Here is a 144,179-nt window from a genome sequence, read left to right as displayed (position 1 = left end):
AGAAAAGTTTTACAAGCGATCAACATCCATCGCATTTTACTTAATCAAAGAAAGTTGATAGCATGATATCTACACACTATTAAGAAGAATGAATATTTCTTAATGATGTAGTGAAACAATTTGGGTTCCTTGGTGGTGATAAAATCTTGAATCTCTTTGTTCTATGCTTGATATGTGATTGTTGGGTATAAAATGTCTAGCCAAAACTAGGTTAATATGGCCAAGACGCGGATAAACAATACAGAAAGTTCAAAGTCATTTGTAAGGCTTACATTAGGAGGATTGGATAATTATATTATACCTAAACTATCCATGTAGTAAATGTTTGTCTTAGACATTCTGCAACAAGTTAATAAATACAAACCAGAAATAGAAAGGTATGAGGACAAATGTGCAAAGTTCACAATTGGGCTACTGCTATGATGGAGAGTGAAAGATCAAACATTAGGTTTGAAGAAATGGAGGTTCAGAGAGACACCGAAAGGAATCCAATGAGATATTATCGTTGCATATATTCATTTGCAATAGAAAAACAAAAATTTTACTTACAATCAGTTTGGGGAACCTCGGTGTCACCGTGTCCTGCATGGCACGTTTCAAAAACAATGTCGTTCTAATTTAATTAAAAAACGGTTGAATCCCCTCCCCCTCCATCCCCCAAATTTGAATCCCCCTCCATCTCAGTCGAAACCCTCATCCCCCTCCATCTTAGTCGAAACCCTCATCCCCATTCCCATCGTCTTCAATTCTCTTCGTCTTCTCCATTCCCAACATCTTCCCCACGAAGCCAACCTCTTCGTCTTCTCCATTTCAAAGAGTCTCTTCGTCTTCAATTTTGTTCCCAAGAGCCACGAACCCAGCAACCCACAAACCCACTCGTCGGCTTCGTCTTCGTGTGTCTTCATCTTCTCCACGAAGTGGGTCTTTGTCTTTGATTTCGCTCCCAAGAGCCACGAACCCCTTTCGTCTTCCCATAGAGCACCGAAACCCTAACCCTAAAAAATCAGGTTAGTTTTCTCCTTTTTATGTGTTTTGATTTTAGTTTCCAACATACATTCTATCGGTATGGTATAAAGGACTTAGCAACCTATTTTTGTATCTTAGTTCTCAGTATCAACTTTTTTTATCTCTTGCCCTGTATTAACCTGTTTGGGCTATTTGTTGGAGTTCCCCTCCTATGCTGTATTATTCTTTAGTTCATATAATTATTATCATTTTATTGTCCACACCATTGCCATCCTTTCCAATGTTGTCATCACTAGTTACTATCTAACGAAAAATAAAGAATTACTTCCTTCTTTAGAGATATGAAAACGGCAAAAAATATATGCTTGGTTTAAGATCTCCCCTTTGAAATTCACATATGCCAGAGCCTATTATTTGCCTTACCTCTCTAAGCGAGTATAGATATGACAGTTTTTGTAATAGGTTGCCTAAGAGAACTGTAATCGCTGAGCTGTGTAATTTTAAACCACTAATGAATTCATATTAGACCTCTTCTTTGCCAAATTCATTGTTGGATTAGATAGACATCACTTCTTTGCATGCAGTCTACACTCTATATACTAAATTGAGGTCACGGCTATGATATTTTTGCCTAAAATAATGTGTGAATACATATATATGTATAACATGAGATTATGCATATGCTTGTCTTAGAGAGTTGGATGTGCTAAAAAATTCATCCCAATGATTGAGTATGTTGTAATTCTTAAGCAGTGTCTAGTTTGAATTTATAGTCTCCCTGAGTTTTCCTTTAGTAACTCATGATCCATATCGTATAATTTGCCTTTGGGTGTGTCTCAACCTTGAAGGAGAATTTCTTTACTACTTTTCCTGATACAACACTAATAGAACACTCAGTGTTTGTCGCCTACTAAAATAATTGTCATTCCTGCGGAAATAAGTGTTTTTTTCAAAGGAAATGAGCATTGAGAATTTGCTTGGTGATGCCAAATTATGTCTCCTCTTGCATTGAAAAACTTTGCTTTTCTTATGATTGAACTTGTGCTTGTGGTAAAGGTTAAGACCAACATTCCTGCTTAAGACTCTTGATGCATTGAACCACTATTAGTATAAATGGTAAACATGTATTATCGATTCCATTTTCTGTGAAAATTGAATAGACATAGCAGTGTTGTGAAAATTAAATAATCTTGATGTGATTTGAGACGGTTCTCTGTTTTTTCTTTTGACATTGAGAGTTGGCACCTTTAATTTTTTTTCGTATATTAACTGGCATTTATAGGCTTAATATCACTTACATTTATAGAAGTGTCTCAACAAAAGACGTTGAACGTTTTTGTCGTTAGTACTAGTTCCCCTTTTTCAGTATATTTACTTTCTTAAATTTGACTAATGCTCTTAGCATTTTTGCTACAATTGATCCATATTGCATAATTTGCCTTTGGGTGTGGCTCAACCTTGAAGGATAATTTCTTCACTGCTTCTCCTGATACGGCACTAATGGAACACTCAGTGTCTGTCGACTACTAGACACCTTGAGAGGTGTCTAGTAGTCTGCTACTTGTCATTTTAGGGTTTGTCTTACCTTTTATTCTCCTAACAAATTGAATTTCTAATTTGCTTTATTACTTTACCTCAATGTCTAATTTGCTTTATTATGCCTACAGACAAACACCATGCAACGTGTACGACGCCGGCCAACTCCTTCTGCTCTCGACCAATCAGTGCTCCATAATGCTCGGGCTCAGCAACTATACACTGAAAATTTTCCAAGAGCACTCCCATTATTGAGTGTGAGGTCAATCTAGGTGAGCTTAAAGAGACTATACTGCCACATATCTTTCGGTCTCGCCAATGGGTATCATTAACCACTGGTCTCCCCCCTCCATCTGTGGAGTTGGTCCGGCAGTTTTACTCCAATATTCATGCTATGTCACCAGATGGTTCCTTTGACGTCACTCTCCAGAATATCCAAATTCAAGTCAGTCCAGGCATGTTAGTTGATTTGCTTAATGCCCCTCGTGTTACCGAGGCCCCATATCCATATGACAGCACCTCTGATCCTAGCAACCCTGCTATCTACGCCCACTTGTGTGGATATGAGAATGCTTGGGATGGTCGGACACCCATTCCTAGCAATAAGTTCTCCCCTGACTATCTGACTATCTTCTTCTTAGTAGGGTCGTCCTTACTTACGTTTACCCAATCAACCATCATAGTGATGTCGGCCTTGACAAAGCCACCTTACTTTATGCAATAATCGATGACGATCCCATCGATCTGAGAAGTCATCTTTGCAAGGTCATTTTAGAGGCTCATCCTTCCAATAAAATTCAAATAGGATTGCCTTTTGCGAGTCTTGTCACTAGCATTGCTTTGTTTCACTCTGTTCCTATTCCAGAGACAGAGCCTAGCATCCCTCTGAAGACTCAAATTGGTCGTCAGACCATTCAGCTCAGGCGTGCACACATTCATCGATTCCCTTTTGATGATGAGGATCCTGCACCCAGTTCACAGCCTTCCCATGCAACGCCATCATGTAGGGCTGTGCAAAATTCTGAAATTTCTGACTCTGCCCGACATCTGCTCAGATTCTGACTCCGACGGAGCCGATGCCGTCAGAATTCGGAGTAGCTCCGAATTCCTAATCGGAGCTCAACAAAAACCCAGCTGTAAAACGACGTCGTTTTACAACTGGGTTTTAAAAAAAAATTTAAACGACACCATTCCACTTAATATGGAACGGCGTTGTTTCATCACACTAGGGGAACCTGGATATAACCAAGTCAGAGAGCTTCGCTCCATTCTCGCTTGATTTTCGCTCGAGCTTGAACAATTTGTGCATGGTCTGGGACTTTTCAAGTCGAGTTAGCCCTGGATATAACCAAGTCAGAGAGCTTAACCTACTAAAAAGTCTCATTTGCTTAAGAAACAAAAACTTGTTCAATTACAAAAAACTCTAGCCTACTATATATATATGGCCATTCAACATAAGCATTCTCATATCTAACAGTCTCATTTGCTAAAAACAAAAGTCTCATTCAATTACCCAAAACTCTAACCTGCTATATTTGGCCACTCAAAGACTGCCATAATTCTATATACATCAGAATAAAGGTCATATACATAGACATAATTCTTGAAAGTTTTGATACATATTGGATCCTTAAAACTATTTCTAACTCCTAGTTGTATGAGACTTTGAAAATACAGTCAAAACTCAAATCTGCTTGTAACTCCCAGAATGATAGCATCAATTTCCAATATTCCTGTCAAGCCAAAGCCAATTTAGACTGTCGTTCCAAGTGATATAAATATAAATCAGACAAAATTGAATATTTCTAAAACGAAATGGAAGGACGTTTCCAAATTTTTTTTTTGTTTTGTATAGTTACTAAAACATACCCACTATAATCATATCATTGCCCTAGTTGTGAGCCATCAAACTCAACGTGCTGTAGTTGTGATCCATCCAACCCAAATTGCATCTGTAAAAAATATTAAGTCATATATTAATGTCATGTCAACTGATGTCATTAAAATACCGATAAAGTATGGATCCACTTACACTTTCTTGACTTTGAATTACTGTTAATCGGGGCTGGGTTCCACTAATGTCAGCAGCTGGTATGTTTGATGGAATAGTCTGATGATAAATACTCGTAAAAAATATTGCAATAAATCATAACTAAGTATATAAATTAGATATATACTTATTATATTACCTAGACGTGTCCAACATCCAAATTGGAAGGGCCAAATAGCCTCCTACACATGTCCACGACTGGTATATCTTCCCCATCTCGCTAATAAAATAGTAACCAATTTGTCAGATAGTGTTTATATGAAAATTTAAATATACAAGGTAACATTACGAAGTTGCTTCCCTTTCCCTGCGCTTTCTTCGTCTTCTCCTTAACTTTCTGCAAGTCTCTCTCGATCTTGGATGCTCTCCTTAGAGATGGGGGTCTATCTTTTCCTCGCACAACAAATTGAGTGAGTGCTTTTGTTAAACTACCAATTGTAGTTGTGTCCTTTGTCGTGCCATCAACATTTAAACACTTTTCAGTCATCGAGGGAGGTTCTTAATTCGCTTCATACAGGTCAATCATTGCATTTAACTTAGTCGTAGCATCCTCAGTATGCTTTTTCGAACTCGCCGCACAAGTAATCATCTTATAACATATATTCAACAAATTTGAATATCGATTAGCATCTTCCCTTTGATTCCCTGCGTCATTGCCGCTATGGATTAATGTGTGTCCTCTTTTTATGTCCTTTCTCCATTGATCCAGAATGTACCTATCTGGTATTGTCATAATCCCGTTACATTTGAAGACAGCGAAGATGTGCTGGCACACTATCCCCCTCATTTCAAATAAACTACAAGAACACTTGGCGACTGCATCGTCCTCAATAAAATCTATTAAATGTGTAACCAACTTAGTGAAATCTTCGACACGAACTTCATCATCTACCAGATAGGTCTTGACTGTAGCATCCGCACCAAGTAAAACTGGGTCCAAGTTGATAATGCCGGTAAGTTGGTGTTGAACTTCCCTGAATTTAGCATTTGTGTACAAATCTTGATATCGCTTTTCAATTGGAGATCTAGAGATGCAGGGAATTGTGACATTAAATGACTGGAAGTCCGCGCAATTTTCGTTCTCAATCTTCTTTTTCAAGGCATTATCATACTGATTGACAAACTCTTTCAAGTTTGTCTTAGCATGAACACATAACCATCAAAAAATGCATTCATGCTTTCGCTCCATTGCGTTGTACTCATTCTAGCCCAAAAAACATTCTTCAAGAATGTCGGTACCCAATGCTCACACTCAGTGTATAAACTCTGCAACCAAACACTCTCATACAAGTTGTACGTGTTAATTAACTTGTCCCAACATTTTTCAAACTCTTTCTGCGTTTGGGTGTCATACACACATTTCATCAATGCAGTTTTCATTCCAGTTATGTAAAAACCATAACAGCCAAACTTTTTAGGAACATTCTTCAAAATATGCCACCGGCAAAATCTATGTCAACTTTCTAGGAGAACAATTGCAATTCCATTTTTTATAGCTCTGTCTTGGTCAGTGATAATAGCCTTAGGCGCTATACCATTCATACATTGCAACCATGTTTGGAATAACCACACAAACATCTTAGTATCCTCAAAGGAAACAAGCCAGCTCCCAACAAAATTGACTGCCCATGGTGGTTTACACCAACAAATGGCGCAAAGGGCATCCCATATCAGTTCGTCAAGTATGTGATGTCGAAGGTTACGACATCCCAGAAAAATTGGTAGGTTGCTCTACTACAGGGGTCTACCCAGAATACATTTTTTAACCTCCCATCATCATCCAAGTCCATTAGTGCAAAAAACTCTGAATTTTTGTACTGCATCTGAAAGAAGTATTCTCGAAGCGCTCCAGCACCACCTGCGCCCAATCGTAGATGTCGTGCCTTGTCGATGTAGTTACGGCAATTAGTTTCCAAAAACGAGAGGTTCTCAAAACCACCCGCGCCAACAACAAGAGACCCAAAACTGTTATTCATTCAGATGCCGGCCAAATCATTCGTATCTAGGATTCTTTTAACAGATTCACTCACTTCTCTATTATATCGAAAGAAGCAAGATTTCTTTAGACTGAGGTCGTGGTTGTGGATATTGTGAACTATAGTCAGCCGAAACTTTCCATCAGAACCTTTTAAGGCATTAATTTTTTCCTTACATTACATCCTTCCTGTCGGATGTGGGTTTGCAACATTCAAAATCCTATTCCGGGCCTTCCCTCCACAGGCACAGGCAAGGGTGACATATCTAACAGTCTCATCCTCTCCCCTCTCACTCATTTTTGTCATCACCGCAAATCCGCATTTCTTACCATATTCCTTATATCATTAAATCTTCCAAGGAATTAAACTCCATCCCCGAAACTGGCTCATCATCACCATCCATTTGCACTTTCTCAGATGTTCCAGCACTGCCATACTCGATTTCTTCTGTATCTGGTCTATCAGGATGAATTTCTTCAACTCTAGAAGATGTAGCTAGCGATTCAGTTTCCCTAACATCAGGTCTATTATCCTCCATACCAAGAAATCTACTTGTAACAAAAGTATTGTCGAGAGACAACTGGCCTTCCATGCCATGTTGAAATTGTGTAACTAGCATTCTGGCAAAAAGGAAAAAAAATGCAATTAAACTCTTCAAAAAAACCAACTGCAATTCAACTCTTCAAAAAAACTAACTTATTAAAATTAAATAGAAAACAAGACATCACCACCTGTAGGTTGCTTGGATATTGGTTGACAGCGGGGAAATGGGAGAAAACCTGGTGACTACGCAGGCACTGGTCCATAGTAACCATACATTGGGATGTTTGGAGAAGTTGATGATATGTTCTGAAATGTTATTGGTACAATTATTTGATGTGTTGAGAAAATAAATATCAACTAATCTCGAATCTAATGTTATTGATATATTAAATAAAATAACATACCGCGGATAGAGGTCCATAATAACCGTGCATTGGGATGTTTGGAGAAGTTGATGGTATGTCCTGAAATGTGTTTGGATAAATTATTGATGTGTTAAGAAAATAAATATCAACTAATCTCGAATCTAATGTTATTGATATATTGCAAATAAAATAACATACCGCGGATGGAGGATTTGAGCTAGATGATCTTAAGGTAGATGGATGTTCTTTTCCTTTTTCCACGCTGAGAGGTAGACAAATGCATCTTTTCAATAGCAATTTTGTATAACTCCAACCACATTAGAATCTATGAACTGGTACAATGGATCTCATTTCAAATAAAATGTTTAATATTTATTTCATTCATGAGCATGTGGTAATGCAAAGTTTAATATCTATATACTTTATTTAATATCTATATAAATTGGTACGATTTATTTGATCATGCATCCATTAGCCACACCAAGTTTGATTGAAACTCGTGGGTCAAGCAAAGATAATTATCTATATACTTTGCTCGGAAACTGATTAATGATATCTTCAAGGAAAACACAACAAAGGGTGAGCATCAAATATAAACTACATGTGAGTCCATTTTCTATATACTTTGCTCCAAAACAGAATATTAGTTAATTACTTGTTACATTAAATATGGAATATGCGCAGTGATTTCACCCCCACCTTCTGTAAAACAATTTGGCTATTCATTCCAAACTCGTTTGCCTAACAATTTCTCTCTCTTACAAAAATATTTCTCAAGTTGAACAAAGAAAGATGTAGTATTTATTGTTATTGCTATATGTACAAATATTTAGTGTAACATTAAATGAACATTCATGTAGAACCAATTTTCTGGTTCTCCTATATTCTACACTAGATAATAGTAATACTATAAAATAAACAACGATTCAGGTCATTGTTCAACGAACTTCATTGTTTGTTAGCATTGCTATTACAATTCTTCTATATATATCTGCAGCCATTATATAGAAGAATTGTAATAGAATTTAGCTTTGTTTATCATTTATTTTCAACAACACCACGCATCATAATTTAACAGTCAATGTCTTATAGCTTCACCTTTGAAAATACATTTCTTATTCCGTATGAATGTAATCACTGTGAGTGTTAGAATTCCACTGGCTAATATTGCAACTCCGGCTATGATTCCTTCTCTTTTTATCTTGCTGGATTTCCCATGTTTCTCAGTATTTTCTAAAAAAATCCTCTATTTACAGGTAAAGAACAAAAACTCAGATAAAATAAAACAAGTGAAAAACTACCTAGTTCTGAACTCGCCTCAATTCTTCTATATATCTTGTTGAACAAATAGCAATGATTATTAATAGATATTAACGTTAGCTTTGTAAGATGGAATCCATAAAACCAAACACTATTGATCTGCTATAATAACAATTCTTCTATATATTTCATTGAGAATGTGCTAAATGAACAACATAAAATCAAATCTAAAACAGGAAAAAGAAATACTCTGGCTTTATGCATTGGAAGAAGCAGACAGCGAAATCAAGAGCAGACCCACGTCGATGCCGGCTCAGATTCAGAATATGTGACAAATGGCAACCGCAACAATTGGTTCTTCAATCCACGGCGGCGATGATGATAGACGGAATCCTTTCGAGGATGGGTCTCTTGGGGTTCAGCTCAATGTAGATGGCTTCGGCTTCTTTTGTTCTATTTCCCTCCTTTCTGCCATTTCATTCGTTCCCGGTCGGTTCCACGCCAGTTTCGCACCGGCAGTTGCATATAGAAGAATTGATAGAAAAATAGCTATTTACATTGATTTAATCTCTTTGCTAATACAAGATCTATTGAAGTGTATCCTAAGGAACCATGCAAAAATTTTCTCTCAACGACATAGTGGAATCAAATTTTTTTCTTGGTATTTGTGTGGTACCAAGAATGACTACTTGAAAGAGTTTTATCTCTCACATTTTACCCATTCTTTAGGTCGAGCATTAGTGAAACAACACATATTGTAATGGACCCAAACTGACTACTTCGAGAGAGTCACTCTCCAGAGATATGAGAAGAAGAGAGAATGATAGATGAGAGAAGAAGAATAATCCAGTTGCTGAATGTACCTTTTTCGGTTGAGAGCTTTTCCCTCCAACCATCTTTATTTATACTGAGTAGTCATATGAAACGACAGTGTTTAACAACATCACTTACACTTTTAGTAAGTAACAAACGACTGCGTTACAATTAATAAGAAGTAAAAGTGCTAAATGACAACGTTCTACTAAAGAAACAACTAACTAATTCTATATAATACGACATCGTTCCAAGTCTTTTCTTCGAATACAACTAACAACTATCACCTTCCCTTTGCAGCATTAACCACCTTCCTTTTCTGTCTTCAAACACACAAAACCACCTCCATCCACCAACACCTTGCCCACTACCATAACCCCTACGCATACTGTAACCCTTCCACTCCAGCATCTTCTCAGCCCATAACACACCCTCCCCCTTTAAAGCACCTTGCCCACAAGATGGGAAAATTGTTGTCGAAGCTTCCAATAAGGTTCCCATGTCGAGTCTTCCACTCCAACACCTTCCCATTGGATCAAGACTTCTACCATAGCTCTGTTGTCCCTCTTACTACTCCTACACTCCAAAATTTTCTCAGGTTGAGGCCTGAACTCTCCTTGTAAGTCAATTGGAGGTAGGGAAGAGAAAGGTGTGAGCTGGTCTCCAATATTTTTCTTCAACACAGAAACATGAAAAACAAGGTGCAAGAGTGAATTTGAGGGCAAACATAATCGATATGCCACTTTGCCAATTCTGTGAGTAATCTGAAATGGCCCAAAATAGCGAGGTGAAAGCTTAAGATTCCTCCTAACTGCCACAGATTGCAGCCTATAGGATTGAAGTTTAAGATATACCCAATCCCCACTGAGAATTCTCTGTCAGTCCTGCGCTTTTCATAATAATACTTCATTCTATCTTGAGCAAGAGATAAATTGGACTTAAGTGTTACCAAAATTTGCTCTCGAGTCTGTAATAATTGGTCCACTGACTGATTTGCAGTTAAACCAGGAATGTAGGCTTGAAGCCTAATTGGAGGAGTCCCATAAACAGCTTCGAAGGGAGTCATCTTTGTGGAAGTATGAAAGGTGGGATTATACCACCACTCAGCCGAAGAAATTCAATCTACCCATAACTTTGGTTTATCACCAGAAAAAGATCTCAGAAAGTGTTCAAGGCACTTGTTTACAGCTTCTGTTTGGCCATCACTTTGAGGGTGATATGCTGAAGAGTAAGAAAGATTAACACCTTGCAATCTGAAAAGTTCTTTCCAAAAGGAATTGGTAAATGTTGAGCCACAATCAGAAACAATGGTTTTAGGTAAACCATGCAGTTTAAAAACATTGTTGAAGAATAGTGAAGCCACCTGAGCAGCTGTGAATGGATGTTTCAAGGACATAAAATGAGCATATTTTGACAACCTGTCCACCACAACCATAATAACAGAATACCCCTTAGAAATGGGCAAAGCCTCAACAAAATCCATTGAGAGGTCAGTCCATATTTGCTCAGGAATAGGTAAGGGCTGTAAAAAAACCAGCTAGGAGGAGATTTTGCATCTTATTTCGTTGGCAAGTTTCACATTCACGAATAAACTGCTTGACATCATGCTTGAGACCAGGCCAATAAAAATCCACTCTAGCTCTATGCAAACATTTGTGAAAACCAGAATGACCAGCAACAGGACTAGAGTGTAAGTAATTCAAAATTTGTTGCTTCAATGGCAAAGAGTCAGGCACATAAATTATGTCTTTCGTAAACAAAATGCCATGTCTTAGTTTGAATGAAGAATTAGAAATAGGATCAAATTGCAATGCAGTAATTAGTTTATGCACATCCTGATCTGCATCATAAGCTACTTTTAATTCTGAGAGCCATGTTGGTGTAGGAAATGATAAGGCTGCCAAGTCTCCAAGCTCATCAACCTGATCTTTACAAGACAAGGCATCAGCCACCTTGTTCTCCACACCTTGCTTATACTCAATAGTAAACTCATAACCAAGGAGCTTAGAAAGCCATCTTTGCTGAGCAACAGTGCCAATCTTCTGGTCAAGCAAATATTTAAGGCTATGGTGATCAGTTTTGATCACAAAAGCACTTCCTAAACGATATGGCCCCCACTTGCTAACAGCTAGCACTAAGGCTAGAAACTCTTTTTCATAAATGGAAAGAGTTAAATTTTTCCCTTTCAAAGCTTGACTGAAAAAGGCTAAGCGCCTTTGGTCTTGCATCAAAACTGCTCCTATACTAGTTGCACAAGCATCACACTCAATGACAAATGCTTTGGTGAAGTCAGGCAAGGCAAGAACAGGAGGTCTAGTGACAACAACTTTCAAATCATTAAAAAACTTAGTAGCAGAATTTGTCCAAACAAAAGCATCTTTTTTTAACACAGAAGTCAAAGGGGCAAAATCTGACCATAGCCCCTAATGAATTTTCTATAGTAACCTGTCAAGCCTAAAAAACCCCTTAATGACTTTAGGTTTTTAGGTATTGGCCAAGTAACCATAGACTCCAACTTTTTAGGGTCTGCCCTCACTCCTTCCTTTGAAATCAAATGGCCCAAATATTCTATTTCTTGACATGCAAATTTACACTTCGATTGTTTAGCATAAAGTTGATGATGCTGTAAAGTTTGCAAAACAATAAAGAGATGATCCAAATGAGATGACATGTCCCTACTGTAAACTAGAATGTCATCAAAGAAAAAAATGACAAATTGTCTAAGGAATGGCCTGAAAACTTCATTCATGAGGCCTTGAAATGTTGAAGGGGCATTAGTGAGACCAATGGGCATTACAAGAAATTCATAATGCCTTTCATGAGTTCTGAATGCAGTCTTATGAACATCCGCATCCCTCATGCGTATCTGATGATAACCTGCCCTAAGATCCAATTTAGAAAAAATTGTAGAACTTGAAAGTTCATCCAAGAGCTCATCCACAATAGGAATGGGGTATTTGTCTTTAATAGTGGCTTCATTTAAGGCCCTATAATCAATGCACATTCTCCATGTGCCATCAGACTTCCTGACTAGCAAAACAGGAGAGAAGAAAGGTGACTAACTAGGCCTAATAACCCCAGAATTCAAGAGCTCCTTAACAATTTTTTCAATTTCTGTTTTCTGATCAAATGGATATCTATAGGGCCTAACACTGATAGCATAAGTTTCTTGTTTCAAATTAATCTTGTGATCATGAGACCTATTGGGTGGCAATCCAGTAGGTTCATTAAAAACTTCCTTATACTGTTGTTAAAGCTACTGCACTTGTTCATCCTGCAATGATGAAGGTTCAATGGAGCTACAAGCAACTATCTGTAGAAAAATTCCCTTACTTCCACAGCCAAAAGTCTCAAAGGACTCATCATCATCAATAAGATTTGACTGAGATACTGTCAAACCTTTTAAGGAAACCTTTTGGCCATCACACTGAAATTGCATACTCATATTAACAACGTCCCAGAGTCTAGGACTCAATATAGATAACCATTGTATGCCAAGAACTGCATCACATCCTCCCAAAAGAAGTGTAAAAAAATCAACTGTGAAAGGTATGCCCTGAATCAACAAAGGCACAACCACACACTTCCCAGTACTATCAATGAGCTGACCATTAGCCACCTTAACACTAATAGCCTAGCCAAGTTGCACATGTAATTTGCATCGAGCAGCAACTAAAGTGTCCACAAAATTATGTGTACTGCCAGTGTCAATTAAAATTACCACCTTCTTCTTGCCAATACAAGCAATAAGTCTCATGGTCTTAGGTCCTCCTCCACCTACCATAGACTGTAATGAAATAGAAGCCATCTCAACTTCAACGTCCATAGGTTCAACAACCACCTCACCAATAACATCAGTATTTTCTTCAGCACTTGACTCACCAAATTCCATACCTTCTAGTAAGAATAGTTTTGGCCTTACACATTTATGACCTGGTTTCCATTTATCATCACAAAAATAACAAAGGCATTTTTTACGCCTTTCCACCATTTGAGACTCAGAAACCTTATGATAAGGAAGCCTAGCTAAAGGTGAAACTCTCGATGCTCATAAAATTGAAGGAGTTTGTCCAGGCTTTAACAGACTCGACTCTAGACTAAACTTAATCAGTAAGTGAATTTCTCCAAGGTTTCCTTATACTCACCACATATTGTTCTTGAGTTTTGGCTAAGCCAAAAGCATCATTCAAAGATGAAGGATTCAGCATCTTAACAGGTAATCTAATCTCATCACGTAGACCACTCAAAAAATAGCTCAATTTGTTTTTCTCAGACAAGCCTTTAATACGATTGGAAAGAATCTCAAATTCAGCTTTGTAATCATCGTATGGAGTAGATCCAAAACGGATCTGAACAGCTTTGATGAAGTCCTCCCAAGAATGAAAGGTTCCTACCTCACTGGCATCCTGGAACCAGACCAGAGCTTCATCATCCATGTGGAAAGAAGCAATGAAAATACGTTGGCCAGGTGGGACTTGGTGATAGAGAAAGTACTGATTTGCACGATAAATCCATAGTGATGGATTACCACCACGAAACCTAGGAAAATCTAGTTTAATTCCTCCTACAAAACCTATGTCCACAAGTTCTCTGTGGTGCACTTCCCCGTGCCATCCTCCATGTCTTCATTCTATGCAGAGTTTGTTGATCTTGATTATCTCGATGTCTATTACCAGGATCCTCAGAATCTTGACAAGAAATCTTTGAGATTTGTTCTAAAACCTCCTGAAACTTTTTATCTTGTGTTTCCCTTTCCAATCGTGCTGCCTCTTGCTGTTTCAACAACAAACAAACCGCATCTTCAATTTGTTTTTGTTGTCGTTCCTGTTGCTGCCGCAAGTGATTCATTGAATCAACTATTTGAGCATACGAACGCATTCCTTCTACCATGGCTGATACCAACTGTAATGGACCGAAACTAACTACTTCAAGAGAGTCACTCTCTAGAGATATGAGAAGAAGAGAGAATGATTGATGAGAGAAGAAGAAGAATCCAGTTGCTAAATGTACTTTTCGGTTATGAGCTTTTCCCTCCAACCATCTTTATTTATACTGAGTATTCATATGAAACGATAGTGTTTAACAACGCCACTTACACTTTTAGTAAGTAAGAAAAGACTGCATTACAATTAATAAGAAGGAAAAGTGCTAAACGACAACATTCTACTAAAGAAACAGCTAACTAATTCTATATAATACGACATCGTTCCAACTCTGTTCTTCGAATACAACTAACAACTATCACCTTCCCTTTGCAGCATTAACCACCTTCCTTTTCTGTCTTCAAACACACAGAACCACCTCCATCCACTAACACCTTGCCCACTGTCATAAACCCTACGCAGACTACAACCCTTCCACAACAGCAACCCTTCCACTCCAGCATCTTCTCAACCCATAACACATACATTTCTTTTTTTTTTTTTTTTTTTTGTAGCTTTTAAATGTCATGTTACTTGAAAAAGAATACTACAATAAAGTACACTTAGCACTAAAAACTTTCTATAAGTGGTTCGACAAGATACTGCTCCAATGCTTAAGTCAACGTATTTCTTCTATAATACTCTTATGATGCAATGATTTAAGCCACAAAATTCCCAATACCAGGTACTATTCTCATTTTTATAATGATTTTTTTGGCAATATTTTCTCCTTATGTATAAAGTATTGCGTTTCACGTAGGCAGCATTTTGTTTCCTACTTTGAACCATTGATCAATATTCTTAATGGACCTTTGTGGGCTTCATGAGTATTAACCCAACACTTCTCAATCTATTTCGATATGCTTATATGAAATCGGTCCTTCACATTTTAGTTAATAGGTCGTTAAGTTCATACTTTTAGTATCTCTTCCAAAGTCCCCCTCCCATGAATTATTCTGCTCCTTTAATGAATGCGCTTACTCTTATGTCTGATGAAGTTCCGTGTAGAATGAGGGCCTTAAACAAATAAAATGAAGTAGTACACTAGAAGTGAAATAGAGAAGCACTTCTTTAGGTTTAAAATAGGTTTACTTTCTTTCATTTCGATTATGGAAAGTGAAAATGGTTTCGTTTAGTATGAGATCACTTCACACCTCGCGGTGCTTACACCCCTCTCCTATCCCTCTGGGATATTACAGTTTGGGTATGACCGGACAACTACTGATATCTAGAAGTTGGATATTTGCATTTGAATCATAAGACGAGATCATAAAGAGCATAATGTGAGTAGGAAGTCGGGGCCAGAATCAAGGTTATTAGATACCTTAGGAAGTCGGGTCCAGACTCAATAGTTAGGAAAGGTGCGCCAGTGTCGAGCGGATCAAGCAAGGTCATTAGATACACTAGGAAAGTCGGAGCCAGAACCACACATGCATCAGAAGAGAGGGGATAGACAGAATAAGACTCATCAGGTCAAAATGCCTCAGTTTTGAATGAGGTCAAGCCGATACATATGATAAGTGAAGGAAACACTCACCATGTCCCCCAATTCTCTTACTACACTCTCTTAAGGTCATTGATGACAATCGAACTTGTTTTTGGGTCAGTGATAGTTTCAGTTGTGTGGATGATTTCATGGTGACCGATCTCCAGAGAACATCGTGTTTGTACTTTCATTAATGCTAGATGATTGTTCAGAAAAGTTATGGCTTTGGTGTGAGATGTTTTGAATCCTTGCATTGGTTTAGTGATTTGTGAAAATATGTTTGACGCTTTGTGACACTTGATGTTTATTCTTTTTAGAGAGCTTAAATGGGTGTTTGGTTGAGAAAAAAAATGTATGCTTTTAGAGATTGATTTATTTGATTTCTCAAATAATTATATGATAATTGTGAAATTGGATTAGGGTCTTGAAGGATGATGATTCATGTGACGATTGACCTATGCTTGTGTGTGCCTTGGTTTGTTTGGGAGTCAAAAGTTTGGTTTAATAGGTTAGTTTCGGGCTCTATCCTTGATTTTATATATCATGTGTTTGTAAAGAAGATGTGTAGAGTAGTTATCAATAATTTAAATGGAGGGACCCTTGTACAAGTGTGTATTTTGACATGCATGTGAAGCAAAGGTTTGATTTAAACCTAAGATAAATTCGGGTTCTATGTATATGTGTGCACATAAGTAGAATTTGCAAGAAACTTGAGCCTTGATTGGATTTTTGTTTAAAAAATATTTTGGGGTGGGATGCAGAAATGTTGGCTTAAAACGTATTAAAATGTGTTCATCAAGAGGAGTTTTGATGGTTTATCAAAGGAGGACTTGTGTCGAAAAATATATGGTTGGACCTTTGTATCATTTCAGCTTTGACTCCATAAATTGTGAATGGTATTTTTCCATGACTTAGAAATGGGTTAAGTTATAGGCCTCAACATGGGTAGAGTTATGTCTTTAGTGCTAATTAAGGGGGATATTTTTCAAGGAATGCTTCTCAAGGAGAAGAGAACAAAGCTGGAAAGAAAATGGCCTAAAAGCAATGAAATGGTAGGTTTGGTTTTGGGGTGATGGGGTGGTTTTCAAGGGTTGGTTGGAAATATGTCCAAAAATATGTCCAAACAAAGTCAAATCTGGAGATTTACTTGTCCAGACGTACAAGACTCGAGATCGCTCAAATCATGTATGGTGTTCGATCGTAGTGTGGTGGTAATGCTGGTATGGTGTTTGCAGCGTGGTAGAACGGATATGTCCGGACCTTAGTGCTCTCCATATGGGCGTTCATGCAAAATATTGCCTGCAAATAGTACTCGACTCCCAAGCCATTCTTTCAAAATTTTCTCTCCTCTCAAAACTTGGTCCAAGTTCTGACGAAGAGTGTTCTTGAGAGTGTAAGAGCAAAGATAATGAGTTCTAATACCAAGGAGGAGGTTTCCAAGTAGAGTCTTCAAAGGGTGAATATTTCTAAGACAAACTCTACTCATTTTTTTTTTATAAGTACAAACTCTACTCATTACATTCCAAGTTATGCCTAGAAGAGGATTATATGCAAAATATAATCTACTTTATGTAAGAACAACAAATTTCTTGCTAATATATAAAGAAAACACAAGTTCTTGCTATTTGTACTCTTATTGACCATAGGAGATGTAGTATAGGTTGAAATGTCGTTTGGGATGCATGTAGAAGTCGAAATATGTAAAAAGAAAAAAGGGACTAGAATAGGAGCGTGTGGTCTTCGTTTTTTACGAAAATAAGACATGTTTGTACAAGTACTAGCCCGACAAATGTCTTTGGTGTCGTAGCACAATACTAGCTCGAAAGGGGTCTGGGGTGCCCTGTTGGGATACTAGCTGTGAAACCTCCAGCGAGTATTTCAAAACCATGTACATTCATGCTCTGCTTGTTCCCACGTTGCTGCTTCTATAATTTGACATCATTTCTTTTCTTTTTAATTGCCAAAAGCATGCTGCATGGTCCAAGTTTATAACAATTTGATATGCATAAATCCAGATTTCATGGTAATATAACACAACTTAGGGTATTCCAGTCAAGAAAATAATGGAGACATCCTGTTAAAAGGCTCTCATGCAGGTCTAACAAACAATTTCTAGCTCTCCACAGATCGGCACAAACAGGAAGATAACAAGTAAACTGAGTAAATAAGGAAATTTCAACACAGCTGTTAGATTTAGAAATGGGGATTTTAAACCGGGTGAAGATGAGTGCATTTTGAACATTAAAGATAGTAAATTTATGATTCGGTAGAGACTCACTTCCAATCCCACAGAAAAATATGAGAGAATGAATGCTACAGATGGTGAAGGACCAGGAATACTCTGATGGTCGCTCCATATTATTTATACTTGGAGAAAAACTCAGTAATTATAGAGCCTTGATGGTGTGCTCCCTTTGGTTTAATCCTAGAAACCTAAAGTGCAAATAAATTTTAAGAGCAATCAGATTAGGGATGTTTTTCATTGAATTATCCGAGATGCCCTTGCAAAAAAACTTTTAGGCTTCGCTTGGATCTCAAATTCATCTTAATTCATCTCAACTCATCATTACAACTTTTTCAAATCTCAATACAAAATATAATAAATAATTCAACTTTTTCAAATTCCAAAATAATAATAATATTAAAAAATAATATTCTAACAATATTTTATCATCTCAACTCAACTCAACTCGACTCACTTCAACATCTAAACACAACCTTAATGAAGAGTCGAAGACCCAAGCAACTCTGAGATTAGTAGGACTTTATTCAGGACAACCAATGCCAATCAAAAAACGTATTCCAGGGAAGCATGCTCCTCTTTTCAAAACGTGGATCTAAGACAATCAGAAATATCAACTTCTTTAGTGATCAATCTCTGGGGAGCATCAGTCACGAAACTCTCACAAAGATGGCTAGGTTGAGAGATTATTGAGTAAAGGGTTATCATCTGTTTCAAGCAAGGGCAAGTAATTCCACAATGTTATGACATTAAGCATGCTAATCAAGAATCACAAATCTGTTAAAGAGAGATATAACAGTGAAAAGGCATTCCCATATGGCTTTAAAGAAAAAAATTAAAGGTAGAGCTCATGTAGTCACAAATTGTCCCAAGGATGTAATCTTGTGTTATTATGTCTTTGATATTTTTTACCTTCTTTTTTTTTTTTATATAAAAAAAATAAAAATAAATAAATAACTATGAAAGACTTGTTTATACATTCAGGAAGATTTAACCTTATCTCTGCTAGTAAAACCATTACAACCTAACTTAAACTCGGCAAGTCATGGCAAGGAAGTCACATCCATCATAAACTTCCAGCCCTGGCTGGTCCAGTTGATCCTCTTTAAAGCAAACACAGCGCTTACTCATCTTCCCAGTCAAAGCAATTTCCAGTGGCCTCTGGACTAACCTTGGGACGCCAACATCGCACCAAACCTAACACAAAATCACAATAAGAGATATAACTCATAGAACATTAAAATGTCAGTTCAATTATCATGAAACGTCTGAGTCATTTAATAACTATTTTTGACGAGATAGTTACTAACTCCACAATCTGCCTGACATGTATTATCAAAACTGAGACGAATACACAACAGTTAGAAAGCAGTAAGATATTGCTCCCAAGTCAATCATGAAAACGCATACCTCTCCTCCACTGTCCTGGCTCCACCTCGAATTGCAACTGAGTTGTTTGGCTTCTTCAATCTTCTGTTTCTCCAAAAGCTGTGCACCTCTCGCAGCCTTCACTTCAACTCCTTTCAAATATTTTGTTGGGTTTCCATGGCTGTCATAGTAACGACCTACTAACTTGCCAATAAATCTGAAAATAGGAGTTCAGCACTGAGTCAATACCAAGTATGGTGCTCCATCCAAGATTTTCATGTAACCATAAATTTGATCAAAGCATTACAATCATTTACCAACCTCGATGCTGATTTACAGCAACATACTTGGCACATTTAGTAATGCCCAAAGCAAATTCTCCTATATTTTCTAATATTTACAGCATCATATTTACCACTATATTAGACTCCAAATCAGTAAGATGCCTGTTTTGCTCATGTTGTAACCATGATGCTGTATTTTGTACTGAGCTGATGGATTTGCTAAATATGGTACATACAAAATTAGCCCATATCTCATGATCCATCCCAAGGGAACAAGTGGATCCATGCCTTGGACGGAGGAGTTTTACACTTTTTTTTTAATTTAATTTAATTTTCTTGTTTTGTTTTGATTTTTTTAAGGAATGCAATGTGGCAATAGGGAACATGTTGGCATGAGTTGGCACGGTTAAGACGCAGCAACAGGCCATGCCCAGGCCCTGTGTTAGACCCCCACGTCGAGTTGCCTCTAGAGGGGCCTCACATGCCCTAGTCATGCTGGGAACATACACCTTGGCTAACCCACAACCATGCCTTGGCTCGTGGGGTGACATGCACGGGGCGCCCAGCATGCATGCATGCCTTGGCCCGTGCGATGGCACCCACGGGGCACCCAGCATGCGGGCTAGCGAGGCTAGCATGCGCGTAGCACAGCACCGCGTGCCCATGCGCGCTGCATCACGCACATCAGGGGGCTGCACGCCCATGCGCGCGGCATCATGCGCCCCAGCGGGCTGCACGCCCAGGCGCTTCCTAGTGCGCAGGCCCGTGCGCACATCAGTGGGCCGCGTGGCCCTGCGCACACCTTTGTGCCGCAAGACCATGCGGGCGCCCATGCGCCGCACAGGCAGTCCAGCCCGCGCGCACTCCTAGACTTACCTTGCCGTACGCTCGCGTGCCCATGGCCCTCCTGCCGCACGCCAGCATGCCCACGCCCATCCTACCGCACACCAGCGAGGCTAGTGGCACGCCCCACGGCGTGCCATCCAGCGCACGGCTCCAGCCCGTGCCTTGCGGAGCAGGCCAGTGGCATGCCCACTAGGCATGCCATCTAGCGCACGGCTCCAGCCCTTGCCATGCAGCCAACGCCCAAGCCACCAGCTTGGGCCATGCCGAATCACTTAGCCATGGACCAACCAACATGCAACCACTTAGCCCACCATGGGCCCGTGCATGTCACACCATGGTTTAGTCCATAGCTCTATCTTATTGTTTTATTTATTTATTTAATTATTATTTACTTTCAAGGGACCTATTGGAGGTTTCCAAGTTGTAACTTATAAATAGGACCCTTAGTCATTTCATTCACATCTTTTGGCAAAACTCTTAGTGAGGGAACTATTGTTTGAGAGATCATTTTCAGTGCCTTTGCACTTGGGCTTTTTGGATGATATTCGTTGATCCTAAGAAGAGGATTACACTTTGCAATTCTTTGAATAAGTGTAGTTCGATTATCTTGTTCTTGCAATTTGGTTCAATTCATGAATCCAAGTTGGTTTATCAATATATGAGGTTTATTCAATACTTCTGCAACTCGTGAATCAAGGTTGAATTATCTTAGTGTTTATTTTTATTATTCAAGGCATAAGTGTTATTACTTGTGTTCTTGAGTGTTTTTCAAATTGTTCTTGGTGTTCATCCACAATTTCGGCTATTCAATCCATTTTACTCATAAAAGTCGACTAACCTAGTGTTAGTCTACTTTCCATAAATTGTTGGACTCTTCCAACCCTAGTAGCCGAACATCATTCTCCATAGCCGCCCACTCCACTTTTCAAACTAGGATTCCTATAATTTAGGAATCCCTAGTTGACCCAAACACTTACCCCATTCGGCCAAATCATCCCATTTGAATTCCTTGATTTTAGGAACTTCCATCAATCATTCCCCAAAGCTTGTTCGGCCAACCCTAGCCGCCCAAGCCTTGCCCTAGTTCCTAAACCCTAAACACAAACCCTAGCCGCCCACCTCCTTACTTCCAAACCCTAACCTAATCCAAAGTGGCGCTAACCTCATTCTACCCTGTTACCATGCTCCACTTTTCACCCTTGCTTCCATACACTTTACCAACCCTTTTTACCATCTCATACATCCAACCTAGCCTAAACACTTAACCAAATCTCATCTAAGTAGTCACCTTGACCACCATTGTTCGAGAATCAAGCAAGAGAGGAACGGAGGTTCGGTCATGACATCAACCCTATTGGCGTGGAGAACATAGTGTTTAGGGACTTGAACGAGATCCCTAACACCCTGCCTGCGGGCATCATGCCAACATTTTCCTTGTGGATGATTTGAGTTGTTCTTGACATTTTTCGGTACTTTTGCACTTGGGCTTCTTGGGTGAAATTCATGAATCCCAAGGAGAGAGCATCACCTTGCAATTCGTGAATAGGTGGTGATTCCATGATTATCTTATGAGTATTTCTCCATTTAACATCCAATTATCCATCCTTGCTCATATATTTTCTTGCATTTTCATATATTTTCTTGTACTTTCTCGCATATCAAACATATCCTAACCTCATCCTATATTTTTGATTCCTCATATTATCATATTTCCTAATATAACCATTCATCCATCCCAATTGCTATAGCCGAAAACCCCAACCCCATATGCAAGTCCTATAATTTAGGATCCAAACCCAATATTCCATTTTTTAATCCCTAAATTCTAGAAAGGGGGGACACTCGGGGTGGTTGAGAACATACATAAGGGTGAAACACTTCTTTTATTGGGAAGGACTTAAGAAGGCGGTGAAGAAGCTAGTGGCCGAGTGTGATGTTTGTCAAAAGGCCAAGTATGATACAAGACCTCCATTTGGGCTCTTACAACCATTGCCAATTCCAAACTTAATTTGGGAGGACTTGACAATGGACTTTATGGAGGGGCTACCTATTTGTAGTGGCTATGAGGTGATTTTGATGGTGGTGGACCGCCTTAGTAAGTATGCTCATTTCATTCCTCTCAAGCATCCTTACATGGTGACATTTGTTGACAATGTTGTGAAGGTCCATGGGTTTCCTAAGAGTATTGTGACCGATAGAGATAGGGTGTTCATGAGCACCTTTTGGAAGGGACTTTTTGAGTTACAAGGGAGCAAATTGAAGGCGAGTTCCTCTTACCAGCCTCAAACCGATGGGCAAACCGAGGTGGTAAATAGGGCACTTGAGCAATATCTAAGGTGTTTTTGTCATGAAGAGCAAATGAACTGGGGTGATTATTTGACTTGGGCCGAGTATTGGTACAATACTTCATTTCACCCTTCCATCCAAAGGAGTCCTTTTGAGGTTGTGTATGGAAGGCCACCACCCATCTTGGTGAACTATAAGAAAGGAACGGCTAAGAATGATGAACTAGAAAGCGAGTTGATCACTAGAGATGAGATCTTAATGAAAGTGAAGAGGGAGCTCAAGAGAGAATGAAAAAATACTATGACCAAGGGAGGAGTGTAGTTGCCTTCGAAGTGGGGGATTATGTGTACTTGAAGTTACAACCGTATGGGCAAAAGACCTTGAGGAAGAAGCTTAGTTTGAAGCTGTCCAAAAGGTATGGGCCTTTCAAGGTGATAGAGAGGTTGGGAGAAGTGGCTTATAGGTTGGAACTTCCTCCAACATCAAAACTCCACCCGGTTTTTCATGTAACGGTGTTAAAGAAGAGGATTGGGGACCCTAGGCTCATTGTAGAGGGGTTGCCTAGCTTTGATGATGAAGGAAGAATGCTTTTGCAACCAAAAGAAGCACTTGACAATAGAGTTGTAACAAGGGGGAGGAAAAGGAGGAAGATGTGGCAAGTGTTGATTCAATGGAGAGGAGTGCCAAGGGAAGAGGCTACTTGGGAGGATTATGATGACTTGGGACTGAGATTTTCACATTTGATCCTTGAGGGCAAGGATGTGCTTGAAAGGAGGGGGAATGTTAGAACCCCAAGAAAAGTGGCCCATGGCCAAGCTGCCCATGCCTTGCCACTGTCGCTGACAAGCCAGGACAGCCCCTTGACACTGTTGCTGACTTGCCAGGACACACGCCCAGGAGGACCAGCGAGGTTAGTGACAGCCAGCCTGTAACGCCCCAATGGAAGGCCCAAACAACATGGCCTATACTCCAAAAGGACTAGTCAATGATACAATTGGAGCCCCATTGGAACCTTATAAAGAGCAAGAACTTCTCCTTCCCAAGCAATATGGGATCCCATACACCACCTACCCTTATCCATATCATATGGGGTATCACAATTTACCCCCCTTAAATTCCCGACGTCCTCGTCGAGCCTATCCATTGTAGGTGGCACGGCTCAAGTCCCACATTTCTAGTTGGGATAGGCTCTGATACCATTTGTAACGCCCCAATGGAAGGCCCAAACAACATGGGCTATACTCCAAAAGGACTAGTCAATGATACAATTGGAGCTCCATTGGAACCTTATAAAGAGCAAAAACTTCTCCTTCCCAAGCAATGTGGGATCCCATACACCACCTACCCTTATCCATATCATATGGGGGTATCACACAGCCCAGCGTGCAGCATAGCCAGCGCACGCGCAACACCAGCCCAGGCCAACGCCCAGGCCCCTACTTGGGCCATGCCATGCCAGCAACAATAGCAACTGCACAACCAGCACCCAAGCCCCTTGCCAGGGCCATGTGTAACAGCCTGCTAGAAATTCATTGGTAAAATTTCTATTGACTTTAGGAATCTCGTGAAAACTCCATAAGTTTTTACGAATCGAGCAATCGTGCAAGTTTTATTCTATCAACATAGTCAGTGTTATCACTCACTATGGTGCTAGAAATATGAGTTCAATTATTTGAGATAGTTAAAAGTGTCAGAATGTGTTTTGGTCTACGCCATTAGACTCAGTTGATTATTTATGATTTTATGACGCAATAGCTCATTTTCATAATTTCGGACAAAACACTTGTTCGAAATTCTGAAATTATTTTTAGGGGCACTTCAGGGTTAAATTTCGGTAAAAAATTTTCATTATAGGTTAATATAAATACTTAGAATTTTTCAATACTAAGTTTATTATGCATTTTTTTTTGAGTGAATAGTAACATCGATAAACGCACCCAATGCGGTGTTTTCAAAATCTCAGTATGGAATGTCCAGATTAGGTTAGAGAAGTTTTATTTGGACACTAGACAAGATCTTAGCCACTCATAGTGAATGATATTAAACACTTGACACAAATAGAAACCATTAGATGGATTTGTGAAGGAAGTCAATGTGTGAGATTATGCCACCTAAGCAAAATTGTGTTTCATCTGTTCGACCAAATTGTGCCAGACCAAATAAACTTTCAATCCTAGCGAAACTCTGAATGGTTGGAATCTAATTGAAACCCTAAAACTTTGGTTTTAACCAAAACCCTAAAGGGTTTCGCAAACCCTAAAGTTGGCATCCAAACCCTTTCTAATCCGATTTTTAGTATTATGTTTAATCACTTAATTAAATCACTTCTACATGCTATTAATTAATCAAATTCTTATTATGACATCATTATCCAACTTTTTAAACCTTCAAAATTTTGATTGGGTCAAAAAAAATTAGTTTTGGGCTTGATAACATCTCAAATCCTAACCAAACCACCTTCAAACCCCAAATTGAAACCCACTTGGTAGGGGCCCGCCAAGGCCCACGAATTTGACCACCTTGGCATAACTTCTTGAAGAAGTTTCCTCCCCCACATGGCAAACCATCCACTGCCATTGGCTGCACCCATTAGTGCCTTGATGTAAAGGAGAAGTTCACTCAATCAACCTCCATCTCTCACAGCTGCTGCAGGCAGTCCTTTGTTCTAATTACTCTCCACTTTATGCCACATAGCCAATTCCAATCAAGGGTCTTTCAATCCCATAACTTCCCCCTCCAAGAGTCTAAAGTCGTACAAGACACACTTCTCTCCATTTTATCACTTCTTCCCCCCGTTCATAGAGAGAAACCCAAAAGAACTCTCTCGGGCAGATTTCTAGATCTTTTTGCGTAGCCATTTTTTACCCTTTGTAAGTATTTTCTCACGATGACTCCTTCATAAAACTTGTTCTTCTTTGAGTCTAGTTTCCGTGGATATCTTATTAGTCTCATTTCATGCTCATTTGATCTGTTAAAAGTATTTTTAACCATGGAAAGGTCATTATGGCGTGAAACTGAAGAGTATTATATGTTTTGAAATTTTTGACCAAGCTAATGGACATATCTTGGTCCAAAAATTTTATGGAGTGTTAGCATGTGTTTATGAATGTTCATTGAGGTTTTGTTGCATGAATAAAGCTTTTAATGATAGATTTCCTTAGATTTAAAAACTTGAAAACTGAAAGTGGAAAAACAGTTTTTGTTTTGTGAAAATTCGAATATTTTGTGGTTTGATCTTATTCCAAAAGCTTTGATATTTTTATGTGATGATCTTAATCCTTTTATATACATGTTAGGATGTTATTTTAAATATATTTAGTATTATTTTTAAAGATTTGATTTTTTCTATACAAGAAGATTTCGGTTAGGCATAAGATTTGATGTTGTTGGGTTAGATCCATGTTTTATTGAGTTCTAGCCATGTGATTTTAAGTTTGATAGTTGGATCTTCTTTAGGACACATTTTTAAACCATGAGATGTTTTAGTTTGAAGATCACATGTCTTTAAGCGATGGATCAAGAGATTGATCAAAGTTAGTTGAGAGAAAAGTTTTTATTTTTGGACTAAGTGTAAAACCAAAAACTCCAAGGATTGTTTTGTGATTTTGGTATCTTTTGTTTGATGATTTAAAGTATGGTTGATCTTAAGATGATGTTATGAATATGTTAGAAGTAAGATTGATTTTTTTTTGAATTCTTGGAGATGTTTTTATTAAGGCCGAAACTTGTGATTTAAGGGTTTACTTTTTTTTAAAAAGTTTGGTTCTTTTTACAAAAAGTTTAGTGTTGATGATTAGCTTTTCTTAATGGATATTTTAAATGTATTTTTAAACTTAGGATAGGAAGATCCTTGTTACAAAATTTTAGTTTAATCATGGGTTTTGAAGATGGAAAAAATTGCAACCAAAATCAAGAGAAATTGCCTATGAATGTTTCGACCATTGTGAGTTTTCCATAGTTGTAAATGGTTTTAAATTTTTCTGAGTTGATATTTGAGTCTAAGACAAAATTTTCATGAGGAATGTAAATTTTGGTAATTTTTGGAGTTAGGATGTGAAATCCTTAAGTTAGGAATAAAATGGTTATTTTTCCATATATAGAGGATAAAATGGTAATTTTACTCTAAGTTGTCCCTTTTCACTTTTCCAAATGTTAGTAATTAAATTTTTAACTTTTAGCATACTCTGTTATAGTTTCTCGTGTTTCACGCTTTATTCTCGTAGAACACGACAATCGAGGTAAGTTAGCTCTTAACTTACTATCAATTTACTGTGTATGTGTGATGGGTAAGGGAACTACAATTTATGTTCTTATGTTGTTATATATGCCATGTCATGCGATGTTTATCTATTACACGAATTATTCTGTCATGAAATATTTATCTGTTACACTATATATTATGTCTCATGTTACTATCTGTTGCAAGTATGTCACATTACGTATGTTATTTGTTACATGTATGTCATGTCACATAATATTCACTGTAATATATTATGCAATGTTACGAAATAGTCTATTACATGTTATGCCATGTTACAAAATATTGTCTGTTACATGTATGCCATGTTAAGAAATGTTATTTGTTATATTTATGTCTCAAAGTATGTCATATATGTCGTCTTATGTTCATCTCACGTCACGTTACGAAATGACATGTATGACAGTTAAGTTATTCATATCAATCACGACTCTAAGCACTAGGATAGGGTAATATCCTAGTGGAGCTCATTTCTTCACGCTGAAGTGTCTAAATAGGTGAAATTCCCTGGATTGACGAAGTACAGTCAACAAGCTGCGAATGGGGCCTAACTAGCTGGTCACCAGAGTGCGCCAGACACTTACGCCGACGGAGCCATACTTTATATTATGTGTGTCTACAGCAAGTGTGGCACAAACAATTCATGAGGCCACAACAACTGTGGAGTATACACTACGTGAGATACAACAATTGTGACACGTAGAATACGCGGGGCCACAGCAACTGTGGAGTACATATTAACGCACTCACAGTTGGTATAGACATATGTGTTGTGATACGGTAATTGGCAGGGACACAGCTCAAGGGGACCCGTGTAGCACCCGTATGGTCACTTTTATTAATTAAGTCTATTGAATAAGATTACAAAGTTCATGTATTTCACATTTAAGTCATGTTTCACGTTATATTATGTTCAAGTTTACGTTCATATTAAGTTTTAAGTTCATGTCAATCATGGTAACTTCATGAGATAAGAATACGCAATCATGGTAACCCCATGAGATAAGAATACGCAATCATGGTAACCCCATGAGATAAGAATACGCAATCATGTTGACCCCATGAGACAATAATTTCATGTTCATGTTATGTTCAAGTTTACGTTCATGTTATGTCATGTTCACGTTCACGTTATGTTTCAAGTTCACGTTTATGTTATGTTGTGCTCAAGTTCATGTTATGTTCAAGTTCATGTTCAAATTATATATGTTCATGTTCATGTTATATTTCAAGTCATGTTATGTTTTAAGTTCACATTCATATTATGTTGCTAGTCCATGTTATGTTTTAAATTCACGTATATGCCATGTCACGTCAAATTAAGTTTCAGTTTCAGTTCAAGTTATGTCATTTATGTTATGCTATATGTCAAGTTATGATATGCTTACTTATGACTTTGATTATGCATTCATGTTTTTACTGTCATGCATGCATCATTAACTTGTGTGGAAGTTTCCTATTAACTTACTGAGATTTGTAATCAAATATCACCGTAGTAGTCCCAACTACCATTCCCCTCGAATGGTAGGCGATGTGTCAGGATCAGAATAGGGAGCAGACACTGGCAGACTAGAGGAGGTTGATTAGACGCTGTAGACGCAACACGAAGATTGCAGCCTCCATAGTTAGGTCTTTGGATAGTATGGAGCTAGATCCCGTTGTTTTGAGATTACAGTCTTCTGAGACCCGTGCTGTAATCGTCGATGTTTTAAGTATGCATGATTTATGTTTTAACTATTTGAAATATTATAAGTTTGGTGTACAATATTGCTCAAAAAAATTATCTGCTGTGAATATTGTATAATGCTATATGCATTTTAGAAACATTGCATTTTATATGTCATGAATGGGACCAGGTAATCTTGTGTTGCATGTCCCGACGCTTTGGATGTTCGTCTGATCCCAAGCAAAATCTAAGGGCGTCACACCATGCCACAGCAGCAGCTGCAGGCCAATGCTTAGGCCCCCCAGCCTAGGCCGTGCTATCCAGCCCCCAGGCCAGCAACAAGCTTAGCAACGCCAGCCATCCTGTGGGCCAGCCTAGGCCACCATGGGCCAACGCATGCCAAGGGCCAACGTGGGGCCCACCAAGGCCTAATTTACAAAGGAACCTTTTTAGGATTTCCCACTATATTCTTGCTTTAAATAAGACACTTAGTCATTTCATTTGTATATTTTGACATTTTTCGATTGTGGACAATTTATTTGTTCTTGAGATTACTTTCAGTGTTTTTGCACTTAGAGCCTACTTGCGTGCAATTCGTGAATCCCAATGAGAGGATCATCACCTTGCAATTCGTGAATAGGTGTTGTTCCATTTATCTATCTTTGTTTAATCACCTTGCAATTCGTGAATATGTGTTGTTCCATTTATCTATCTTTGTTTCATCAACTTGCAAATCGCGAATAGGTGTTGATTCATTTATCCATCTCTTGCATATTTTCCATTCTCTATTCAATATCCAAATTATCCATAGTTTATTCTTATATTTTCTAATTTGTTCATATATTTTCTTGTGTTTTCTTACCTCACAAACACATTTTAAGCATCCATCTTTCCAATCCCAAATTTTCCATAATTTCCACTTTCCAAAGTTAGCCTCCCTTCATCCAAATTAGCCCTAGCCGAAACTCTAGAGTCCCACAAGGACTCCTACATTTTAGGAATCCTCACCTCATCTTCTAAATCCAATCCCTTAAATCACTTCGACTCTAGAATCACTCAATCCCACCAAAGACATTCATCCTCTTGTCATATTCTTTAAATTCTAGGAACAACCCTAAACTCATTCAAACACCACCAAATCCTCATTTCCAAGCTTTAGTCGATTGAGTCGTAGCCTCACTCATCCACATCCTTCCAAACCCTAGCAACCCATCCTACACACCAGCCCTAATCCAACTCCTCCCAACTTCGTAATACCCCTTAGCCACCACCCCAACCCTTGCCTAATTTCACCATACCAATCCTAGACATCACCCAAGTGGTGCCAATACCAAGGACCATCATCAAGCCATTTCACATTGCATCAAACACACAAATTCATCAATTAGATCACCCCAACTCATCATCATCATTTCCACTACTAAACACCATACATCCATCAACCTAGAAGCCCTCTATTGCCACAATTAGTTCAAGGCCAAGCAAGTTAGCAAGAATCATTCGGTCATCACAAGACAAGGCAAGCTAGCAGACCCTAATGTTTAGGGACTAGACCGAGGTCCTTAACATGTTGATGTTGCGCACGCTTGTTAGGGATATCGGTCTAGTCCCTAAACATTAGAGGTCCGCGAGCTAGCCTTGTCTTTGTGATGACCGAGTGTGCCTTGCCAACTTGCTTGGCCTTGAACGTATGATCGCAATGGAAGGTCCCTAGGTTGATGGAAGTATAGTGTTTAGTGGTGGAAATGATAATGATAATGAGTGATCTAAGTGATGATTTCGTGTATTTGATGCAATGTGAAACGGTTTGAAGGTTGCCCTTGATATTGGCACCACTTGGATGATACTTGGAGTTGGTATGGTGAAGTGAAGCTAGGATTTTGGGTAGTGGCTAAGGGGGATTACTAATTTGGGAAGTGATAGATTAGGGTTAGAGTGTAGGATGGGTTGCTAGGGTTTGGAAGGAGGTCGATGAGTGTGGCTAGGACTCCTAAATTGTTGGAGGTGATTTAGGGATGATGGGAATCAGCTAAGGCTTGGAAGGAATGAGTTGGTAGAGTTTGAATGAGTCTATGGTTGTTCCTCGAATTAATGGATTTGGAGATGGAAGATGAGATTTGAATATGGTAAAAGATGAAGGTCTTTGGTTGACTTAAGTGATTCTAGGGAATGAGTAATTTTAGGGATTGGATTTAAAAGATGAGGTGAGAATTTCTAAAATGTAGGAATTAACCTTATAGAACTCTTGGAGGTTTCGGCTAGGATTTGTGGGAATGGAAGAAAGGCTATATTTGGAATGTGAAAATTATGGAAATGTGATATTGGATGGATGGAGGCTTAGGATGTGTTTGATATACGAGAAAATGCGTAAAAATATATGAACATTCAAGAAAACATAAGAACACAATGTATTTTTGGATATTTGAATGGAGAATGAAAAATTTGCAAAAGATTGATAAATGGATGATATGAAGCTTGAATGGAAAATAAACAAGAGATTAATAAAATGAGTCAATGTCTATTCACGAATTACAAGGTTTTAACTCTCTCATTGGGATTCATGAATTGCACTCAAGTAACCCAGGTGCAAAAGCACCGAAATAATCACAAAAACACAACTCAAACCGCCCACAAAGGAAATATACCAAAAGAAGTAAAATGAAATGTCTAAGGTCCTATTTAAAGCAATAAGATAAGTGAAAAACCCGAAAAGGCCCCCTTGTATAATAGGTCTTGGGTGGGCCCCATGATGGCACGTGTCATATATTGGCCCTTATGGGCCATGGGCATGGCTAACATGGTTGGCATGGCTGCTAGTGTGTGGCTGGCATGGCCTTGGCGCTGGGGCTAATCCTGCGCTGCGCGCTGATGTCAGAACCCCTAGGAAAGTGGCCTCGGGCCACGCCTCGACATTGTCCTCAAGCCCTTGACACTATGATGGAGATCCAAGAAGGATCATTAGTAATGCCACTAGGAGGGCTAGGCGTGCCGAGGCTAGGAGGGTGGCATTGGGGTGCATGCATGGCTCGAGTGATGGGTCCTTGGGCACCCAAGACAAGGTCAACTATAGGAGGATCAGGTTGTTAGTCAATTCCTTGGTTTTAAGGGTTGATTGGCAAATCCCTTGAACTTAGGGGAGGAGGCAAACCCCTTGATTTTAGGGGATTAGGCGGTTGCAAGAGGGTTGCCCGAGTATCTCCTTCAAATTAGGGAGATTATCTATTTGTTAATTTGTTTGAGTTTGTTTCCTTTATTTTAGGCATTTGATAAGATTGTTTCCTTAAATTTAGGAGATTGATTTGTTTTGGGATTATGATTTCAAAAGATGTCATTGGAGGGAATAATTGGGGAAGGGCTAGCCGAACCCTAGTACTATTTATTTTGGTTTTGCATTGTAATTAATTATTATGCTATTTTGAATGAATGAGAATTTTCTCTTCTACCTTTCGGAAATTGAGTACTAGCTTGAGTTAGTCTTAATTTTCACCAACCAACCCATTGGTGGGATCTTTTTGTTGCCTTGAGGTTACCCTAGATTCAATCACCCAGCACCCCACAAACACTTGAGTGAGAGTGAGGCTTCCATCACATTGTCGCTGACATGCAAGGACAGCCTCACTAACACGCCCAAGGTAGCCCAACAGGCATGCCACGACACCAATACTGACATGCCCTTGACAGCGCCCAGCAGGCATGCCACGGCACCAGCCTTGACATGCCCTTTACAACCCATAGTGCCCAACAGGCATGTCATGGCTGGGCAGCCCTCAACGCCCACAGCAGCATGCCAAAAAGGTTAGTGGCATGCCTCAGCAAACATGTCATCCAGCACACTACTCCAGCGCAGGTGAGATTAGTGGCATGCCATCCAGCGCATGGCACCAGCCCATGCCTTGCAGCATCAACGCTCAAGCCACCTACCTGGGCCATGCCGAGCCAGTGCATGGCACCAAGCCATCCCCACCAGCAGGCCAACGCATGGCACCATGCCATGCCCATCAGCAGGCCACGCACGACATGATGCTTTGCCCACCAGCAAGCCAATACATGGCACAATGCCATGCCCATCAGCAAGCCACGTAGGACACCATGTCGTGCCCACCATCAGACATGAGCCAGACCAGCCCCACCGTGGGCCATGATGCACATTAGGCCATCCATGGGCCATTGCATGTCACGGGCCACATTGGCCATGCAAGACCATGTTATTTTATTATCTTTATTTATTTTATTTAATTATAATTCAAGTGACCTATTGGGGGTTTCCACTTTGTAATCTCTATAAATAGGACCCTTAATTATTTAGTTTACATCTTTTGACAATTTCCCTAGAGGACGGCTACATTGTTTTGAGATCATATTTTCGGTGCTTATGCACTTGGGCTATTTAGGTAAAATTTGTGAATCCCAAGAAGATGATCATCACCTTGCAATTCGTGAATATGTATGATTCATTTTATCCAATATATGAGGTTTCCTTTCAACTTTGTACACTTCGTGAATTGAAATTGATTTGTTTATCATTGTATTCATTCAAAGTTCTTGAGTGTTCATATATTTTCCATCTTGTTCATCCATATTTTCTTGCATACATTACATCTCCCCAAACACACCATACGCCCACCGTGGTGCATTCCACACTTACCATATTCAGCTATAACCCTAAAATACCCTTCTTCCAATTCCTTTGACTATAGCCAAAAACCCTACTTGCCATATAAAGATTCCTTTAGGAATCCTTATTTCCTTCCCATACCCGATTATTTCCATCATTGGCCAACCGGTCATACTTGCCATATTGAGATCCTAAATTCTAGGAACTCTCCTATATTCTCTCATTCATCCAATCAATCAACATCTCATAACCAAATCCATCATCTCCTAAATTACCTCCAATAATTTAGGAACCCTTCTTCCATCCAAAACCTAACCTCACTCATCATCCAAACCCTAAAACACAACACAAGTGACGCCAACCCTAAGAGCTCCCATCTTAGTTGTGCCTCCTATCTCAATCCTTTGAGATCATCACTTAGTTCACCCTTTTCAAACTCTTAAGTTTAAGGAAACAATCTTATCAAATGCCTAAAATAAAGGAAACAAACTCAAACAAATTAACTCAAACAAATTAACAAATAGATAATCTCCCTAATTTGAAGGAGATATTCGGCCAACCCTCTGGCAACCGCCCAATCCCCTAAAATCAAGGGGTTTGCCTCCTCTCCTAAGTTCAAGGGATTTGCCAACCAACCCCTAAAATCAAGGAATTGGTTAACAACTTGATCCTCCTCTAGTTAACCTTGTCTTGGTCACACCCAAGGACCCATCACCAGAGCCATGCATGCACCCCAATGTCACCCTCTTAGCCTTGGCACACCTAGCCCTCCTAGTGGCATTATGAATGGCCCTTCTTGGATCTCCATCAGCCAACCAAGGCCACCAAGGGCCAACCTAGCCATGGGCTATCATGGAGCCCGCCCAAGACTCATTTTACAAGGGGACCTTTTAGGATTTTCCCACCTATGTTGTTATTGTTTTAAATAGGACCCTTAGACATTTTCATTGGAATCTTTTTGGCTTTTTGATCATTTGACATTTTCCTTTGTAGAACGGTTTGGTGTGTTCTTGTAAACACTTTCGGTACTTTTACACTTGGGCTCTTTTGGGTGCAATTCGTGTATCCCAATGAGAGGTTTAACACCTTGCAATTCATGAATATGTGTTGTCCATTTATTTATCTTTGATTCATCACTTTACAATTCGTGAATAGGTGTTGAATCATTTATCTTTTTTTTTATCGATCTTATGTTTCATCACCTTGCAATTCATGAATAGGTGTTGATTCATTTTATCAATCTCTTGTTTATTTTCCATTCAATCTTATATTTTCCATTCTCTATTCAAAAATCCAAAAATACATTGTGCTCTTATATTTCCTAGTTGTTAATATATTTTCTTGCATTTTCTCACATATCAAACATAACTTAAGCCTCTATCTTTCCAATCTCACAATTCCCATATTTCCCACTTTCTAAAGTTAGCCTCCCTCCATCCACATTAGCCCTAGCCGAAATCCAGATTGCCTCCATCATTCCATATACATAACTTGCCTTATTTTGGAAACTCTAAGCCTTCCATAAGGATTTCCTAAACTTTAAGAATCCTAACCCTAGCATCCCCTCATCCAACTAAACCCTAGCAAAACCCTAAAATCCAACAAGGTAATTCCTACCCTTTAGGACTCTTCATCACATCTTCTAAGTCCAATCATCCAATCCCTAAAATCACTCAATCATTCAAATAACTCATTCCCTCAAATCACTCAATCTCTCAAACTACTCAATCCCTCAAATCACTCATTTCCTAGAATCACTTAAGTCAACCATTTCCAAATCCTTCTTCCATTTCCAAAACCGAAACCCAATCAATCCCTAAACTAATTCCTACAATTTAGGAATCATAGCTCACCCATCTCCATCTTTCCAAATCCAACCAAAGATCCTCATCCTCTTGCCATAATCCAAATCCTATCTTTCATCTTCAATCCCTTAATTCTAAGAACATCCTTAGAATCTACATAAGTGTTCTTGGTGGGTGGCTTCAATTTGATTTCCTTGGCTAACCAAGGCTTCAATTCATCAACAAAAGTGCTCACAAGGGCCCCCTCGGACCAACCTCTCACAAGTGTTTGAAGTTGTCTAAATTCTTCAATGTAAACATGCACCTTCCCTTATTGCCTCAACTTGGCAAGTTGGCCATGATGATTAATAGTAGGGGATGGTACAAATTGAATAAGGAATTCTTTCTCAAAAGCCATCCATCCCATTCTCTTTCTTTCTTTCTCATATTGGTCTCTTATCCATCTCCACCATGTCGTGCCCATCAACATCAGCGCACGGCACCATGTCGTGCCCACCAGCAGGCCCATGCATGGCACCATGCCATGCCCATCAGCAAACCATGCACGGCACCATACCGTGCCCACCAACAGACCCACGCATGGCACCATGCCATGCCCATCAGCATTGCACGGCACCATGTCGTGCCCCAACAACCATGAGCCAGATCAGCCCAGCCGTGGGCCATAAACCACACTAGCCCATCTAGGGCCATTGCATGCCATTGGCCACCATGGCCTTTGCAAGACTATTTTATTGCTTTCATTTATTTTTATTTAAGTATTTTCCAAGGAACCTTTTGGGGATTTCCACTTTGTAATCTCTATAAATAGGACCCTTAGTCATTTAGTTTACATCTTTTGACAATTTCCCTAGAGGACGGCTATATTGTTCTTGAGATCATATTTTCGATGCTTATATACTTGGACTCTTTTGGGTGCAATTTGTGAATCCCTAAATAGAGGATCACACCTTGTAATTCGTGAATATGTGTGATTCATTTTATCTAATATATGAGGTTTCTTTTCAACTTTGTGCAATTCTTAAATCGAAGTTGATTTGTTTATTTTTGTATTCATTCAAAGTTCTTGAGTGTTCATATATTTTCCATTGTGTTCATACACTTTTTTGCATAATTCTCATCTCCCAAACACTTCCATACGCCAACCATATTGCCAACCCTACTTTCCATATTCGGTTACACCCTTAATTTCCCTTATTCCATTCTCGAATTACCAAAGCCGAAAACCCTACTTACCATATAAGGATTCCTAAACTTAGAATCCTAATTCCCTTCCATATTCGATTATTCTCATCCTTAGCCAATCGGACATACTTACCATAGTGGATCCCTTAATTCTAGGAATCATCTTAGAATTACTCATTCTTCATATCAATCCATTCCATCTTGCCATAGCCGAAATCCATCACTCCTAAATTGCCTTTTACAATTTTGGAAACACTCTTCCATCCAAACCCTAGCCTCACTCATCATCCAAACCCTAATCTCATCACAAGTGGCGCCAACTTCAACAGTCTCTTCTCTAGACGTGCCTCATTACTCAAGTGCTTGGGTTCATCACTTAGATAACCCTTTTCATCACCATCATACACTATTTCATCACTAAACACCAAACCTCCATTAATCTAAGGACCTTTTTCAAGGTCAAGCAAGAGAGCTAGCCACTTTGGTCATCACAAGGAGAATCAAGAAAGGAAGAATATAGTGTTTAGGGACTAGACCAAGATTCCTAACATTAATTGGTACTTTCATTGAAAGGATTCTTGCTTAGTGGTTTTTAGAAGTTTTCACTTCTCCTTGAGGTAAACGACGCATTAACTTGAACCTTGTGAATTGGTTGGGGAATCCCTCTGGGATTCCATTGTTATTTTGTTATTGTTTGTGAAACGAAATTTGGTGGTTGAGGTAGAGGACGGAGTAGTGTTACTTGAAGGGATCGACCACCCTTGAAGGTGGGGGATCCAAGGTTTGACAATTGTGCAAGAGGGGTCAACCACCCTTGACGGTGGGGGACCCAAGGTTGGACTTGTGAAGCCGTGAACAAGCTCCACAAGCCGAGTTGCTGTCCAATTTTGCCGTGTGCAAGCTCAATTTGCAAGTTCAGTTTGCAAGCTTAGTTTGCAAGTGATAGACCGAAACTCAGTTTGCAAGCAGTTGCAAGATTTGAAGAATCATGAACCGAGACGTGCTAGAAGCCGAGGAACAAGGTGGTTCCAACCGGGAACGCCTTGAAGTTTTGGAAGGGCAAACCACAAGGTTTAACAATGTCCTTAGCGAGGTCACCACTACATTGGCCGAGCTAAGGATGGCCTTGAATGCCACATGCTGAGAAACTGAAGAGAATAGAAGGATCATGGATGTCATGAGACGAGACACAAATGCAAGCCTTGAGAGGCTTGAGAGAAGATTTACGGAGACAAATGGCCAAGGGCCACCACCTAGTCTGAATATGCAAAGGCATGATGCCTTTGTTGATGGGGCCAAGACAAGTGTCACGGGTTCCGTACGTGAGCTACCACAACATGAGTTTAGAAGAGGAGGAAGAGTACAGAATGACTGTGTGGTTGTTGAAAGATGGATCCGTAACGTAGGCAACCACTCTAGAAGTCCGAGTATGAGTTTGATCATGAGAGACCGAATGGTCATGATGACCATGTTGGTAGAAGGCACCATAACCATGATAGAGAGAGAGCCCACCGTGGCCAAAGGTATGAAGATGAACACTGATGATAGAAAAGGAAACCAGGTTTATGACCGGGGACCAAAGAGACCGAAGGTAGATTTCCCTAAGTTCAATATGGGGAATCCCTATGAGTGGCTTGACAAGGTGGATCATTATTTTCATGCATATGAAGTGCCAAGACATGAGACAGTATCAACGGCTTGTTTTTACTTAAGAGAGAAAAGCAAGTAAGTGGTGGAGATAGATAAGGGACCAATATGAGAAAGAAAGAAAGAGAATGGCATGGACAACTTTTGAGAAAAAATTGCTTATGCAATTTGGACCATCCCCTACTATTAACTATCATGGCCAACTTGCCAAGTTGAGGTAAGAAAGGAAGGTGCAGAGGTTGGTCAGAGGAGGCCCTTGTGGGCACTTTTGTTGATAGATTGAAGCCTTAGTTAGCCAAGAAAATCAAATTGAAGCAACCCACCAAGATTCAAGAAGTGATGAGAATGGCTAAGATTTTGGAAGATAGTACTTCTTTGGAGAAACGTCAATCTAGGGATATGGGGAGCAAGTTCACTAAAACCTTGCAAACCAAAACTCCTTAGAATGGTAAAGAGGTTGAAGTTGGGGCTTCTAAGCCCAAGCCATATGAAGTGAAGAAGCTCTCAAAAGAGGATCAAGAAAGGTTTATGCTTTAAGTGTGAGAAAAAGTGGAGTAAAGAACATACATGTAAGTCGAGTAAATCTTATGTAATGATTGAGAAGGATGATCATGATGAGTCCTCAAACAATGAGTCCAAACAAGATCAAGCTGAACCTAGTGAAGAAGATGAAGATGCCGAACTTTCTCTCAATGCCATGTCGGGAGTACAATAACCCACTTTAATGAGGGTTATGGCATGGATTGAAAATTTTGAAGCCACTTTGTTGGTAGATAGTTGTTCTACCCACAACTTCATCAACTCCAATATTGTCACCAAAGTGGGGTTGAAGCCGAATGCCATCGAACCCTTTGAGGTTAAAGTTGCCATTGGAGACAAGTTAAAATGTGAGGAGCTTGTGAAGGAAGTCAAGAGAAACATCCAAGAAGCAAGGATAGTGGCAGATTTGCATGTCCTTTCACTAGTGGGACTTGAAGTAATGTTGGGCAATGCTTGGCTTAGAGGCGTTGGGAAAGTAGTGCATGACTATCACAAGATGACCATGGAGTTTAAGCTCGGGTCTAAGAAGAGGATATGGATGGCATTGACATCAAAGGAGGTAAATTCTTGTGAGGCTTTGATGTTCGAGAAATTGTGTAAGGGTTGAGCTCATTGCTTAGCCATTGTTTTAAGCAAAGAGGATTTGGTTTTTAAGATTGAGAAGATAGAAGATGGGACAAACAAGATGACTTGTCCTTGCTGCCCGTGGAAGTTCAAGAGGTCTTGAAGGGTTCTAGAGGTGCCTACTTCATTGCCACCTACTAGGCCCTTCGACCATCGAATTGTGTTGATTGATGAGAACAAACCGGTTAATGTACCTCCATACCGGTATGCACACTTCCAAAAAGAAGAGATTGAGGGACAAGTTGATGACATGTTGAAAGGTGGTTTGATAAGGCCGAGTACTAGTCTTTTTTCTTCACCGATCTTGTTGGTGAGAAAGAAAGATGGCACTTGGAGATTTTGCACGAATTATCGGGCCTTAAATGAGGCAATAGTCAAGGATAGATTTCCTATCCCTATGGTTGATAAAATGCTTGATGAGCTACATGGGGCAAGGGTATTTTTTAAACTTCATTTGAGGGCCAGATACCACCAAATAAGGATAAGAGAAGATGATGTGCACAAGACAGCGTTTAGGACTCACTACGAGTATTATGAGTACCTAGTGATGCCATTTGAGTTATGTAATGCTCTCCTTCTACATTTCAAGCTGCTATAAATACCATATTCAAGCTGCTTTTGAGGAGGTTTGTGCTTGTTTTTTTTTATGACATTTTGGTTTATTCCAAATCCGTGGAAGCACACAAGGAGCATTTGAAAAGTGTGATGAGAATCTTGGAAGAACACCATTTTTTCATAAAGGCTTCTAAATGTGCTTTTATGGAAAAAGAGCTTGAATACTTGGGGCATTTCATTTCGGATGAAGGGGTGAAAGTGGACCAAAGAAATATTGAAGCAATGGTTGATTGGCTATTACCCAAAGATGTTTTGGCTTTGAGGCGTTTCTTGGGCTTGACGGGGTACTATAGAAGATTTATGAAGAATTATGGGCCTATAGCTAAGGCACATACTTCCCTACTCAAGAAAGACAATTTTGAATGGACCCAAGAAGCCAAAGAAGCATTTGAAGATTTGATAAGAGTCATGACCGTGACACCCATGCTTACTTTGCCCAACTTTGAGAAGCCATTTGAAGTTTATACGATGCAAGTGGGGAAGGTATAGGTGTTGTTTTGATTCAAAAAAAGAGATCATTGGCTTTTATTTCCAAAACTCTTGGCCAATGAAGAAGGCTTGGAACACCATGCCTTGCAGAATCAATGCCTAGGCCACCTGCCTGGGCCATGAAGAGCCAACGCCCAGGCCACCTGCTTGGGCCATGAAGAGCCAACGCAAGGCACCCTGCCATGCCCAGCAACGGGCCATGCACAACACCATGTCGTGCCCACCAGCAGGCCCATGCATGGCACCCTGCCATGACCACCAGCAGACCATACACGACACCCTGTCGTGCCCCACCAGCCAGGAGCCAGACCAACCCAGCCGTGGGCCATGAATCAATCTAGCCCACTCATGGGCCAATGCATGAAACGGGCCACCATGGCCCTTACAAGACTATCTTATTGCTTTCTTTTATTTTTATTTTAATATTTTTCAATGTACTTTTTGGGGGTTTCCATTTTGTAATCTCTATAAATAGGACCCTTAGTCATTTATTTTACATCTTTTGACAATTCCCATTGACGGCTTATTATTCTTGAGATCATTTTCAGTGCTTAGCACTTCAGCTCTTTGGGATGCAATTCGTGAATCCCTTAAGAGAGAATCATACCTTGCAATTCGTGAATTGGTGTGATTCATTTTATCAATATATGAGGTTTCCTTTCATCTTTATGCAATTCGTGAATCAAAGTTGATTGGTTTATCTTTGTATTCATTCAAGTTCTTGAGTGTTCATACTTTTCCATTGTGTTTATATATTTCCTTGCATCCATTCAATCTTCCCATTCACCATATTTTGGCCACCATTGTGTTTGTGTAAAGACCCCATCAAAAATTGCCCTAGAATAAGGTCCTAGGCATGCATGGACAATCAAGATTGGGCCACTTCCGAGGTCAAGGCCAACCTTAGAGGACTTCCCTAGGGTTCTAGTGTATGCCCTAGGAAGATTGCAAGAATGGCACAGGTCAATTAGAACATGGCTCACATTTGCCCACTTGACAGTGCCATGGTTCAGCCTTGACAACCCCTTGACACAGCCACTGACATGCCTTGACACTGTCCCTGACATGCCTTGGCATGCCCAGCAGTAGCCCAACACCCACCAATACGCCCAGCAGCAGCCCTGTGCCTATCAGCATGCCCACCAGCATGGCCAGCAGTCAGCCCCAACGCCCACCAGCCTGCCCAGCAGCATCAGCAGGCCATCAGCAAGCCCACAAGCATGCCATGGCCCCTACCATGACATACCCAGGACAGGCCCACAAACAGGCCATGGTGCCCACCTGACAGCACCAAGAATCCAAGATAGCCCCACAGGCATCCCATGGCCCTTGCCATGACATGCCCAAGACAACCCCACTAACATGCCATGGCCCCTGCCATGACATGCCCTTGACAGCCCAGGGTGAGGCTAGTGACATGCCTCAGCGCGCACCAACAGCACATGGCCTGGCCATCAGCACGCCAGGGCCATGTCAAGACAAGCCCGTGTGCAGCACAACGAGAGCACGCCCTGCACGCGCAGCACGCAAGCTCAGCAAGCACAACGCTCACGCAAGCCCAGCGCGCGCACCATCCCAGCGCCCAGGCCCTTGTCTACGCCATGTCAGCCAGGCAAGCGCCCAGGCACACGCCAGCCATGGGCTTGCCAAGGCCACCAAGGGCCAATTTAGTGGGGCCCCATGGGCCCCACACCATTATCACTTATTTATTTATTTATTTATTTTATTTATCAATGGACCAATTAGGGTTTCCACTTTGTATTCTCTATAAATAGGATCCTTATACATTTAGTTTACATCTTTGGAACATTTGGAAAATTCCCTAAGTGGGTAGACTTGTTCTTGAGATCACCATTTCGGTACTAGGCACTTGGGCTACTTGGGTGCAATTCGTAAATATGTGTGATTCAACTTATCTTGTTCTTGCAACTTGGTGCAATTCGTGAATCCAAGTTGTGTTATCTTTGTTTTATCAAGTTATCAATCTATGAGGTTTATTTCAACTATTGTGCAATCCGTGAATCAATAGTTGAAGTATTATCTTGTTTATCCATTATTCATCTATTATCTTCATTGTTCTTATTTTCCATCTTATTCATCTACACTTTCTTGCATATCTAAATATCCATATAAACCAAAAAGAGTCTTCATATTCCTTCATTGAGTCCATTCATCTTTGTGCATTCTTGACTTGGTGGAGAAGTTGTTCATCATTGTGTTCTTGAATGTTCATACGTATTCATCCATATTGTCTCATTTGATCCACCCAAACACTAAGTCTCGCCCACTATAGTGTTTGCCCTAGTCCACTTTCCATAAATTACCTAGCCGCCCCCCTCCATAAAACCCTAGTCATATTTCTCACTTACCATACTCGGCCACAACCTTATCCCACATACACCACTTGACCAACCCTAGTGTTGCCCTACTTCCCATTATAGTTCACTTCCCATAATTGGCCTTCATCCCTCAAATACATTGCCCTAGCAGTGAGTCATACTTGCAATACTTGGCTTGCCCATAAATATTTCCATTTCCATAAAACCCTAGCAGCCCACCTCAAATCCCTATAAGGTAATTCTTTCCTTTTAGGAGTCTTACCTCCATCCACACAAACCCTAGCCAGCCATCAAGAGTTTCATTTGGCAACTTCCTTAATTCAAGAAAAGTTTACTCATCCCATGCCAATCCCTTGATTCTAGGAACTTCCCTAGAATCACTCAATCCCTCCAATCACTCATCTAATTTCTTAAATCTCTCAACTCCTTCCATAGACCTAGTCAACCAAAAACTCCATCTCTTACCATATCCAAATCCCTAAAGTCAATGAGCAACCCTAGACTCATTCAAATACCTTCTAAACCCTATTCTCACTCTTCCACATCATTTCCAAACCCTAACATCTCATCCAAGACTCCAACTCTAGTTCATCTCTTCCCAATCTCGAAATCATCATTAGCCACCACACAAAACCCTAACTACACTTCAACATACCAACCCTAATCATCATCCAAGAGGCCCCACATCAAGGGCAACCTTCAAGCCATTCCACTTAGCATCAAAACACCCATATTCATCATATAGAACACCCAAACTCATTATCATCTCCATCATTTCATCACTCAAGCACTATCTTATTGTTAAAGGCCAAGCAAGTTGGCAAGATCACTCGGTCATTATCCTCACCAAGGCAAGCTCATGGACCTTAGTATTTAGGGACAAGACCGGGGTCCCTAACAGTTTGCCCTAGTTACCATGTTCGGCTACATACCATAATTACCCTTCTTCCAATCACCCATAAACCCTAGCCAAAACCTCCAAGTCCAATAAGGTAATTCCTATAATTTAGGAATCCTTGACTTCATCCAAATCCAATCCCTTGATTTAAGGAATTTTCATTCATCATCAATTCCTTAAATTCTTCCTTTCCTACATTATCTCAACTCAACTAAGACCTTCCATAATAGCCAAAACCGAATCCCTTTCCTTCCTTAAAAGATATACTCATCTTCAATCCGTCCAACCTCATCCCATCATCCAATCACGCCAACCCTAATCCAAACCCTAAACTCACGCAAACCCTAATTCCACTACGCATTTGCATGTTGCCCTAGCCACCAAACCCTAACCTCACTTCACGCCTCCAACCGTAGCCCATACCAATTCGGTGCCATTCTCTAGAGCAAGCACTAGCCGAACCACATTGCATTACATCCATCAAACACTTAGAACACCCAATTGCATCATCATCATCATCACTTCCATCACTCAAATACTAAACCTTCATCAACCTAGGGACCCTCCATTGCCCCGAAGTTAAAGGCCAAGCAAGTTGGCAAGTCCCACTCGGTCATCACCATCACCAAGGCGAACTCGTGAACCTTAGTGTTTAGGAACTAGACCGAGGTCCCTAACAGCACGCTAGGCATGCTGCGCGCTCATTGGCCTAGTCACTAGCCTCACTGGGTGTCCTGGGCGTGTCATGGCAGGGGCCATGGCATGCCTATGGGGCTGCTGTGGTCCTATCAAGGCATGTCAACGATAGTGTCGAGGGGCTGTCAGGGCATGTCAGTGACAGTGTCGAGGCTTTGTCCGTGGGGCTATCAGGGCATATCAGCATCAGTGTCGAGGCATGGGCCGTGGGGCTGTCCAGCCTTGTCAGTGGCAGTGTCAGGGCATCAGCCATGGGCCTATCAAGGGTTGTCATGGCATGGTTGGCAGCTTGGCCCTAGGACACAAAACATAGGGTTCTGACAGCTGCATGCTGGCGGCTGCGCGGGGCTAGTAGCCTCGTTGGGCTCCTTGTACGTGTCAAGGCATAGGCCATGGCACACATGTGGACTGGTTGTGGGGCTGTCCAGGTATGTCAATTGCAATGTCAGGGGCTTGTCTTGGCGTGTCATTGACATGGCCAAGACATGGGCAGCTCGGCCATGGGCCACTTTTCTTGGGGTTCTGACACACTACCCTCACCGGGCGTCATGGGCGTGCCATGGCATGCCTGTGGGGGCTGTCCTGGGCATGTCATGGCAGGGGCCATGGCATGCTTGTGGGGCTGCTGTGGTGCTATCAAGGCATGTCAGTAACATTGTCAAGGGGCTATCAAGGCATGTTAGCGACAGTGTCGAGGGACTATCAAGGCTTGTCAGCGACATTATCAAGGCCTTGTCTGTGGGGTTGTCGAGGCATGCTAGTAGTAGTGTCGAGGCATGGGCCATGGGGCTGTCCAACCTTGTCAGTGGCAGTGTCAGGGCATCAGCCATAGGCCCATCAAGGCTTGCCATGGCATAGTTGGCAGCTTGGCCTTGGGCCAAAAAACATAGGGTTCTAACAACGCTACTAGGCTGTTGCATGCTGACCGTACTGCTACTGGCCTGGGCAGCCACTAACCTCTTTGGCTGTCCTGGCTATGGCATGTTGGCCTGGGCAGCCACTAACCTCACTGGCTACCTGTGGGGCTGTCCTGGGTGTGCCATGGCTAGGGCCATGGCATGCCTATGGGCTGTCCGGGGCATGTTATGGCTGGGGCCACGGCATGCCTATGGCTCGGCTGTGGGATTGTCAAGGCTTGTCAACGACAGTGTTGAGGCATGGCTCGTGGGGCTGTCAAGGCTTGTCATGGCATGGTTGCCAGCTTGGTCATGGGCCACTAAACTTGGGGTTTTGACAGTCATGGCCCAGACGTGGGCTTGAGCGTGGGGCTGTTGCGCGCAGGCAAGGGCTTGGGCATGGCCTATTGCTGCGTGCGTAGGGTTGTCTTGGCCTAGGCAGGGGCCTGGGAGTTGGCTGTTGTTGTTGCGCATGTTGCTCTGTTGCGCGCTAGGGCACTACCATGGCGTTGTCATGGCCAGGCCGTGGCTAACCTTGTTGTGTGCCTCTGGGGTCGTCATGGCATAGGCCATGGGGCTGTGAAGGCATGGCCCGTGGGGCTATCAAGGCTTGTCATGGCATGGTTAGCTTGGCCATGGGCCACTTTCCTTGGAATCTTGACGTTCCCCCTCCCTTCAAGCACATCCTTGCCCTCAAGGATCAAATCCCGAAATCTCAATATCATCTCATCATATTCCTCCCAAGAAGCCTCTTCCCTTGGCACTCCTTACCATTGTATCAGCACTTGCCACACCTTCCTCCTACTCCTCCCCCTTTTGACCACCCTATACTCAAGTGCTTCCCTTGGTCGCAAGAACATTCTTCCCTCTTCATCAAAGGTAGGCAACTCCTCAATGATGAGCCTAGGGTCCCCAACCCGCTTCTTTAGTGCCAACACATGAAAGACCGGATGTAGCTTGGATGTTGGAGGAAGTTCCAACTTATAAGCCATTTCTCCCAATTTCTCTAGCACCTTGAAAGTCCCATAATACCTCTTGGACAGCTTCAAACTAAGCTTCTTCCTCAAGGTCTTTTGCCCATATGATTGTAGCTTCAAGTACACAAAGCCCCCACTTCAAAGGCGATCACCATCCCTCACCTTGAAGCCAACTACCCCTTCTTTTTGCGCTTCCAAAAGTTCAATAATCTCAAGGACTCTCACATCAATTCTTGTAGCTTCTCAGATCTTGTCTCAAACTCTCCATTCAACCCCACTAAAGGCCATCATAGAAGACTCATACTCCTCATACACAACCCACAAAAGTGAACTCCCTTCTCTTCTACTCAATGCATCAGCCACTTTGTTTTCTTTACCCGATTGGCAAACATACTCAAAGCCAAGGCACTTTTGTTGCTCAGTAGTGAGAATCTTTTGTTGTAGGAGGTGCCTCAAAGCTTGTTGGTCGGTCACAATAGTAAACTTGTAACCCAAAAGATAAGGCCGCCACATCTTCTCCGCATGCACAACCGCCAACATCTCTCTTGCATAGGTGCTCCATTCCTTCTTCATTGGCCCAAGTGCCTTGGAAATAAAGGTCAATGGTCACTTCTCTTGCACTAAAACAGTACATATTCATTCCCCACTCGCATCCATATACACCTCAAATGGCTTCTCAAAGTTGCAATGCAAGCACAGGGGTCGCAGTCATAGCCCTCTTCAGATTCTCAAAGTCTTCCATTGCTTCTTGAGTCCACTCAAAATTGTCCTTGAGCAAAGAAGTGAGTGGCTTGGCAATGAGACCATAGTTCTTCACAAATCTTCTATAATATCCAGTCAAGCCCAAGAAACCCCTCAAAGCCATAACATCCTTAGGCAATGGTCAATCCACCATGGCCTTAATCTTCATTTGATCAACTTTTACCTCTTCTCCCGAGATGAAGTGACCAAGATACTCTAATTCCTTTTCCATAAAAGCGCATTTGGAAGCCTTTATGAAAAAATGGTGTTCTTTCAAAATCATCATCACAATCTTCAAGTGCTCTTTGTGTTCTTCAATGGACTTGGAGTAGACCAAGATGTCATCAACAAAGACCAATACAAACTTCCTCAAAAGTGGCTTAAAGATTGTGTTCATGGCGGCTTAGAAAGTAGAGGGGGCATTGCACAACCCGAATGGTATCACTAGGTACTCAAAGTGCCCGGAATGAGTCCTAAATGCCGTCTTGTGGACATCTTTTTCTCTCATACGAATTTGGTGATAACCGGCCCGTAAGGCAAGCTTTGAGAAGAACTTAACGCCATGTAACTCATCCAACATCTCATCAACCGTTAGTATAGGAAATCTATCATTTACCGTTGATTCATTCAAGGCCCTAGAATCCGTGCAAAACCGTTAAGATCCATCCTTCTTCCTCACTAGCAAAACCGGAAAAGAAAATGGGCTAGTGTTTGGCCTTATCAACCCACTCTTCAACATTTCATCCACTTGCCTCTCAATCTCCCATTTTTGAAAGTGAGCATACCGGTAAGGAGGCACATTCATCGGTTTCTTCTCATCTGCCAAAACAATACGATGATCAAAGGGCCTAGAAAGTGGCAAGGTAGTGGGCACCTCTAGAACCCCTCTATGGTCCTCCAAGACCTCTCTAACCTCCTTGGGCAGCAATTGCAACTCATCTTGCTTGCCTCCTTCCTTCTTTTGTCAAGGAGTTCAGCTCATTGCTGCTTGATATCAAGAACATGTTGGAGGCAGACAAACTGTTCAACTTTTTGTTTGGCCTTCAAGATTGGGTATGTCTTGAACTACAACAGCAAGGTGTAGAAGACCTTCCTTCAGCCATGGCTGCTGCGGAAGCCTTGGTGGATTTTCGGCAGCTTAGATCGGGAACTGAGGAAAATCACAAACCCAAGACAAGGGCAAGGGCAATGCAAAACAAGGATAGGTCATAACAAGGGGAAGAAGGAACATGGAAAGAACAGAACAAATGAGAAGCAACCGAAGAAGGATAACTCGAGCTGCTTCATTTGTGAAGGTCCCCATCAGGCAAGCGATTGTCCAAAGAGGAAGAGACTATCAACTCTTGTTGCGGAAGATGGGAAAGAGAGGAAAGTACTCCAGCTCAAACCAATCCCTTACAACTCTTGTTGTATGTCCATATTTTCTTAAACAGCTTTGGGGAGGAAGCCATGCTGGATACGGGGGCCACTCACAACTTTATTTTTTATAAAGTGGTAAATAATTACAAAGTAGAGTTGAAGAATTGTAAATGTAAAATAGAACATGTGAAGATTTAGATGTATCATATATCACATTCACGAATAAAAGGTAAAGAAAATATGTTGGAATTGCATTATAAATCTTTATCCCTTTGATGGGAACATTCCTTAAAGAGAAAATAAAATAAAAAATGGATGACAAAATTTTAAAGAGGTTTATGAAGTTTCAGATGCAGGCGTCTAAAAAAAGCAAGATTCACTTGGGGGAAGGTTTCTAGTAACTCTGAAGGAAGCATAATAAAATGATTGAGAATTTCCAAATTTCAACTTACTAGAATGAACAAGATAACTGATCAATGTAACTCACGTGTAGCTTCTAAAGTAGAAATCCCGCCATTCAACAACACTCTTCACCTATAATTACAATATAATTCAATTATGTGTGGAACTTTCTATAGTAGTAATGACATTGGTTATGGTTCATAGAAAAAAAATAATGATAATAGAAATCATATAGGAAAAGAAATAAAAGTCCTCTTTTTTCTCTCTTGTCTTTCAAACTCGTAAACAGTCTTAAAGAAAATACTTGAAAAAAGAATCTTAAGAAAATATATTTTGAAAGCAAGGATAGACAAACGATTTTAAAGACCTCACTAACCACAACTAGATACATTCTTCTTCGTTCCTTCTATGGGTAAATCTACAGCTCACAGGCCGACACAAGAGTAAACTGTAAGATCAACTTCCAACCCTTACTTAAGGAGGAATAGGATGTCATTTGGTCCAAGGATCATTGGCAAGCACTTTATTCATATGTTATATAGTTAATATTATTAATTACAGACTGGAGGGTCTCATGGTGTCTCAAGGACATTTTGAAAAAACTACCACGATGAAACAAGCCACACCTAGCTCTAACTCATCCTATATTCTGGTAACCTACATTGAAAACGTGACAAATGATCATAATATAAATAAAACTTGAATAATAAAAGGCGGAGAAGGACACCAAGCTTAAGTTATCTATAACCCAAAACATTGAAATCCACAACAAGAATGAAAATAACAATGGGAATTGGCTTGTCCATGATGTAGAAGTACATTGTTTCACTGAAGGTAAAATTTGCTTACAGAGAAAAGAGTTAGAAGTTTTGTATCTGTTCTCATTATTGACTAATCATTTCATAATTCACATAAGACATATACACAACATTTGAATATCCTATCTAATATGGTATATAACAGGTGAAAAAAAACAGATGCCAAAATAATGATTTTTCAAGTTATCTTGGGGGGCTTCACAATATTTTTCCTGTTTGTAAAAGAAAAATAATTATTAGTCAGATCTTGGGGACGCTAATACCCAGGTATGCTATGTCATTCCACCCCTATGAATTATAACCAAATAAAAATGATTACCTCAGAGCTAGATAGCCCACGCAACGAATCAGTGAGTCCATCTCCTGTATTAAGAAACAAAGGGGAAAATCATCTTACAAACTATAACAAATTCCCCCGTCCCAAGGTTAACTTCCATCTAGCTGCATAAACACACCTTCACCTAGTTTTTATAACCAATTGTACCCACAATTCACAAGCTATTAGAACTTTGTAATAGCCTCTTGTATTAACATCCAATTCAAAGCTAGCACATGGTATTATGAGCTTGTGACCACTAAAAAAAACTGAATCACTAAAGAGTGAGAAGGGGGGAGAGAGAGAGAGAGAGACTACTCTGTCCAAATCAGCCTGCCCCAGCAACTTCAAGATAAATTAAAAAAAACAAAAAAAAAAGCCTTTGACAGAATCCTTTTTTTTTTTTTTTTAAATACTCTTGATCTAAGCCCCACAGAGGAGATTGAGTGAAAGTGAGATAAAGAAAGAGCAGAATCTTGATTTCCTGAAGAGACAATTGATGATAGCGACAACACAACAATCCCATCACCATCTCCACCAAATTCATGATATGAAATTATTTTCGAGCTTTAGAAATATTATTGTGTTTTTGGATTTTGTACAGTATTCAAATCCAGGCATTTGCACAGTTTTTCCCTCTCTTTTTTAGGGTGCCAGGAAGCAAAGATATGTAGCATTTTCACTGTGGCCTCATTCAAGTTCCAACCTGTTTTTATTGCTATCCACCACTTCATGGATCCATAAATCTCATTTCTAACTATTCATCACAGTATCTGCTTTGTGCATCCATACATCTCACATCCGGCCCATGGGTCGCAACCCATTTACCCTTTCGGTAAATGGAGACAACCTCCCCTGCAACAACATAAACATCCTTTTCCCCTCCCTTTCACCTTTTGCATTTTCCAAATTTGTTTGGCCACTAGCATATAAGGGAAAGGAAAATGATAATTAGTAATAAAAAACTTGAGGTGTAGAGTTCTTCCAATCTTCTTCTTCATCAAGTTAGGCCCCAGCATTGTGGTGCTTTCCACACCCAATCTCCTCTTCATCAAGTCAGCTTTCTCCTCTTCAACATTAACGCCATAGGTGCTAATTTAATTCTCATTTTCTTTTCCTGTCTATTCTTTATTTCGTACTCCTTCTTCGTCTAACATTATGTAATTTCAAGTGACCAATCATGTACATGTTTATTTATTTGGATGAGCGGCTTGATAGCTTATTGATAAAATTGGCTAACAGTTAGTTTAAAAGGTGTCTTGTGCTATTAAGTTATTAACTAAAAGTTCAGGACGTGTAAATGCATTTTAGCATTAAAGAAAAGGCAAACAATGGAAGCAAGTACAGATTATATCAAGAAGATATGAGAGAAGAGGGATTACTATTTTGACTAAATGATTATAAAATGATGACTTTCAACTTTCCATCTTCTTCTAGTAGCAAATTACCATCGTAATCTTGAATTTAAACCAATAAGCAAATAGGTGGTTACTTTGAAGAAAACAGGATGATGAGTAGGAATAAAATTTTATCTTATAGATATCTTCATGCAGTTTCTAACATTTAACCTTGCATAAAATAATCAACCGGCTTGAGCAAAACTAAAAAGGATAGTTGCTACCTGTAAAGTTTCCTGAAACAAATGCACGAGAAGCATCTCTGGATTTCAAGGAAAATAAGCAGGTAAAAAGTCGTCAATATGCAATCCTAGAACATAAATTGAAAGAAAGAATCACAAGAAAAATGATATGGATAAGTAAATTTAAGTTAGTGGGAGCTATCTAGAATGAAGGTATTTAAATTTGGAAACGCAAAGTTTTAGGCAGTAAGGTGTCAGCATATGGTTGTGTTAGACTCACAATGGGAGCAAAGGAAAATATGAGCACGGAGAGATAAAAGCAGAATAGTATAAAGTATAAACATGCAGATAAATATGTCTGTGAGACATCACAAGTTCTTGTCCACATATGTTTCCCATTTGCAACCATTAAACACATTTTTATTAAGGCAGTCATGCTTCCTAGGAAAGCTGCTGAATGTAGAATTTATAGCATTTAACAAAGGTTTTGATTCTCCCTTTATCACCATTGTCTAATAGAGCACACCTCGAGAATTATATACAACAACCCATGCAGTATCTTTAAAGAATGAATTGCTGAAATGGCAGCACTAATATGTCAAATACCTTCCAGAAAAATGATTGTAACCCCCTCCTGTGCCATAATGAGATTTTCCTTTTGTTACATCAAACACAGACCTGATTCAAAACATAGAACATTGTTATGATGTTGACAATTAAAAGTTTAACCAAATTAGGATCCATTAATCCTAAGATTTTTGGATCAATAGTTGGGTCTTTAACAATTGGTATCAGAGCAGGAACCACGTCACGAGTTAAAGTCACAGAGGGGGCGACCTATAAACTGGATTAAAATGTCTTGGTACCATGTATGGGCATAGTGTTATGTCATTGAATACTGATAGATGAGTGAAGCCGCCAAAAGAAAAAGAGCTACCACTAGGTCAGTGTCGATAGAGTGGGCTGTCGTGGACGTCGGATTCGGAAGTATGGTGGAATGTTATGATGTTGAGGGTTAAAGGTTTAACCAAATTAGGGCTTTTGGATGATGGTTGGATCTTTAACAAACATGCATTAGAACTAATTAAAGCTAATTTTTTAGGTAATATAACTGTAGTATGCGTCTTTTTTTAGAGACGAGAACGCGCGCGGACGTGTGTTTCCGTGCGTCTGTGTCCAATTATACATGCATAGGTAGTTATGTGGGTGAGATTGCGCGCTATACATGCCAAATAGTGTTGTGAATGAGAGAGAGAGAGAGAGAGAGAGAGAGTACCCGAGAATTCCTAAGAGGATGGGTAACCCTTCATCAGTCCCATTGTACAGGGCCAATTCTTCGACAGTGAAGAGTCTCTGGGGAAGCAAGCAACAATAGCTAGTTGCAATCATTGCGGGAAAAGTTTTCCCATTTCAGCCCAAAAAAATCTACACAAACTCGGAAGATATATATATACATATGCACACACGCTAGTAATAAAGGACCGATCTAAATTCAATTTGTCCGAAAAATCAAGAAGTGAAACCAAAGTAGAAAGAATTAGCGAGCTTCGGAGTGGATTTGAAATGGCAAGTACAAAATCATCGAAAGGACTGGAGTTGCTCACCGGAGAACGGGTTTCGGGTGAGAATCTGAGGAGTGCAGCGATGAGGGCCACAAAAACAGCAGAAATACCCAATAAAAATATGCATCTGGGCATTCCTAAAATCTTCGCCGCCATACAATCGAAGCAAGCTCAGCTCTGACGACACGTTGTCCCGCAGCGCCTCGCCTTCTGTTATGATTCCGTCGTGACGCGGAGTTGTTTGCTGGGGGGGCGTTTTGGCATGCAACGAAGCGTTCAGACTTACGGCAGGAACAAGCAAGAAGAATAAATTTCTAATACGAGGTCGTTTTGAAGGAAATTCTAGAAGCAGCAGTTAGTTATCACCTTCCTCATCACATTGGGCGTTTTGACCTAGAGGTTTGTTGCGCATCAGCCGGAAGCTGCAGCACACTTCACATAAAATTTTTTTTTTTTTTTCACTCAATGCTTCGAGTGTGCTGAAACTTTCGACTGATGCACAAATTAATTCTTTGACCTAATTCCAATAATTACAATTATTCTCGTTATTTTATTGCTTTCTGTTTTCTAAAAGAGAGTTGTTATCCCATGTATAACTAGTAGAACAAAGGGGATGAAATGTCTTTTTGTCTAGTTGAAAATTCTGAATTGTATTGGAGGTTGAGCACATCGAATAGCTCTTATCCCCTTTTATCAATGCAAGTTTAGACTCTCATCTCATCTCACTTCAAAGCAAGTTTATTCTTAGTTTATTTTCATAATTACTCTCATTTCATATCATCTAATCATTATAGCTTTCTTAAATTTTCATACAAAATAAAATAAATAATTCAACTTTTTTAAATCTCAAAATAAAAATAATATTAAAAAAAATATATTCTAACAATATTTTATTCAACTTTTAACTTTAATATCAACTCATCTCATCTCATCTGTAAAAACAACCTTAGAGTTCTTTTCACAAACACGTTTCATTCCCTTTGATTTCTTTACACTGAGTTTACCATTTATATTAACACAGCCCATAGTCTATTACATCAATCCATATAATATAACTAAGACGTTATGTTTAGATATTTTGTGCAAAAATTTTTAAGTCTTGGCTTTCAGTTGCAAATTATGCATATTACTAACTCGTCAAGCAAATTACACGGTATGAATGGGAATGTGTGATCATGTGTTGCATATCCTAATGCTTCAAAGGTGTCCTTAGACACACCCAACCCTTCTACTTTCTGATTGCAGGATACTGATAATTGTAGTCAGTGCAGAGAAACACATCATCAACACAGTATAACAGTTTTGTTTTTCCAATTATACAAAACTGCTTACATCAACCTATTTCACTTTTTCAAATAACTAGTAGAATCATAGTCACCACAGGCCCATATAAGGTGGATCTACAAATCCATTATTTAAACATATTTTTGAAGTGGAATCCAAACTTTCCAATATCTCTAATACTATAAAAGCGGCTATACCCAAATGAATAGGAATGAACAATGTCTTTGTTTGACACTTCCTTCTTCCACTTATCTCCATCTGTGTCCATTCCTATTACGATTTTGCCATATGTTTTCCACAATTTCCTCTTCAACAAAACCACATCTTTCTTGCGGCCAGAACCCCACATGAAATCAATTCTCTTCCTCACAGCAACCTAAGCATAACCTCATCGTAAATCATCACAAAATCAATCATAGATGGCAACAAAGGTAAGTCCTCTTCTCTTCCTTGTCGATTTCCCTCTCTTTTTCCGGCAGTTGACTCATTGACTATTACATTTTGTTCTACCACCATCGACCACTGCAGGGAACGTCGAATCACCATTGGGCAACCCATCGTCATTCTTGGTATAGCAGACCCAAAATTTATCTTCTCCCTCTCATATTTTTGCAGTCACACATAAAGGAAGTCACCGTGATTCTCGGCCAGCCACCCAGATCTTCCATCGCAGCTCCATTTTTCACTTGGTGAGTTTTGAATCTCAGTATCCCACACTGCTTCCTCTCCCGTAAAGTGCACACTATTGTATTTCCATTTTATTGTCATGTTTTTAGCTTCCCAAAAAGTGCACACTGCTGTATTTCCATTTTATTGTCTTGTTTTCAGCTTCCCAAGAAGTGCATGCTTATTTTTATTTACTACATAAATACCCTTATACTATGTGTAAGATCAAGAGTAACAATTTGAATGATTTGCTTTCTCAAGGAAAGTTTGTTCAAATCTTGATTGGGAGATTATATACTTATAGTTCTGAGTTCATATACGCTGCTAAGTTCGGTTACTTGTAGCAGGTCTCAGAGATGTATCTAGGTGCAGTCCTTATGTTTTGTTTCATAATACATCAACCCATTCATTGTTTTGTAGGTTTTATGCTTAAAATCAATGTTTTGTAGGTTTTGTACGCAGATCATCTATGAGTTCTCAAATAACATTAAAAATTATTTCCCAAAGTCGAAAGTATGTCTAATATCAAAATATTGGTTAAGAACCCTAAATAAAATACACCTCAAGTCATGGTATCTTCAACAATATAAGTATTAACGTCGTGTTTCGCACACCTTTAGGCCAAGCTCCGACAATTCAGGTCTTCGGGAATAAGTGTACAAAATATGGAGAGTAGTGCAACTTGGAGAGAGCGGCCTTGGGACCGGGTAACCTTTGATGCTAAAGTTAGTAAATATTTTTGAAAGTTTGTAAATAAATAAAGGAGTCTAGGGATCAGAAAGACTTTTTTTGTACCTGGACCTGGCTATTTATATCGTGGTTGGGAGGGCAAATCGTCTTTGTCTCCACAAAGTCCATGTCTTCTTTTCTGTTTCTATTTTCAAATCTTCTTTAATGTGGCGTGGCTCTACAATGGCTCCATAAATGTGGTGTGTAGCTCAACAGCGGTGCCATTAATGCGGCGTGGATCCCTGACTTTGCATCTGGTCTATATGAGCCGTAGATGATCTGATGCCGATGGATCGAGAGCCCTCCGCATTTCCCATTACGCTCTGTGCAAGTCTCTGGGTTCTGAAAGTGACTGCAGACTATCAGGCTGATCTGTCTTGTCTACTATTCAACGCCCCTCCCGAGTAGGTGTTCCATTCCTTACGCAGACTTAGGGGCCCTCGAGCTAGGTATTGGGCCGAGTCCTAGTGGGTTTGAGCAGTGACGAAAATCTCCTTACAGTTACATCGTCAATTCCTCTCAGACAGGTTTGAGGGGAACTCTTTCTTCATTCCTTAACCCTTCGCGTTACTAGATCTCCCGGCCCTCTTCGATGTGTGCCAAGCGACCGTCCGCATTACACCCACGTGGCAATATGGCGTTAGTTACATTTTCGCATTGATTGGCACCCCTTCGATTTCTATGTAATGTTTGTCTTATGCAGCCATTAATTTCGCACATCATATCAGTAGATATACTCTACAACAGTTGCGATAATCGAGGTATTATGGTACTTTGGGAAGACATGTGGTGCTATGCGGAGTTATGGCGCCTCAGGAGTTCAAATGTCGACCCCGCCTATATAAGGACTTTAACACCCCCTTCCTGTAGGTTAGGAATATTACGAACATTCATAACGCCCAGTGAAAAGTTTCGTATCCTGAAATACCTCATTTATTGAAACATCACTAAATTGAACATAACTATTTTTGAAACATGAAACTGAAACCGTAAAGAAAAACATAAACTAATCTAATTCTTGTAAAATTAACACTTATTCATTTTTAAGTCTTTGCACTAGATCTATTCTTGGCCTTCCAGCTCTGTGTCCTCACAATCATCATCTGTGACAGTTAAACGAGAAGAAACAAAAAAATAAATAAAAATGAGTCGAATACTCAGTAAATAGTGCATCATACCGTAAAATATAACTTAGCTTAGCATAAACTTAATTTTTGAAAGACTCTTCATAACATACATACATCATCACAGATTCACAATCATACTGTAAACATAACTTAATTTAACATAGGCTTAATTTATGAACAACTCTACATACATACATATATCGTCATAGTTTCCCATAACATATCTATTCATCATTAACATGAGCAGAAACATACATAATCATGGTACACATATAACATGAATGCATAAATGACTAGCTTCATGCATATTCTAACAATTATACATGACTTGTTTATCTTGTCTTTAACTTATCATATGGTGACCCTCACTTGAGTTCATGGCACCGCATAACTTAACTGGTGGTGAATACGCTTAAGTCCATGTTTCCCGTAACATATGGTGAACCACGCTTAGGTCCGTGGCACCGCTTATTATAACTGGTGGTGAACACGCTTAGGTCTGTGTCACCCTTAACATAACTTGTAATGAACACACTTATGAATATGCTTAGGTACATGTCACCTTTAACATAGCTTGTGATGAGCACGCTTAGATCTGTGTCATCCTTAATATAACCTGCGATGAATATGCTTAGGTTCGTATCATCCTTAAACATAACTTGTGATGAACACGCTTAGGTCCGTGTCATCCTTAACACAACTTGTGATGAACACGCTTAGGTCCGTGTCATCCTTGTCATAACTTGTGATGAACACGGTTAGGTCCTTGTCATCCTTATCATAACTTTTGGTAAACATGCTTAGGTCCGTGTCACCCTTAACATCTTATCTTTCTTAATGCTTGAGAAGTTTGTTGGACTTCATTAACTTTTCTAGCATGGCATATACTTGTACATATCATAACATAAGATGACATGGCATAATGTGATATGAACATAAGCATTTCATGGCATACATGATCTGAGAACTACATGAACATTACACGACTTATATGATCTAAATACTTCATGACATTACATTGCATGTCATACATGTGATTTTCATGACATATCATCCATCAAATCGCAATCCATAATAGCATAACATACATACGCTCACTTACATGCATATCATTATATTTCATCAAAGATCATGAAAGGGATCTAACCTTGACTTAGCTCATAGCGTAGCGTAGACAAATATCACATTTTCATAAAGAAGTAGAACATTTACTGGACACATGCAATTACATGATCATACAAATTACCTCTTAACGTCGCTTCCTAATTCCCACTTTATGGCATGTTACCTATACGAGATACTAGACGTTACTACTTTCCTAGAAAAGCGAGTCATAATACTCTACGTAATTAAATACATATAATGGAACTTAACTAAAATAATAGGCTTCATAGCATAATTTAAATATATACTTTAAAATCCCTTAAATACTTTTCATAAAAATTGTGTTTATGGGCTCATAATTATTCATGTAAAACTTTGGGCTAGCTTAAATTCCAGCCCAGCTCCTATTAAAGAAAAATAGCAGAATTAAAATCACTAAACGGATTTTTTTAAAGCACCACCAGCCCACTTTAAAACAATAAAATAGTTTCTATCAACCCAAAATTCACCCACTTAAATTATTGTAGTTTCTGAAATAAGCCCAATAAGGTCATTTAAAACTAGGCCTAGTACCAACTCAAGGAAACAATAGCCAAATGGGCTAAGCCCAAGGGCCCCTTATGAACTCAAGTGTGACTACTCTTCTGGAAATTAAAACACATTGGACTAACAGATGAAAGGAATGGTTGTGCGATGCTCACTAAGAGGAGAAACTGATGTGCCGCGACTTTGGGTGGCTGGGAAGGATCGGCGATGCAGCTGGAGGGTCTGTTAGAGACCTCGGTCTTGTCCCTAACACTAAGGACCACAAGCTTGCCTTGGTGTGAATGTTGACCGAGTGACCTTGCCAACTTGCTTGGCTTTCACCAAAGGAATGGTGTTTAGTGGCTAAATGATGATGATGATGAGTTCCTAAGTTGATGAAGGTGATGAATATGGGTGTTTGATGCTAAGAGGAATGGCTAGAAGGTTGCCCTTGATGTTGGGGACACTTGGAAGATGATTAGGGTTGTTATGGTGAAGTGTAGCTAGGGTTTTGTGTGGTGGCCAAGGATGATTTCGAGATTGGGAAGAGATGGACGAGGGTTGGAGTCTTAGATGGGTGGCTAGGGTTTGGAAATGATATGGATGAGAGAGACTAGGGTTTGGTGGCTAGGGTTGGCCGACTTTGGGGTTGGATAACCATTAATGTTAGGGTGGTTCGGTTTTGGCAATAAGAAGATGATCTTGGTTGGCTAGATGGATTGGAAGAATTGAGAGATTTTAGGGATTGGATTTAGGAGATAAGATGGAGTTTAAATGAGTCTAGGATTGTTCATCGAGTTTAGGGATTGGCTAGGATAAGATAAGGAAGATAGGATTTAGATTTGAATATGGCAAGAGATGGAGTCTTTGGTTGACTAGGACTATGAAAGAAGTTGAGAGATTTAAGGAATTGGATGAGTGATTGGAATAAGTCAACTTTTCTTGAATTAAGAAAGTTGCCAAATGGGACTCTTGAGGGATGGCTAGAGTTTGTGTGAGTGGATGGAGGCAAGACTCCTAAAATGAATGAATTACCTCCTAGAAATTTGAGGTGGACGGCTAGGGTTTTATGGATGAAAGACTTTGGTGTGGCTGAATATGGTAAATGGAATGGGCGGCTAGGGCAAATTCAAATAAGGCAAGTGACTGCCGAAATTTGAATTTGAATTAACAAGGATCATGTGTTTCAGCTAGGGCAAAGTTTGATGAGGCAAATTAATTATGGAAAGTGACAAACTTATTGAAAGAATGACAAACAATATGGTGGTCGAGTATGTGGTATGGAATGGATCAACTGAGCAATGGAATGGATGAACAATATGGGTGAACACATATGAACATTCAAGAACACAATAATGAACAACTTCACCACCAAGTCAAGAATGCACAAAGATGATTGGACTCAACAAAGGAAAATGAAGACTCTTTTGGTTTATATGAATATTTAGATATGCAAGAAAGTATAGATGAACAAGATGGAAAATAAGAACAATGAAGACAATGGAATGGAACAAAAGATAGTCAATTCAACTATGATTCACGAATTGCACATAGATGAAATAACATCTTTATTGATAAACTTGAAAATAACAAAGATAACACAACTTGGATTCATGAATTGCACCAAGTTGCAAGAACAAGATAAGTGAATCACACATATTTACGAATTGCAAGGTGATGATTCTCTACTAGGGATTCACGAATTGCACCCAAGTAGCCCAAGTGCATAGCACCGAAATGGTGATCTCAAGAACAAGTCTACCCACTTAGGGAATTTGCCAAATGTTCAAAAGATGTAAATTAAATATCTAAGGGTCCTATTTATAGAGAATACAAAGTGGAAACCCTAATAGGTCCATTGATAAATAAAAATAAATAAAATAAATCAATAAATAAATGATAATGGTGTGGAACCCATGGGGGCCCACAACATTGGCCCTTGGTGGCCTTGGCTAGCCCATGCATGCCTAGGACAATGTCCTAGGGCAGTTTTTGATGGGGTCTTAACAGGGTCCCTATGGTGGTGCAATGTCAAGAGAGGGAGAGAGAGAGAGTTTAGAGAGAGGAACTATCAAACCGATGGAAATAAAGGGAGGGGAGGGTGGCGGACGGCAGTGGGCTTACCGAAAAGGAGTGGGCTCGACGGGGTTGGGTTGGTTAGAGATCTCTGTGGCCACTGGGAGGTGGTTCGACGCTCCCTAATGTGGTTGAGAGTGGTTGGGAACAAATGCAAGGGCTGTTTTTATTCTCGGTGGGGAGAAAACAAAGACCCAAAGGACTTATGGGTCACGCACGCAGTGGAGGAAGGAAGGCTCACCGTTAGCATGCTCAGTGATGGTTTCTAGCAAGGTAGGTGTCTCAATTTGTGGGATTTGCTCTGTCTGCCTAGGATGCTATGGTGGCTAGTGTGTGAAAGTTTCATGGTTTTTGCTAAGGGTCTTGTGGGTTTTATAAATGAGGGGTAGGGAGCTATCGTGAGTGATTTGGGGAGGTTTGAATTGACTAAACTTTGGAAAACTACCCCCACAAGGAAAGAAACACTGAGAGGATATAAGAGTTTTGAAGTGTTTGAGTTGAAAGTTAGTTTCAAATCAGGAAACTACCCAATCTGGGAGACCAAACAAAAAAATAAAAGAGGCGTATAGTTTAACAGTAGAGAAATCCTATTCAAAGCAAATTACTACCTCAAAACATATCTAATAAAATAATAATAATAATAATAATAACAATAAAATAGTAATAGTAATAATAATAATAATAATAATAAAATCACACTTTTGGGGTCTGGATGTTACAAGGACCCTCCTCTACGTTGGGAAATCTATTATACTCACTTTGCCTTTTCTTCTACATCTTGTGCTTCTTGCTCCGCTGCTTGAGTTCTTCGTTCCTTTGGCTTTCTTCATTTTTCTCCCAAAGTTTCTTTACTTTTCCTTCTATCTTTCATGGCCTCGAAGAAATCTTCATGTCAGGTTGGACGAGTGGGGTCCTCTAGTGGTGCTCAGGCCACTACTGGCCGTGGCGGTTCCACTTTGGACGATTTCGCAGGGTTTTCATGGCGATCAATGGTGACCTCCGCCAAACTGGAGGAGTTGAGGGTGACTTATAGCCTACAAGATCCCCTCGAAGGTGGAGCTATTGGTGCCCTCTCCCACCGATGGAGATGTGGATTTTGAGGGCTATGGCACCAAGGTGACGATATACCCCACCATGTTCTCTTGCGGCCTTAGGTTGCTGTTTTGCCGACCAGTGCGAGAAGTTTTGGGCTTCTTTGAGTTAGAGCCAACTCAACTTCCTCCCCTTGCATGGAGGATTCTTGTTTTGCGCTGTCATCTGGCGTTGCGCTTAGGAGGAGGTCGGGTCAGATTTCCCGAATCTTACCCCCCGAGAGTTCTTCATTACTCATAATGTTGTGCGAAAGGGCCGGCACATCTATAGTTTCTAGCTAGTTCATGAACTGGTTCAGGTGGAGGCGCGACATACTGCTGTGAAGTGATACACCCACAAATTCTTTTTTTTGTTGGGCGAAGGGTGGCAGTTCCCGGCTGGGCAAACCCTTAAACGCCTATTTCATGTACATGCCATATGGGGTAACGTAGACGGGGACACAAGCAACCGCCCAAAACTGACCTCGGAGGAGAAGTTGAGGCTTGGGATCGTTTGAGCCTCGGTGAAGGCGCATCCGGGTGACGTTTCTTCGGAGGCACTATTGACAGAGGACAACCTTCACGGGTATCTGGCTCCCCCAGGTGAGATCCTCCGGGACTTCTTCCCTCTTCCCTTAATCAACGGAAGTCGGTATCCCTATAAACCTAGTCATGTCGCTTGCTCGCAGCTATTCCCCTAGTCCATCAATTGAGGGAAAAGGGAAGAAGTCCCAAAGGATCTTACCCGCCCCTGGCGATTCTGACAATGTCCCCATCCTTCCAAGGGGTCGTCTGTTATGGAGCTTTTTATCCCGATACTCCCAAGAGCACCCGAAAAGATAGTGTCGATAGTGTACCCTCCTTGCGTCGTGTTGCCGATCCAAGGAGTCACGATCAATATTGCCTCCGTGATCGAGGTCACCCCCTTAGGTGGTGTCGAGGCGGTGGAGACTGACATTCCGTCCGAGGAAGTCATGGCTCCTGGTGCGCCCAACAAGGGGGAGGGCGAGGAAATCATTGAAGAAGTTCCTACGGATCTTCGGACGACCGCTTTGCCCGGTCACGCCTATTGACTCCGTGAGATCGAGGGTAGACTCCAAAGGCTACTCGTAGGGGTAAAACTTTACCTGAAAATTCCTCACTTTTCTTTGTTCCCTCCTTTTGATTTTGATTTTACTTCATGTGATAGGGATTGGAGCGTCTAGCAGCCTTCATTATGGACAGCCAAGCGGAGTTGAGGAACGAGAACTGGAACCTTCGTTCGCTGGCTTAGGTGGCCTTGGACTATGCAACCATGAAGCAGAAGTTGACAGAGGTAGCTGAGGAAGCCCTTGCCGACTTGATAAAATCCAAGGGGGAAGTCGGCGAGCTCCGCATTGAGTCCTTGCTTGCTTGCAAGGAGAGGGATATGCTGCAGCAATCCCTTGACAAATGCTAGCTAGAGCTTGAACAGCTGCAGGCCAATATCCAGGAGTTGCATCAGTAGTGGGACACAGATAGCCGGTCGATCAAACGGCTCAACACTCAAGTTTAAAATATTAATGAGTCAATGACGGCGAGGCGGAAAACCTTAAAGGAGGAGAGGCAACGAAGGAAGGATGCAAAGGTTGCCTTAAAAGTAACCGGGCTGGTTCTTGAAGGCTGCGAAGTTACCATTTGAGGTCTGTGGGAGGAGATATCTTATGTTCGTGGTGTCTACGATGATGCATGGGACTTCCGCTATAAAGAAGGCTTGGAGAGGATGAAGACTCACATTCTTCAGAACCCCTAATGTGACCTTAGGGTTATGAATGTGGGGGATTTTTCCCCGCATGAGGAGTCTCTCCGGCAGCATGATATCCTTGCGAAAAATCTAATTCCGAGCGGCCTTAGTGATGGCCTTGCGGAGAACGATGCCACCTGTTGAAGGTGGATTTTTCGGGCAGATCTTCTTGCCAATCCTTTGTTGCTGGGGTCTCGGACCCTTTGTTCTCGTTCTCGCCCTTGCCCTTTTGCATATTGTGCCTCACTCATTCTCGGCCTTTTACTTATAGGGCTCGACTTCGAAGCCATTCCCACCTGGCATCTTCACTTCCTCCAACAGTTTCTTTTCCCTCTCCACAGCTAGCGGGTGGTTTCGGGCGTCTCTTGGGCAATGGTCATCATCGTACGACTCAATTAGTTGCCTCATTACATCCTTGTTGATGTTTCAAGGTAACCTCGGGCATTATCCACATGTCGTAGTGGTGGAGATATCTGCTTGCTGCTCGCACGAAAATATGATTTAATCGAGCTCGGTTGTAGTGATCACTGGCCTTCATTCGGTAAGCAATTCTCAACGTAAAAATCAACTCCAAGATGTTCCGATTATTTTTTGGCGATATCTTCGTCGTTGTTGGAGATTTTTAGCTCATCCTGTTTCATATGAGTCTAAGAACAATGCGGTCTTCTGGTCCTCTTGGATTATCCCTAGCCGTTTTACGATCTAGGTCTACGGATAGGCACTGGAACTTGTTTTTGGAAGATATAAGGTCTCAAGTTGTAACTTGTTCGTTGTAGCTCTACTGTTTTATGATGTAACTTGTTCCTTGTAGCTCTATGGCTTTACGATGTAACTTGTTCCTTTTAGCTTTGCGGCAAGTGATTAATAAAATTACCTTTTGTTGATTATATCCGACTATGCTTTTTCGCATTCTTTCCATTGTTCTTTTCTTCACTTTTTATTTTTTAGGGTCAACCCAGGTAGAGCTTGGTCACAAGGGTTTGCCGCCCAGCGCCTCTTGTGATCCACCTTGCCAGTGCTTGGTCAACATTCGATGACCCCGCCTACTAGCGATCTTTCGGCTTATACTCTTTTTGTTGGCCCTCACTATGTATCCATCTTTCTGAACCTTCATGACTTTGCTTAAGGTGCGAGCGTCTTCCATATCTCCTTCGCTCTTTGAGCAGCCGTCAGGCTGACCCCGCTCTCCACCATGGAGAGTCAAGACAGCCTTAAGCCCAACTTGTCTCTTCAACCCACGGGTAGGTAACATAGTTGTGGTAGTTTGAAACTTTACCTGTCTTCCTCCATTAGCGCAGATTTCTCCTCTGAGATCACTATGAAGCTGATTCTGCTCTCCCCTACTTGGAGTCAAGACAGCCTTAGGCTCGGCTTGCCTCCTCAGTCTGTGAGGAGGTAAACTAGCTTGTGTAGTTTTAAACTTCGTCGGTCTTCCTCCATTGTCGTAACTGGGTTTGTCCTATTTGGGAAATGAGAACATTATCATTACTCTGTTCTTTTGTCCCAAAAGTCAATCTCGCAAACCTGGGTTCTCTGATCTATGCCGCACAATTCTTGTTGATGATGTCAGTCTTAAGTGTCCTATATTGCCGTTGTTTGCGTGGATGGTGTCCACGTCTTCCGCTTCGTCATTTGGGCAGTCCGTGGACTTGGCCAGCTCTCTATAGAGGAGAGGTCAGAATGCCCCACGCCAAACCGTCGCCTCTTTCTCCCTCAAGGAGGTAATTCGGACAGCGACGTGGCTGGTCCGCTCCTTCGCCAAGATGGGGGTTGGGATAAGTATTTGGGCAACCTCAGGGCCGAACCTGCTCTCCATTGTAGGAGGGATAAGGCAATATTTAGGCCTACCTTCCCCTATGGTATCCTGCAGGGAGGTAAATCGTTCGAGTAGTTTGTTACTGGACCCGCTCCAGGCCATTGACACCATAAGAAATGGTAATTTTGGGTCAGGCTGGCGCTGATCTCACTCTCCACTGTGAGAGGAATAAAGCAACCTTTAGGCCTACCTTTCCCTATGGTATCCTGTAGGGAGGTAAGTCGTTCAGACAGTTTGTTACTAAACCTGCTCCCGCTGGTTGATGCTCACGAGGAAGGTAAAAGCTTTTTGCTTGGGGTAGATAAGAACTACCTGCACTCCGCCGTAGGAAGGATAAGGCAACCTTTAGGCCTACCTTTCCCTCTGTTGCCCCACAGGGAGGTAATTTGGACAGTGATGTGGCTGATCCGCTCCTTCGCCTTGGGGCCAATCCCGCTTTCTTGGATGAGGAGGCTAAGCCACCTGCTCGCCTATCATCCTTCGTGGGGAGGTAAGTTATTCGATCAGTTTGTACTGGACCCGATCTCGTCTGTTGACATCACAGGAATGGTAAATTTGGATCAAGCTGGTGCTGATCCCACACGTCTCTGTAGTGGGGGTCAGGGTAAGTTATTCAGGTAGTCGAGAAGGTGATCTCGCTCTCCACTCTGGGAGGGATAAGACAACCTTTTAGGTCTACCTTTTCCTATGGTGCCCTGCAGGGAGGTAAGTTGTTCATGTAAATGATGGGCATCAACATGGACCTAGTCTTAAAGATTATTTGCAAGTTCCAGATGGGTCAATTACATGGTCAAGAGCCAAGAAGATCAATGAGGCAACGCAATGATTGATACAATCCACTTGGGATGAAGCTAGCAAGACTCCAACACTCAAGATGAACTTGAAAGATGAAGATCCAGTTTTGATTCATTTGATAAGCTATGGAAGAGGACAACAATATGACTTAAAGGCTTTGGGCCCTTAAAGGCTTTCAACTTGGCTAATTCATTTAAATGACTTATTTTATTAGTTTAGAATTATTGGGTTTAATTATAAGAAGGACTTAAGGGGGGGCCTTTTCAAGGGCATGTTGGAAAATTTATTATTTTGTTGAACTAGGGTTTAAAGAAGTATTGTAGCAAACTAGGGTTTCAAAAGTATTGTAGCCGAGTTACTGTAGCGCTGTAATGTAGCCGCGACATTATTCCCTCAGGGGTATTTTTGGAAGATGGGGCATTATTTTGGCTAGGGATTTAATTAAGTTTTGGTTTAAATACTCTTTGTAGCTTCATTTTAATTAGTTTATTAAATTTGATGAATTTATTCATTGTGAGTTGAGTTTATCTCCTCTTGTTCTTGATTGAACTTTGGAACTTATCAAAGGTAAATCACAACCTTTGTGGTGTTCCTCATTGTAATCTGGGTTCTTGAGACAGGTTCTTCAACGGGTCTAAATTTTAATATATCTAGGTTCTTGAAACGAGTTCTTATCGGGTCTTGGTTCTCCATCCATTGACTTGATTTTGGCTTTCTTAAGTTAGTTTTCAAATTGATTGTGGGCTCAAGGGATTCCATTTCCGCGGGTTCATATCATTTGGTATTTAGAGCAAGATTTCCAATCAGGTCTGATTCTATCTTTTAATTCTTGTATCTTTAGTTTTGATTCTATAGCTTCATTGTTTAAGGGTTGCAAAAAACAAAACAAAAAATAAAAAGTAGGCTGTCGAAATTCTTAGGGTTTTTGGTTTGGCTGAAATTTGCATCACCTAGGGTTTCTTGCATCTCTGAGTTTGTCAATTGCTTGGCGTGTCGTTTGGTTGATTCTCTTCTATTTCATTGTCAATTGTTATGTGCTTAAATTCAATTGCTTGATTTTCACAATTGAGTATTGTTGTTTGTGATTTAATTAGAGAGAAGAAGAGAAAGGAAATGAAAATAAATGAAATGAAAAGAAAGGAAAAGAAAAGAAAGGAAAAGAAAAAAAAATTAGAAAAAAAAAAAGAAAATAAGAAGAAGAAGAAGAAAAGAAAAGGTAATATATTCAAAAGTTGTTACATAGTTACAACAAAGAGAAAGAATACATTTGTTGATTGAGCTCTATCATCAAAGGGACTGAATATATCTTTCTAGTTGGTATCTTGTTTTATAATTACTCTTTCCCTCATATAAATTCTTGGAGTCTCATGTCATTTTATTCCTTTCTTGTTTCTTGTTCTTATTTCTTGGATCTCTATTACAAGTAGGAATAATATAAGGTTGTATTGTCTTGATTTAGTTCAACTAGTTCTTAAAGAACTTGAGTGGAAAAACTATTGAGGTAAAACGCAAGAGCGTGTGAAACTATTATCGGAAAAAAGCCAATTAAGAGTGAAACACGAGTGAAGTGCCATTATTTGGGTGTAAACACGTAAGGGAGTGTGTGAGGTTTTCCACTAACATTCTTTTTGTGCAGCACATTACGATATCTCAATGGAGTGACTCATCCCCAAAGGAGATGGCAGGTAACTCATCTCTTGTGTTGCAAGCCATGCAATGACAGTTTGAGTGGTTAAATTTGGTATTGGGTGAAGTGAGGGATATAATGGATCATCAAGATGCAGAAATTAAAAATCTACAGGGTAGGAGAGATAGGAGGCGACATAAGTCTAGTGTTGAAAATGAGTATGAGAAAGAAGAGTATGATGATTCTCTTGTTACTAGGTGTGCACTCAATAAACAAATTAAGATGAATGATACAGAGTAGCAGAGCGACGATAATATTTTTCATACTAGATGTCACATCAACAACAAGGTATGTAGTATGATCATTGACTTGAGAAGTTGTATTAATTTGACTAGCATTACTTTAGTTGAGATATTGAATTTAACCACCTTGAAATACCCTAGACCATACAAGTTGCAATGGTTGAGTGATTGTGGGGTGGTTAGAGTAAATAAGTAAGTGTTAGTTTCTTTTCCAATTGGAAAATATCAAGATATGGTGCTTTATGATGTTGTGCCTATGCATGCTGGCCATATTTTGTTGGGGAAGTCATGGCAGTATGTTAGGAATGTGATCCATGATAGGTTAAGGAACATATACGGTTTTGAAAAGGATGGAAAATTAATCAAACTTGCTCCTTTAACTCCAATACAAGTCTATGGGGACCAATTGAAACTGAAAAGTGAGGTTGTTAAAAAAAAAAAGAGTGAAAATGAGAGTGATAAAAAAGAAAGAGTGAAAGTGAGAGTGATCAAAAAAGAAAGAGTGAAAAAGAGATTGAGCTAAAAAGCAAGAGTGAATGTGAGATTGAACTAAAAAGCAAGAGTGAAGGTGAGATTGAGAGAAAAAAGAAATAGTAAGGCTGAAATGGAGAGAGAGAGAGAGAGAAAAAAAAATGAGAGAAAAAAAAAGATGAGGCTGAGGCTGAGACTTCAAGAAAAAGAAAGAATGAGTTGAAAAATAATTGTCAGGTCGAGAGTTCAAAAAAAGAAGAAGGAAAAGAGAGTGATAGAAAAAAAGAGAGTGAAAAGAAAAAAGAGAGTGAAAGGGAAAAAGAGAGTGAAAAAGAAAAAGGGTATGGAAAGAAAAGTGAGAGTGAAGATAGTGAGAGAAAAACAAAGAGAAAAGTGAATTTTTATACTAAGGCGAGTCTTAATACTAACAAATTTAACGTATCTTTGCCAAGTATTGTTGTCTCTTTAATGCAGGGATATGAGGTCGCGTTTCCTAGCGTGTTTAGTGGATTGCTACCTATTAGGGAGATAGATCACTACATTGATTTTGTGCCAGGTGCGACAATTCCTAACCGACCTTTCTTTGAAGAACATGAGTCATTGACACACTTAAAGGGACAAGGTAAGTTGTTGACTAGAATGCGTGCTAAGCGGGATGATTATATTAAGACTTTCCCTCATGTAATCAAATACACACAAGGTAAGGGAAATTTTGTAGTTGATGTTTTACCAAGAAGGTATGTCCTTATCTTCATTTTATATGCAAAATTATTGAGATTTGAATATGATGAGGAATTGCATGCTAATGATGATGTCTTTGCTAGTGTGTATGGAGCGTGTGAGAATGCGTCGTTTGGTAGGTGATATGAACCCGCGGGAATGAAATCCCTTGAACCCACAGTCAATTTGAAAACACCCCAAGAAAGCCAAAATCAAGTCAATGGATGGAGAACCTAGACCCGATGAGAACTCGTTTCAAGAACCTAGATTATATTAAAATCTAGACCCGTTGAAGAACCCGTCTCAAGAACCCAGATTACAAAGGAGGAACGCCACAAAGGTTGTGATTTACCTTTGATAAGTTCAAAAGTTCAATTAAGAACAAGAGGAGTAAAACTCAACTCACAATGAATAAATTCATCAAATTTTATAAACTTCATAAAATTCTGAAAATGAGGCTACAAAGAGTATTTAAACCAAAACCTAATTAAAACCCTAGATAAAATAAAACCCCATCTTCTAAAAATACCCTGAGTGAACAGTGCCGCGGCTATAGTACGGCGCTACAGTAACTCGGCTACAGTAACCCTAACCCTAGTTCAATAAAATAATAACTTTCCCAACATGCCCTTGCATAGGTATAAATCCAATTATTCTAAACAAATAAAATAGGTCATTGAAATTAATTAAATAAGTTGAAAGCCTTCAAGTGTCCAAAACCTATAAGTCATGTTATTGTCCTTTCCATAGCTTATGAAATGAATCAAAGCATAATCTTCATCGTTTAAGCTCTTGAACTTGTATTTGGTCCATCTGGAACTTGCAACATATCTTTAAGACTAGGCCCACATTGGTTCCCATCATTCCCCCTCTCCTCAAAAGGATTCGACCTCGAATCTCCACCTGGATCAAAGGGAAAAATGTTAGTAACATTATCATTGATTTCATATGCATTGTCATTAATTTGTTCAAGAATTTGAGAACATCCATCCAAGCTACTCCTGTTGTCAACAGATAAAGACATTAAATCTAAATGAGTAAACAGATTAAGTCTATAAACAATTTCAAAAGGAGAATATAAAGTGGTAGTATGCATGGTCCTGTTATATGCAAACTCTATAAATCCATCCATAACCACAAAAATAGAATTTCTACTCCTTTCTTTCCTAGGCAGCCCCAAAACAAAATCCATAGATATGTCTACACATGACTCATTAGGAATAGGTAAGGGCGTATGCAACCCATGTGGCAAAAGTATAAATTTGGCATTTCTGCATGTAATGCACCTGCCACAAATACAATTGACATCTCTCTTCATCTTAGACCAACATAAATGTTTATGCAAAATGTCTAATATTTTCTTGACACCAGAATGACTACTCCAAATATATGCAAACCCAATGAAGGGCAAATGATAGTCCCACAAACATTCATGCAACACATCAATGAATGACAATTGATACTTCCACAAACGTTCATGCAACACGTCATTGAAAGGCAAATGATATTTCCACAAACGTTCATGCCACACAACAAAAGTCTTCCTTACACCATGGTTACCCAACAAACTACCATGTCCATCACACACAAGCAACTTACACATAAAACTAGTAGGTACACCAAATCTATTCTTTCTAAACAAGTACCAATCTAGTTTATAGAACTTACCAAACGATGCTTTCTTACATGTTCCATACACACTAGTAAAGTCATCATCATTAGCATGCAATTCCTTATCATATTCAAGTTTCAACAATTTTGTATCTAAAATGAAGATAAGTACATACCTTCTTGCTAAAGCATCAACCACAAAAGTTTCCATACCTTGTGTGTATTTGAATACATGAGGAAAAGTCTCAATACAATCCTCCTGCTTAGCACGCATTATAGTCAACAACTTACCTTGTCCCTTTAAGTGTGTCAATGACTCATGTTCTTCCAAGAAAGGTCGGTTAGGAATTGTTGCACCTGACACAAAATCAATGTAGTGCTCTATCTCCCTAATGGGTGGCAATCCACTAAATACACCACTTAGAAACACGACCTCATATCCTTGCAACAAAGAGACAACAATACTAGGCAAACATACGTCAAGTTCGTTAGGATTAAGACTTGCCTTAGCATAAAAACTCACTTTTCTCTTTGTTTTTCTCTCACTTTCTTCACACTCTCTTTTCCTTCCACTCTCTTTTTCTTTTTCACTCTCTTTTTCCCATTCACACTTTTTTCTTTTCACTCTCTTTTTTTCTGTCACTCTTTTTTTCTTCATCTTTTTTTGTACTCTCGACCTCACAATTATTTTTCAACTCATTCTCTCTTGTGCTTGAGGTCTTATTCTCACCCTCTTCTTTTTTCTCTCTCATTTTTCTCTCTTTCTCCATTTCGGTCTCACTATTTCTTTTCTTCTCAATCTCATCTTCACACTTGCTTTTCAGCTCAATCTCACTTTCACTTTCACTCTCACCTTCACTCTTGCTTTTCAGCTCATTCTCACTTTCACTCTTGCTTTTTTGATCACTCTCACTTTTACTCATTCTTTTTTTATCACTCTCATTTTCACTTTTTCTGTTTTGAGCAACCTCACATTTCAGCTTCAATTGATCCCCATGGACCTGTGTTAGAGTTAAAGGAGCAAGTTTGATTGTTTTTCCATCTTTTTCAAAACTGTACATGTTCCTTAATCCATCATGGATCACCTTCCTATCATACTGTCATGGCTTCCCCAACAAAATATGACTTGCATGCATAGGCACTACATCACAAAGCACCATATCTTGGTATTTTCCAATTGAAAAAGAAACTAGCACTTGCTTATTTACCCTAACCTCCCCACAATCACTCAACCATTGCAACATGTACGGTCTAGGGTGTTTCAAGATACGTAAATTCAATTTCTCAACTAAAGTAGTGCTAGCCAAATTAATACAACTCCTCAAATCAATGATCATACTACATACCTTGTTGTTGATGTGGCATCTAGTATGAAAAATATTCTCACTCTGCTGCTCTATATCATCCATCTTAATTTGTGTATTGAGTGCATGCCTGGTAACAAGAGAATCACCATACTCTTCATTCTCATACCCATTTTCAACACTAAACTTGGGACGCCTCCTATCTCTCCTGCCATGAAGATTTCTAATTACCGCATCTTGATAATCCATCCTATCCCTCACTTCACCCAACTTTAAGTTCAACTTCTCAAACTGTTGTTGCATGACTTGCAACACAAAGGATGTGTTATCTACCATCCCCTTTGGTGATGAGTCACTCCTATGAGACATCATAATGTGCTGCACAAAAAGAAAGTTAGTAGAAAACCTCACACACTCCCTTACATATTTACACTCAATAATGACACTCCACTCGTGTGTAACTCTGAATTGGCTTTTTACTCGATAATAATCTCACACTCTCTTGCATTTTACCTCAAGAGTTTTCCCACTCAAGTTCTTTAAGAACTAGTTGAACTAAATCAAGACAATACAATCTTGTATTATTGCAACCATTAATATAGATCAAAGAAACAAGGAATGAATAAAAGGACACGAGACTCAAGGAATTTATACGAGGGAAAGAGTAATTATAAAACAAGATATCAACTAGAAAGATGTAATCAGCTCCTATGATGATAAAAGCCCAATCAACAAATACTTTCTTTCTCTTTGTTGAAACTATGTAGCAACTTTGAATATGCTACATTCTCTTTTCTTCTTCTTCTTCTTCTTCTTCTTCTTCTTTTTTTTTTTTTTTTTCGAATTTTCTTTTCTTTTCCTTTCTTTTCTTTTCTCTAATTCAATCACAAATAGAAATATTCAATTGTAAAAATCAAGCAATTGAATTCAAGCACGACAATGAAGTAGAAGAGAATCAATGGAACGGCACTCCAACCAACAGATAAACTTAGAGATGCAGAAAATCTTAGAATTTTGAAACCCTAGGTGATGCAAATTTCAGCCAAACCCAAAATCCTAAGAATTTTGGAAGCCTACTTTTTGTTTCTATTTTTTTTTTTTTTTTTGGCAACCCTAGAACAATGAAGCCCTATAATTAAATTTAAGGATGCTAGAATTAAAAGATAGAATCAGACCTGATTGGAAACCTTGCTCTGAATACCAAATGATATGAACCCGCGGGAATGAAATCCCTTGAACCCACAATCAATTTGAAAACTCCCCAAGAAAGCCAAAATCAAGTCAATGGATGGAGAACCTAGACCCGATGAGAACTCGTTTCAAGAACCTAGATTATATTAAAATCTAGACCCGTTGAAGAACCCGTCTCAAGAACCCAGATTACAAAGGAGGAACGCCACAAAGGTTGTGATTTACCTTTGATAAGTTCAAAAGTTCAATTAAGAACAAGAGGAGTAAAACTCAACTCACAATGAATAAATTCATCAAATTTTATAAACTTCATAAAATTCTGAAAATGAGGCTACAAAGAGTATTTAAACCAAAACCTAATTAAAACCCTAGATAAAATAAAACCCCATCTTCCAAAAATATCCCTGAGTGAACAGTGCCGCGGCTACAGTACGGCGCTACAGTAATTCGGCTACAGTAACTCTAACCCTAGTTCAATAAAATAATAACTTTCCTAACATGCCCTTGCATAGGTATAAACCCAATTATTCTAAACAAATAAAATAGGTCCTTGAAATTAATTAAATAAGTTGAAAGCCTTCAAGTGTCCAAAGCCTATAAGTCATGTTGTTGCCCTTTCCATAGCTTATGAAATGAATCAAAGCATAATCTTCATCGTTTAAGCTCTTGAACTTGTATTTGGCCCATCTGGAACTTGCAACATATCTTTAAGACTAGGCCCACATTGGTTCCCATCAGTAGGTGTTATAGACTAGATTGGTATTTGTTTAGAGAGAATAAACTTTGTGAGCCTACTAGTGTTATGCGTGAGAAGCTAGTGCATGAATGTGATTTGTTGGGTCATTATAGTGTAAAAATGATTTTAGACATGTTGTATGAACATTTGTGGGAGTATCATTTGTCATTTATTGACTTGTTGCATGAACGTTTGCGAGAGTATCATTTGTCTTTCATTGAGTTTGCATATAATTGGAGTGATTATTTTGGTGTAAAAAAGATTTTAGACGTGTCACATGAACGTTTGTAGGAGTATCATTTGACATACATTGATTTGTTGCATGAACGTTTTCGAGACTATCATTTGCCTTTCATTGAGTTTGTATATAATTGGAGTGGTCATTTTGATGTCAAGTAAACTTTAAACATTTTGCACGAACATTTCTTTTGGTTTAAGATGAAGAGAGATGTCAATCGCATTTGTGGCAGGTGCATTACATGTAGAAAGGCCAAATTTAGAGTTTTGCCACATAAGTTGTATACACCCTTACCCATTTGATGAGCCATGGGTAGACATATTTATGAACTTTGTTTCGAGGCTACCAAGTACAAAAAGGGGTAGAGATTCTATTTTTGTGGTTATGGATAGATTTAGTAAGATGGTACATTTCATTCCATGCCATAAAATAGAAGATACCACAAACATAGCTGACTTGTTTTTCAGGGAGATAGTGCGACTCCATGGTGTACTTAGGAGTATTGTTTATGATAGAGATGTTAAATTCCTTAACTACTTTTAGAAGGTGTTGTGGGGAAACTTGGGTAGTACGAAGTTCTTATTTTTCACTACTTGTCGTCTACAGACTGATGGTCAGACTAAAGAAGTTAATAGGACTTTAACTCAGCTTTACGCGCTGTTATTAATAAGAATTTAAAAACTTGGGAGGATTGTTTGCCATTTATAGGGTTTGCATATATTAGGACCATGCATACTACTACTTCATATTCTCTGTTTGCAATTGTTTATAGTTTTAATCCACTTACTCATTTACCTTTGATGCTTTTGCTTGTTGATGATTGGAGTAGCTTGGATGAACATTTTCAAATTCTTGAGAAAATTACTGAAAATGCATATAAAGCGGATCTTTCAGGTAAGTATCATGTTTCTGCTCTTTTCAATGTTACTAACCTTTTTCCCTTTCATCCAGGTGGAGATTCGAAGTCGAATCATTTTGAGGAGAGGGGGAATGATGGGCACAAACATGGACCTAGTCTTAAAGATCATTTACAAGTTCCAGATGGGTAAATTACATGGTCAAGAGCCAAGAAGATCAAGGAGGCAATGCAATGATTGATACAATCCACTTGGGATGAAACTAGCAAGACTCCAACACTCAAGATGAACTTGAAAGATGAAGATGAAGATTCAGTTTTGATTCATTTGATAAGTTATGGAAGGGGGCAACAACATGACTTAAACGCTTTGAGCCCTTAAAGGCTTTCAACCTGGTTAATTCATTTAAATGACTTATTTTATTAGTTTAGAATTATTGGGTTTAATTATAAGGACTTAAGGGGGGGCCTATTCAAGAGCATGTTGGAAAAATTATTATTTTGTTGAACTAGGGTTTAAAGAAGTACTGTAGCGAATTAGGGTTTCAAAAGTACTGTTGTTGAGTTACTATAACGTTGTACTGTAGCTGTGGCACTATTCACTCAGGGCTATTTTTGGAAGATGGGGCATTATTTTGGCTAGGGTTTTAATTAGGTTTTGGTTTAAATACTCTTTTTAGCTTCATTTCAATTAGTTTATGAAATTTGATGAATTTATTTATTGTGAGTTGAGTTTATCTCCTCTTGTTCTTGATTGAACTTTTGAACTTATCAAAGGTAAATCACAACCTTTGTGGCATTCCTCCTTGTAATTTGGGTTATTGAGACAGGTTCTTCAACGGGTCTAGATTTTAATATAATTTAGGTTCTTGAAACGAGTTCTTATCGGGTCTAGGTTTTCCATCCATTGACTTGATTTTGGCTTTCTTGGGTTAGTTTTCAAATTGATTGTAGGTTCAAGGGATTCCATTCCCGCGGGTTCATATCAGGTAGTTTTGTTACTGAACCTGCTCCCGTTCGTTGACGCTCATGAGGAAGGCAAACCTTTGTCTTTGGGTGGTCAAGGACTGACCTGCACTCCTCTGTGAGAGGGACAAGGCAACCTTTTAGGCCTACCTTTCCCTTTTCACCCCGCAGGGAGGTAAATTGTTGATGGAGTTCCTGTTTAGCGAGTTTACTTTATTGGCAGAGATTGTTGATTCGTTTGGAAAGAAATTCGCTACATGAGTTGTGTTATGTCACTGAAATTAGCCATTGAAACACAAAGACTTTTTTATTAGGGCCCACAACTGGTAAATGAGTACATACAAATTTATAATAATAAAACCGGATTAGTAATAATATTTTTGTAGATGCTCGGCATTCCACGAGTGCGATAACTCATTTCCTTGGGAGTCTCTTAGGTGGTATGTGTGGCACCCTCGACCCCCACGTGTTATTTTAGTAGAGTTCGTGACACCGGGATGATGACCACATGGATCACGCACCCCAACGATCAGTGTTCAGAGTGTGTACAACATGCAATAAATGTACAAAATAATATTTACAGCGGAGAAATATAAAGGTCTTTCTTTATTAAGTACTAGAATTTATTCAAAAACAGAAAAGTAAATTTACTAGGATTAAACAGTCATCCGACAGATAAAGTAAATACAGAAAATAACATAAGGGAAACAAATCCCATAATGCTGAATAGTAACTCAGCAAGTCAAACCTCTGGTGGAGCTGATCCCTCAGGCTCATACTTAGGCTCTGCGTCAGACTCTACAGTACCATAAGACGGAACCGTAGGGTAAAACACCACAATGAGATTATGACATCTCAGCAAGTAATTAACCAAAATAACATCCAAGAGATTATGACTCGTGTCCCCATACGGACATAATATGCAAAACAACATCTCAATTTCTTTTTTCCAAAATACCATTTTTACAACTCACGCCAAAAATCTCATTTTTGATCCAATCACAACTATTATTAATAAACATGCGCCACAGTCTCTCCTATGGACCGTCCGCACAACCTGGCTTTCTTCGTCACATCACGGGTAATGTCTGTGCATGAGACTTCGTAACGAGCGATGCCCAATTCCGCGCTCAGCGAGTACATGGCCAAGCATCCTCTAACCTCGCCAGCCAAAGGTCACGGAATCGGTACGAGAGCGTTACTGTCTCGTCCGTTCCCGTTGTCGCCCTGCGACAACTCAGAGGATTTCACATCAGTCTGTTACGCTCTCGAGTAACCAGAAGAGCTCCACTGAGATAATACCTCATCTCGACTTGGGGTCGTGAAACATACGCACCCACGCAATTAATAACCATAATATCAATTTTCAACAGACAACGTGACATCACAGCACAATTTATTAAAACGATAAATATTCAATTCACCATTTAATTGAAATACACAATTAATTACCTCAAATAAATACAGAAGTACAGTTGTATATTTACATGCATAACCCATCCTCCAATCCGGCCCAAGGCCCAACATCAAATCCGACCATAAACACAATCCAATATTATAACGGCCTAAGGCCCAATTTCCAACACACCAACAGTTACAACCCAACACTTCAACGACCCATGGCCCAAATCCAACAGATTAATACAATCAACAGTTCAACAGAAACCATAGTTTACAAAAATACAATTACAACAATTTTATTAATAAAACTGAGACATTACATACACACAAAGAATGTGAATAATCTGAAAGATCAAACGAAATGAATAGTTGTATGAAGCGGCGGCACATGACAAAACAGTGCCCAAAATTGGGTTTCACTACACGGCAACAACCCAACAATTTACCAAGAAACCGAGTGGGATTTTCAAAATTAAGAACAAACAGAGGACGGCACCACTCCTTGAGCTCTCAGATTAACACCAAAAATTAACAATTTCAAAACCAAAATAGCACTCGGCAAAGCTACACAAGCTTTATGGTTTCACCAACAAAAATACAAAACCAACAACAAGAATAGAAGATGCCTCAAATCACAGAAGGAAAAGATGAACTCGGCCCCGATTTATAGCAGAACCCGTGCCTATTTATAGACTAAAAATGGCGGTTTAGAGGAGCTGCGTGTCGCACGGTTTGAAGAGGAGAAACACAGCAACACAAGTCGTGGCAGTGCGGGTTGCGATGGCTTGACAACAGATGTGAGAAGGCCTTGCCGAAGGACACGGAGGCATCTGATGAAGCTCGAGTTGGACAAAGGTGGCCGCGTGGAAGGGCGCCTAGATAGCTAGCTTTCGGAGCCTCCACCGAAATGACACGGAGAAAGTAGAAGGAAGGAGGAGGTGGCTCACGGCTAAGATTCGTGACCATGCACGTTCAGTGTCGGCAGCAGTTGCGTGGAGGAAGGAGCACGCTGGAAGAGGAAGAAACAAGAAGCAAAGAAGAAGAAAAGAGGAAGAAGGAGAAGAAGAAGGACGTGCGACGCAAAGGAGAAGAAGATGGAGCCCTAGCTCCCCATGACCAAAACGAGGCCGTATGGTTTAAGTGAGGGTTGGGTTGCACGGGCTGGGCTGGGCTGGGTCACATGCACGGACTGGGCTGGGCTTCTCAAACCGGGTTGGGTTTAAATAGGCACACGGGCTGGGCTTCTCCTCACACACAACACAATAAAAGAAAACACAAACACAAACAGCCCACTAAAATAAAACACTACAAAAATAATATCAATAATATAAATAAAAATAGCAAGGAAATAAAAACTCAATTTAAAACAGACCAAAATAATTAACAATAAATAATTAAAATAATTCAACAATTAAAATAACACATATAAAAATAATAATAATAAAAACCCAACATACCAAAATAAATAATAAAATAACACACTTAAAAATAAAATACCAAGAGTATAAACAACATAATTAAAATAACATAAATAAAATAACACTATTTAAGCAATGAATTATAAACACAGAAATTATGAATCTCACAGTATGAGCTCGGGCAATTTGTGGCAACAACCATGTAAGGGCTCTCCCATTGGGGGCCTAGCTTTCTCTCATCTCAAGTTGTTGTTCCTACCTCTTTAAGTACGAGATCTCCGACCTTGAATGTTCTTGGCCGCACACGTTTGTTAAAGCATCTCTCAGCTCTTCTTTTGTTGGTTGCAGTTCTTATCTCAGCTTCTAGTCGGACTTCTTCCAGTAGGTCAAGCTGTTCTTCCAACCGCTTGTTATTGGAGTCTTGTTCAAAGTGCTGAACTCCATAGGTGGGGATTCCAATCTCTACTGGCGGCATCGCCTTGTGGCCATATGTGAGGGTGAAAGGGGTTTCCTCAGTTGGCGTTCTCAACGTGACTAGGTAAGCCCACATAAAGGTGGGGAGCTCTTCTGCTCACGCCCCCTTTCTATCATCGAGCCATTTCTTGAGCATTCCCATCATCGTTTTGTAGGTTGCCTCAACTTGCCATTGGATTGAGGATGTCCCGGGGATGAGTATTGGAACTCGACCCCTAATTCCCAACACCAATTGTAGTAGTGGTCAGAATCGAGCTACCTTCCATTACCCAAGATGATGGTGCATGGGATGCCAAATTTGCAACTACTGACTACCACAGAAACTACGTGGTATTGCTCACCGTGATAGTAACTAAGACCTCAACTTCGACTCACTTGGTGAAGTAGTCCACAACCACCACCACAAATTCGACCTCCCCTTTGCCCAAGGGAGTGGTCTGACCAAGTCAATTCTCCACTGGGCAAAAGGCCAAGGCAACGTAAGTGACGTCAACTCCTTTGGCGGACAATGAGGCATCCTGGCATACTCTTGGCACTTCTGACACTTGTGCACATAGTCCTTGTGTCTCGCAGGACCTAAGGCCAGTAATAGCCCGCTCGCGTTACCTTTCCAACTAATGCTTGTCTTCTTGAGTGATTTTAGCAAATTCCTTCATGTATTTCTGCTAACACATACTACTCTTCTTCCGGGGAGATGCACCTTAAAAGAGGTGCTGAGTGACCATGCAGATATAAGACTCCCTCTATCATAGTGTAGTGTGCTGCTCTATTTTTGATCTTCCTCGCCTCCTATTGGTCCTCAAGTACCTTGTTGGTTTCCAAGTATCTGATTATGTCCCCCGCCCAATCTGGGGCTCCGGACCGTATTTCCATTACTTCGATTCTCACAACAAGTACTTCCACTGTTTGGGTCACTGTATTTTCTGATAGGGAGTCCTCTTGTTCATATGTGACATGCGCCAACTTGTCCGCTTTCTGATTTCTGTCCTTGGAACTTGCTATATTTGGAAGTATTTGAAGTGGGGGCGTTCGGCCTCTATTAATGCCAGATATTCTTCAATTTCTCACTCTTTACTGCAAACTCCCCTCGCACTTGATTCACCACTACTTGAGAATCGGCCCACACTTTGATCTCAGTGGCGCCTAGAGACCTGGCCACCTATAATCCTGAAAGTAGCACTTTGTACTCCACCTCGTTATTCGTTATTTTGAAAGCCAATTTAATGGCATAATTGTGTTCTTCTCCCTCAGATGCCACGATATGCACCCCCATTCCCCTCCAACCCGACAAGACGAACTGTCAACAAATACTTGTCAGGGCTTTATAAGAGGTGCATCATCGTTCTTTGCTGGAAAGCCGATGAATTCAGCAACAAAATCCACTGATACTTGCCCCTTTATCATGTTTTGTGGCACATAGTCAATGTCGAACTCGCTCAGCTCTACTGCCCAATTCATAAGCCGCCTTGAGGCGTCCGATCATTGCAAAACCTTATTTAGAGGGATTTCTGTGAGAACCCATATTGGGTGAGCTTGAAAGTATAGACATAGCTTGCACGTAGTTACTACTAGCGCAAAGGCCAGCTGCTCTATGCGAGGGTATCTGGCCTCGGCCCCCCGATATGCCTGGTTGGTGTCATAAATCGCCTTTTGGATCCCCTCCTCTTCGCATACCAATGTTGAGGAAGTTGATTGAGGGAGACCACTAGGTACAGGGTCAACATTTCTCCGCACTGTGGTTGGCTGAGGAGCAGTGGACTCGTGAGGTATTTCTTGAGGGCTTCGAACACTTGTCGAAATCGCCATCCCATGCCTTCGCTTTCCGTAAGACTTTGAAAAAAGGTAGGCATTTGTCGGTTGATCTCGATACGAACCTGTTGAGGAAGGCTATTTGCCCAGCCAACCTTTGTACTTCATTTATGCTCTGAGGCGGGGCCATTCTGAGGATGACCTCCACCTTCTCGAGGTTGGCCTCGATACCACGCTCGGACACCATGAATCCTAAGAACTTTCCCGACCTAACACCAAAGGTGCATTTTGCCGGATTCAGCTTCATTTGGTACTGTTGTAGTATTGCAAAAGCCTCCCTTAAGTCGTCCAAGTGCTATTCAAAGGTTTTACTTTTGACTAGCAGGTCATTCCTATCTAGCCTTTGAACATACGGTGGCTCCTGCATTCTTAAGCCCGCTGGGGTCATCCCGCCCTCACTAGACCTTCTCCATGCCGGGCGGGGTGGACAGGGGCAACGTAGTGGGGTACGGGGGCCCACTGCCCACCCCTATTTGTGATTATACTGTTGTTTGCATTCATCATATCTGATCTCTCTAATGGATATATTATATAGTTTTTGATAATTATGTTCAGTTATTGGGAATCTTAAGTCATAAAGTATGATAATAAAAGTTTTCATTCATGATAGGCTTTAATTAAAATTATGTACCTTCTTTATACTATGAATAAATGGGGCGAAAATCACAAGTTCCTTTATTTTATAGACACCACTTAAGAAATGAGTCTAAAAGTAGAGTTGGACCATATCATTAATTCCACCATTTTGATCATACTATCATGGAGTAGGTTTCCACATCAATAAATATCAATGTTTTTTTTTATCTATCTCTATTGAGTTTGAGAAAGACCACCTTGTATTTTCTCAAGACTTCAATAATGTGGATTTTCTTTAAAAGGAAACAAGTTTCTGAAACAAACTAATTTTGAGGTACTTTGGTTGGGACATGTAATTTTCTTTAGTTTTTATATGCTGTTCTTGTTCCTTGAATGTTTCTTATTCTATTATTTTTTGGGTCTGACTAGGTGTAAGATTTGAATTAGTTATCTTTCTTGCCTGTTGTGTATGCTTTTCCAGAAAGTGGAGATAATGGGAAGGGAATGAACGTTTGGTAGTTTGAATCTTGCATTTTGTTTTCTTGGGGTTTTGGTTAGTTGTATTTTCTCGAAGACTCGATTGATGTAGGGTTTTTTTTTTTTTTTGAAGTAGCTTATGAACCAAACTAATTTTGAGGCATTTGTTGAAAAAGGATCACCCAAATGCATATCATGTGTATTTTGTTGTTGGAAGCACAAAATTGCTTATGGTAGGTTAAGTAAGTTTTGATTTTATCCTTAGTCATTGTTCATTAGAACCAAACAGATTGATGGTGTCCTTTTTTCCCCTTTTCCCTCAGATACAATGGTTTGGGTTCATGCTTGCAAGAATCGAGCTTGGAATTTTGTTTATTTTGTTCGTGTTCTTTTTGTGTTCAAAACACTGACTCAAACTTTATTTACTTAGTTTTTATTTTGGTGTGATCTAGTTCAATTGTGATTAGTTCATGTGGTTGAAAACTTTGGCATTCTAAAGATTCTTTGAATTTCTCTTGTTGTTTTCACTCTTTTGAATATAGGCTATTTTATAAACTTTAAACATGCAATTTTTGTCTGTCTTATTTCTAATGCTCCACTTCTCTCAAGTTGGTTCGTTGTGCCAATTGATTGGCCTTTTAGTGTCTAATGGATTAGTTCTTTTTTCTTATGCTATTTTTTTGCTCCCCATCCGCTTCATCATCCATTTGTACAACCAACTATCGGAGTCTTGCCGCTAGTGAAGCTCCTTGTTTTCAGCCCGCAGTTGCTCAAGCTCCTACTAACAGTAATCAAGAGACTTCTATAGCCCCTCCCTCGCCTCGGAGGCAAAAACTGCCTTGAGACGAAGAACGCCAACCTCATCCTAGGACTTCGACAAGTCAACGAAGGCTTCCTCCACCTCTTCTCTCTTCTTCTACTCCTTTACGGCATAGCATAAAGCCAGCTATGAGAGCGAACAGAGTGCTTTGTTCTCACTCACCATCTCCTCTCGATCGTCCACAATGAATGCTGCCAGACGCTCAAGCCCTGCCACAGAAGTCAGGGTCAAAATAAAGAAGGAAACGAATAAGAAGTGCATATGGTTTGCAAGCGAAGATCCTACCCCAGCAAAGAGCCTCTTAAGCTGGTTATTCGTCTTACAGAAGTGGTCTGCACGACACAACTGATGTCGGTTGAAAGTTCATCGGGATCTCATCTACAGCATCCTTGCCCGCATCAAGAGCCGCAGGCACCGAGACTACCTCAACTAGAGGAACGCTTGCCACCTCGTCAACTGCCCCTGCCACTTCATCGCTAGTCGAAGCGACCTCGACCTCAACCTCGACCTTGGAAGAATGTAGTAGAGGGCGAAGGAGCCCGCTTGAGAGCCGTGGCAAGGGGCGAGGTGAGTACTAAGGCCCCCTTGCCACCAAAGGGCCCAGTAAGGTCATAGGAACGATTTCAGCAACAACTTGGGGAACGGTGGCTCAAATTGAACATCCACAACAACTCCTCGAGCCAGTAGCACGACATGTGGAAAGTTCGCGATTGTCATCATCTTCTTGGGCATCGACGACTCAGGCCGAATAATGAACACATCCGCAAAAGGACCTCCGGGAGGAACGAGAAGGCAGTCAGAGTCAGATGTAATGGGGGAGATCCTCTGGGGCTTTTTCCCTTCCCCCCCCACTGGCGGGCTGGGAGAGCTGCTATAGACCTGGAATGTGACCTCCCTCAGCTAAAAGACTACGTCAGAGAGCAAATTGGCCAGGGGAGCCAAATATCGACGAAGGTTGTCCTCAGACAGCAGAGCCTCCGACCAAATTTCATGTGGATGGGCCTTCACCCAAGCACGAATGACTTCGATCCTGAGCATCTCATCCAGGTTCGCAGTGGGACGACGACCCTTGTCACCACCCATGGCCCCCCGTACAATGTGAACAGGGAATAAGCGTCAATTGGCCTGGACGATAGGAAACTCCCATCCCTCGCCAAACAGAAAGAAGAACTGACGACCCCACCCCCCTCATGGTAGCATACTGCGACTCCAGCTGAGCCTACGCCTGGACTGGTATGAAGCCGTAGGTGTGACAGCCTTACCTCAGAATATTGTGGGTGAGGAAAAACTCGTCCACTGTGAGATCTGGGTAGTCAGCCTCGGCCTCCTCCAACACGCAGCGCCAGATTATGTAGCACGACACAAGGATCCTCCACGGACTAGGAGGGAGTTGAGCAGGCGCTAGCTCAAAGAAACACAACACTTCTCACACTGGACTACAGAAGGGCAGCTTGAAGCATCAAGATAATATGGCGGGGTACACTGTAACTTTGGAGGCGTAACCCTCATAATCTATCGCCCCTTCAGTAGGAGGAGGCACCTCAAGTTCCACCATCCGAGGGATCCTGTAGGTTTCCCTCAACGACTCCAACTCATCGAAAGTCACCTCCGAGCGCCACGAGAAACCAGAAAACTCTAGAGTAGTGTCGCCCTAACCATCGATGACACGAGCAATGTCAGAAGGTCTAGCCACTCTGGAAGGATGCAAAGATTTCTTAGGAGCCATTAGCAACCAGAGGGAAATAAGAGAAATAAGAGGGAACAATACAAGGATAAGTGTTTGAAAATGGAAAAAGAACACAAGATACCAAGCAGAAGAGAGAAATGACAAGGTAACCCATTGCTGAGAAGGAAAAGGGCTTCATACAGGCGAGCTTGATAGTTGATATCCTGAGGCTGTAGGAACTCACACGCTCCACTGAGTACCAGAATCCCACAATCGTCGTGATTTCAACAAAGCGTATCCAATGATGCGATGTGGAAAAGAAATAACTGCTTGATGCGAGTAATGACGAAGGGACTGAAAGGGCACAATTTAATGCTGAGTAGAACCGTCAAAATACAGCCATGCAAGCTGGAGATGAACCGTTGCAAGATATAGAGTTAAGAAAAAAAGGCCACTCGGACATAGTTGGGGAACATGTCCCGAGAAAGAAAAGGCCGCATTGTCACAAGTGCAAAAGTTGATTAACCAGGGGAGGAAAGGCATAACTCCCCCTCGGACAGGAATTGGCGAGATAACCGTAAAGAGATTTTTCCCACCTCACGAGCCCACTGAGCTTCAACCTGATACCCGGCCCCAGGGCCCAAACCTACCCATGAAGCAAAGCGCCTACAAGGAAAAGTAAACAATGGTGGCTGATGGACGGACATGTTTGACGTCGCTCAGCCACACACCAATCATGGAAACTTGTACATGGCAGAACGGGAAAGACGAAGAACACTTGATCCTCTAACATGGGACATCGATGGACCACTGAAGATAAAGCATATCAGAGAACCACTCTGCATTAATGGCGCCACTACTCAAGCTGTACGCCATATTAATAACGTCGTCGTAAAGACATGCCACATTAAGGAACTCTTACAATAGGAACAATGCAAAGGACATGGGCTCCATGGGATCTGTCCCCCCTCCCAAACTCCTGGTATAAATAGCAACTCTCAAGTACGAGAAACGCTCTCTGATCCCTAGACTCTCTTACTTATTTACAAACTTCTAAAAGACAATACTAACTTTGACATCGGAGACTCCCTGGCACCAAGGTCACCTTCTCCCATTTGCCTTCTTCTCTATTTTCGCAGGCTCAGTTCTGAAAATCTGAGTTGCTAGAACTTAGCCTAAAAGCGTACGAAACACGTTGTTAACATTGTGCATAAATTGAAATCCTATTATGGTCTTCGTTATGTTTTCATTGTATCGAAACCATGATGGTATAAAATTATCAATGTAAGATATTTTGCACATGTAGAGAAACTTCCTTATAAAAACATAGTTCTTAAGAGTAAGACTAAGAAATGTTATGTATTGTCGTGTATTCCATTTGTTTCATTTAAGTAGACAAATGCTGCTCACTCCATCTCAAATTTAATTGTTGTTACATATGAACTCAATTGCCTGAAAATAAGCATGGCAATTGTTGTTCATTTTTTCTTTTAAAGCAATCTGGCTTTGTTATCTTTTGAAGCAACCTACCATTAACATAGTGTTTTCTATTTTTTTCTTATGATTTGCAGATTTCCACCCCATGTTAACATTTTTTCTACACTACAACAATAATTTCTTTTCAAGTGATTTCTAAATAGATCTGTGCAACTAACATTTAGTTTTATATGGCTTACATCATTATCTAAACTAGATTATATTTTTGCATGCTTCATTGTGACTACTTTTGGGATATTTTTTCTCCATAAAAAAAAAATAAAAGCATTGTTAAGATGAGAATCATATATCTTGGCAGATTTACTTACCAGTAGGCCTTGCGTATTCCATTTAGTTATTTCGTAGAGTTAGTTAGCTTCGCAACTGTTTCTGTTTATATCTTTTCTACACTGTTTTTCATAACTTAACACACAAAAACAAGGATTCTCGCCATAAACTCCTTTCACGTAGGACCATTTACCATATCTATTTCAAACAGCAACGAGATAAGAGATTCAACATTTTGTCCATCAGCCATGTCAATGAAACATCGACATAAACTCTAAATATATATTTCCACCAAACTGCAGGATATTATAAATTTATAACTTAATGAAACATTGGTATGATATCACTAATGCAACTTTTGGTGGGTAGGTTGTAGACCATTGCAAATTTTTTTCAGTTTTTTATTTTTCATATGACATTTTTTCATTTTCATATCAGGATAGATATGTTTTGCTCTTTATGAGTTTTTTGTGATTTTCTTCATATGTATAGGTCACGAAGATTGCACGGGACTACACTAAAACATGGTTGCAGTTTATACATGAAAGAGGAATTGCTCGCCTAGATGTCAAACCTTACAATATTTATGTAAAGAATGGTGTTTATAAATTTGGTGATTTTGGAAGTGCAATTCTCTCGATAAGAGCTTGCCAATGGAATAATGATTTTGTATTTTGTTCAATTTATGTAAAGAATGAGCTTTGGTCTTGGTTTTTGTCATCAATTCAATGTTTCCAACTTAATTTTCATGAATCTGCTCCAAGTTTTAGTGCATGTTGTTATGAAATGATAATTTATTCTTCAATTTCGAAAATTTTAATTAATTTTGGTACTTTTTTAAATGAATTGTTATTGTTATCTGCTTTTGCAAAAATATTTTCTATAGAGCTGTTTTATTCTTCCAACCGGGCGCTACGTGCAGGGACATACGTGCCTTGCACGTAGCACCATTACTAGTATATATATGTGTGTGTCTATCTTTAATATAAACAATCTCCACTTAACAAAAGGAAGGAGAATATTACAAATACCACACTAGAGTTTAGATGTCAATTGGATTCGTGAATTTTGATTTTGAACTATTATTCCACATATCAACCATTCTGCCAAAAGTTTTCTATTATCATATTCCTTGTCATCCCTGGCATTCTATTTTCTTGGGTCCATCCGTAAGGGAATTTATTAGGCTGGACAATTGCTCCAAGAAATTTCTTTAGGATAAACTTCTTGTAATTCTTTTAAGAAAAACTCTAATTACAAGTTGGTATGGAAAACACTCTTCATATATATTTACTTAGCATGGTTTAATTTACAAGATAAGTTTAAAATTCAAATCTTTTGCAAATCAAAACTTGTCATGATTTAATCTTATTCGTTTTCTAAAGATGAATCACAAAGGGTACCTTTTGTTTTTCTTTTTCTTTTTACCTTTTTTGTTGAGTACGAATTTAGGAATACCAACCTATAGGAGGTCAATATATCACAACTGACAAAAAAAGGTCATTCATATAATGCCAAGAAGGTGGCTTAACGCTGTGGAAAACGTGGTTATTTGCATCGTTTATCATGATATATGGTCTCCATTCTTACCAAAAAAGCTCTGGAGAGAAGCATGAATCGTCAATGCTGTATAGGTTGTAAATACTAATACCTCCGAGCAGATTTAAAAGTAATCTTATTACTAAGGATTGAAGAAAACGAAGATTGTCCAGTCAACATGACAATGGAACGGACAATTTTTTTTTTCTCTTTCCCCACAACCACAAAAAAAAAAAAAAAAGGCATAAATAAGCAACGGGAAGAACCAGGTATTAAAAATATCACCATTCGGCCAACATTCAGACAGAATAAGATCGCATAGTTATTTTGCACTTCTTTTACAACCGATACATATCATAGGACTTCAAAAACGAATTGAGTATAGATTCAACCCAAAGCTCATTCATCTCTTGAAGCAGGATCCATCCCAGTTGAAGGGCTATCAGCAAAATACTCTTGGTGCTTAACATTCACGCCATACTGCTCATCAATAACAACCAATGAATCGGTTCTAACATTTATACTAATGACAAAATCAGTACACAGGCTAAATCAAAGGCAACGAGTTCTAGAACATTTAAATAAGAGACCAGACATCCAGACCAGTCAAACATCAAAGCACCAACAAGAAGACTTAAACTGGGAATGAACATTCAATTAATTCTAAAATACTCAAACAAATGGATCCAAAGCTATTGAAGAATCCTATTTGGTGTCAGAAATGGCGAGAAAGTATCCTTATATTTGCATGAGTATCTGACACTCGTATGAAAGTCTTGCGTTACTGTATTTGATGCCGGTGTAGGGTATATTTCAAGTAATATGCCTGGCTTTTTACCGTAAAATTTTTATTCATGATACAATGTGTCAGCTCTAAGTGGTACAAGATTACTGAAGATGAAACATTCCATTCAATGCACGGGTTACTGATAATTTAAAGCAAATTACCAAAAAATGACCCATTTTTTCTGGGTCATGGAATGGATACAGCAGAAATAGTTTATTGATGGACGCTGCATAATGTCACAAATGCAACATCCCATCCTCTTGGTTCTTAGGAGTGAAAATGGGGGGACAAACCAGGATAATCTAAAACCTGTCACAACCATGGAGCAGCGTTGTTAAAAGTGAGCTTAAGCACAATGCGCCAATGCCGCAGCGCTTCGCTCATCAACAGCATAGCGCCTATACAGAAGCATGCTTTAAGGGCGCTTTTTGGGCAAGCTTAAAGTGCAAAAATGATGTAAACAAATATTCTTAGGTATTTTGATGATATTGAAGATCATTTACATTCCATAGCTCAACATAATGTCATATGTGAGGTATATGCTTTGAACTTGATGTAATAGTCCAAATTGGCTCTCTAAATGGAATGACATTTGATTGCTTATATTAGCATAGAAGTCAATACCAACTGTTAACGCCTAAAAATAGCGCAACAGGCCAGAAGGGGAGAAAGATTCATTCTCGGCCTGCTTAGACTATTTCGATCGGTGTAGTGTGGAGCCCCCAGTGGTGGACCGGTGCAGCTGTACGACGTCGGTGCGTACATACATGGCAGTGAGCAGTACATACGTCCACAGGTTCGTACATACGTTGTTCGGCACTAGGCCTATGTCTACGGGTCGTTTGGAGAGCAAATCCACTATAATATGCATATTTTACAGTCTCTCATGGTCTCTCCTCCTCGCTGTACAATGGAGATCTAAGCTCTATCTTCTCATGGAGGTCCCGTCGCTACGGTCCCCCTCATGAGGTTGAAGAAGCTAAAGATGTTGAAATCGAAGAAGTCCCTCTCGTCTTCTGGAAGAAGCCCCCTTTATCTCCCTCGCTTTATGTCTCATCTTCTCTCCTTTACGTCACATCTTCACTTTTACTCCTAACACCATTTCCCTTCCTCAGCCTTTTGTCCCCTCCTTCATTCTCTCTTTATTCCTTCCTCTCCTTTTGTTTTCTTCTAGTGAGGACCCTTTGATGGACTGGGCTCTTTATCTGGGCCTAGGATATTTTATTCCCTCCACCTACAATTCTTGAGTATTTTTGGTCATGACCCCTTCAGTATAATTTGAGTTAAGCATGTACTTTAATTTGGTTATGACTATAAAATATATTTTTTAAACGAGTGGCTATCAATATCATTTACGTATATCAAGTAAAGCGCGAGAAATTTATAAAATGTTTTGTTTAAGTAAAGCTTGTCCACCATAAGGGTGGTGCCGCCCCTATGGTGACTGTTCCTCTAAGTTTGATATATTTAAATAAAAAAATATTTTTACTTTAAAGTTAATATATTATTATTATTTTAAAATTTTTTATTTATTTAAAATATTAAATTTGACATGGCAATCTGTGAAGTTGCCACATGCTTTCGATTAACGTTGATGGACGAAAAAATTAACAAAGGGTCCTCTTTCTAATCAACTCATAAGTCATGCTAGGCCTGCAACCCAACCAATCCGGTTTGGGTTTAGGTTGGGCCCGACCAAAGGCAGGTCAACCCGTTATTATTAAGTGATGAAGCTGAAGGGATGGCCTGCCCCCCAAAACTCCGAAAACCCAAAGAAATCTCAGGCTTTGCGATAAGTTTTTATCGCTAGTTTGATCTCCCAAAAATCTCTTTCAATCTCAAATAAGTAAGTTGACGTATGATCTTTCACTATGAAGTTTCCTTCCTACTTCGTGTCTGTCCCGGTTCGTTCTCTCTCGCAATTCGGCGTATGCACTCGATCTTCCTTTCCTTCAGCTCTTGTTGCATTGTTGAAATGGAGGGGTTGCCTCTTCTCTTCCCTCCTGCCATTCCCTTACCAATTTATTCACAATGTTTTTGATATATTACTTGGAGTTTGCATCTTTCTCTTCCTTCTCACCATCTATTCGCTCAGTTCTTACATAATTTGAGATTTTCTATCCGCAAAAGCTTGAAGGATCATGGCAAAATTTAAATTATTTTATTTTTATTTTTATTTACAGCTGGGTTAAATTATGTAATTCTTGGCTTCTGCAGAAAATTAGATTTGCAGAGAAATAAAGTGGAAAATGATTCTAAAACAAGGAAGAATCTTTTGGGTTTATGCACCTTGAATTGCTGGGTTGTTGTTGATAAAGAAAAATGTGTGCTTTATTATTACCACTCAGCTCAGCTGCTAGCTGCTCTTTCTGGGTACGCTTTTGTGCTTAGCTCTGCTTCTTAGGCTACTTTCACTTGGCACCTCCATCTTCTCAGATTGATTCCCTTCCTTCTTTATTCCTCTCATGGAGGCAGATGAACCTTCTCCCTTCAGTTTTTGTTGTTCTTGTTGATGCTGCTCATGTTGTTGTTCTTGCTGTTCTTCCTTGCCCATTTTCTCGATTGATTCTCTCTCGCAGCCACTAGGCTTCATCTGATATAGGTTCTTTTTTATCTTGGATGCCAGGTCTCTCAACGATCTTTCGAGGCCTACCTTTCTTTCTAGGGGTTTGAGGCTGTGCTTGTTGCTTGTTGGAGTTGACGATGACAAAGAGAAATGGGGACGGGTGGCAGCTAGGGTTTGAGATTTGGGGAGCTGTTAAAATGTGTTAGTCAGATCGAAACCGACATTTAGTGAGTTCGACCTGCAAGTTAGTTCAAACCGTTTTACGGGTCGGGCCGGGCAGGGCCGCATTGACTGACAGACCGGGCCAGCAACTTTTCTGCACAAGCCTAAGTCATACCACATATGGTTAATTCTCAAAAAACCATTACAGGATCTTAAACCTAAGTACCCCATAGCACAAGGGTGTTTGACCAAAATTTCCTAAATCTATTTAAATAGTAATTTACTTGATTTTCCCGTTGCATTACTCTAATAAATTGAGTTAATAGGCTAAATATATTGTCATCATGCTTGTGCTTTGCTCCTAGGCTCCAGACTACGTTTGTGCTTAATTGCACCTAGCGCTTTTAGCAACACTGCCATGGAGACTGTTTTGTTTCATATGTCATATGGTATAAGTGGCTGTCAAATCTAAAGCCACAAAAAAACATAAAAACTAAAGACTAAAGACTCATCTTCTAAAGGAAGATCTCCTTCCATACTGACCAAATATACATAATTCAAATGGCAATTCTTTGGCTTTTCCACCGTCCAAATAACAAATGTTTTATAGTTGTACCCTATACCACCAAAAATGACAAAACGCACTTGCATCCAATCATGCCAAAGAAAGATCACAAACCCATCTGCCCGTGTCAACTCTCGCTCTCAATCAACAGGCACTGAAATTTCTTAGGAACCCATACCTTAAATAAGACAAGGAGGAGATGCTTCTAATGAACCCTAGACGTCGCCCCTCTCTCTTAGGGTTGGTTTGGATAATGAGTTTAAATAAGATGAGTTGAGATGGTTTGTGAATAGTAGTGAGATGGTTTGTGAATAGTAAAGAAATGGTTTGAGTTAAAATGTTTTATGGGGTTTTGGGAAAGGAGAAAAAAAGTTGAATAAAAAAATTATAAATTTAAAATATTATTAGAATATAATTTTTGTTTTGAAATAGTAAAATATTGAATTTTTTTTTGTGTTTTGTTTGGAAGTTTGAGAAAGTTGTAGTAATCATGTAATGATTAGGTGAAAAAGTTGAAGATTTTAAATTGAAAAATATTTGTATTTGTGGTGTTTGGATATTGAGATGGGATGGGATGGGATGGAAGCATCTTTCTATCCAAACCAGGCCTTAGTGTACCTTAGAGTTTTCCAATCCTCCACAAATAAGAGAAGATTTCAGAAAAAATACACAGCACTTTGCCCACCTCAATACAACTCTTCCTTGAATTTTCTTTACCAAACACTTGATTGGAAGAGCTGGAAATATTATCCCAAGACTTGCTGCAATCCTAGTTAAGAATGCCACCAAAGTTGATGCACTTTGTTCTATACAATACAAGTAATAATGCTGCCTCTTTTTTTTCTGATTGGCACTAGGTGTCCGGGAACAGTGTCCCGACTAATCCCAGGGGTGCACAGGCTCTCGGTAAGGAGTTTCCCGCAAGTGCACCTCGGGTAATTCAAGGGAAAAATCCCTTAGTTTGATGGCTCCTAGAGATTGTTTGCACCCAAGGGGATTTGAACCTTAGACCTAGGGGGAGCATACCCCCAAACCTAAGGCTTTACCACTTGAGCCAACCCCTAGGGGTTTGCTGCCACTCTAACAAAGTATTGATTGTTGTTCACACCCTCCAGCATCAAAAACCAAGATTAAAAGTGATTCCTTGCTGCCCAAAGTTCAACCAAAGGATTTTGGGTAAAAAATTATTTCTAAAACTCTATAATTCTCGTCATTAGGCCTAATGAAGTCTCAGATATTTTTCCTGAAACCACACCCTAAGATTTGTTTGAAACTCCTGCAAGAATTAGTTACTGTTTGGAGATAAGATCATGGCTGAGTTGGACTGAGTAAGAACCTATATAGCCTCTTGTAAAAACATGGTAAAGTTTGCTGCCAGCAGTATAAGGAGCCCATTACTCCGCCCGCCAAGCGATATTTAGAATCCCTGCACATGCTGCCAGCAACCAAAGAGAACACCTAGAATCTGGTTTCTCCTCTTGAAACATAATAGATAAGTCTTAAATAACCTGATTGCATAAATTTTTCAATGTTTGACAATATCAAAGCATGTAGTCTGATTTTGTAAGGAGATTGTAAGCCATCTTAAGACACTAGTTACATGGTTGAATTGCTGCAATGTTTTGGCAGCACTGCTCTACCCTAGGCAAGACACTGCAAGAAGTTAGTCTTAAGACTAAGGACCAAGGGATGCCTTTTCCCTACAAGCCAAACATTGTAGACATCAAATAAACATAGAGTTCACAGAAGGGAAACCATGCTGAAAGATTGATGGAAATACAGCAAATACCTATAATTAGTTAAGTACATTAGAGCCTTTGAAGCCTACTTGTGACAACCACTAGGTCTGTTTAGAGAAGTTAAAAGTGACCCAAACACAAGAATAAGGACTGGTTGTGAGTAATATAAGGCTTAGACTTTAGAAAGATAATAACAAGACCTAGGAAGACTATTTCAGTTACATGACCTAGGAATAGTCATTCCATCAAATATGCTTAGCTTAAGCATTTTACGAAGAAATCATAATTGAACCATTTTTAAAAGGTGTCTCAAAGAGGAGAAATCTGTTCTACCACTTAGTCTGAAAAGCATTGCTTAGAAAGATTTGAAAGAATGAATGACACACATAGGTGTTAACATAATATTATGAATGCTTGCTTCTGTTGCTAACTGAAGCATATTGAGTATGGAAAATGATAAACTTATATATATTTAGCAACGGCATTTCTAAATTGAAATTATTTTCAATAAAGTGGCACAATTACATTGGTTGATTGTAAAATGTGTTTTAAAAAAGTGTATCACTACCCATTGGGTTTTGTGAAGCTAAGAAAAGGTAAGTAGATATGATCATGCCTTTGTCTCTTTCTTACTCCTTTTTTTAAGTCAGTCATCATGCCTTTGGTTTTTCAATTCAATAAAATGTTCTTTTTTAAAATTGCGCTTAAATATTATGAGAACATAAATGTTGCTCTTTGGTAGCCCTATTTATGCATCCCAATACTATGAAAGAACGTTTTATGTGTATACTTCCCATTCCGTGTGGCACACTCAAGTGCGCCTTGTTTATCAAGTAATGTCCATCTCCTTTCACTGGGTTCTACCTGACGCCTTGGGCACGAAATTGTGATCTTCAAGTGTAATGACCCAAGAAAGGTCCATGCCACATTTGGGCCCCCTTAAATCCCCGATGTCCTCGTCAGACCAAATCCATCAGAGGTGGCACGGCTCAAGTCTCACTCACAATTTTTGGCTCTGAACGTATTTACTTATTCAGTATTTGACTCACTTTGTGTTTGTCTTTAAACATCTCAAGTATTGAGGAGATAGACTATGGATCAATAGGTCCAGCTTAGCACATGGAGACCATCAGTTGTTTTACACATTATCCCATAACTAGGGAGTTTCATTTATGATGTCTTTTATGACATTCAGAAATTGTATGAAACTTATAAGCTTATGAGTTTTGCTATAACAGCTACTATCAATTTTTGAGGTTTGGGTCATGACATTCAGAGTCAACTAGCATTACATTCCAGATGAATCATGACAAGATCAAAAGGGAGCTTCATGGATGTGGCTTGGGTGATAATTTTGATATGGATGAAATATCAACTATGGTGGCTGAAAGTTACTGTTGCCCTAAAATGTATCGCAATGTGGAACACATTGTAAGAGATATCAAGAATGTCAACTAGCAACGGATCAATCACAAAATAGCCCATACACTCCCTCCATTGTCAAACACACCATGCATACATCTAATATCAGAATTACAATGAAAAGAAGGGAAACGATTCAATTTTGGTTCTGGTCAAAAGATTCTAAAAGATGGTAACACTTCATATCATGTTCTAAGATCGTGGCATCCAGGGATGATTTAGATTTCAAGGACATTTTTTGTCTTCATGGAATTCCTACTTCTATTGTGTCCATCAAGATGTGAGGTTTATGGGGCACCTTTGATGTTCATAAATTATAATGGAGAAGATTTCGGCACATAAATCTAACTTAGGCATTGAAGGTGACCCTTCGACCCCGAGCCCCTCATCTTTGGGTTGCAGGTAACTGAACCCCGTGTTCGAAACACATCGTCAACAAAGGCCATCTATGGTCAAGGTCTCTATGGCATTGTTCCTCCTATGCGAGTTGGCTACCCGATAAAAAAACTTTGTACATTTATCTCCTTCCCTTAGCCATAAGGCCCTTGACTTTTGCCTCCATGAAATCTCCTCCATTAGAGTCACCCCTTCTAGTTCTGAGATTACTTGGCTTTTGCAGGTGTTCTCCCTCGAATGCATACTCTCTACTTCTACACCCTCCAAACCTTGTAACTCTTGTAATAATGTCTTCTTCTAGAATTAAACATTGCCAAATACCTCTTCATTCCAAGACTTCAAGTCCTTCAAAACTTTCAATTTACCTGCTAAAATAAAGCTCGGAGTATCCTATATCTGGTATGAACGCCACCATTGTCTAATCAACTCCACAAACCCATTAACTTCTAACCACATGTTCTCAAATTTAAAGTACTTTCGCCTCCCTTGGATGCCACCGCAATCCAACAAGATAGGAAAGTGATCTAAACATATCTGCGGTAGTATGATTTGCCTCCGTATGTAAAACCCTAAGGAAACCGTCGCCACCCTTGCCTACGAGTGACCTCTCACCGATGTCATAGACAAAGCCAACGGGCCTGGCCGACTTCCCTGAAGGCCGTCTGATGTCGGTCTAGAGGAGATAGAAAACACTATGAAAAAACCCTAAGGAACCAGATCTGCTGTCGCCCACCTTTGCCGTTGAGACACATCGCACCATCATCATAGATAAAGCTTACAGACCTCGGCGACTTCGTTGAGATCCGTCCAATGTCGGTCCAACCTCCGACGTCCTAGATATCGCTGTATTATCTCTCAGAGTACTCTGGCAATCCTCCCGAAGGCTCCGTTGGTCGTGTCGTCGACTCTGATGGCTCCAGCAAGTACTCCGGCGTCTCCTATGAGCACGATTTGCAGCTGGAAAGAGTTGGTCTAGAGGAGATAGAAAACACTATGAAAAAACCCTAAGGAACCAGATCTGCTGTCGCCCACCTTTGCCGGTGAGACACATCGCACCATCATCATAGATAAAGCTTACAGACCTCGGCGACTTCGTTGAGATCCGTCCAATGTCGGTCCAACCTCCGACGTCCTAGATATCGCTGTATTATCTCTCAGAGTACTCTGGCAATCCTCCCGAAGGCTCCGTTGGTCGTGTCGTCGACTCTGATGGCTCCAGCAAGTACTCCGGCGTCTCCTATGAGCACGATTTGCAGCTGGAAAGACAACTCTTCAGTGCTTGCAATGAGCACGACCTGGAGTCCAGACAACTTTGCAGTGCTTGCAGCTCCCAACGGATTTCCGATATGGTTTCTCTGAGATGATGAATGGTCATTGAAGAAGGGGAGTGGGTCAGTATGGGTTCTTCTATGGAGTGGGTCATAGAAACTAAATCCTTTACACTGGTGAAGGAGGGGAGCATGTTGGCCAATACTGAAAGGAGTCGAAGGGTGGTATCTAAGTTGGTTCTGGGTTCAACAACAGTACAGTGGCTGGCCAAGGCCATAGAAGCGTGCACTAAGGATAAGAAACAAGATTTTTTCTCCACTGTCCGGGAAGGTCAACGCAGTTTCATAGCGCATCGCTGCTCGAATGCTCGCGGACGTTATATGGCGGTGGAGGAGTATGGTGGTAGGGGGAGGAGGAATTTTATTTTCATTCCTAAAGAGGGGGGCAGTGGCTGAAGAAGGATGGGGAGGTGCTGCGTCATTTTTCCTTCGGCAAGAGAGGGAGTGATGGCTTGGAAGGACAAGGTGCTGCAGGTGGTGTGGTAGGGAGGGAGAACTTGTAGGTGCATAAAGATCCAAGTACATCCTCGGTGGTGAGGCAATCCTATGCGACAGCTCTAAAGACGGGACATGCTTCAGGGGTTCAAAGTGTGGGGGGTCTGCCAATCACACCTCCGGACCAGCTTGTCGAGATGCACAATTCTCTAAAGGAGATGAAAACTCAACTTGTCGAGTTGAAGGCAGTGATAACTTTCTTGTCTACGAAAATAGACCGACTTTCAGTTGGAGGCAACAGGGTGGTAAGAAACATGATAGGCTTGAATCCTTTAAACTTAGAAAAAGGAAAACGGAAGATCAGATTCGACCTTGTCCCTATAACCAGATCCAGGAGAGTATGGGGGGTCAAAAGGAATTCTGGATTATTTGAAGCGGGGTCTACATCGGGTATTGGCGTAGAGACATCAGTAATGGAATGTCATTCACCTCGTGTAACACATGATAGATCAATAGTCGGTATTACACCCTTGGTCCCTAAAGAAACTATGGCTCCCTCGTCAGAGTTGAAGGAAAAGGGTATACTGCCGAGGTCTGAAGGAGATGTAGGATCCACTATCACCCCAGAGGTGCAGGGACTTGCTGTCACCCTAGAATCTCCAACGGGGACCTCGATACCATTGGAGAGAACCAATGGAGTTACTGGAGAACCAATGGGTTTGGCGTTGGTGCCTTGTGTAGAGGAATGTCTAGAGTCGGGGAGTGCAGTTTGATGGGGATATTGTGGCTCCTCTAGTCTCTCTTCCTCTAGTAGCGGATTGGATTTAGCCTAAAGTTAACGAGATTCAGCAATTCGTAAAAATTTTACATGGAGGATGTGAAGACCAATTTAACGAACTAATTACTGCGATCGAGGCAAGCCGCACACTTGAAACCAAATCAAGCTTCAAGAAAAGCAAGGAGTTATGTCTTTTTTCGGCAATCAACTACGACGCTAAGGGTGGTAATTCAACTAGAGGGAAGTCTAAAGGGAGGACATTATGAATACGGTAATCAAGGTGTTGGGGTTGGTGTTTGGGTAGAATTTTAGTTCTACATGAAACAAGGGATTGGGGTCGGGTCTGATGTACTTTGGGTTGATTTTTTTATGGGCTTTTTGGGTCATTAGGGGCTTTTTGGGTCATTTTAGGCAAGGTGTTTTCTTGTATACATTTTAGTGTACTTAGTTTCTCCTTTTAATATATACAATATTTTTACTTATATAAAAAAAAACATATCCGTGGTAGTCTTTTCTGGCATGCGTATAGAAAATGCATCTCACAGGTGGGGGATATAAGAAATCTATCCAATCTAAACCAAGCATGATTGTTAGACCATGTAAATGTACCCCCAACAAGAGGAATATCCATAAGATCCATCTCAAATATGAAATCGGAAAATTTAATCATTCCATGGTTTTTACGTCCCACCCCCGATCTCTCACTCAAGAACCTTGTCACATTGAAATCTCCACCAATGCACCACGGAACATCCCACCAAGAACCCAACCCTCCAAGCTCTTCCCACAACAACCTCCTCTCCCTATCCAAATTAGAACCCTAAACCCAGCACAAAAAAATCATCTTTAGAATTTTTAAACGAGCACACCACCGGGTTTTCCCCTAAAATCTCGTCAAGATTCTTCACCACCCTTTTATCCCACATTATCAAGACTACGCCCAAAGCCCCATTCGAAGCTAAATAGGACCAGCCTACGTACTGACAATCCCAAATATTCCGGATAACGCTTCTCGTAATAAACTTCAATTCAGTCTTCAGCAAACAAATGATGTCTATCTTTCATTGCCTCAACAAATTTTTTATTTGAAGGCACTTATCTATCTCATTCAACCCCCTAACATTCCAAATAAGGAGTTTGGGCTTCATTTGTCAACAGCTACAGCCCTCCCTTTGTTCCTACCACGGCTTGCACTCTCCTCTTTCCCATCGTAATTGATAGACAAAGATAGCTTTCTCAATTCTCTGTTTCTTTTAGACACAATATCATGGTGGTAGTAACCTACCTCAATTGTTGTAAGAAGGGCCTTGAATTGATCTTCAAAACCCTCGCAAGAGATCCCTACACACACCTTTGAATCTCTTCCACTTTTTGGATTACCCAATCTGAGGATGAACAAGGGGGTAAAATACAAAGAGGGTCAGGATCATCTCCAATGGTGGGAACCAAGGTGGGCCTAGTCTTAAAGATCCTTTGTAAGTTCCAGATGGACGTATTACAAGATTAAGAGACAAAAGATCAAGGAAGCAACGCAAGGATTGATGCAATCCACTTGGGATGAAGTTAGCAAGAGCCCAACATTCAAAATGGGTTTGAAAGAAGGAGAATCAGTTTTGATCCACTTGATACAAGCTATAGAAGACATGATTTAGAGTTATTATTTGGGCTTATTGTTATTGAAGGTTTCCAATTTGTTTAAATCATTTAAAAGATTTATTTTGTTATTTATAGGAATTAGTTTAGAATAATCGAGTTTGAGAATGCTTGGCCCACATATATTTTATTTTATTGAACTAGGGTTTCAAGAAGTTACTGTAGTCGCGACACTATTCATTTAGGAGCATTTTGGATAAAAGGAGCCATGTTTTGGCCTAGGGTTAATTAGGGTTTTAGGTATTTAAATACCTTGTAGCCGTCCAACACAAGCTCCTTTAGACAATATTAAATTTTCATTGTGAGTTGAGTTTACTCTTGTTTTTTATTGAACTTTTGAACTTATCAAAGGTAAATCACAACCTTTGTGGCGTTCATCCTTGTAATCTGGGTTCTTAAGACAGATTTTTCAACGGATCTAGATTTTAATATAATCTAGGTTCTTGAAACGAGTTTTCGACGGGTCTAGATTCTTCATCCATTGACTTGATTTTGACTTTCTTGGGTGAGTTTTCAAATTGTTTGTGGGTTCAAGGAATTCCATTCCCACGGGTTCATATCACTTGGGATACCAATTCCTATAACTCTGAATACCATCTTCAGAATTTTTAAACGAGCACACCACCGGGTATTCCCTTAAAATCTCGTCAAGATTCTCCACCACGCTTTTATCTCACATTATCAAGACTCCACCCAAAGCCCCATTCGAAGCTAAATAGGACCAGCCTACGTACTTACAATCCCAAATATTACGGATAATGCTTCTCATAATAAACTTCAATTCAGTCTTCAGCAAACAAATGATGTCTATCTTCCATTTTCTCAACAGGCCCTACCACAAAATTTGAAAATTCACCCAAAAAAGACAAAATCAAGTCAATGGATGGAGAATCTAGACCCGTTGAGAACTTGTTTCAAGAACCTCTATCATATTAAAATCTAGACTCGTTGAAGAACTTGTCTCAAGAACTCAGATTACAAGGAGGAACGCCACAAAAGTTGTGATTTACCTTTGATAAATTTAAAAGTTCAATCAAGAATAAGATGAGTAAACTTAACTCACAATGAAAATTCAATATTGTCTGAAGGAGTTTGTGTTGGATGGCTACAAGGTATTTAAATACCTAAACCCCAATTAACCCTAGGCCAAAACAAGGTCCCTTTTACCCAAAATGCCTCTGGATGAATAGTGTCGTGGCTACAATAACTTCTTGAAACGCTAGTTAAACAAAATAAAACATATGTGGGCCAAACATCCCCAAACCCGATTATTCTAGACTAATTCCTATAACTAATAAAATAAATCTTTTAAATGATTTAAACAAATTGAAAGCCTTCAATAACAATAGGCCCAAACAATAACTCTAAGTCATATCTTCCACAGCTTGTATCAAGTGGATCAAAACTAGTTCTCCTTCTTTCAAGCTCATCTTGAATGTTGGGCTCTTGCTAGCTTCATCCCAAGTGGATTGCACCAATAATTGCATTGCTTCTTTGATCTTTTTGGCTCTTGATCTTATAATTGGCCCATCTAGAACTTGCAAAAGATTTTTAAGACTAGGTCCATCTTGATTCCCATCACCCAGCTTCCCTACCATCCAAATTACCCGACCCCCACAACCCCTTTCCATACATTGGTGTTGGAAAATAGATAATTGATTCCCTCAATCTTTGGTATATTAGGAAACCTATATATTTGTATCTTAGACTTCCCTAGGATTAGGGGATAGCCATTAAGGAATCCCACTGGTATAGAAATCTATTTTAGGATTAAGTTTCCTATTTTATTTCCTTGTAATTAGTTTTGTAAATCAGCCATGTAATCGTACATATAGTCTATGTAAAGGCAACAATCGATATAATACAATTGATTCATTTTTTCCCACATAGTATAAGAGCTTTAGGCTCTTTTTTGGGATTCTTGGCCTTCATTGCTGTGAATCAATGTCTGAAATCAAAGTATCCAATACTATGGCACAATCTAAGGAAGCCCTTTAACATCAGTCATCTGTTGACCTGCAAATCATTCAGGCAGCATATAGGCTGAACGGAAAGAACTACTTGAAGTGGTCCCAATTTATTCGAACCTATTTGAAGGGAAAGGGAAAGCTTAGCCATCTCCTAGGGACTGAACCAAAGGAAGGAGATCCATGGTATGATGCGTGGGATGAAGCAGATTCCATGATTTTGTCATGGTTATGGAATTCAATGAACCCGAAGATTAGCGACACTTGTATGTTTTTATCCACATCTAAAGAAATCTGGGATGTGGTTCGACAGACGTACTCGAATGCCCGTGATGCAGCTCAAATATACGAGATCAAGGTCAAGACCGGTGCAACTAGAAAAGGCAAAAAAACTATGACCGAATATGCCAACTTGCTGAAAAATCTATGGCAGGAACTTGATCATTACCAATGCATATAGAGACTAAATGTGCATCAGATGCTACCATCTTAAAAAGTTTTATTGAAAAGGATCGAGTCTACGACTTCCTCACAGGACTCAACGTAGAATTCGATCAGGTCAGGGTCCAAATTCTCGACAAAGAAGAGGTACCATCTCTCAATGAGACTATCTCTTTGATTCGTGCTAAGGAAAGTCGTAGGGGAGTTATGCTAGAACCCCAAGTTCTGGAAGGTTCAGCCATGGTGACTAAAACAGAGCAGCAACCAATACAAGAGAATGTGAAGAGAGATCCATTAAGAAACTCAGGACAAGATAACAAAAATGCCCTCTAGTGCACTTATTGCAAGAAACCACGGCATACTAAACAAAATTGTTGGAAGCTGAATGGTAAACCACCAAGCAAAGAATGGGGTTACCAAGAAGGATCGCATAGGAATCCAAACCAGGCCTACTTCACCACGACGCAACCCACAAATCAGCAACATCAAGAAAATTCCCAAAATCTGGTTGAGCTCAATAAGAGATCGAGAAATTTAGGTAACTTTTGGGATCATTGGAGAAGCCTACTGGTGCATGTTCTCTTGCACTCTCAGGTGAGTTCTCTATTTCTCAAGGATTAAATGTCTCAGATGAACCTATTAGGAATCTATGGGTTATTGACTTAGGAGCCACTGATCATATGACTCACTCTTCACTACATTTTAACACTTATACCCCATGCCCAAGCAATCGAAAAAGAGCCGTTGCTGATGGTTCTCTCACTACAGTAGCTGGTCTAGGGGATATCCGTGTCAATCCATCTCTTATCCTAAAAAATGTTCTTCATGTCCCCAAATTATCCACCAACCTAGTATCCATCCAAAAACTAACTCAAGATATTAACTGCAATGTGGTTTTCTATCCCTCTTACTGTGTATTTCAAGACCGGGATTCAGGGAAGAGGATAAATTATCTCTGTCACTGTTATCATCATCCAATAGAGACACCATTTGACTTCATCATTTTAGACTAGGGCACCCATCATTTGGAGTTTTAAAAACTATGTTTCCTTCATGGTTAAAAGGGCTGAATTCTGAACCTTTTTTCTATGATGTATGTGAGTTTGCAAAACATAAACGTGTACCCTTTCCAATAAGTAATGAGAGAAGTTCAGTTCCATTTGCTTTGATTCATAGTGATATATGGGGACCCTCCACAGTTCCAAATGTTTCAGGTTCACGATGGTTTGTCTCTTTTATCGATGATTGCACTAGAGTCTCCTGGATCTTTCTCCTCAAAACCAAATCTGATGTAAGCAGTGTGCTCCCAAATTTTCATAACATTGTTCAAAACCAGTTTGGTGTTAAAATCAAAAAATTTAGATCGGATAATGCATGAGATTATTTCAATCGAATCTTATCTCCTTACTTCCAAAAAGAAGGTATTATCCATGAATCCTCATGCATTAATACCCCACAGCAAAATGGCATTGCTGAGAGGAAGAATGGTCATTTGCTAGCCACAACCCAAGCCTTCCTTGTCCATCAAAATGTTCCAAAAACTTATTGGGGGGAGGTTGTACTCACAGCTACATATATCATCAACTGATAGCCATCAAGGGTGCTAGGGTTTAAAACACCAATGGAGACACTTTCTCAGTTTTATCCTGATCTAAGAATAACAAATCATCTCATCCCATGAATTTTTGGTTGCACGACTTTTTTTCATACTCATAGCCATCAAAGAGGAAAACTGGATCCAAGAGCAGTTAAGTGTATTTTTGTGGGGTATTCATCAACCCAAAAGGGGTAAAAGTGTTATCATCCACCTACCAGGAAGTTCTTTGTTTCTATTGATGTCACCTTTGAGGAGCAACAATCATACTATACTCAACCTTATCTTCAGGGGGAGCCCTTCTCATTCATTGAAGATAAGGACAGAGATTTGTTTTTACTTGACTTACCATCAAATCCTTCAATTCCTCAAACCTCAAACTCAGCCCCTGAATCTGTCCAATCCACTTCCATAGCCCATGAACTTGTCCAATCCACTTCCATACCTGCTGAACCATCTCAAACTGTGACAAAGAATGATGAATTTCATGACTCTAGAAGATTTGTGCAGGTTTACTCAAGAAGAAGAGATCTGGACCCTAATCCTTCCAGCTTCAACTCCAGATCTTGAGAATGAGGTAAGTCCCGATATTTCTCCTCCATCAGCTCATGATCACAACCTTCCTATTGCTATTAGGAAAGGCACAAAAGAATGCACTAAACACCCATAGTACCCTTTATCAAAGTTTGTGTCATTTAGAAAATTCTCACAATCACATAGGAGTTTTCTAGTCAACATAAATACCATTCTTATTCCTAATACTTTATCTGAGGCATTATCTAATGAGAATTGGAGAAATGCTATGAATGAAGAGATGTAGGCACTAAGAAAAAATCAGACGTGGGAAATTGCAGATTTACCACCCGGGAAGAAAGTTGTGGGATGCATGTGGGTGTTTACAGTGAAGTACAAGTCAGATGGTTCCTTGAAGAGATACAAGGTCAAACTAGTGGCAAAAGGATACACGCAAACCTATGAGTGGCTAAGATGAGTACGGTAAGAGTGCTGCTATCACTTGTTGCTAACTTTGACCGGTACTTGGAGCAATTCAATATAAAACCGTCTTTCTTCATGGTGAGTTGGAGGAAGAAACATACATGGATGTTCCTTCAGGCTTCAAGGGAAATCTGAAAAGTAATAAAGTGTGCAAATTGAAGAAAGCACTTTATGGTCTTAAACAATCACCAAGGGCTTGCTTTGGAAGGTTTACCAAAGTAATGCTTGCCACTGGATACAGACAGAGTGATGTAGGATAGAAGTGAGAATAAGAGATAGAAGCATAGTAATAGGAAATAGAGAAGAAAAGGAACCAGAAGAGAAGAGAGGAAGAAGAAGAAAGCAAAGAGGGGTTGGAAGGAGGTAGCTGTGACGCTCAACTCTTAATTCAAAAACCTCATGTTCCAATGTTTATTACAAGTCCTTAAATAGTAGGGCAATACAACCCTAAATAAAATAAATAACACATTAATAAAATAACAATAATAGAGGATGTCCTTAAATAGTAGGGTAATACAAACCCTAAACAAAATAGATAAGACATTAATAAAATAGATAAAACATTAATAGGAGATGTCCTCATCACAGAGTCGCAAAGATCATACACTCTTTGTTAAGCACTCAGATGCAAGGGGAGTCACATCTCTTTTGGTATATGTTGATGACATAATTGTGATAGGAAATAATGAGAAGGAGAAGGAAGCCTTGAAAAGGTGTCTGGTCAAAGAATTTGAGATAAAAGAACTAGGAAGACTAAAGTATTTTCTGGGAATTGAAGTAGCTCATTCCAAAGAAGGCATCTTTATTTCACAACAGAAATATGTAACTGGTCTTCTAAGGGAGACAGGACAGTTGGCATGTAGACCCGTCTCCACACCGATCGAGCCAAACCACAAACTTGGAGAGGCAAATGAAGATCCAGCTGTAGACAAGGAAATGTACCAAAAACTGGTAGGAAAACTTATATATCTAGCTCACACACAGCCAGACATTGCATATGCCATGAGTGTGGTTAGCCAATTTATGCACAACTCGAGAGAAGTTTACCTACAAGCAGTGTACCGTGTACTACATTACCTAAAGGCCAATCCTGGCAAGGAAATTCTATTTAAAAGAAAAGCCAGATTGATTCTTGAAGCATACACCGATGTTGATTATGCAGGTTCACTAGTTGATAGGAGGTCTACTACAGGTTATTGCACTTTCCTTGGAGGCAATCTTGTGATATGAAGGAGTAAGAAGCAGAATGTGGTAGCTAGATCAAGTGTGGTGGCAGAATTTAGGGCAATGGCTCAAGGAGTTTGTGAATTACTATGGCTCAAGATAATTTTGGAAGACCTTAGAATCAGATGGGAAGGACCAATGAAATTATTTTGTGACAACAAGTCGGCCATTAACACTGCTCACAATCATGTTCAACATGATAGAACAAAGCACATTGAAGTGGATAAACACTTCATAAAATAAAAGTTGGATGGTGGATTAATGTACCCCATATGTGTCAACTAATGGCCAACTTGCAGATGTACTCACAAAAGGGCTTAGCAGTGTAGCATTCCAAGGACTTATCTTCAAGCTGGGAATGAAGGATGTATATTCACCAGCTTGAGGGGGAGTGTTGGAAAATAGATAATTGATTCCCTCAATCTTTGGTATATTAGGAAACCTATATATTTGTATCTTTGACTTCCCTAGGATTAGGGGATAATCATTAAGGAATCCCACTGATAGAGAAATCTGTTTTAGGAAGTAAAGTTTCCTATTTTATTTCCTTATAATTAGTTCTGCAAATCAGCAATGTAATCGTACATATAGTCTGTGTAAAGGCTACAATCAATATAATACAATTGATTCATTTTTTCCCACAATTGGCTATACCAACAGGATACTCCTGGTACATGGATCCCTCCTTTGAAGAACTACTCACAAGCTCCCCCCCCAAAAGTTTGTCTCCAACTAATCTACCTCCACTTTCTGCAGCCGTATCAAATCCCTTAGTCCATCAAAGAAAAAAGGCCTCCACTTATAGATATCACTAACTAAAAGAGTAAGATGGCAAGGAATCACCGTTGGTATGGAAACCAATTGGAATTTGGCTTCGGTCCATCATTTTTTACAGATTGGACTGAACCGAACACCCATAGGGACAAGTAGCTATCGGTCCGGCCTAATTTTTTTTTCTTTTTTTAAATCAATTAATAAAAAAAATTATTTAAAATACTAAATTAAACTAAGTGACTTATTAATATGGATTATGTAACAAATTCAATAAAAAAATATTTTATATAGTCAATGATAATAAATTAGATGAAAGCTACATTATTAATTTATATAATTATTATATAATTAACTAATCGATATTATATATTAATTAATTGATTGATTATTAACAAGTGTTAATAACATATTTAAAATTTTTTATTGTTAATAGTGATAGGTTAGATGAAGATATATATAAAATATTGTTAATTTATAGAATATTAACAAGTATTAATAACATATTTTAAATTTTAAATTGTTAATTGTACAATTATTATAAAAATAATATATATAAAATATATATATATTTTTTTTTTCATTCGATCCGATCCAGTCAGAAAAAATCCTGGACCGTGGACCGGACCGAAACTTTTCGGTCCTCTAAAACATGGACCGAGACCAACCGGTCTCAGTCTCGGTCCGGTCCGGACCCAAACGGTCCGTTCGGTCGGACCGACCGTTTATCACCCCTACTGACAATACTTCCATCTGGGTGGTGGCAAAGTTATCGTCAGCAACCGACAAGCATATCTGTGACATCCCGGCGATCATCGAAGGGACATTGATGGGGCACCACCTACTACCAACGAATGAGTCTGTGACACCTCAGGAGGAGGAGCAACCATCGGTGCGTGGTGGGGAGACCTAGAACCTGAACCCATTTTGGGTTCTTGGCCCCGCCAAACATGCGATCTAGATCTACACCATTTGTAAAGTATAGAGACCAATCATCTTACATGTTTACAAATTCTTTGAGTTCGTAATCTATTAAAGATTAATTGCTCCGAACTGGGCTTATATGATATATATATATATATATATATGTGTACGGTTCAACTTGAGGGAAAGAGACGAGTTTTGTTAAGAGTTAAATTAATAAGGAAATTTGCTACAAGGGTAATCTGACTATATTGAAACCTATATATATAACAATAAGAGTTTGAGATTGGCAATGTAAGTGTATTCTCTCTTCTTTGCTAGTATGCAAATCTCTCAACACATTTTCAGTATTTTTAGGAGTCATTTGACAGTTATGAGTCACCTAAGTAGAGGTAATAAAGTCCTTTCAATGATTAGGCCAGTTATGTGTTCTAGCTACTACATATACATCTTAAGATGGGAAGATTATTAGGTACTCCCCAAGCATGGATGATGTGGTACTCTCATCCTATGACAATATGCCATGTAATTAAAATTCTTATGTAAAAGCTAACTTTTAATTGACATGGCATGTTGCGGGATGGGAGCATGACGTGTCGGAACTCTAGGAGTACCTAATAATTACTCTTTAAGAAGTAAGCTGTAATTTTTATCAGGGAAGAGAGAGAGAGAGAGAGACATTCTAGGATTGAAAACAAACCGTAGAATTTCTGAATCCCTCACTTTAATCTTTACATATGTGTTCCTTTATTTCTCAATAAGATATTGAATTATTTTCAATAATCAATAGCAATTCTTTACAAAAAGAGATCAGTTGGCTTTACTGCATCAAAGGAGTAATTATCAGGTTCAAATCTTACCAACCAAAAAAAAGATTAACGGTGGATATACATCTAAATTTCAAAACACGTATACATCTAAATTTCATACCAAGAGAATATAACTACACTACGACTACTAAAATTGGCTATAAATGCAGAGATTATATAAAGCACTTCATGGCTTACCTCACGCAGTGCTCTTGAGAGGTCCTCCATCGTCAATATTAGGCGCTTATCCTGCTCCCAAGAAGGGAAAGAGAAACAAAAGAAAACACATTATAATGGCCAGTAATGATCATGATATAGAGCCAATGTATACATAGAGATCAGCTGCATCACCTTTTGCTGCTTATCCCTTTTGTCCTTAACTACTGCAGCCTGTCTTGCCTTGCACTGCCTGCATTATTATATAATTTATTAAACAGCTGCTCTAAAGGAAAGGGCGATCCATTTCGATAAGAAAAAGTTCACCGAGTACCATTTCTTTTAGATATAAAGGTTTTCTGACTATTGGATCAAATCATAATCTAGGCCTTTGACCAGTAAGTCCACTTGGAACTGATAAACTCCAGAAAGAAAGCCCAAACCAAGGAAAACTCATTGCCAACCAGAACAGAAACGATAATTACAGACAAGAAAAGCAACTACCTACGAGCTTCAACTTGAGTTGATATTCTATAGGACAAACTAACTTGTACAGTCAGAAGCATCTCAATAGTAAGCCCACATTCCCCTTACACTTCAGCAATTACTGGTTTTTTAGTTCACATAAAAGCGTAAAATATCGATATCAAGTATAAAACATCACCAGCTTCTGCTCCAACCCTTATGCCTCTCCTTCAAAACCTTGTAGTTGCATTCCAGATTACATCTCCACATCATGGAAAAGCATTGTCTTATATAAAATTTGCAGGTGCATTTCCATACATATGTCTCTACATATGTGCGTAAGTAATGAAATGGCATAAGAGTTCAAAGTGTTCAATAACATACTGAAGAGCATCAGTTGCAACCTCAGCTACAAACTTCTGTGTAGCAACAGCTACCAGCCTAATTCTGCAAAAATAAAGCCAAAAAAAGGCAAGACAAACACCGAAAATAAAAATTAACAACAAAGGCATAGGAGATTAAAAAGGAAAAAAAAAAGACTTCAGACTATTTAGAGAGACGTGTTGAACTTTTGTAAACACCATTTCGTTTAGATCACCATAATTCTAACTAGTCTAGAAACTATATTTTTTTTCAAAAAAAAAAAAAAGTAACTAGAAACATCTTTTTCACAAAGAGCCCCCATGAATAAGAGCAGCAATATAATCAAGATATAATATTCCTTCTCTCCACCAGATATTTGAACCACTAACTTCAATCAAAACCTCTTAGCTAAATAATAAATGGTAGCCAGCAGCAACACTGCTGGAAATATGGCAAGGACGAAAAAGAGCACAGGCAGAAAGAGTTCATCCAGCTGAGTGACTCAACTGGCATACCTTCAAAAATTTCCCCAACTGAACTATATACACTAAGTTGGCATAAGAGGATATAGCTTTCCGGTTAACTGGGCTTCTTTCAGAGTTTATTTGCACACTTGATCCAAGAGGGCCAAAACATATTGATAAGCCAACCACATAACCGAGTATTGACTACACCATCATCCAGAACTCAGGACTACATTATCTTCTAATGAGACGTCAAGAACTGATAGCCCAGTATGCAAAAGACGTATCTGTCCTTTGGAAAATGAATTACGGTTAGATCTGCACTCATTCCTTGAGGTTAATTATTGGGCACCTATGATTAGAACATAGGATTATGGAGGATTAGTTTTATGAAGATTTAGAAACCCACAAGCCCACTAGGCCCATGTAAGGATGTGCAAGCCCAAGTATCATCCTTGCCAAGCCCATAAATAGCCCATGAAAGTGAGCCCACATAGGTTATACCCGAAACCTACTTGCACTACACTTCTAGTTGTAAGCACAACTCCTAAGGCAACCACAACTACCACACCCCTTGGACTCAACACCCTCCAAACTCTATTTATAGGCCCCATATGAGAGCCCACCTACCATGACATGAGCACTAGCATGGCCCCAAGGCCACAAAATTCTCTTAAATTTTGTGGTAAAACCAAAAACCCTAAGCCCCATAACTCCACTACAACATTGACCCCCTAAGCTACACATGCTAGAATTAGGTTTATGGCATTAGAATGCATGTTTATACACAGGATTGAACAAGCATACATATAGGAAGATTATTTGAATGAAATCATGCATATTTGAGGACTTAGACCCACGAATTTGATGGTCTAAACATTGGGACAGATTCTACAAAGATAGAGATTATGAGCAATTTTGGTGACATATAGTCTATGCTTGAACATGGATGGATGCATTGAGGATAGGGTCATGTGAACTCCAATGAATAAGAATTAACAGCATGCATAGTCACATGTTTGCTTAGGCAAGATTAGGTTTGAAGATCTGAGGGTGCATAGGCAAGACTTGCGATGGATGATAATAGACTAAAATGATTAAAGTGGTCTAGCAAAAGTTAAGGGCTAATTGAATGTTTAGGAACTCAATAGGCATTCGGGTAGTCCAACTATGTAACATACGGGTTATAAATTAGGAATAAGAATTTTTATTTTATAATAAGGATTATTATTATTATTATTATCATTTTATTTTTCTTTAGGGTGAAACTAATTGACTGACCTACCGCCCTTCATGTCGTGCCGGCCTTTTAAACCACCATAGTGATTTCTTAGCCTGAAAGTTTTCTAAGTGGTAATCGACTTACATGCTGGAATCTTCACCTATATATTCTCTCTTTCCTCCACAAAATTTCCTCCCACATGTCAACAAGCCATCACGGCCAGTACCTCCCGCAAGTGAAAATCGAATTTTCTTCTACACAATAAAGCCCATAGCCCCTCACATCAAACCAAGCACTTACCTCGCCGGAAACCACCACAGAACACGTCGACGGTAAGTCCTCTTCTCTCTCCTGCATCGTTTTTCCCTCTCTCTGCCATGGGTAACAAATTCCTCAGTGTATTCCATGGATGCCACCACCAACCACCACAGGGAGCTGGGAGTGCTCGGTCTTATTCACAGAAATTGTCGGTCAACCACTTTCCTTCAGTCCTCCATTGTTCCGCTAAGCCCCCACTGAGATCTCCCTCAATGTCGCATGGTGCTCCCTCTCCCAAAGCCTTTGTCTTCCCTTCTATTGTTTTGTTTTCAACCTTCCCAAAAGGTGCATGCATGCATTTGGTTAGGGCTGAAAACCGACGTATTCGGTGAGATTTTGGTCCAAAACCAACGCTGCCCCAACGGTGGCTGGAGAGCTTCAGAACCGGCCAATTAGGGGGGAGAAAATTGGCATCTTCGATGTCAGCGTGAGTCGGTGCAGTTCGTCAGTCTGCCGTCGGCGTCGTTGTGAAGGAGGCGTGCAGTAGGCTGTGAAGTTGCAATTGCAGAGGGAAGAAGCAGAAGAAGAAGGGGGGGTTAATTAAAATTAGGTGAAACTAGCCATTTGGCTTAAGGCACTGTTTCACCTAATTCTTCTTATAAAACTTATAACTATAATATATATAATCAGCTGGTTCGACGGTTTAGGTTTTGTTTAGACCGAAACTGAATCAGCCGGCATCGGTTGACTTAAGTTTATACCATTGGCCGACCCATTTTCTGCCAATTTCGACCGGTTCTGAACTCCGACAATGGGTCCGCGTCGGTGATGGCAGGTCCTGTCGGTTTCTGTAACGCCCTACTTTTGGTTATTACAAAAACACCCTTCAACCCAATGCCTTTAGATTTCCGTAAAAGCATGTGGAAGAACCCTTTTGAGTAATTACGTTTGTGCACTTAAGTGTACATGGCAATTGTATGTTTTAACCTTGAGTCATTTACATGGGTTGTGCTTGGTTTTTAAATGGGACTTGTGTTTTTATATTAGGTTGGGCCTAGTTGTATTTTACAGTAAACCCCTATGTTATACTTTACATGGGCTTGGTTTAATTGAATAAATATTTAGCCCATAGACCTATTTTTACAGAAATTTTTTTTTTTTATTGGCACCAAGTGTCCGAGAACAACGTCCCAACTAATCCCGGGGATGCACAGGCCCTCGGCAATGAGTTTTCCGCAAGTGCACCTTAGGTAATTCAAGAGGAAAATCCCCTAGTTCGATGGCCCCTAGAGATTATTTGCACCCAAGGGGATTTGAACCTTAGACCGGAGGGGAGCATACCCTCAAGCCTAGGCCTGTACAAAAAATACTCGAGGGATTTAAAGTATATTACTAAGTATTAAATGTACAAAAAAAATATATTACTAAGTATTAAATTTATGATTAGCCTATAGTAGTGTGGAGTCTATTTTATGAAGTTAATATTTCCATTGTTTATTTTGTAGAAAATCAAGAAACATGCTATGAGTTTTAAATAATATTAATATCTATTAATCTTCGTATAACTGAACATTTATTAGATTAATTCCATGGTGTGATTTTAATTAATTAGAATGCTACGGCACGCTTTCTTAGAAATTTAGTGCTTCGTATAGTTAGCAAACTACGAAGTGAAATATTGAAAGTCAAGCTAAGAGGTAAGTAACATGATCATAATCTTTATCTGTGCAGTAATTATTCTGTTATGCACAAAAAATGATGTCTACCTATGCTATGTACAGCCAATTCCAGGTTAGCCCTTTTTATGAACCCACGATGAATTACAACGCTATGCTTGTGAATGAAATTATGTATGTCATGCTGATTGACTGGATATTATGTCATGCTACATAATGTTTTTGTTATGTTATGCAATGTCATGCAATGCTCATGCTAAGCCATGTCACATAATGCTCATGCAAGTTATGTTATGTAATATTCACGTCTGTATGCCATGTTAAGTGCTATGCTAAGCATCTGAAAGTTCACAAAGACAACATGTCACATGTAACATGATAAGATAAGTAAGAAATCATGTGAACAATAAGCAAGCTTTAAGAATGGCTTTATGTTATAGGTGGATGTACGAGCCATAGACCTAAGCATGGTCCACCATAAGTATGCTATGATGTATTTGATAACATGGACCTAAGCCTCACCATATACTATGCTATGATGTATGCAGTAACAAGGACCTAAGCATGCTTCACCATATGCTATGTTATGACTATGCGGTGCCACAGACCTAAGCGTGGTTCACCATATGTATGCTATGATGTATGAGGTGCTATAGACCTAAGCGTGACTCGCCATATGTTATGCTACGATTTATGTGGTCAACAACAATTGGACCGATGCACATATGTTATGTTGGCCACTAAGTGAAAGTCAAAATGAATAAGCTATGTACGAATGATAGAAAATGCATGGCATCAGTTATTCATGCATCGTCATGATTAAGTTAATTCCACCTATGTTACTAATGAATGATCTATATGTTATGTGTATGTATGTCTATGCATCTAAGTTTTTCTAAATCAAGTATGATGTCAAGTTAAAAATTAAATTTACAGTATGATATGCTCTTACTGAGTTTTTGACTCATTTGCTTCCCTGCTTTTATGTTTTAATGTCCCAGATGATGATTGCGTATATACAGATTTGGAGTGCTAGGAGTAGAATTAATTTCCAGAGACTTAGACCTTGAACAAGTGTTACTTCCATATGGACTTAGTTTATGATTTAGACATTTGAATCAGTGTTATTATCACATAGAACTAGTTATGTCCTGTTGTTATGTTTTCAGCTTTTATATAATGAAAGACTAACATGCTAGATAAGTTTTTATGATTTAATAAATGAAGCATTTTTATGATGTCGTATATCTTTACTGGGCATTATGCTACGAATGTACATGACATTCTTGACTTACGGGAAGGGGTGGTACAAACTAAGAGAAGTTTTTGTCTTTAAAGTGATGGTATGCGAGATTATAAATTGACGTGATTACATATTTATTGGATAGGTGATTATCGATGCGCTATGTCCAAAGTTGCGAGGTAAGTAATATGACCATGCCCTTCATTGGCACACATATTTTCCAAATTATGTAAGGAATATGATCATGCCTTTCATTGTCATGCATATTTTCTAAACTATGTAAGTAGCATGATCATACCCTTACTCGTATGGTAAACGATGTTTTTAAAGTATTATGTATGTATGGCCTTTTATTGAAAGCCTCTTTTTACATACTAAGTTACGAAATGATGAAAGTGAGTTTCAGTTTCATGTTATTAAATGTTTTACATGCATCATGATATGTTTTCATTTATGATTACGATAAGTTATGTCATTATGTGTTCTACATGCATCATGGTAAGAAAAATAAAAGACAAGTTATGAAAGAAACATTAAGAATGGCAATAAGAGATGCATTGTACCAATGCAGTTATGGGTGAATGTGCAAGCCATAGACCTAAGTGTGGTCCACCAAAGTATGTTATGATCAGTTAAGCGGTTTCCCTTATGATCAGTTCAATGGGCTATGCATAGTACATGTCACATGTTTATGTTGCACATTTTAAAAAAAAAAAAAAACCCTACATGTATAGTATTTTTACTGTGCTATGTACTTATTAAGTATTCAACTAATTTTTTGTATGTTTTAAATCCATCCCAGGTTATGGTCATTGTGAGAAAGATGTTGCAGGATGGGACTTGACCAAGGGAGACAAACCAAAGACCTAGGCAGTTTATGAAAGATAGATGAGTTGAGATGGATTGAGATGGTTTGTAAATAGTAGAATAAAAGTTGAATTATTTATTATACTTTGTGTGGGAATTTGGGAAAGTTGTTTTGAATTTTGAAAAAGTTAAATTGTTTATTATATTTTATGTGAGAATTTAAAAAAGTTGTAATGATGAGATGAGATGAGATGAGTTGAGGTGGGTTTTGAATGCAAATGAAGCCTTAGTTTTATGTTTCCAGCCATTAAATTTATTTTGTTAAGCACATGAGACTTGAATAATTTTCAATGAATGCTTCCGCATGCTCTCTTTTAAAATAATGAAATGTGTTTTATGTTAAATTATAGAATCTTTTATACTCGGTGCTTCATTACGAAGAAAATTTTTAAAAGCGAGGTCAGTAGCATTTCAAGTTCCCTGGATTTCTAAAAATGGTGTGATTCTTAACCCTAGGGGAACAGGGTGTTACAAACCTAGAGCTTTGTCACCCGCCATACTTTTTACCACTTTCCGGATCTCCATCTCTTCAAATGATCATTTTGTAATTGAGAGCACCATTTTGTAAGGCCTTGTTGGGGAACACGAGCATTCTCAACTATTCTCAGATATTTTCAAATATTTCCTTCCCAAACATCATCACTCAAACACAACAATTTTCAACTTTTCAACTTTTTCATCTAATCATTATAATTTTTCCAAACTTCCAAACAAAACACAAAAAATAATATAATTTTTTCAAATTTCAAAACAAAAATAATATTAAAAAAATATTTTCAAACAATTTTTTAAATTTATAATATTTTTATTTAACTTTTTTTCTCTCATTTTCCAAAACCCAATATAACATATTAACTCAAACCATTTCACTACTATTCACAAATCATTTCACTACTATTCACAGATATTCTGACATATTCTAAGCATCCAAATGAGCCCTAAGTACATCTAAGTTTGGTCTCCTATGTTAGCCACCCGATGAAAAATTATGGTGCATTTATCCCCCCTCCATCAACCATAAGGCTCTCGATTTTTGTCTCCACGATATTGCCTCCAATAGAGAAACTCTTTCAAGTTCCGCAGACACTTGGGATTTTAAGAGCTCCATACACTTCAGATAATTCCCTCACCACCTTCACACCTTTCAATCCCTTGATTTCTTCAAATAGAGAACTCTTTTGGCCTTCCACATTGACAAAAACCAATTCATTCCATACCTTCTTTCTTCAAAGGCTTCAATTTATATGCCAAGATGTAGTTTGGGTTTCCATGAAATTAGTAAAAATACCACCACTGACAGGTTCTCTCAATGAATCCCTCCAATTTCAACCACATATTTTCTGCATGAAGTACCTTGGTCGTCCATGAATACCTCCACAATCAAGGAGGATGGGAAAATGGTCGAAACACAGCTTGGGAGTCTCTTTGAATAAGAATCGGATATCATGCTTCCCATTCTGATGATACGAAGAATCTATCAATCCTTGACCAAGAGGAGTTCTCGGTTGCTCGACCAAATGAAGGAACTACTTGCAAGAGAAAGATCTAGTAAATCTTGTTCAGAGATGAACCGAGTCATGGACTCACATGTGAAAGTCCCACCAATACACTAAGGCTTCGTTTGTTTTCACAACTATTTTCATCTCTTCCCATATCATCTAATCATTACAACTTTTTTAAATTCTCAAACAAAATAAAATAAACAATTCAACTTTTTCAAATCTAAAAACAAAAATAATATTAAAAATATATATTCTGACAATATTTTATTCAACTTTCAACTTTTATCTCAACCCATCTCATCTGCGAAAACAAACGAAACCTAAGGTAAGTCCCCTATGCTATTTATTCCTACCAACTCATCCCATAATAATTTTCATGCACAATCTAGATTAGGACCATAAACACCTGCAAAGGCCCATTGAAACAGCGAAATCGAAATGCATCGGCATAACCAAGACTAATCCATCTACAACATTCTTGAACGAAAAAGCCACCATAAAATCCCCCACACAATCTTCTATCTTTTCCACCACCCTTTTATCTCACCTCACTAAGATGCCTCCTGAAGTTCCATTGGATGGCAAATAGAGCCAACCCACTTGACTACAACCCCCCACAAACTTCTAATTATATTTAATGAAATGAGTTCCAATTTCGTTTCTTGTAAACATACAACGTCCACTTTCCATTTTCAAAGCTAATTTTCTGATTTTGAGGTGCTTTTCCATCTCATTCAGCCCCCTTACAATCCACGAAATGATTTTAGGCTTTATAAAACTACATCCATTACCCTTCCCTTTGATCATCCAGTTGAGCCTTTTTAGTTCTCTAGCTCTTTTCTTTGTTGAAGTGAGCTCCTATTCTGAATTTGAATGTGATTGACCAGCCTCTTCACAGTCTGCTGGACGACTTCCTCCCAAGTTTCTTCTTCACTATCTGTGAAGCGAGGGAAATTATGTAGCTCTAGAGAGAATATTTTTTGCATGAAAAATCCAGAAAGGGTAGAGCCTTTTCCTCAAATTTTAAGCTCTCTCTCTCTCTCACACACACACAGAGACACTCTCTTCAAATTTGAATTAATTACTAAATTCAAAAAGAGAATTACACAACACCATAATAATTACTAAATCTCCAAAAAGCAGAATGCAGAAACATCAAATATAATTAACATTTTGCATTCTGCTGCATTCTTCTTTGTTCAATGCACTGACTCAATTTGAAAATTCAAAAAATGAACAAAAAGCACTTACAGTCGAACATCGGGACATTGAAACCCGCTCTTGGCTAGGTAATGCTCGACCAACTCATCTGGTATCTGAAAGCAAAATAGAAAACACAAACAAGCAAAAAAGACAAAAGAAAATAAATTATGTAGGTGCATTTAAAAATGGTTTTAGATCGGAATTTTCTGGGAAAAAAAATGAAGAGATTTTTGTAGGAAGAGGAAAGACTTACGGTGGGAGTGTAGTCCATTAAGGATGCGAGAAAATCAGAGAGCGCAGCGTCATCTTCATGCGTACCATCACCCGGTTGCTGATTATGATTCATCCTCTCTCTCTCTCTCTCTCAATGTGTTCTAGAGAGGAGGGGCGGCAGAGAAGGGTAAAAAACTGGTCCTGGTACTGTCTCTAGGCGTATTCTAGAGAAAAGAGGGGGAGAAAGCACCGGCAAGGGTGATGAATTGGAGTTTGGGTGTTTAGGAGAGATGGATAATAGTTGTGTATTAGGAAAATTCTCTTTCCGTTTCCTTCCTACGCTTTAACCTACAAAACAAAGCCAACCAAACAGAATTTTAACGATAGGCTATACAAATAGAAAATATTTGCAGTGCATGATGGATTTGTTTTTACAACTGTTGTTCGCTGAAGCAAATACAGCACACGTCACAACATCAAATACTTCGTGCGTTTCCTTTTGTTCATTTTTTGAATTTTCAAATTGAGTCAGTACCATACCGACAGATTTGAAAGAAAAGGGAGTTAATTCAACGATTCGAGATTCGAGAGAGACATAGAGAGAGAGAACCATACCGGCGGCGATGACGGCGAAGGAGTTAGAAACTTAGGGTTTACCCTCAGTTGGATTAAAAAAAGATATTTCATAACAAGCCCTCAGTTGCATTAACAATAGATGAAAGAAACCATGGCAAACTGAAACTGAAATCACCAAGTCAAACCGAGAGGAAAACGTAAATCATACCTACGAATCTAGGGATCTGAAATTCTGCGATGGCACACACAGAGAAAGCAAGAGAGTGGCGGACCTCCGTGGGCAACGGCGTGAAGCGGAGAAGAAATGGTTGTCACAAGTATCGGGCTTAGAGGCTGAGCTAATCGTGGGCTAGGGACACGGGAAGTTTGGGCCAACGTGAGGAAAAGATGGGCTTGAATCCAGTTATTTACCTTTAGGCCTTAAAACGGCATATTATTATTGTCATTTACTGTTTTACCCTTTTATTGTTTGTTATTTAGACTCTTGTTTGATTGGTTAAAAGCTCTATCAAAACGGTTAGCAGTAGTGAGTGCTATAAGTCACAAAAGCGTGTAATAGCTTGTTATCGAATATTCTAGTAGAAATATATTCTCTAAGGTTTCTCTTCCCCTTCGTATACCTTTTTCTCTTAAGTTTTTAGAGGATTCTCACTCTCTAAGTGAGCTCAAAAATTTATTTACAGTTCTTATTACATTGTGAGTGTTACAATCTGGTATCAGAGATTTCGATCTCACTATGCTTACAAGAAACAAATGGCAGATGGTACATGGATGAGTCAATTGCAAGAAGGTCTGGCGAACCTCAACAAATCCACTGATTCCCAGTTTAAGACAGTAGAAACAGAGATGTTGACCTTGAAGCGTCAATCTAATGCAATTATGCAGCAACTGGCAGCCATGAATGTTGAGTTGCAAAAGTTGTCCCACAAATCTGGTCACTCAGAGTCTTCAAACTACCACCACCACCGTCACTGCCACGAAGATCACCAAGAATCTGGAGGAGAAATGATACCAAGGTTAGTACGTATTGATTTTCCAAGTTACAAGGGGGAGGACCCCACTGGCTGGCTTTATAAGGCCAACCATTTCTTTAATGTTTATAATACATTGCCACAACACAAATTGAGACTGGTCTCCTTTCATATGGAGGGATAAGCCCTCATCTGGTTTCAGAATTTAGAGGAATCGGGTGGTTTGGATCATTGGGAGGGATTCACCAAAGCTTGACTAACTAGGTTTGGTCCTAGTTCATATGATGATCCCATGGAATTATTGACCCGTTTGAAGCAAGTAGGAACTGATGAGGATTATAAATCCAGATTTGAAGCCTTATCTAATAGGTTGAGTGGCCTATCTGAGTCTTACAAACTCAGTTGTTTTTTGAGTGGCTTGAGGGATAATATAAGGTTGTCTGTTAAAATGTTCAAACCAAATAAATTGCTTACTGTCTATGGCCTAGCAAGGATACATGAGGAATTGTTGGGAGCTATAAGGAAGAATTCCAAAGGATTATTGCCCTTACCCGAACCCACAATCCCAAAATACCATTATCATAGCCCATCCACATCACCAAAAGAACCTCCCAAAGCCCTAGTTCTTATCCAAAAAATGAACCAGACCCAAATGAAAGATGACAGGAATAAAAGACTATGTTATTACTACGATTCAAAATGGAACTCAAACCACAAATGCTCCAACCCAAAACTATTCCTTATTGAGGAGATAACAGAGGACTCGGGGGAGGAAATGGGGGAAGAAGAACCCTTAGAAAGCCCAACACCCGATACACAACCAGAAATTTCTCTACATGCCTTGTTAGGATCCCAAAACCCGAAAACAATGAGATTGAGAGGTAGGGTGGGAGACCAGGAGGTGGTCATACTTGTTGACTCGGGGAGTACCCATAACTTCCTAGACCCCTTAACAATAAGAAAAGGGAATTTGGCAATAAAAGGGGAGGAAAGGGTTAATGTAAAGTAGCTAATGAGGAGTTGATCACTAGTGAAGGAAGAAGTCCTGAACTAAGGTTTCTAGTGCAGGGAAATAGCTTTTCCACAGAAGTTCAAGTGTTGGTATTGGCGGGTTGTGACATGGTGTTAGGGGTGCAATGGCTAAGGGAATTGGGGCCAATACTCTGGAACTTTGCTGAGCTGACCATGGAATTCCAACAAGATGATAAGTCCATCAAGTTGAAGGGTTTAAGCCCTACAAACAGATTGAGTTGGGGGGATTAAATAATCATCATAAATTGGAAAAAATGGGATTGCTACTACAATTATTGGAGAATGTTTCAGTCTAAAAAAGGGGAAGAGTTCTTGACCAAATACAGGACTTATTAAATCAATTTAATGATGTGTTTGGGGAACCACAAGGGTTGCCACTTAACAGGACCCATGACCACTCTATTACTCTACTGCCAAACACCACACCTATTTTGGTCAGACCATATAGATACCCCTATTTTCAGAAAGAGGAGATAGAGAAGATTATTAGGGAATTGCTTAAAAATGGGGTGATTCAGCCCTCCCAAAGTTCCTATTCATCCCCTGTTTTACTTGTGAGGAAGGCCGATGGTTCATGGAGGATGTGTGTCGATTTTAGGGCACTCAATAAGGCCACTGTCAATGACAAATTTTCCATACCAGTAGTAGAGGAGCTGTTGGATGAGTTGTGTGGGGCCCAGGTTTTCTCAAAGCTGGATTTATGATCTGGTTATCACCAGATCAGAGTAAGAGAAGAATACATTCCTAAAACGACCTTTAGAACACATGAGGGTCATTACGAATTTTTAGTTATGCCTTTTGGGCTAACTAGTGCCCCCTCTACATTCCAAAATCTCAAGAATGACATATTCAGGCCATACTTAAGGAAATTCATCCTATTGTTCTTTGATGATATCTTAGTCTATAGTAAGACTGCGAAAGAGCATGTTCAGCATTTACAGCTGACCCTAGAGACTTTAAGAGGGCATAGCTTATTTGCTAAACCATCAAGTGTTGTTTTTCTTGTTCTGAAGTGGCTTATTTAGGGCATTTGATTTCGGCAAAAGGGGTGAGGGAAAATCTTGAAAAAACCAGAGCCATGGAAAAGTGGCCTTTTCCCACTATACTCAAGGCCTTGAGGGGCTTCCTTGGCCTTACAAGCTACTATAGAAGATTTATAAAAGGATATGGTGGTATTGCTGGTCCCCTAACTAGTTTGTTGAAGAAAAATCAGTTTTGCTAGACAGTAGAAACGAATGAGGCTTTTATTAAGCTAAAAACAACAGTGACCAAACCCCTTGTACTGGCCCTACCAGATTTCACACTACCCTTTGTTATTGAGTGTGATGCCTCGGGAAAGGTCATTGGAGCTGTACTGATGCAAAGGAACAGACCTATTGCTTATTTTAGTCAAGCCCTTAAAGGAAGAATTTTGGCTTGGTCAACCTATGAGAAGGAATTGTATGCCTTGGTGGCTGCTATACAGAAGTGGAGGCCCTATTTAATTGGACATATTTTTACTGTTAAAACAGATCACCAAAGTCTCAAATTCCTCCTAGAACAGAAGATAGGGACTCTGATGCAACAAAAATGGGTCTCAAAACTTTTGGGGTATGACATAAAAGTGGAGTACAAGAAGGGGACTGGAAATAGGGTTGCTAATGCATTGTCTAAAAGGGATGAGGGCATTGAATAGGCACTAGAAACCATCATTTCTGCCTTGTCAGTACCTACTACCGAATGGTGGGAAGAAATTAAGGATGGGTACACTAAGGATCCTTTCACTGAAAACCTACTGAGTTTAAACCAGAAAAAGCAATTACCTATGAACTTTACAGCAAGAGAAGGCCTGCTTTATTACAAATAGAGGTTATGTGTGGCGAGCAATGGGGACTCTAGACTGAAGATACTGCAAACACTCCATAGTGGGCCCTTGGGGGGACATTCTGGTTATGACAAGACTCTATAGAGGATAAAGAGTGAATTTTATTGGCACGGGCTCAGAACTTATCTAAACAAGTTTATAAGGGAGTGTGAGGTGTGTCAAGAGGTTAAGGTTGATCAGTCCAAGCCCAGTGGACTATTGCAGCCCCTTCCAATTCCCTCACAACCATGGATCCACATAACCATGGATTTTGTGGAGGGACTACCAAGTTCACAGGATTTCAACAGTGTGTGGGTGGTGGTGGATAGACTCACTAAGTACTCCCATTTTGTTACTCTGAAACACCCCTTCTCTGCCAAGACAGTGGCACAATTGTTTGTTAAACATGTCCTTAAACTACATGGGATGCCCCAATCCATCATCTCGGATAGAGGAAGAGTATTTTTACAAGCATGTTTTGGCAGGAACTCTTCAAGATCCAAGGCATCCAACTAGCCTTTAGTACCTCATATCACCCTCAAACTGACGGCCAAACAGAAGCCGTTAACAAATGCCTAGAAAACTACCTCAGGTGTTTTGTGGGTGACCAACTGAAAACATGGGCACACTGGGTTCCCCTAGCCGAATGGTGGTATAATACCAACCACCACTCCTTTACCCGTACCACTCCTTTTGAGGCCCTCTACGGGTATTCCCCACCCAAACTTATCCAATACATCCCTGGAAATACAAAGCTAGAGGCCGTGGATGAAAATCTCAGATCAAGGGAAAATTTTTTACAACTACTCAAGCACAAATTGAATAGAGCACAGAGCAGGATGAAAAAGTAAGCAGATTTAAAAAGAAAGGAACAAAATTTTGAAGTAGGAGAATGGGTCTACCTTCGGCTTCAACCTTATCGGCAGATGTCTTTGGTGCAGAGGCAAAGTTTGAAGCTTTCTCCTAGGTTTTTCGGGCCTTATCAGGTAGTGCAGAGGGTCGACAAGGTAGCCTACAGATTGAATCTTCCACCCTCTTCTTCGATTCACCCGGTATTTCACATATCCCAACTCAAAAGGAAGCTAGGGCAGCAGGCAATAGTAGTTCCGGTTTTACCTCCTGTGGATGTTGACGGCGTGATTAAACCGGAACCAGTCGAGGTGTTGGCCAGAAGAATGCGGAAAGCAGGGAATTAGGCAGTCGTAGACTTGCTGGTCTGTTGGCAGGGGCAGAACCGTGAGGACGCATCGTGGGAGCCCTTCCATGAAGTGAAGAAAACCTACCCACACCTTGTGGGCAAGGTGTTCTAAGGAGGGGGCTTTGTCACACGTATCGAGCCTAGAGGCTGAGATAATCATGGGCTAGGGACACGGGAAGTTTGGGCCAGACGTGAGGGAAGCATACAGATGGGCTTGAGTCCAGTTATTTACCTTTAGGCCTTAAAACGACATACTATTGTTGTCATTTACTGTTTTTCCTTTTATTGTTTGTTATTCAGACTCTTGTTTTATTGGTTAAAGGCTCTGTCAAAGCGGTTAGCGGTAGTGGGCGCTATAATTCATAGAGGCGTGTAATAGCTTGTTATCAAATATTCTGGCAGAAATATATTCTCTGAGGTTTCCCTTCCCCTTCGTCTACCATTTTCTCTTAAGTTTTTGGAGGATTCTCACCCTCTAAGTGAGCTCAAAAACCTATTTACAGTTCTTATTACATTGTGAGTGTTACAATGGTGCAGCATAGCGGGTGAAGGGCGACGACGCGAGGTAGAGAGGTTTTCAATGTTCAACCCTATAAAGCCTTGATGTTACGATCTCACACCGACTAAGTATCAGATTGGTTGATGGTTTATAAGCCCCTAGACATCCTTCCATTGTAAGCTAGTTTTCAGGGGTGAGTTCTACCTAGTGGGTTCATAACAAATGGTATCAGAGCCACCTCACATCTAAGGACATGTTGCGACGGTTGCAATCGTGCGGCACGGGGGCTGATGTCGACATGGCAGTGTTCGCTTTGACCTAGGAAAAAGACCTAGCATACAGCCAGCCCGTGTGAGCGTCAGGACCACCGTGGACGTCGACTGCGGAGCGTGGTAGTTGTTATGATCCCACATCGACTAAGTATCAGATTGGTTGATGGTTTATAAGCCCTTAGGCACCCTTCCCTTGTAAGCTAGTTTTCAAGGGTGAGTTCTACCTAGTGGGTTCATAACACTTGAACTGAACAAATGAGGACTTTACATCATGAGGTCACGATGCGGGTATCTGGTATTGTTATGAAGCTAGGTAGAAGGAAGAAGATCAGAAGAAAGGAGGAGAGTCTGTGAAAGAGAGAAGGGAATGGGTTGCATAAGAAAGAGGAAGGGAGCTACGATGTCGTTTTAGTAAAAAGAAAACCTTTCCACTATTCAGTCTGCTCCTAGAGCTGTTAGGGACCTCAGTCTATCCCTAAACATTGGGTTGTCCTCGCCTTGGTTCTCCTTGTGATGACCGATTGCCTAAGTCCTTATGCTTGGACTTTGAACAATAATGGCAATGTATGATGATAAAGATGAGTTCCTAGGTTGATGATGGTATGGTGTTTAGTGATGAAATGATGATGATGATGAATTCAAGTGTTCTATGTGATGAATATGGGTGTTTGATGCTAAGTGAAATGGCTTGAAGGTTTTCCTTGATGTTGGGGCCACTTGGAAGATAATTAGGGTTAGTATGGTGAAGTGTAGCTAGGGTTTTGTGTGGTAGCTAAGGATGATTTCGAGATTGGGAAGAGATGTACTAATGTTTGAGTCTTAAATGAGATGCTAGAGTTTGAGAATAATGTGGATGAGAGAGGCTAGGGTTGGAAGGTGTTTGAATGAGTCTAGGGTTGCTCGTTGATTTTAGGGATTAGGAGATGGAAAATAGGATTTGAACATGGCGAGATAGGATTGGGAGTCTTTGGTTGACTCTAGTGATTGTAGGGAATGGGAAATTTGAGGGATTGAGTGATTCTAGGGAAGTTTCTAGAATTAAGGGATTGTCTAGTATAAGATAAAGAAGGTAGGATTTGAATATGGCAAGAGATTGAGTCTTTGGTTGACTATGTGTATTGAAAGAGTTGAGAGATTTAAGGAATGAGTGATTCTAGGGAAGTTCCTAGAATTAAGGGATTGGAGATTGAAGATAGGATTTGAATGATAGGTAAGGTGGCTAGGGATAATCCTAAATGGTAAGATGCATGGGGGTTGTTAGGAATTGAAAGTTTGACTAAGGCAAAAGATGTATTTCGAATTTGGGAAGAATTGGAAGATGTAAGATGAGTTCCTAACTTGTAAGAGATGATTTAGGGAGTGGTAGGATTTTAGAAAGATAGAGATGATTGAGGGAAGATTCCTTAGTGGTAGGAATCTATCAAGGAAAGATAGTGTTTCGGATTTGGTAAGTGAAGAATGTCATAGTTGAATAGAATGATTTTAGGAATGAGGGATTTAAGGAATTGAAAAGGATTGAATGAGTGGAGTGATTCAAGGGATGGAGGGATTCTAGGGAAATTCCTAGAATTAAGGGATGTGCTTTGGATTAGTCAAATTTCCTAAAATTAAGGAAGTTGTCAAGTGGGACTCTTAAGGGATGGCTAGGGTTTATGGAGATGATGGAGGCTAGGTATGGTAAGTGACTAATATGAAAAGATGGTGGCAAGAAAATTTCGGCTAGGTCAATGGATTGGATGAAGGGTGGCTATGGTTAGGATTCCTAGAGTTTAGGAAATCCTTGTGGAAGGCTAGGGTTACCAAATAAGGCAAGATTTGTGTATGGCAAGATTTCGGCTAAGTGGATTTCGGCTAGGGCTAATGGCTATAATGGATGAAGAGTAAATATAGGATATGGACAACTAGGACAAACACTATAGTAGTCGAATTATAGTATATGGATGGATTGAATGTGGCAATGAAAATATATGGATGAACACGCATGAACAAGATGGATGAACAAAATGGGTGAATAAGATAGATGAACAATATGGATGAACAAGAGGGAAGAGTATGATCAAAGGATGAATGGACTCAACAAATAAATATGAAGACTCTCTTTTTGGTTTATATGGATATTTTGATATGGAAGAAAATATATGTACATCAAGGACAAATGAAGAACACGATGAACAAGTGATAAACACTCAAGAACAAAGTGAACAAAACATAGCCAATTCAACTATGATTCACGAATTGCACATAGATTAAATAAACATCTTTATTGATAAACTTGAAAGCAACAAAGATAACAACAACTTGGATTCAAGAATTGCACCAAGTTGCAAGAACAAGATAAGTTGAATCACACATATTCATGAATTGCAAGGTGATGATCCTTAACTAGGAATTCACTAATTGTACCCAAGTAGCCCAAGTGCTAAGCACCGAAGGATTATCTCAAGAATAAGGAGATGTTTGGATTCGAAGATGACTTGAGATGAGCTGAGATGAGTTGAGATGGATTGTGAATAGTAATGATATGAGTTGTGAATAGTAGTGAGATTTGTGAGTTAAAGTTGCTGAATAGTAATGAATAGTAGTGAGATGAGTTGAGATGAGCTGAGATGACTTGCGAATCCAAACAAGCCCTAAGTCTACCCACTTAGGGAATTTGCCAAAGATTTAAAAGATGTAAACTAAATGCCTAATTGTCTTATTTATAGAGAATACAAAGTGGAAACTCTAATAGGTCCCTTGATAAATAAAAATAAATAGAATAAATAAATAAACAAGTGATAGTGATGTGGAACCCATGGGGGCCCACGTCATTGGCCCTTGGTGGCCTTGGCTGGCCCATGTATGCCTAGGACCATGTCCTATGGCGGTTTTTTATGGGGTCTTGACAGGTGCTCTTGAGTAGCACCACTCATTGTTACCATTAGCTGTTTTTGCAAAACTATTTTTTTTCTATTTTTTATTCAGATTTTTTTACTATATTTAAATATTTTTTAAAAAATAATAAAAAAAATACATCAATATACTTAAAATCACTTCCTTCATCATTAAGTAAAAAAAAAATCACTGAGCGATCAAATGGAGCGGTAACTATTTGGTGCCATAGTAGTTTTTTCCTACTCATAACCAAGTGACAACCCTGATTATAGCTGACCAAAACTTCACAAAACTCCTCATGTGCCCTCTCCTCTTCATTTTACACCTAAGCCATCAACGTATTTGCTGATGCTACTGCACTGCCAAAACCCATGACCAAGGACCACCCTCACCCACAACATCGCCGACAACCACCTCTTCAAACGGCCAACAAAGTTCACCTCACTCTCACCTTTCTCACCCCACTCTCTGAATTTTTGTGAAAAGTGATTAAAGAAAAAAGACACCAACTAAATAAACGACCCCATCTCTCTTGATAGTGTTCTCGTGGAACATCTGCTACATGACTGGATTGTAGAAGCAGAAAAACAAGCCTTGTCGGAAGATGAGGTATTCAAGCTCACATTTTTTTCATGGTTAAGGACCTGTGTGAGTTGGGTTAAACATGTTGAGTTGATTTTGGTACATAGCATTTTTATACATCATAAATAACCCCAAATCAAGCACAAATCAGACAAAATCAACACAAATCAGAGCAAATTAGATATAAGACCTTGGTGGGGGGCAACAGAGCAAGTCAGGGAAGGGGGGGGGGCGATGGAGGAATTACCTCAATAGGGGGTGACGGAGCTTGGTGGGATGATGGAGGTTGGTGGCAGCAATTGAGATTGGTAATGGCAACGGGTCTAGTGTCTCAAGGTGTGGCGACGAGTTTAGTTTTGTCGATATGAGAAACTGGTATGCTTTCGTTAGAGGCAGTGAGGCACGAGTGAAAAGGGTCCTTCTCAAATGGGTGTATTCAGATGAAAAATTACCTACTTTGCATTTGATAAATTCCCTACTTGTCTCATTCTAATTGGAGGCTGTTAAAACCATAAGACAAGTCGAACTGTTGCGAAGAAGAACTGTTTAGTAAAGCTAAGGAAGTGAGAGCAACAGGTGAAATGCTGCGTATCAAGTCCAATAGATTGTAGTCTGGATGCTGCATTTAGTTAGTTTGAGTATGTTGTGTTTGTTATTAAATTGTAATCCTCCGCACGGGAGTCTAGAGTCAATGAGTACATAAAGGAAAATTTTGTAGAGGAGAGGATATTCTGGAGTGTGTTTTACTTTTTAAATTGCCTGTAGGAATTAAGGATGCCTTAAACAGCCCCAACGGTAACTATTTTCATTAAAGTACATATTTACATTTTATCTCCATTACTCCAAGTGGGATCCTACAGATATCCACATACTCAACCCATATTCAGTTACGAATGTGGGTGGGTATAATATCAGTCTTATTCGCTTTGATCTAATTGGACGGATAACTGTCTGAATTCATCTGAATTTTTAAATTCTTGATCGAAAACAAATCTGATCCGGATCTGCAACCTTATAAGTGTGTCTTTACCCTTCAAAATATTTACAAAAATGCCATTGACGTTCTGGCACAAACAAAACCTTCGTTTGAGCATTTTGAGTTTTGATTGTGTGCAGTGAACTGTAAGGTAGGCCTATGCATAAAAGGGCTTGGCCTGATCAAACTGAAAGGCCGGACATGGGCCCACCCAACTAAACTTAGGTTCAACGGGTCAAAACCCATAACGGGTTCATTTCATCATCTATCAGTCAAAATTGATCACCTGAAAAGAACCTAATATGCTAATGATAATGAGAAAAAAAATAGGATTAAGACTTGGTAGTCAGAGAAGAAGTCCTAATCTGCTAATGGTTCTCACCGTCAAGAAAAAAATGAAGTTAGACTCCGAAGGTAGACTTTGAAGGGATCTTTCGTTCTGGGTTTGGGATCGGGATTGGTTTTTTCTCTGAGAATTTTCTTCAAAGGAATATCGAGAGAGATGGATGGGTGTGCTACTAAGCTGAAGGTCTTGAATGAGTAGGCTCTAGAGCCTTGAACTATGTACAACCCGTGATCGAGAAGTATGAACCATTCTTTTGAGTAGGCTTTGATGGTTGTTCAGGCTTACTAATACCTAGAAGTGGAAGTGGGTTTTGCTTCTGTTTCTCCTCGCTGTTCTCTTCAGACACAATCTCCAAATCAATATATAGTTCGTCTTCATTGAGGTCAAGATCACAAAAGTGGCTACTGGTTTTACTTATTGACCTGCTAATGAGGGATGGGAACACTTTGGAAGAGCCTAGCCAAAATATTGAGTTGTTGATGGCAAAGGGATCTTCATGACATTTGATCTCAACGAAGATGGGTAAAGGTCCATTTGCCAATGAAGAAGAAAGAGGGGAGTATTTTCCTTTTTTTTTTTTTTTAAGATCAGTCGGGTCATACGGGTTCGACTCGATTTTGTTTTGAAGGGTCGAGTCGAGTCAGGCCAGGTTGGCGCCTTAAATGGAGATGGTCGGGTCGGGTCGGACAGATACCAAATATTTTGAGCTCAGGTTGCAAGCCTACTGTAAGGCATGTTTGCTTGGTGAAGATTTTTGGAGTTTTTTTTGTAAATCTTGAAAAAAAATTGAGACAAGTTTCGGATTTTATATTGCCTTGAACAAAGCTAAAGTGGATAGGAAAACTGATAATTTGAGGCTATATTTGGTTATGAAAAGTTGCAAAAATATTTGAGGTTTATTTTTAGATTAAACTTAAATAAGTCTTTCTCATATATATACATATGTGTACTTGGCCTATTCCATCTTTTCTTAATAAATAATAAGTCTTGATTACTTATAAAAAAAATTTTAAATATTATTTTAGAGTTTGTGAAAGTGAATGGGCAGAATTGTTAAATTGTTCGAATATAATCTTTTAAGAGTACTTTTATTTTAAAGTTTATAAAAATTATATTGATTTTAGTACTTAGATTTTGATTTGTTGAAAAGTTAAAATAAAAAAGTTCTTTAAGATTTAAAGATATTTAGTTTGATCTTTAAAAAAATGAAAAAATTATCTAACCAAATATGCTCATGTTTGTGAAAGAATGTGAGTAAATTTGAAATCAAATTGACATGCTTTTTGAATAAAATTTTAAGTTTTCTCTGAATAAAATTTTAAGTTTTCTTTAGATTTTATAAAAATTGTTTTGATTTTTATATCTTTTTCACTAAAATCAAGACAGTTGATTAATTGAAAGGTTTGTTAACGTTTAAAAGATATTAGAATTGAAGTTGAGATGTTTGTTGAAAAAAAAAAATGAAACCAAACATAGCCCTAGCTCTAAAGAGAGGTTGGATAGTGAGTTGAGATGAGATAAAAGTTGAAAGTTTAATAAAATATTCTTAGAATATTTTTTTTTAATATTATTTTTGTTTTAGAATTTAAAAAATTTGAATTATTTATTATATTTTATATAAAAATTTGAAAAAATTGTGGTGAATAGAATAGATGAAAAGCTTTCTCAATCCAAAAAAGCCAAGTTTGTAATATATTAAGGAAATATGTGTTCGATTATGAATTTATCTTATGTCAAGTGCTACATCCACAGGTCAATCTCATGTTGTTTTTCAAAATCATCAAAAAGTAGAGGATCATTTTCTTGTAAAGGAAAAACGATCCAAAACTTGTATTTGCCCCAATTGCAAGAAAGATTACACATCTGCTACACATCTATTCATTGTTATTTGAATTCTCTTGTAAAGTCAAGGCTGCATGCCCAAAGATATATCCTAAACCTATGCATTTTTTCTTGTTCGTTTTTTTTTCAAAGTGTTTTATTAATTTCTTTTATCAATTTTATAGTTTTTTAATGTTTATGTGTTTTAGAATTTTTTAATGTTATTTTTTAAATTTTAGTTTTATAATCTTTTAAGTTTTGTGATTTTAAAAATTTTTCCAATGTTTTCTAAGTTTTATGTGTGTTAAAGTAAAAAATCACACCACATGCCGAAAGGGATGAAAGAATTTTCCTCGGCCTACGATGATGATTCGGGTTTCGATACGGTACTCTTCGAGTTCATCCATAAAAATATATAGTAAATAAGCAAATAAAAAAAATAAATAGAGACACAAATATTTACGTGATTAGGCGAAATTCACTATAATAGGCGATTTTACAATCTCTCCTGACCTTACATATCTCACAATACAATGGACAAATTTAGGGTTTTGAGAGGTTGAAGATGATGTCTCCCTTGAGAAAATATCCTTTGGAGTCATTGTGCATAGTGGAACTTGTATGTAAGGATGTTATAGAGAGCTAGGGCTAAGTTCCGACTCCGATGGAGTTGGAGTTGGAATTGGAGTTTATGTTTTCAACCTCCGATTGGAGGAAAATCTTTACTCTGACTCCGACTCCGCCTCTGATTGAAAGTCAGAACTCTGAACTCTAATCAGAGTTTTGAACGGAGGTTGGAGCACCGACCGTTTATAGGGCTAAATGAATCCCCTTTTCGACTTTTGGGCTCACCAACACCCAATTCGGAACCTATAAAAAAAATACTGAAAAAATTAAAAAAAAAACTTAAATACAATAGGTAAAAACTAAATAACATGTAGCCATAAGTTATAATAATCTCATTTATTACAACATTGACTTAGTCTTTAAAGATAATTACATAAATATTAAACACCGATTTCAATCAAATCTCAATGGTCCATTGATCATACCTGAAATGAAGATAGAAAGTTGTAATCAATAAAAACAAAATTGATAATAAAAAATTGAATACGGTAAAAGTAGAATTTGATTCTCACCAAGAAATGGGGTTCTCCATAGTCCATAGTCTCTCAACTCCATCCCAACTCTCAAGTGGCGTCCGTCTCAGACTCTCGGTCATCGAAAATTATGTTAGAGTTCACAATTAGGTATATAAAATCATAAAAAATAGAAGTTAGAAACATTAAAAATAGTTAAATATTCATTTAAAAACATATAAAGTTACCCGATTCAAGCCTATAACTCTCGGCATTAATGACAACAGTATCTAGTCCATTAAGCGTTTTCACTTATTCAATTCTGTGTGCAAATGAGGGCCTCCACGGTTGACGATGACAATGAACTCCGATAAGCATCCAACACACGACCTCCAGTGCTAAACACCAACTCCAAGGCAGCCGTAGTGACAGGAATGGCTAGCATATATCGGGCTATATGAGAAAGGACTAAATACTTGACGGAATTAACTTTCCACCAAGTTAATAACTGAAATACACCACTAGGTGTCTCGACAGCTTCCATAAAATATCGTTCAACCTCAAACGTACACTGCATAATATTCCTTGTTGCAATGAGTTGATGATACTGTTGCATAATAAGATGGCCTGTAATGTAACGCCTCGGTCCCGCATGGGTTGGAGAGTTACTTCCTAACACTTAAACTCACCTTTCAAGAATATAAAAAAAAATAAACTCCAAATTCCCAATATCATATAGAAAATTTGATTCAAACCACTATACTTAAATCATCTCATCCAATGCCTCAAAATCTTGATCCTCAGCTGAACTATCAAAATATCTGAAAATATTTGGAGATAAGGGGTGAGTTATCAACAACTCAGTAAGCAGAGAGTATATACTAGTATGTAAACATGAGCATTTATAACGTTCAGTATGCAAATAAAATATTTACTTTCAGAATGCAAAAATAACATATTTACTCTTGAAATGCATAAACAAACTTGGTACAAAAACACTAGAGCGAAATTTTCAAAGAGACAAACTTATTTCCCAAACAAGAAAAATCCATTGGCATTTCCAAACTGACACATTATAATCATATAATCTCTTAGCATCTCATCGGGACAAATACCATGTTTAACCCCCATGGTAGGGTTATAAGCTACCATTATACCCGTGTCTGGGCCTTATATCATGTTTCACCCCCATGGTAGGGTTATAAACCACCATTATACCCGTGGCTGGGCCGTATTCCATGTTTCACCCCCGTGGTAGGGTTATAAACCACCATTAAACCCGTGACTGGGCCTTAACAGAAACAAAACGGAACATCATCGGAATCAGATCACATTCAGAAACAAAATCAGAACTTCATGCCAAGGTTTTCAGATGACACATCATATCAAAACAAAATACTGAATAGTTTTAGATCACTTCACATGTTCGAAATAAACAAAATCAAAATATTTTCATTTATTCATAACAAAATTTTTAGATTTTCATATTCGCTCTTTTGCATAGTTCAGAAACAAAATGCACAAAATTAGCTAATGTCTATACCAATCATGACAGAAAATACTTTCTCTTATATAGAATTTATGCACATGCAGAATAAACATCTGAGGTCGTTTTCAAATTTCATTTCAAAAACAAACATGCTTATTTTTAAAGCCAACCTCATTTCGTTTCTTTTATGCAAAACTAGTATATGAACCCCGCTTACCTGGACTTTTTAGCTTTCCAGGAAATTCTCCACAACAGTACTGAACAATTGTCAATTGTCACCTATAAAAAATTCATATAACTTAAATAAATCTCCAATGAACAGATAATCTCATATTACTGAAGTACCAATTTTAATTTCTCAAAAACCTACAATTACTCTTAATTCTAAAATACCATCATTTCTCAAATCCATCAATATCCACGTACCTATTAAACTCAGAATATTTCTAAAATTGCATAATAATATTAATAATATATACAATTATGTCATAAAATACATTTATAGTTTAATGACTCATTAAAACAAAACTGATTAAAATAGGATAGAAAATATTCCATTTAATAAAAGTAGACTAATTAGTTTCTCTTTAAAGGGTTCAAAATAAAAACCTTGCACTACTATGTACTTCTAAAAATATATATATATTAATACTAATAATATATTTCAAATACTTATTTAATCTGTATTTAAAAATAAAATCATAAAAAGTGAGTTTAATATATAAAACTAAAACATGATCAACTTATAATTACTCTGTTAAAAGCATCAGTGTACTGACTTACTACTATAAATCCATACGTCTATGTCCAAATAAAAATAATACATGCACATAATATAACACTCATGATTTCAAACCGAATATACATAATCAATTCTTCAAAATATAAATCCATTAACCTAAACATCCGAAAATAATAAATCTGGAGACCCCATACAAAGAGGCAAAATAGTAATAGTACAACTCATCTATTAGGTTAACCGAGACACAAAAAATTTCATTTTTAAGTAACAACCACAAAACAGAGGACCATGTGCAGTAGCAACACTTACCCAGGGAAAACTAAGAGGCAGCGTCACCGTGGGGAAAGGGGTCGAGGCAGAGTTGGGTTGTGGTGGGAGGTGGCTATCCCAACAACGACGCACTGAGAGAAAGAGAGTGAGATGAGAGAGAGAGAGAGAGAGAGGTGTCAACCGTGAGGGAGAGAGATACACAGAGAAACTCAAGCCTACCAAGAGAGAAAAGTGCGGCAGATAAGGGCTAGTGGTAGGCTTCTAGCATCGCTTCCTGCTGTTGATTTCAGCGAGGTGGTGCAACTGGGTGGCTCATGGCTTAGGCGAGGAGTGAGGGTGGCTTGGCAACTCACGGTGGGCAAAACATTAACTCTGTTTCGGTGTATAAAAATAGAGCATCTTCACATCCAAGCTTAACGGTGGCTGGTCATGGAGATGCAGGTCCGCGTGGCGGCGGTTCTCGACGTTTCACGGTGGCTTTATGGCTGGGGATAACGGCGACACCAAAGCTGCACCTACGCTCGTTGGAGATTAGAACTCGCAGGCACTGGTTGTGAAACCTTGCTTCTCCTTGGCATGACCTCGGCTGGGCTGCTTTCACACGATGGCCAACGGGGTGTTGCCATGCATGGGTAGAGGCCGTGGGTTGTGGGGAGCTCGTGAGGGTGCAGTTTACGGTGCTTTCTGGACGGGAAGGGCTTCGTTACACGGTTTGCATGGGAGGAAAAACAATCCTGTGTTTCATGGTAGTGAGACCAACCGAGAAGGGCTTGAGCCGTGACTGGATCGTTGGGTGGTGAGAACTTACGGAGAAAAATAGGACGAGAGAGAGAGTTTGGAGGATGACTGATCATCTGGTAGTGAATCGAACGAGTGGCGCTGTGGGTGAGTGAGAGTTTGAGTATGTGATGGAAAAGAAAAGAAAAAGAAAACAAACCGCAAAGACGTGGGGAAAAAAATGGATTTGAGGTGGATGGATTTTCGAAAGTGAAGAAACTAGAGGAAGAAAAGAAAAAAAAAAAGTCAGCAAGAAAACTGCAGTCAAGCCAGGAAGTACTAAAACGACATCATCGTGGACTTGGCCTCTCTTTAGGTTTGGGCTTATGCTCTGGGTATTACATGTAACCCTCTCGAATGGGTCAATATCATCTAAGGAAGCTATCGACCCCATCGGCCTCGAATGTGGGGACCAGCTGCGGTTGAAGGCTGACAACTATTGTTGTAGTAACTGTATAGGTCATCAATATAACTTTTTAGCACTCTAATAAACTATGTAGCCTTTACTGCCCTAAGGACGGAATTTACCCAAAATTTTATAATGACCAACTTATATCGGGGGTCAAGGATCATAGCCATATATAATAATCTATTTATCTTCTCAATACTCCTATAATATTTATCATGTTTGGTCTTTATCCTCGTAGCTATAGCAGATAACAATCCCTCAGAGTTATCACAACTATTTTACAAGTGGAAGTGAAGCCCCGAGAGCTCGCTGAAGTACAAGTTCATAATCTTATATTTGGATCCAGATATCCATCCGCATGGTTATGTCATAAAAAAATTTTCAAAATTTAAACAAAATACCTTACACTAGTCCAATCATGTGCATCTGGCGCACCGAGCTCCTGTTCTGTTGGTTCCAACAAAGCATACATCAGACCCCCATCCTCGACCTCCATCCGCTTGAACGCTCTTTGGTACTTTTGTGCCACATCCAAAATCCTGTATGTAGAGTTCCATCGAGTCAGAACATCCAAGCATAACATACTAGAGTATCCAATCTGAAGATCTTCTGCTATTGCCTTAAACTTGACAAGCTTTTGGGGGGAAGCCCTCACATATCGCACTTGTGGGCCCGAATGACATCATCTTTCACCGTCATATTCCGCTTGAACCAATCAATTGATGTGTCATTGACACTAGCATTGTTAGCTGTAATACACAACACTTATCGAATTCTCCAGTCCTTTATACAATCATCCATCTTCGCCCCAATGGATACACATTTATGATCCACAAATTCTTTGAAAAATAATTCTTTTATGCAAAATCCACTCATTATCAATGTAGTGTGCTGTGATACACATGTAGCAAATGTTCTGTATGGACGTCCATGTGTCAGTTGTAAATGACACTCTTTGTCCAGTGGTAATAAACATCTTCTTCATCTCCACCTTCTCCTTCGCATGCTTCTTCATACAATCTCGCAACAACGTAAAGGGCATATCATCAGTAATTATCATCTCTGCAAGCATGTCCCTCAATATCTTCTCACTGTATTGAGGGATGACCAATTTCTTAGCCTGTGTACCATCAATGGCCGTAGAAGTTTCATAACTGAGCTTGGTCTGATCAGTGGTTGCCAATCCCTTCGTGATTTTATATCGTTGACAACCATTTAGATATGCTATTAACACATGGGTGCCTTGTTTCTTCGAATGGCAACCAGAAAGTTGCCCACAGTGGTGACATCTTGCTTGTGGGTTCACACAATCATAAGAAATTTTGGTGAAATGCTCCCATGTACACGACTTTGTTTTAGAAAGTCGTTGTGGTCGATCGTGCTCAATGAGCATCTCCTCATCTTCGTTGAATATATCTTCATCCTCTATATCTACTGGGAGTCGACTACTCACACAAGATGTAGCTACTCTAGATGTAACTGCCCTAGATGTGGCTCTAGAGGTGGAAGTACCCACCAGTGTAAGAGCAGTAGCACTGGCATCCGTCACATCCCCTTGTGGACGATCGTCTCCACTAGGTATAGGATCCATATCACAATCAAAGAAGTTAAAAAATTAAATTAGAAGCAAAAAATTAGTTTAAAAAATAAATAGGCTATATTAAAAGGCATCAACTCATTTAAGATGGAGAAAAATAAATTAGAAGCTAAACATAGAGAAACATACATGAAAAGAGACATCAATTTATTAAAAAGCATCAACTCATTTAAGATGGAGTGTCTTGTGACCACCACAATACTGATAAGCAAAGATAATAAGGTGACCAAGAAAAGCATTAGGGGTTGGGTTAATTAATTTGGACAGTTTGAAAGGGACGAAGAGAAGCATGCATGGCCTTGAATTTTGAGGTCCAATTAGGCCAAAATAAAATGATGAAGAACTGCATGCAGCATTTCCATTACCAAACAATTTAATGTTGAATTTTTCATAAACCATTTTGACCTCTCATGGTTTTGTGTTTTTCCTTTGTTTTTTTTTTAACCATCCTGCCTAATGACGTTGGCATACTCTAAAAATGTATGAATCATTTTTCAAATCAATAAAGCAGCATCTTATATTACCTTATATGCTTTTTATCCTTTTTCAAGAGATCAAATAGATCATAGAGTAACAAGAGGTGATTTTTCGGGAGAATTTTATTTGTTTGATATTAAAATAATATTTCTTATATAGAAATGTGAGAAATACTACATCAATTGAAGTAATTTAAAGATCAAATCAATATATTTTTATACACTAACTTATACACAGCCATGAAGAAAGAGTAGGTAGCTACTCTTTTTGGATATTAGTTTATTAGAATGAAATTAAAAAGTACTAAATTTAATTATATTAGTTTATTATTTTACTATTCTACAATTTAATAATTTATATTACTAACTTTGTATTGTTGGGTCATGTGGTTTTGATTTTTGAAACAGTAGCATCTCTTACACATTATTTCAAATACATTGCATGCATACTGGTTTGCATAGTCCAACTCATCAACCATATTCAATTCTATCACATTTCTTTACTACAACACAACTTCACAACAATTAGACTCAAAACAACTAATTCTACGCAACCCAACAACATGGAAAAAAAGAAAACATAAAATTAAATTTCCTTGATTTAGGGCTCGAAGTCTGACAACTTATCGGAGGTTGGCTTGAGAAGTGAAGGGGAACGGAGTCAATGGACTACAGAGGCGCAAAGAGGCAACAACGACAATAGAGAGGGAATGGAGGCGGCGCGTCGCAGAGGTGATCCGAGAGGTTCCGAACTCCGACTCCGTCTACTTATTCGGAGCCGCTCCGATTCTAACTCTGATTTTCAACCACTCCTAGTCCATTGGAGTCAGAATTGGAGCGGAAGTCAGACGGAGTCAGAATTGTCGGAGGTTTGTACAGCCCTATAGAGAGCCTCTGTAGATTTGTGGAGATCTCCTCCTTATATAAAAGTTTATTTCCTTCCTTGGAGTGGTTGAGCCCTACTTTCCTTATGAACCACTTCCTTTTTAGGAGTCTGAGTCTCTTTCTTTTTAGGAGTCTGAATCAACTTCCCTTATCTCTTATTGGCTTTATCTCTAGGCTAGATTCTTGACTTTATCTCTTCCCTTATTTTTAGCGATGACCTAGTTGACTTTATCCCCAACAGATCCCTGCGATTCTTAAGGTTAACTTGTTCAATAAGAAGACCTTGAGAATCTTCAAGTCAATAATCTGCAGAAAAAATTGGAAAATTAGTCCCTACTTTTTTGTTTGTTTTATGCTAAGCAATGAAGAGGTAAACTTGGAGTGATAAGTGGAAGATGTGCTCCACCCTCGTTACGTGCGAGCATAGAGCTTGACTTGGGAGGGAGATGTACTCGACTGCATTAGGTGGGAGCATTAAACTCGACTTGGGTGGGAGATATAGTGGACTGTGTTAGGTGCGAGCGCAAAGCTCAACTTTGAGTTTGTTTGTGTGAACGTTTGTCTGATTGGTTGCACGAGTGTGACGCCCCCAAATTTCGCTTGGGATCGGACGGACATTTGAAGTGTCGAGACATGCAACACAAGGTTACCTGCCCCCGTTCATGACATATAAGATGCAATATTCCTAACATGCATCTAGCATTATGCAATATTCGCAGCGGATAATTTTTTTCTTTAGCAATACTATGCACCAAACTAAAATATTCCAAATACTTAAAACATACTTCATACTTAACGACATACTAAACAACTAAGATCACAATAATAGTCCATAAGGTTGTGATCAAAAGAGTGCTGGAGATTGAACTCCACCAATACAAGTAGTAATCTGAGGTAACTATTGTAATACCATCTACGTCGCATCGTCGCTTAGTCGGCCGTTTCCAGTTGGTCGATTCCCGGTTCTCCTTCAGATCCTAAAACAAAATCTACCATTCGGAGGGAATGGTAGTTGGGACTACCATAGTGAGATTTGATTACAAATCTCAGCAAGTTAACAGAAAACTTCCACACAGGTTAATGATGCATGCATGGCAGTAAAAGCATGAATGCGTAATCAAATCATAAGTAATCATAGCATAACTTGACATACAACATAACATAACTGGCATAACTTAAACTGAAACTGAAGCTTAGCATGAACGTGACTTGAAACATAGCATGAACGTGAACTTGAAATATAACATGGACTTAAAACATAACATGAACGTGAACATGCATAATTTGAACATGAACTTGAGCATGACATAACATAAATGTGAACTTGGAACATAACGTAAATGTGAACATAACATAACATGAACTTGAAACATATTCTTGTCTCATGGGATTACCATGATTGCGTGAACGTAAACTTGAACGTAACATAACGTGAACTTGAAACATGACTTGAACGTGAAATACATGAACTTGAAATCTTATTCAATAGACTTAATCATTAAAGTGACCATATGGGTGCTACACAGGTCCCCTTGAGCCGTGTGTCCCTGCCGATTACCGCATCACATCACAGGTTTCTATACCAGCTGTGAGTGCGTTAATACGTACTCCACAGTTGTTGTGGCCCCACGTATTCTACGTGTCACAATTGCTGTGTCTCACGTAGTGTATGCTCCACAGTTGTTGTGGCCCCATACTTCATGCTCCACAGTTGTTGTGGCCCTGACTTATTTGTTTGTGCCACACTTGCTGTGGACACACGTAACGTAATGTGTGGCACCATCGGCGTTAGTGCCTGGCGCGCTCCGGTGACCAGCTAATTAGGCCCCATTCGCAACCTGTTGACTGTACTTCGTCAACCCAGGGAATTTCACACCTATTTAGACACTCCAGCGTGAACAAAGGAGTTCCACTAGGATATTACCCCATCCTAGCGCTTAGGGTCGTGATTGACATGAATAACTTAACTGGCATACATGACATTTCGTAACGTGACGTAACATGATCGTGACATAAAAGACAAAAGTCCTGACGTAGCATAACATGACATGAACATAAGATGACAGACATGACATACTTCAAGACATAAATGTAACAGAATACATTTCATAACATGGCATACATGTAACATGCAACATTTCGTAACATGGCATACCATATAACAGACAACATTTCATAACATGGTGTAACATGTGACAGTGAATCTTACATGACATGAAATACATGTAACAGATGGCATACTTAACTTAACATGACATGCTTGCAATGTATAGGAATACGTGACAGAATATCTTTTGTAACAGATGAATAATTCATGACAGAATAAATTCTGTGTAACAGATAAATATGTAATGACTTGGCATGGCACATATGATAACATGCATACATACAATTTAGTTCCCTTACTTATCACTCATACACATTAAACTGATAGTAAGTTAAAAGCTAACTTACCTCGATCGTCGCGTTCTACTAGAATAAAGCGCGAAACACGAGGAACTGTAAAAGGTTATTCTAAAAGTTAGAAATTAATTACTAACAATTAGAAATGTGAAAAGAGACAACTTAGAGTAAAATTACCATTTTACCCTCTACATGTGGGCAAATGACCATTTTACCCCCTAACTTAAGGATTTGATATCCTAATTCCAAAAAATTACCAAAATTTACATTCCTCATGTAAATTTTGTCCCAAACTCAAATCTCAACTCAGAAAAATTTAAAACCAATCACAACTATGAAAAACTCACTATGGCCGAAACCTACATAGGCCATTTGTCTTATTTTGGTTGCAATTCTTTCAAGTTCCAAAACTCATGAATAAACCAAAATCTTGTAACAAAGATCTTCCTATCCTAAGTTTAAAAACACCCTTAAAACTATCCATTAAGAAAAAGCTAATTATCAATACCAAACTTTTTGTAAAAAGACCCAAACTTTTTAACAAAAAGTAAACCTTAAATCACAAGTTTTGACCTTAATAAAAACATCTCCAAGAATTCCAAAAAATCAAATCTTACTTCTAACATATTCATAACATCATCCTAAGATCAAACATGCTTTAAAACATCAAACAAAACTCACCAAAAACACAAAACAACACTTGGAGTTTTTGGTTTTAAACTTAGTCCAAAACAGAAACTGATTTTCCCAACTAACTATGATCAATCTCTTGATCCATGGCTTAAAGACATGTGATCTTCAAACTAACACATCACATGGTTTAAAAATGTGTCCTAAAGAAGATCCAACCATCAAACTTAAAATCACATGGCTAAAATTTAATAAAACATGGATCTAACTCAAAAACATCAAAGTTTAGGCCTAACCGAAATCCTCTTGCATAGAAAATCATATCTTTAAAAATAATACTAAATATCTTCGAAATAACATCCTAACATGTATATAAGAGGCTTAGGATCATCATATAAAAATATCAAAGCCTTTGGAATAAGATTAAACCACGAAATATTCAAACTTTCACCAATCAGAAACTGTTTTTCCACTTCCAGTTTTCAAGTTTCTAACTCTAAGCAAATCTATCATCAAAAGCTTTATTCATGCAACAAAACCTCAATTAAAATTCATAAACACATGTTAACAACACTCCATAAAATTTTCGGACCAAGATAAGTCCATTAGCTTGGTCAAAACTTCCAAAACATAACATACTCTCCAGTTTCACGTCCAGAATGACCTTTCCATGGTTAAAAATACTTTTGACCAACCAAATGAGAATGGAATGAGACTAATAATATATCCATGGAAACTAGACTCAAAGACGAACAACTTATGTGAAGGAATCATCGTGCGAAAATACTTACAAAGGGTCGTAAATGGCCACGCAAAAAGTCCCAGAAATCTGCCCGAGAGAGCTCTTTTGGGTTTCTCTCTAAGAACGGGAGAAAGAAGTGATAAAATGGAGAGAAGTATGTCTTGCACGACTTTAGACTTCTGGAGGGAGAAGTTATGGGCTTGAATGACCCTTGATTGGAGGTGGATATGTGACATAAAGTGGAGAATAGAGAGGGGCAGAGACTGCTTGCAGCAGCTGTGAAAGATGGAGGTTGATGGAGTGGATTTCTCCTTCACATCAAGGCACTATTGGGTGCAGCCAATGGCAGTGGATGGTCTGCCATGTGGGGGAGGAAACTTCTCCAAGAAGCTTTGCCAAGGTGGCCAATTTCGTGGGCCTTGGTGGGCCCCACCAAGTGGGCTTCAATTTGGGGTTTAAAGGGGGTTTGGTTAGGGTTTGAGATGCTATCAATCCCAAAATCAATTTTTCTTGGCCCAATCAAATTCCCAAGGTTTAAAAGGTTGAATAATGATGTCATAACAAGGATTTGATAAATTAATAGCATGTGGAAGTGATTTAATCAAGTGATTGAACACAATGCTAGAAATCGGATTAAAAAGGGTTTGGAGGCCAACTTTAGGGTTTGGGAAAACCATTTAGGGTTTTGGTTTCAACCAAGCTTTTGGGGTTTCAATTGGATTCCAATCATTTAGGGTTTTGCTAGGGTTGAAACCCTCTTTGGTCTGGCACAAATTGGTTGAACAGATGAAACACAACTTTGCTTAAGTGGCATGATCTCACACCTTGATTCCTTCACAAATCTATCTAATGGTTCTTCTTTGTGTCAAGTGTCTAATACCATTCACTAAGTGTGGCTAAAATCTTGCCAAGTGTCCAAATAAAACTTCTCTAATCTAATTTGGACATTCCACACTGTGATTTTGAAAACACTGCAATGGGTGCGCTTATCGAGGTTACTATTCACTCCAAAAAAAAAATACATAATAAACTTAATACTAAAAATTTCTAAATATTCATATTAACTTATAGTGAAAATCGTTTAACGAAATTCAACCCTGAAGTGCCCCTAAAAATAATTTCACAATTTTCAACAGACGTTTCGTCCGGAATTATGAAAATAAGTTATTGCCCCATAAAATCCTAAATAATCCTCTGAGTCTAATGGCGTAGACCATAACTCATTATGACACTTCTAACTACCTTAAATAATTAAACTCATATTACTAGCACCATAGTGAGTGATAACACTGACTATGTTGACAGACTAAAACCTATGCGATTGGTCGATTCGTAAAAACTTATGGGGTTTTCACGAGATTCCTAAAGTCAATAGAAATTTCACCAATGAATTTCTAGCGGGCTGTTACAACGAGACTGTTTATTGTTAGCAAGGAGTTTGTTTAGTTTTTTTATATTTGTTTGTAGTAGTGGACTTTTTTCCCCTTGGTGTAAAGTGTTGTTTGATGTTCTCATTTTTGGGTTGATGTTAGAGTTCGTTTGTAGTAACTTGAGCTTAAGTGGGCAAGAAGCCCGTTGACCTCCTAAGTCCATCTTAGGTAGTTGTCGAGA

General features: G+C 39.3%; 3 protein-coding genes across 5 annotated transcripts; all 3 read right to left on the bottom strand.

The window, feature by feature from the left end:
* Nucleotides 1-5,051: 5,051 nt before the first annotated feature.
* Nucleotides 5,052-6,825, bottom strand: LOC108980948 (protein FAR1-RELATED SEQUENCE 9-like). The gene is made up of 3 exons (XM_018952006.1): nt 6,710-6,825; nt 6,310-6,517; nt 5,052-5,690 (listed from the first exon to the last, which is right to left on the bottom strand). The coding sequence occupies exons 1-3, from the start codon at nt 6,823-6,825 to the stop codon at nt 5,052-5,054; spliced, it is 963 nt and encodes a 320-aa protein (XP_018807551.1).
* Nucleotides 6,826-19,056: 12,231 nt separating this feature from the next.
* On the bottom strand, nt 19,057-53,289 carry LOC108981236 (membrane-associated progesterone-binding protein 4-like). The gene is made up of 8 exons (XM_035691319.1): nt 53,013-53,289; nt 52,685-52,761; nt 52,015-52,086; nt 51,451-51,488; nt 49,833-49,876; nt 48,781-48,827; nt 19,570-19,744; nt 19,057-19,356 (listed from the first exon to the last, which is right to left on the bottom strand). Exons 1-8 carry the CDS (start codon nt 53,124-53,126, stop codon nt 19,189-19,191), a joined length of 735 nt encoding a protein of 244 aa, XP_035547212.1. The 5' UTR covers nt 53,127-53,289; the 3' UTR covers nt 19,057-19,188.
* A 34,850-nt stretch (nt 53,290-88,139) lies between these two features.
* Nucleotides 88,140-119,028, bottom strand: LOC109002146 (transcription initiation factor TFIID subunit 10). Of its 3 annotated transcripts, none has more exons than XM_035691340.1 (7): nt 118,864-119,028; nt 118,120-118,427; nt 117,915-117,979; nt 109,453-109,515; nt 108,799-108,856; nt 108,646-108,696; nt 88,140-88,370 (listed from the first exon to the last, which is right to left on the bottom strand). In XM_035691340.1, the coding sequence occupies exons 2-7, from the start codon at nt 118,210-118,212 to the stop codon at nt 88,290-88,292; spliced, it is 411 nt and encodes a 136-aa protein (XP_035547233.1). In that variant the 5' UTR covers nt 118,213-118,427; nt 118,864-119,028; the 3' UTR covers nt 88,140-88,289. The 3 variants fall into 3 exon arrangements, with proteins under 3 accessions (XP_035547233.1, XP_035547234.1, XP_035547235.1); XM_035691341.1 differs by lacking the exon at nt 118,864-119,028 and adding an exon at nt 118,695-118,811; XM_035691342.1 differs by lacking the exon at nt 109,453-109,515 and having other exon boundaries at nt 118,864-119,009.
* Between the last annotated feature and the right edge of the window lie 25,151 nt (nt 119,029-144,179).

This window comes from Juglans regia, chromosome 6, assembly GCF_001411555.2.
Source record: "Juglans regia cultivar Chandler chromosome 6, Walnut 2.0, whole genome shotgun sequence".
Lineage (NCBI taxonomy): Eukaryota > Viridiplantae > Streptophyta > Magnoliopsida > Fagales > Juglandaceae > Juglans > Juglans regia.
Note: the sequence above shows the minus strand (reverse complement) of the source record. Positions and strands in the feature narration are given on the sequence as shown.

Coding starts and splice junctions, on each gene's coding strand:
- LOC108980948 (XM_018952006.1), bottom strand. CDS start 6,825: ATGAGTGAGAGGGGAGAGGATGAGACTGTTAGATATGTCACCCTTGCC. Junction 6,518..6,709: donor CCACATCCGACAGGAAGGAT/GTAATGTAAGGA, acceptor AATGAATAACAG/TTTTGGGTCTCTTGTTGTTG. Junction 5,691..6,309: donor ATGATGGGAGGTTAAAAAAT/GTATTCTGGGTA, acceptor GTTCATGCTAAG/ACAAACTTGAAAGAGTTTGT.
- LOC108981236 (XM_035691319.1), bottom strand. CDS start 53,126: ATGGCGGCGAAGATTTTAGGAATGCCCAGATGCATATTTTTATTGGGT. Junction 51,489..52,014: donor TACAATCATTTTTCTGGAAG/GTATTTGACATA, acceptor CTTGAAATCCAG/AGATGCTTCTCGTGCATTTG. Junction 48,828..49,832: donor GTGGGCTATCTAGCTCTGAG/GTAATCATTTTT, acceptor TTGTAATTATAG/GTGAAGAGTGTTGTTGAATG.
- LOC109002146 (XM_035691340.1), bottom strand. CDS start 118,212: ATGAATCATAATCAGCAACCGGGTGATGGTACGCATGAAGATGACGCT. Junction 108,857..109,452: donor GTTGCAACTGATGCTCTTCA/GTATGTTATTGA, acceptor ATAATAATGCAG/GCAGTGCAAGGCAAGACAGG. Junction 88,371..108,645: donor TCTCAAGAGCACTGCGTGAG/GTAAGCCATGAA, acceptor ATTGATGAGCAG/TATGGCGTGAATGTTAAGCA.